Source organism: Callospermophilus lateralis, chromosome 3, assembly GCF_048772815.1.
Source record: "Callospermophilus lateralis isolate mCalLat2 chromosome 3, mCalLat2.hap1, whole genome shotgun sequence".
In the NCBI taxonomy this organism is placed as follows: Eukaryota; Metazoa; Chordata; class Mammalia; order Rodentia; family Sciuridae; genus Callospermophilus; species Callospermophilus lateralis.
Genome location: NC_135307.1, coordinates 9954010 through 10098188, shown reverse-complemented (window position 1 = coordinate 10098188; position 144179 = coordinate 9954010). Strand labels below are relative to the sequence as shown.

The following is a 144179-nucleotide window of genomic DNA, read 5'->3' as shown; positions in this document are numbered from 1 at the left end:
CGTGGCGGAGGTTGCATCTACCATGAGCCCTCATCCTGCTGATGGGCCCCGGAGCAGAAGGAAACCCTTCTATCTGAAAATCCTAACTGCCTGGGAAGATCAGCCTGCTGGTGAATAGCCGACTCAGTTCTGCTGCTGACCACTTCTAAAGAGCCAGGCTCATGCTAAGGAGCCTCCACCCCTGGACGTTCTGTGCGTCCCATCCCACAGGGGCTGGAAGGCTGTGCTTTGATGTCGTCATGGGAGAGTTTGGGTGAGAGCCTGGATCTGTGCAGGGAGGCTACCCAGGCTGCTGGCCTGCAGCTCTCCAGATCCAAACGCCTGGAAGCATGATTTTATTCTATGTGGCCCTCACCTACAAGGTTCCCATCACAAGAAAAGAAAAAGCAGAAGGAAAAGGGATGAGACTCGGCACTTACCCAGGATCAAAGTGACAGGTTTCTATTTCCTCCAAATTGTTCACACAGTTTTCTACAATCCTATTTTCTATTTCTCACCCCCCCTTTAAAAAAATTTAATGCATGCTTATTTAGAAAAATTATTACAAAGGCTCTCTGAAATATTTGCAGCATTTTAGTGGGTATGGCTAGAAACAACATCACACAAAAGAAAAGCAGGACTAAAATAAAAGGAGATGTTTCTGTCAACAATGGTGAACATCCACGAATCTGTGTGCCCCTTCCCAGAGTGAGCGTTCTCCTGCTCCAAGCCACGATGGATCGACACCCCCCTGCTTTAACAATCAGGCTTTATTCTCTTACAGTCAGGCTGATTGACAGGTGAGGAGTGAAAATGACAATCTGAGAACTCTTTGGTCAGCTATTGGAAAAGAGCAAACTCTGTCCTGTTAAAACTCGGGGTGGGTTTTCCAGAAGCAGGGGTGAGGCCCTGGGATCCAGAGCCTGGAGAGAAATGAGGTGCAGTGGTGCTTAGGGGCGGAGGCTGCAGGGGGTGGGGGTGCGCAACGGCTTTTGGAGGATGCTTCTCCACTGCACAGGGCTTCCATGTGCTGGCAGTATTTACCAGAAAACAAGACTCATTTTGTCAGTCTTTCCCTGGATAAAGTGCTGATCATCACCCCCCCCCCATAACTGTTTTGTTCTTCAAATATATTATCACTTTTTAAACTGATAGTAAAGGAAAGAATACACTCATTTTTTCAGCCCAAGGAGGCTGCAGAAAAGAGGTTCTGTCGCTGAGGTACGACATAGCATAATGCTGGTTTTCAAAACACCACCGGCTCTGCCTGTTTAATGGTATTCATTTTCCTTCTTAGAAAAGGGGTTAAAATTAGTAGGCACATTTCATATTAGCGTATTTCATGCAATAAAGCATAAATTATTTAAAATAACACGACCTTTTATCTTGCACCTTTTGAAGGAAGCAAATTAAAAATGTAAATTGGGAGCTAATTAATATGCAAATGTATTCATTCGCAGTTAACAATTAGCAATTAAACCTGCAGTGTCTACAAAGAGCACGGACAAAATTAGTAACTTAATTTATCATTAAAAAATGAAAACGTACACAAAATTTTAATTGACTTTCAAAATATTTCCCCTGCTTTTTTCCTTTCATTTTTTAATACTAAATTTTTTTTTTTTTAATATTATGCTTTAGCTTTACAGATGAAACTGGGTACAGGGAGCATTCGGGGGAGTTCATTAAATAGGATCGGAGGAAAGAATGTTAGGAAAAGTTTGCCTTTTATATGAGGTATTAAAAGATGACATTTAAGAGTGTTGACTTGTGTTTCACAGTCAAGTTCAAGAGAGAAATAAATACATAGATTCTCCTGTGATTGGGAATATAGAGATGGCAGAGATTTGTACAGATAAAGGGGGGTACACACTGCCTGCGTGCACAGATGTGGGATCAGCCGTGTGTGCGTGTGCGTGTGTGTCTGCATCTTCCAGAAGACACAAGAAACGCTGCACAGGGTCATTTACATGCTTCTGGCTCAGCTTTGAGAATTCCGGTACAAAACAGTTGCATGGAAAATCAGCAACAAATAGCTTAAGATGTAAATAAGGCACTCTAGGTTGATCATGATACACATTAGCATTCAATGTTTCATCTATCTTTCCTCACTATAACCCAGACACACATATTTTCCACTTTCTGTTCTGGAAGATTTAAAGAGCAAAGCTTCTGCACATTTTCCCAAATTTGGGGTTCATTTGCCGCACCTCCTACCCTCCGCCTAGCTTTGCCTGCAGATGCAGGCTTGTATTTTTACACACTCTCTTTCTAATGTCATGCAGTGTAGGAAAGAACCCAGCAAACATCGGATCTGTTGCTTGCAACCTTATTTTGGTTATTTAAACAGCACCTGCTGCTCCAGCTCCATTGAGAGCTTGCTGCGTCTCATTCACAAGTGTTTTCTTTCTTTCTTTTTCTTTTCTTTTTTTTTTGGACTCAGGGCTGACTCCCGGTTGCTGAGATCTGTGTGTCTCCTTTGTGAACTTTGTTCACATTTCAGACAGGGCTGCATCCCACTCTCTCCTCAGGCAGGCTGTCCTTCTGGGGAGAGCTGGACCTGGCTCTCATCAGCTTAAACAGGATTTTATCAACAACAGGCCATCGCTGCCACACTCACAGGATGGGAGTCTGGCTGCTTTCTCCCACAGGTCCCAAACTGGCTTTGAGGCAAATTGGCCCACATTTCCAAGGTATTTCCATCCCCACTCACAGAGGAGGAATCCCTGCAGCTTCCCCGCCACCTGGGTAGGGGGGTAGAAACCCAGAAGCCAGGAGGTCACAGCAATAAGCCATTTCCACCTTCGTGATATAACAATCAGTTTAAAATTATTCCTGATTAAACTTATTATTTGAAGGTATTTGACTGTTTGCACAGAACTAAAGAAGAAAAATGTGTTGGGTTGTAAGAAAGTATTCTAACTTTTCAAACTTGCACCAAAGAAAGAGGCTTTTTTTTTTTTTTTTTTAATTTGGTCTTCTTGGAGGCCCTCCAATGTCTCCGTAATGCATCCAATATTCTAGAACTTTCCAACAGTAAGAAAGGTCATTAGACACAAGCAAGCTTGGTTTTAATCAGAAATTAAATAAGAAGCTAAATATAGCTCTGGACTTTGGCAAAATTCTGGTGTGGACCTGGTGATTTCTGTTTGGTGAGAAGAAATTTTAATCAGTGCCTCCACCCCCACTCCTCCCAGGATGGGAAGGGTTTGTTGGTCACTTACACCTGCAGCAAGAAAAGTTTTCCTTCAGGGGACCAAAGGAAAGGTCCGCGGGGGAGCTGCCTGGTCCCCGCGGTCATAGCAGGCGCTTAGCAATCAGTTTACGAAAACAAATCCTTTCTTCTTTTATAGGAAGTATGCACCATTCCATTTCCGTGTGGGAGAAACACGACCTTGTCATGGACCGCTTTTCATGGACTGTGTAAGTTTTGAGCATCTCAGAAGCCCTTTTATTCCTTCTGAGTTCTCTCCTTGGACTGCTGGAGAGCTGAAGAGCATAAAGATCTCTCCGGATACACACGTTTCACGGTGGAACCGGCAGGAAACCAAACAAAAACCCAAGCACACCGCTACCTCCTCTGCCGAAAGGGACCCCAACGGCCTTCCATACTTTTTTTTTTTTTTTTTTTTTTTTTTTTTTTTTTGCTTGTGCAGCCTGCGATATTAAGCAGCTAACAACAATCTGAGAATTAAGTTACCACAATTAGGAATTAGAAGCAGGTGGCATGATAATGGTGCTTTTTTCATTTCATTTATTAGCAAAAAGAGGGAGAGAAGCTTCATTTATTTTCATCAGCCCTCAGTAAAAGCATAGCAATTTGCAACACAAAAATCATTTCAAGTACCTCAGCCTCGTGCAAACCTTTTTTTTTTCTTTTCTTTTTTTTCTTCCTTTCTTTTTTTTTTTTTTTTAGGCCCCCTCCCCCCGCCCCGTGGCAGGGGTGTGTATATGCCTGTTATGTGGAGGGGGCGCTGGCGGGATCACACTGTTTCTCCCCCTGGGCAGTTTTGGGGGTGCCCTTTGGACCTGGGTTGGAGGTGGGGGCGTCTTACCCCTGCCTCCCTTTCCCCGATCTCTTAGTTTCACCAGGGCTTGTTTCAGTCTTGCGAAGAGTCAGTTCCGGTGCAAACATTCCCACAAACAACGTGCGCAGCATCTCTTTGCAAGGCACCTCCATGAGCCACCCCGGAGGCGCTCTCGCCCCGCAGCCCCCGCCGCCGGGTCCGACGCCCCGCAGCCCCGTCTTCCTCTCGGCTCCCGGCGGACCTTCGCCTACCCGGCGCGGCGCGGCGACCCTTGCGCGCCCTCTAGCGTCGCTATCCGGGATCGCCACGAGCTGGCCAGCGCTGCGCCGCCGTCCGCATCACTGCGGGGTGGGAGTGGGTAGGAGCAGGAGGGTGGCTGGGGTGCCGGGGGTGCAGGGGGCGCAGGGAGAGAGACCCCCAGGGCCCGGAGCAGAGGTGGGCGGCTGTATCAGAAACTTTGGGGGGCTTCTTCCTGGCCCTGGGCCTATGGCTCCTGCTGCCCTGGCATGGGGCGAGTAGGCTCGTGACCCGGCCCGCAGCCCGCCTTCGTCTGGCCGCCGCCCGCGGTCGCTTCGGCCCCGAGGAGGTCCCGGGTGTGGCGGACGCAGCGCCTGCCCTTCTCCCTGCTGCTCGGGTCGCTGGCTGGACCCTGCGCCTCCCCCGACCCGGGCTTCCTCCCCCTGGGTTTCTGGGGTCTCCCTCGTGGCCGACTCTCTGCCCTGCAGCCCCTGATTCTCACTCTGCGTCCTCTACTTCAGGGCGGCGGGCGGGTGCCCTTCCACACTCTCCCTAAGTCGCCCTCCCCCGCCTACTTTTCCTTTTCTTCTTTACCTTTTACTTTTTCTGCATTTCTGTCTCACCGTTTCTCTCCACCTGTTTCTCAGCCTCCAACTTCATCTTTCTGTTATATTTTTCCTGCCCCCTCCCCTTTCCTTCTCTCTTGCTCCTCAGGGAATTTCACAAATAAATCACGGGCCTCCAGTTTAATAATCCCCAATGCAGCTGACTGTGTCTTCATCCGCCGCGTTGGAATGAGTCTCTGGCCAAACCCTGGGAGGGGAGCGCTGAGACCTCAGGGGTCTCAGCGGCTGGGTTTTGTTTTTTTTGTTTTTGTTTTTTTAAAGCACAGATAAATTGAGTGAGTTCTTTTAGAACTCACTGTTCTTATTTCAGAGGTGGCATTAGGAGAGGGAAGGACTGTGCCCTGGAAAGGTGATGGGACTGGCTTGGAGACCCAGGGGTCAGTGTCCTGGGCAGGAGCCGCAGGCGGAACAATCTTGCTGGAACTTTGGCGACCTCTCCACCAGGTACACCCGCATGTCCAGTCCCAGACAGCTTTTCAAGGTTTGTGGTGACTTGGGAAAAGATCAAGCACCCAGATAATCAGAGGCATTCAAAGCAAAACCAGAAGTTGGCACATTTACCTCAGAAGCAAGGAAAGATAAAAAATAAAACTCAAGACTGGTGAGGGAGCAGAGAAGGACATGGATACCCAGGAGCTTGGGGTAAAAATTGGTACCGCCCCTTTGGAATGAAATTTGGCAATCTGTATCAAGAAACCTTAAAATACTCAAACCTTTTGATGCAGTAATTCCACTTTTTGGAATCCAGCCCAAAGAAATAATCTGAAATGTGGGAAATGCTTTGTGCCCAAAGAAGTAAATCAAGTTACCACATGTAAAAGAAAAATTGGAAGTAACCTAACTGTCCAACAGAAGTGGACTATTTAAGTATATATGGTCTTGCTCCTACCTAGCATTGATGTTGCCAGGGGAATCACATTTGTAAGAGTGTTAGGACCTGGGAGAAGACTCAAAGCCCATCAGCAGCAGGATCACAGTGCCACCTGGGTAAAAGTTACAAACCAGATCTGTACCCTCCTATCTCTGTGTGGTTGGAACAAAGGGTGACCCCCCCACACCTTATTCTTCCACTTTTTGCCTTGTGATTTTTCTGGAAGGAGGATGAATTTGCTTTGGGAAGAGATTAAAACGGTTGCCTTTCTATTTCCCCTTTAAGGTGGCTGAGAGAGTGACAGGGCTCTGAGAAGAAAAATAAAGATGATGGAATGGAGAGAAGCCAGGTCCTCAGTCGCAACAGGGGCTGTGAAATACAGAGAAGCAATTAAGGGCTGAGGATGTAGGGGTAAGGCACAGGGCACGGGTTTGGGGAGAAAAATGGACCTCGGTTGATAGGGTTGGTTTCCTGGGCAGTGATGGAACCCACCCTTCAGGCTTGGGAAGAATGCACACTGTGCACCTTCTTGGACGACTGAGCTGCTTCCTCAGGGTTTATCCAAAACTGGACCCTCTCTTCCCCACACCTGAGCCCCTCCTTTAACAGTAGCACCAGCGCTGAGCTCTGCTAATTACAATTAGGGATGCATCTGGACAGGCACTTCCCAAATGTGCTCAGTGTCCCAGACCTGCTCCAACATGCTGGAGGAGTGCATTGAGCCCCTGCTCTGGGCCAGGGCTGCAGACTCCCTTGAGGCAGGTAGCAGACCATGCAGCACGAGTCTCACCACAGGCCAGGCCTCCATACCTGACCTGACTTTCTTTCATCCCACCATCCTTCATTGGAGAGTAATCCCCTTGGTAAGGCTAGAAGTTGAGGACGTTTATTTTTAGATGACCTTTCCTCTTCCACTTCTCTTACCTCCTGTTCTAGAGTGCCTCCAACATTGGGTCATGATGGAGATGGTCTCTAACTGTGCTGTCCAATATGGAGGTCACTGGCCACCTGTGATTGTTGAGCACTTGAAGCATGTCTACTGCCACTGAGCAACTGAATTTTTAAGTTTAAGTAATTTAAATTAAAAAGCCACATATGGCTAGCGACTGCAGGATTGAACAGTGCAGCTCTAGAAAAGCCTGTCCCGGGTTCTGCCTCTGGTCTCACTCAGACTCAACCCCTTCCCTTATGTCCATTCTGTTTTTAGCTCTGTGTCTGAATATCACTTCAGTGGGCTGCTGGAGTGGGCTTGTGCTGGCCCCTGCCAGCTCAGAGTGGCTTGCAGGGAGCCCACCTGTGTGTCTCTCCAAGATTCAGTGACTTTCACTTCAGGAGCTTGACATCAGTCGTTGTGGGGACTCTTACACACAGGATGGGCACAGGCTGCAGTGGGGTCTGCTGTCCCCAGAGAGATGCTCCTTAGATGTTTATCAGCAGAGCCTCGTCTAACAGGGACAGGACTTGCATGCCCTTCAGAGTGAGCACCTCCTTAAATGTCCTGGTCCTGCCTCTGCTGAGGACCCTTCCCGGGCTCCCTGAGTCAGGCTGGGTCTGTGGCCTCCATTAGGTTAGGGCCCCTTTAGAGGGTTAGTTCCTGTATCCTGTGAGGTGCGGAATCCTTAGGTCCTAGCACACAGTAAGCGCTTCATAAATACTTGTTGAATAAAGGACAGAGACATAGTGGAAAGAGGGGAGCCTGTATCCGGGCCCTGGGTTTGCATCTTGCCTGGTTCTTCCCAGCTGGAGCATGGAGTCGTGCCCTCTGAGCCAGGCAGGCATCTCAGCCCCTTTCCTGTCCACCTCTTGGGGATACTGTGAGGGGCCAAAGAACATGTAAGATTACTTTATAAGGTCATTCAAGCAAGCAAATTGCTTTAGAAAGTCCAGGGCATCTTGCATTCTCCTTGGCCTTTTGCTGTCTTGGGTGTGGGCATCATTGTTGAAAGAGGACCGGCAAAACAAGAAATTGTTTTTTTGTGTGTGTGACATTTGGGAAAGAAGTTTTCTCTTGAAAACCCACAAATATTTGTCAGCGATTTTTCTCCGTGAGGAATGTTTTCTTCAGATCTGCCATGCCGGGACGGTGGTGGGCACTGCCGCATCTGTGTCACCAGGGCTGCTCCAAAGGGGTTAATTGCATCTAGGCATCAGAAAGCGATTCTCTAATTAAACTTTGAAATGCAATGGTAAAAACACTGGGTGACAGACTGTCTGTAGGAGGGTCCCCTGAGGTGCTCTCCGTATCTTGCTGATCGGCTTCTGGGCCCAGGCTGCGCCTGCTCGCGGTGGAGCCTGCGCTCAGACCCCGCTCTCCGGAACTGGGCTGCAGGCGGATGCTTGTGAGACAGCTCTCCCCCACGGTGCCCCGTGCCCGCCTGAACTCCGCAGTCGTGCCTGGGTATCTTGGAAGACTTCTATCACTTGTCTTCGGCTCCCTGGTTTCTATTTAAAATCAAAAGGTTATTTCTATACTTAGAACCAGGAAATCAAAGAAATTTGAAGTATTGAGAGTTAATTGTGGATTCTCGTGAATATTGCCCCCCAAAATGTGGGTTTGAGACCCAGGGCAGCAGCCATACAGGGCATGTGTTTTATCCCTTGCGTTCAAATCCGCAGGTATTCATTCAGCCCTTCCTGGCAAGGCCCCGCTGCAAGCCTCGGTGGACATGGATCTGAAAAGTATCTCAGCACAGGCAGCCTGCAGGGTGGAGGGGCAGCTGGACACACTGGCATGACTGTGACTCCTCACAACTCACAGAACCAACGCTTTCTTATCCTGCCTTGTTCTCTTGTAGATGAGAAGACTGAGGCTCAGACCGTGTGGGTGACTTTCCAGAGCCCTTGAAGCCCAGGTTCCTAACATCAGAACCCACCTTTTTGTCTGCTGCCCCCAGGGAGCAGAAGTCTACACTGGGTGCTGGGGAGACCTTGAGAGGATAGGGTTAATTCCCTCCAGGGGATAGGAGATGACGTTGAGTGCGATTTTGCAAGGCACAGGAAGGTCAGCAGAGGCACAGAGAAAGACCAGTGGACATTGTCTCTGGGAGTGGCAAGTTGGCAGAGTGACTCGAGACCTTTATCATTCAGTTTTGAATGATTCCTTTATTTGACAGTAAACATTTATGGAGCAGTTATCATGTGCGGTGGAGATAAGGGAAAAAAAACAGACAAGGCAATTGTTTCTCGTTCTAGCAGGACAGTGTCAGGCTTTTGAGCAAGACAGGACAAACTCGATCTGGGTTAGAAAGTCAACACGGGGACACTGGAGGAAGGACTGGAGGTGGGTGGGCTAAGACCCCCGTGAGAGGCCAGGGAGATATCTATTTGCGTGGACAGACTTGAAAACAGCTTCCGCTGAAACTCCAGAAGTGTCTTTTGTCTAGAATTCAGGCAGTCTAGCTACTTAAATTCCCCTCTAGAAGCGCCTTTGTGGGACAGGACTTTCATATCTTGCCCTCAGCAAAGGTTACACGGTGATATAGGAAGAGCCACCCAAGGAATGTCGCTGCATTTTTTATAAAATGACTATTGGGGATATAATTCATTACTCTGTTCAATGCCACTTATGCAAATGTCCCTATGACAAATGCATCGTAGGGCGCTGGGCCAAGAGAAATTGGTTCTCGACATTCGCTGGATCCACCTCTAGACAATGTGAGCTCCAGGGCCTGCAGCTGGTGGGAGGCTTGGGGAAGTTCTGGGCTTGGTTTCTGTGGCATCACCTCAGTACTTCCCCCTGCTCGATCCAACTGTATCCTATTTCTATTGTAAGCTGCCCCTTTGGAAATAGGGGTGGGGAAAGCAGGGAGGTGATTGAGGCGATCAATAAATGGCTTAACGTAGCTCATAGCAGCACTAAATGGAGTTTGCCCATGTGTCTCAAACATGGCTTCCCAAACTCTGTTCCGTGGAATAGGAAGGTTCCATGAGATAGATGCTCATGGATGTTCTGAAAGAGAGGAACATCACAGCTGGTGGCATTTTTCATCTTAAATTCACTTTAAGGTATGCACCGGAAACATGCTGAACTTACTTATACTTGTTCCAACCGTCAGACGAGAGAGGTGGTGTGTCGCAACAGGAGCGCTGGCTCTGGAGCTGGAATCCCCAGGCACCACCCAACCAGGGCGAGGATTCTGTCCAGGAAGTGGCACCAATTATGGTGTCTGCCTCAGAGGCTTGGAGCAGGGCCTGAGCCCAGCTAAGTCTTTGACTAGGAATGGCTTTTATTTGTGGGTGCTAATCTATCCTTGGGAGAGGGTCTCAGCACTTGACAGATGACCTCCTGGAAGCTGCCTAATAGCAGCAGGCTGCATCCAGTGCCTGCCCACTGCCAAGCTCTGGGCTTCCTGGTTGACAATTGCCAGTCTTTGTTAAGCATTTTATCTCATAATTTTAACTGTTATTGGTGCCATTTCTCAATGTTTACTTTTTATTAAGCATATGGATCAGATTTTGATAATTTCTTACAGCAATTAATTCAACTACGAGACCATTTTTTTGCTGTCTGCTTTAATTTAAATGACATTGCAAGAGCATCTCTTGGCACCGTGACAAAAACGCACAGTTTAAGTAACACTCCATGGTCACACAAGTTTGGGAAATGCTGCCTGAATATTCAGTTGAGTCATGTGTGACCCTTTTTTAGCAAGGCACAGCACCAGCCTGTTGGGTCCTTTGAAATGTCACCTTTAAAATATTGTTTTAATAAAAATGTTATCTGTAGAAGCTATAAAGTTTTCTTAATTTTTGTAACCATGGATAAAACCATAGTTCTGCCCACCAACCCCAGCTTTAAATACTACCTATGTGTATCACCCAGTGACTTCTTACTGAGTCCTTTTGTACCAGATACTTTTCAACTAGGTGGTGACATTGAACTCTACTCCCATTGTTTAGAGTCGAGCTGTTCAATATGGCAGCCGTAGCGACACGTGAAAGCCGAGCCCTGGAAATGTGCTTGGTCTGAAGCAAGACAAGCTGAACACATTAAATACTCAGCAGTCTTCCAAGACTTAGTATTTAAAGGAAAGTAAATAATATACAATAATATACACACATTTATTGAATATTAGAAATATATGATAATATTATTTTAAGTAATTAATGTGGGTTACATATTGGTTAACATGTTGGGTGTGTTGAGATAAATCTAATATTATTAATTCACACGTTTCTTTTTTACCTTGTTTTTAATGGCTACTGGAAAACTTCAGTTTACCTTTGTGGTTCAGATTCAGAAGGTTCCCAGACATGTAACTAGTCCATTCCAGTTCAACAAGGGAGCTGCTGTTGTTTTCCAGATCTCTGTCTTCCCAAGCCTGAAGCCTGACATGGGGAGGCCTCCCCCCAGGCAGGATGGAGAGATTGGCCAAGGCTCCAGCTTTGTGGGAGGCTCAGGATCCTGAACCTTGGGTCATGAGTCCAGAGTTGGAGCCTAAGGAGTTGAGAGTGAGCACAAACATCCTGGGATCAAATGGCAGGGTGCTGTTGCCGAGTAACTAGCAATCACGGGACCTCAGAGACACCCACAGTGCCCTTTGTTCTTCACACCTCTGTGGGTTGGCTTGGGTTCAGCAGATCTGGACAGGACTTGTCCGGCTTGGCTTCTCTGAGGACTGAGCTCAGGTCTGCTCCTTGGGTGTCTACGCCGGGGTCCAGACTGAAGAGGCAGCAGCTAGGGGAGAGAAGCTTTGCTCCACCGTGTAGGTGTACAGGCACGCCAGCTGCATAGGTGCTTTCAGCTGCCCGCTAACATCCCCTTAGCCAAAGCAAGTCACCCGGCTGGGACCAGGATCCCAGGGAAGCAAGTCATAATGGCCAAATTGTAGCTCTGTTGAACTGAGAAAAGTCCTCCCCGCATGGAGGTAGGCATGCGGGTAGAATCAAGGCCTGCCGGATGGTGATGCAAGCTACCCGTGGGGCTGGAGACGTGCTTAGAGGTAGGCTAAGGCAGATCTGTTCTGAATGCTTGTCCGGAAACCTACGGTTCATGGGTAAGACGCCCATGTAATTTACCATTCAAACTGGATGCTCCTGAGACCACAGGGGGCCTGCAAATAATTATATGGGACAATAGGGATAAACACTGTCCAGGAAAACCAGGACATTTGGTCACCTTCACTACGGGGCAAATCCCTAAGCCTGAAGTCTGCTGTTTCACTAGCACCAAATTTTTAAATGTTTTCTTTTCTAGTTAGAAATAAATTTGCATATTCTCCAGTAACAGCTCAGCCCAGGCTGGAAAGTCTCTCTGGTCTTCTTCATAGTCAGCTCACTTGCTGGCCTCTCATGGCGCTGGGGTGGTGGCTACTGTTGACACATCTGCAGCTTGCTCTTCACATAGCTTCTGCATGGCTGGTATGTCCCCTTGCAGGCTTGCAGTACCAGGTCACTGCCCGTCTGACCTCTTCAAACAACAGAAATGCACCCCACTGAGGTTATGAGGCTGCAAGTCCAAAACCAAGACCTCAGTGGAGTTGGGTCCTCCCTGGGGCTGGAGGGAGGATCTGTTCCACGCCTCTCTCCTAGCCTGGGCTGCCAGCTGTCCTGGCTGTTCCTTGCTTGGCTGAAGCCACTGAACACCCTTGAGAAGCAGTGCTGCCTTTCACTGGTTCACGGGTTCACGTCCTCGCCTATGTCACGTGACACTTCCTGTGCACCCAGCCCTGAGCCAGCAGAGAAGGCACCAGGCGGCTCTCTACCTTCAAGTGGTACAGAAGGAGGAGGGTCCAGAGGGAGGCGTGGTTCTGCCCCCTGCCCAGGGGAACTCTAAATCCCTCCTGCAGAGGAAGCACACAGAGTGGCCCAGTGCTTTGTGCTCAGACGTTAAATGTGGCAATACCTCCCATCTACGCAGCCTTGCCCTGGTGTCCCGGGTCACATGCACATGCGCGCTGCGCACGCATACACGCACAGCCCGTGGGGTCTGGCAGATGCAATTAGCCTCTGGGTCCCTCAGAATTAGATGCAGGTGGCTAATTGTCCATGCCAGGAGGCAACTGTGGGCACAATTAGTCATGTCTTTCCCCACTCGGGGCTAGTGGTGGGTGGGGAGCAGGGGGTGTGATGGGCCAGTCTCTCCTAAGCCCTGGGCTGCGAGGCGACTTCGCAGGGATTACCCATCCTGTGGGCCTGCGGAGCGCTGCAGGGGTGAGCAAGGGCGGGCGGGGTGGTGGCAGCGCTCACAAGATCAGCCGCCTGCCCTCCCATCTTCGCACCGGAGGGCAACCTGACCTTTTAATGACGCTGCCCTCTGCCTGTGCCCAACCTCCTGTCTTCAAAGCCCTTCGCGGCCTCTCCTGCATGGAGAGCCACCGCAGGAGCAGGTCAATGACATCATCCCATTTCACAGACAGGACTGGAGGCTTGCGGCCACTCGTAGTGCCTGTTGTACAACCCAGGCCTGTCACCAAGCACGGGCTGCATTTTAATTCACCATGTCTCTTTTCGTAGTCCTGTTCTTACCTTCTTTTGGGGGCAGAGTGGTGGCTTCCTGGTGACAATGACCCAGTGCAAAGCAGGCTTCGCAAATTCCCAATGTAAAATTGGTGTCGGCCACCAGGTCTCAAAGCTGCACCCACCTGAGCCCTAGCCAGAAATCCAGGGGGACACTAGTCCAGTCACTTGCTGAGTGACTTGGTGTGGCCCCTCTGGACCTAGGTTCCTGGAGCTGTCTCTGTGGTGACTCAGGCTCTAGCTGGTTCTTCCTGTTGGTTTCTAACTCAGAATTCAGGAAGGGAGACTTGGCCTGACCGTGGAAGGGGAAGGTGGGGGAGGGCAGCACCAAGCACGAACTGGACAGGTAGGATTGCAGCAGGGGACAGGGCAGAGCGGAGCTGTGCCGACATCTGGGCTGACCTCGATCCTGCTGTGGCTGCGGGTGAGAGAACCCGGCTCCAGGGTCATCCCTGGGCACATTATTGGCTGGCAGACTGTGGTAGCTCTTCTCCAGAGGTGGTTCCCAGTGAATCACGCCACCCAGAATTCATGAGCTGGTGTTGCTTGACAGACTGTGACCCACAGAGATGGCAGGGTGATGCTGCCTGGCTTCGAGGCAGACATGCTGCAGCTCCCACCCTGTCCCACTCTGGGGAAAGCCAGATGCTGGGTAAGAAGTCCTGCTATTCTGAGACCTTTGTGCTCCAAGGAGTCCAAGCCAGCCATGCACAGAGGCTGCACAGAGAGAGATGCCTGGCCAGGCCCCAGCCGGTCCAGCAAGGCTAACTCAGCCAACAGACACGCTAGGGAAGAGGCCATCTTCTACATCCAGTTCAGCTGACATCAGAGCACCACAGCATCAAAGACCAAGCAGGAACCACCCAGCTAAGCTCATCAGCCCACAGAACCATGAAGATGATAATAAATTACTGCTTCAAGCCACTATATTTTAAGGTGGAGTGCCATGCAGCAATATATAGCCAGATACAGATATTATGCAAAAATCCAGATAGTTTCAGGTATGACTGGATCCAGAGGCTCAAATAGCATTGCCAGGTCTTATTTTTCCTCTTTCTTGTGTCTTGCTCTCTTCTTCATTTGATCTGTTCCTAAATCACCTCTCTCTGCTGATGTTCCCTAGAACTTCCAGACTTATTTCATCCCTATTCCCAGCAATACCAGTGGACAGACTTGCTCTTGCACGGTGGTTTCATAGAATTCCTGAAAATACACCTGGCTGGCCCTGTAACAATGTCTTTCTTGAAACTTCCTGATGTGGCTGGAGGGGAGAGGCATGGAAGGAACATCCTGTAGCCCTGTGATGGCGTTAGCATCTGCCACACTTGGGTTAGGGCTCATGGGTGGAGGTGACAGCTCCTAACAGTATATCAGGGCTGCTGTTGTTACTCACGAGGCAGTGCACCCTGAGTCTACTCCCATATGACCCTGAGAAGGACACGTAGCTTTCCAACATCTTTGTTTCCTCTTATTTTTTAAAAAAATTCAGGAAGTAGTCTTGTCCTACACAGCTTATTTTAAGGCTCGAGTTTGAGAACAGATAGGGGAGCCGGTGGGTGCTGTCATCAGTGTCGCCCAGAAGGGGTGGCCAGTAGCACCAGCAGCCATCTGGAGATAGCTTAAAAGCTGAGCAGAGCAACAGGCAAGACTTGCCCAAACCCGAGTCTTCTCACTATGGAGAGGAACCAGACCCAAGTTTCCCCCATCAGAAGGATGTGTCCTTCCAGGAGACTTTCAGGCTCTCTCCTGGGTACGCACACTGGCAGCGTTGAGGTCATCTGAGAATTGCAGAAATGGAGGTCTCAGCTCAAAAAACTGGGAGGAGACTCTCAGAGAGTCTTGCCCTCTGAGGTCCTCAGTGGAAGGAGCTCCCCGAGCCTGCAAGAGATCAGAGACCCTGTGCAGGAAGCTCGTGTGCATGACCAGTTTTGCTGGAGGGCATGTTGTTTTCTCTATTGATTGTCCTCAAAGACTTCTGAATACCTCTAAAGAAAAGGGACTTTGACTTTGGTCAAAAATACAGAGCAAAAGCACAAAACAATATCAAAAATAAGAGGAGCTGGATGCTAGAAGCCAGAAAACCAGTGTTCTTCCCACTCGGAAAGCAGCTTAGTACTTAAGCTTCTAATTCTTCAAATGTGGTGTCCACGATAAATGGTGGACCTTCATTCAACCATGTGACAAGTCCTTCCGTCCCTCCCTTCTTCCCTGCTCTTTCATCTAGATTGTTCTATTCCCTTGGTCACCCCAGTCCTGTCCACACAGGCATTACCCAGAGAAATGCTCCAATGCATGGGGGCAGGCTAGAGAGAAATTCTCAGAGCAGGGAAATGGTTAAAATAAATCAAAATAAAATCAGAGTTGGCTGTGGTGCTTATTCTTTAATGACACACAGGAAACTATAAACCAGCCATGCTACATAATTGACCACTGAGGATTTTTTCACTCTCAGTCAGTTTGAGATGTACCGAATCCAATATCATATCAGTGATTTGATTTGTTAATAATCAAATTGCAAATACCTTTTCATTTGGCTTCAAAAAGCAAACAGCCATTCGGAATAATTTTTATGGGTCTTGGAATGCAATATAAACTTAAAATATTGTGTTTGCAAGTCCTATTGGCATGACCGTATTATAATTTATATTGGCCTATTTTGATGTACAGTGGCATAATGAAACTTTAAAAAAATATATTCTGCAAAGCTGCATCTAAGCCCAAGCCAGCAGCACAGATTAATGTAAGAACATCATGGGGATTCTTTGCATATTTTTTTAATGGAAATTTCTAGAGAATAACCATACACCAAAACTCAGCTCAAGCGGGGCGTACATGGACCTCCGTTTTGCATCTTGCCACTCTCCAGGCCCTGCCTGATGCTCCTTTTCCTGCCACATGCCCTCCTCCTGTGCCCCACCCCCTTGCCCCACCTGCAGATCTGTTTTCGATGTTGGGAACCTGTCCCGCGTGCACAGGTCCTCATCCAGTTTCTATTTCCTCTGCTGCAATGCCTTCCCTCTCCCCTACTCTTCAGCCCCTAGCTAAAATGTCATCTCGGCTGGGATCTTTCTGACACCCCAGAAGTTGTTACCTCCATCCTTCCACAGAAGTTTAAAGGGAATTCCACTATAGCTCTTGTCACAGTCTGTTACTATTGTTTGTTTACAGTCTGAGACTGAGTTCCTTGGCAGGCCCACCATGATATATTTAATTCAAAAGCCCCAGTGCCTACCACCCTGCCTGGTGCATAACACATACCCTGCAAGTGTTTGTGTAATGGGGCTGTGGGCCGATGAATGAATGGGCGGGTGGGAAAATGGATGGATGGAAGGATGGATGGGTAGTAGAGATGGATGGATAGATGGATGGAAGGGTAGTGAATGAATGGATGGAAAGGAAGATGAGAGGGCAGCTGTGGATGGGTGGATGGGTAGTTGGATGGAGGGAGAGGAGAGTGCATGAAGGATTGGTAGATGGACTTGAAGAACAGAGTCTCCCAGGGGATGATGTTTTCCTTGACCCTGGAAGCATTCAAGCACAGATTGTAGAGAGGCTTCAGGACAGAGGCTGGTTGTTAGACAAACCCATCTGTTAGAAGATTCCGGCATGGTGGTGTGTGCCTGTTACTGTTAGGGGCTGATGTAAAGTCAGGCTGACCCCTCTGCTCAGACATCTCACCCTACGCAGGGGAGTTGGCCCCGCTTCCTGTAAGAGCCCACTGCATAGAAGCTGACACCCTCACCCTCTTGCCCCCTGACCACAGCTTCTGTAATTCATAGAACAGACGCTGGCCTGCTTCCTGAGCACGTGCTGAGAAACTTTCTGAGAAAAGTTCACCTTTTTATTTTTCTACCTGTGAAACATGTCCTGTAACCGTATTAGTTTCCCCTGCCCCTTTTCCTTCACTTTTTTTTTTTTTTTTTTTTTTTTTGGCTTTTAAGCAGCCCCCGACAAATGCTCTGGGTCTTGGGCTGCAGAAATGTCTGTTTTCTTCTCCCTTGGCCCTGGACAGAATGAATCCTTGGTCTTTACTTCAGAAAGACCCAGAGTTTTATTTGCGGTTTTGAAATAGTGACTTAACATTATCCCAGTGACCTGGGAGACTGAGGCAGGAGGGCCATAAGTTGGAGGCCTCAATAACTTGGCGAGGCCCTAAGCAACTTAGTGAGACATGGTCTCAAAATAAAATACAAAAAAAGACCTGGGGATATGGTTTAGTAGTAAAGCATCCCTGGGTTCAATCCTTGGTACCAAAACAAAACAAACTAACCTATTCAATATTTCCAAATGCAAGAGGCCCACATTACTTTCAGAGCCTGTTTTAAAAAACGTATCAGGACAGGCTTCCCGAACAGGTCGACACGGACACAGAGGCTTAGAGCAAGACTGCCCTGGCCTGGGGACCAGTGAGTGCTGAGCCCTGAGGCCGAAGCCCACCTGAAATGTTCAGGACCAGCTGGGGGCCAGGTGGTGGGGCAGAGGGGGAGGTTCCGGTGTCTTTGTTTTGCATCTTGCTTAGAGAGGTTTTGCCCTTTTGGCGTTCTGAAAAATGTCCTCCTCTGTTTTATCTACACACTATTGTAGTCTAAAATTTTACTCGTAGCTCTTTGTTTTAACTAGACTCTACTGCTGGGTATGGTATGAGGTGAGGTTGTAAAATTACTTCTGATGGACAGCCAACCATCCCAAGGTCATTTATCGAACAGATATGCTCAGAGGCCATCTTTACCACAAACAGAATTGTCATTTATACAAGGGCTTGTACTCTCATTTTATTGATCTACTTTTCTGGTTCTGTTGGTACTATATGACTTTAGCCATTGTAATGTTTAAGATGTTTGATACTTTTATTTTCTCTTGATTCTTCTGAACTTTCTGTCTTTTTTAAAGATATTATTTTTTTTGGTAATAGTTGGACACGATATCTTTATTTTAGTTTTATGTGGGGCTGAGGATCAAACCCAGTGTCTCATGCTTTTTTTTTTTAATATTTATTTTTTAGTTGTAGTTGGACACAATACTTTTATTTTACTTGTTTATTTTATTTTTTTAATTTTTTGGTGTAGGCGGACACAATACAATGCCTTTATTTTTATGTGGTGCTGAGGGTCGAACCCAGGTCCCGCCCGTGCTAGGTAAGCGCTCTACCGCTGAGCCCCAATCCCAGCCCCATTACTTGTTTATTTTTATGTGGTGCTGAGAATCTAACCCAGGACCTCACACGTGCTAGGTGAGTGCTCTACCACTGAGCCACAACCCCAGCCCCCGTGTATTTTCTTATACAGATGGACTTGGGAACAAACTTACCAAATTTATAGAAAAAAAATTTGGGGAACACATAATATGTAGGTTAATTTGGGGAACTCTGACATCTGTAGCAGTTGTTACCACCTAAAAACAGTGTGCTCCTGACCACCCCCACCCCCAGGACTTCTTATATCATTGAGAAAAGATTGAGTCTTTTTTTTTTTCCCTCAAATAATATACATATATTTCTTCTAAAGTCTATTTCTACACATTTGTCAGTTTGTTTGTTATTGTTTGGCTTCTGGTGAATAAGATTGAAATCTCTTATAATTTCTAGTACTTCTTCAGGAGGAATGTCTGCCCGTAATGGAAATTTTAATATCCTTCTTTCTAATACTTATTTTATTTCTCACCTTATTGTTTTGGCTAGGACGGCCCAGGAAATGTTGGATAGCAAAGATAATAATAACAAATATCCTTTTCCTGTTCCTGACTTGAGCGAGGGTGCTTCTAATGGGTCTCCATTGGAAATCGTATTTGCAGTGATCTCTGGTGACTATTGAATCAGAGGACTAGTTGGGATGAATAAACCTCAAAAATACCGGGGCCAAATCAAATAGGCGCTCACTTTGCTAATTTCCTTCTCAGGTGAGCGTGCTCAGTGGGAGCCTAGCAAGCAGCCCAGGGAGCTCTGCTCTTGGGGCAGCTAGAGGCCCAGGGCAACAGGCTTCCTCCTTAGAACCGTGCCTCGGCCATCATAGGCGTCACATCCTTCACCTTCGCTCACAGTCCCGGGCTTGATCTTCATCACCTGACCACACCTGGCTGCAGGAGGCCGGGGAGCTAGTCTCCAAGTCAGTGGCCACAGACCCAGCTCACCTGGGGGTTCTGCCCAGCTGCACGACAGCAGTCTCTGTCGCAGCGCTCTTTATCAACTTAAATAAAGGTCCCTCTATTTCTACTTAACGAGCAGTTTATTTCTAAAGCTGGGTTAGATGCTCGGTTTTACCATATCCCATATCCCCAGCACCTTCTGAGGGGGTCCGTGTGAGTTTCCTCCTTTAATCTGTGAATGATGTGCATTTCCTAAGGTGGAATCACATGAATGTTCCTGGGATTGGTCTCCACTCCAACTGATCTGATTCCCTTAACAGACCGTTGGTCATACTTCATTCGATTTCTGAGTTGATGTGTAGTGTTCTTTAATCTGGTTTTTAGTATCAGGGCTATACCAAGCCCAAAGGATGAACTGGGAAGCTTCTTGCCCTGTTCCGTGTTCTATACTGCTTGATATATCTGAAATCATTGTTTGAAAGGCTGGGAGAAAATGCGTTTGTTCCTAAACACATCTGGCAGGGCGATTTTCTTAGGGAGAGGTCTTTGGCGATGGTGGTAGACACTGCTAATTGTGCATAATAACAATTCTCTCCTTTTTTTCTAAAATAAGAGAACCCACAGTTTGTAGCTGGATACGAATGCCTGGAACAAGACACCTTTCCTAGCTTTCCCTGTGGCGAGCTGTGGCCATCTTCCCAAGCGCAGGCTGGGAAGGCTTCAGAGCTCAGACTGGGTATGTGGGTGAGGTTCCTTTGCAGTCTCTCCTCCAAGGAGTGTTCTCCTTCTCCCCTCTGTTGCTGCTGGAAGAGGAAACTGGGGGCCAGATGTGGGTGACAAGCTGGGAGGGCAGATGCATGAAGCAGGAGCAGCCTCTGTCACGGGTGAAGCCGCTGCACCGACCTCTGAGTGGTTTAGAGGAATTCATCTTCTCTTTGGTTTGAGCCATAGGCTTTGTCTGTCTGTTTGTTGCTCTGACCACTGAGTCTACATGTAGTTAATACAAGCCACTGCTTTATAACACCTCTGGCTATCGGTCAAAGATTTTCTGTTTCTTTTGAAGGTAATACTTTTTTGTAGAAAATCATCTGCGTCACCTGGATCTTCAAATGTATTAGAATATAAATGTAGGAGATGCTGTCATTTGAAACATCTCGGTGGAGTGATGCATCTTTCTCATTCCTGTTACGGATTTGTCTCTCTCCTCCCTTCCGGCTTCTCCTCTCCAAGCGTCTCTTTTCCTGACTTCTTTGCAAACACACCAGGGATGCCTCTCCATCCGGCACCTGCACTGCTGTTCCCTCTGCCGGGATCGCTCTTCCCCGCTGTCTTCGTGGCTTGATCCTCCAGGGCTCTTCAGGCTTTACCAGAATGTTCCTGCTCAGGAGCTCTTCCTGCCTGTGCTGCTGAGAACTGCAGACCGCCCCACCTGGGCTTGTGTCTCCTCCTCTCTTGCTTTGTTCCCCTTTATGTGGTTCATCATCGTTGACACGTTTAGATGGCACTAGCTTGCTTATTAACCGTCTCCCCACCTCGGCCACTCTATGCCCCCTTGAGGACACAGTGGGTGCTCCAGAAGTCTGCGGTGACTCGGTGGCGGAGCTCCCGCCAAAAGAACGTCCCCTCCACAGCTCCTTCAAGTGCGTGCATTGACCGGTTGTCTGTCTGCTGTGCCCCTATTTCGTTCATTTCTGCCTTATGTTCATTAATTTCTTCCTTCTACTATCTTCAGGTTCATTACAGTTTCCGTCTTTCCTGTTTTCAAAGAGACAGTGTAGGCTACAGGTTTTCCTCTGAGTATTATTTTGGCTGCAGACCAGGGCTCTCATTACCTAATGCTCTCATTACTGTGCATGTCTAAACATTTTTTTTTTTTTTTTTTTTGGAGGTGGGCACGGTTAGAGCGATTGAACTCAGGGCCACTCGACCACTGAGCCCCATCCCCAGCCCTATTTTGTATTTTATTTAGAGACAGGGTCTCACTGAGTTGCTTAGGGCTTTGCTTTTGCTGAGGCTGGGTTTGAACTCACAATCCTCCTGTCCCAGCCTCCCAAGCCTCTGAGATTTCAGGTGAGTGCCACTGTGCCCAGCTATATAGTTTTTAATTTTGGTTTGCTTTTCTCTTTAACTGATGAGTTATTTAGAAAGGCAAGTTAATCTTTTGAGGCAGGTAGATTTTATTTAGCTATCCTCATTGTTGTTAACTCCTCAATTTAGTGAATTGTGATCAGAAAAGTGGCTTGTATAATTTCTTCTTCCTTTTTTTAAAGCCCTTCCATCTAGTCTACTTTATGATCAGATTTTATGACTATTCCATAATAAAAATATGTATGCTTTTCAAAGAATATGAATTCTCTGAATTGTATTGTGTTGGCTAATTGTGACATGTATTCTGTGTTTCTATTATATCACGCTTATTACATGTGCTATTTAAGTCATCAATGTATTTCTATATATTTCTTTCTTCCTCTATTTGATTTATTCATTTTTTAATATTTACTTTTTAGTTTTAGGTGGACACAATACCTTCATTTTATTTTTATGTGGTGCTGAGGATTGAACCCAGTGCCTCACGCATGCTAGGCGAGCGCTCTCCCTCTGAGCCACAACCCTAGCCCCTGATCTACTTATTTTTGAGACATGTATATTAAAGATTTCTATTATGATTTTGAATGAGTGGATTTCCTGCTTCATTCCTGCCTTTTTTGGTAACTAAAAATTTCAAATCATGTTATGTGCAAAAGTTTCATAGCTGACACATTTTGTAAATTATATATTCTTCCTGGGGGAAATATTACTTCTTCCTGTTTCCCATTTGATTTTAGGCAACAGAACTACTTTCTTTCCCTATAGCTGCTGCATCTTTTCTGGTGCCTTTACTTTCAGTCTTTTCATGTCATTTTTCAGTCCTGCCTCCTATAAGTGATGCAAACAAAACAAAACAAAACAAACCTCACCTAAGCCTCTGAATTTTAATATAAGAATTTAATGCATTCACGTTTATTTCCCCTCACATTCTCTTGGGCTTTCCAGCTTCTGTGGTTGGTGCTGTCCCGTCTCCCTCCACCTTTCCTGGGAAAGTCTGTTATTACTTTTCTTATCATTTACAAGTTGTACCTCGAATTTGTCTTCATTGCTGTTACCTGTCATTGTTAGCACATACCTTTAGATACATATTCCTGGCATCAGGGCCCAGCAAGCGGCACTACTGTCTTTTTTTGTGTCCAGAATTTTATGGAGTCATTCTCTTTTCATTGCTAAAACATCCTTTTTCCTTTAATTCCTAGGGATGTTGGTGGCAGGAGACATGGGCCATATACATGCCCAGTGAAGCCCATGGAAGAGATGGGTTGATTACTCTACCTTGTTCCAACTCTACACAGCTTAGTTAGAGTCGAAAGTGCTCTTGGGATGACAGCTGTACTCATGCTGAACGACAAGACAGCGGAAGGGGTGAGTGTTAAAGGCCCACACAGAGGCACAGAGATCAGCGCTGAATCACAAAAGGACAGAGCTTCTGGTCTTCAGGCAATGAGAGCAAAGCCAAAGGAAAAGCAGGATGGATTTAACCTGATTAAAATTCACATTTTCATGTTAAAAATTATATGAAGACTAAATGTCCAATGATATAAAAAAATCATCTAAATTATAGGGCAGGCTTTTGCAAGCTGCCCCCTGTGATCTGGAGACCTGTTTGGTTAATGAGTTTTGAGTGGGAGGCGGCCACGCCCGCTCCCTCACACCTTGGCCCTGGCTCCTTCTCAACACAAGAGCAAAGTTGGGGACAGTCAGCCCTCCATACCTGAGGATTCCACATCCACAGTTCAACCAGGAGTGGATTGAAAACATTTGAAAAATTCAGAAATTATGTCTGCATTAAACACAGACATTGCTTTCTCATTATTCTCTAATCGTGCAGTGTAACAACTGCTATGTGATATTTGCATCGTATCAAGTGTTATAAGAAATTTGGAGATGATTTAAAGTATATGGAGTATGTGCACTTTATAGAGAGAACTTGACTATCCCCAGATTTTGGTATCCACAAGGGTCCTGGAGCAAATCCTCTGCAGGTATCCAGGGATGACCATCCTGCAACAGAGACTGTTTGTCTCACAAAGCCTGAAGTAGTTACTGTCTGTCCCTTAACAGCAAAAGTTTGCTGATCCATAGCACATACTTATGGATAATATGGCACTAATGCTGAAGAATATGAATTCAAGAATTTTTTTTTTTTGATCCCATGGACTGAACCCAGGGGTGCTCAACCACTGAGCCATATCCCAGTCCTTTTAATTTTTAAATTTTGAGAGAGGGTCTCCCAAGGTTGCTTACAGCCTCGATAAGTTGAGGCTTGCTTTGAAACTGCGATCCTTCTGCCTCAGCCTCCCAAGCTGCTGGGATTACAGGTTTGCACCACCAAGGCCAGCACTGTGGAGAAGTGAGCAGAGTGGGCACGAAATTGCACATACAATATTCCTTGTCAATCAGGGTCAACAGCGTCACTGCCTCCTGGGTGTCTTGGTGGGGCATTAGCTTCTGTCTGTGCGCAGGTGTGACGGCCTGCTCACCATTGTGCTTAGTGAAGGGAGGGTTCCGTGCTCTGGAAACCCCCACTGTGGATGTGTGTTGAGGTGCTCTGGCAGTAAGTATTAGAGAGAAAAAGAGGAAAGGAATGAAAAGGCAACCCAACACAGTGACCCTCGATCACCTCGGAGACAGGTGACTTTTGCTTTTACCTTTATACTTTTGATGGGTATTTTCCACACTTTGTCTGCTGTAAGTGAAGTCAAATAGATGGGTCCCTATGAAATGTATGACACCAATTTTCACGTACACAGTGGTAATTACATATGGTTCAAGCTGAAATTTCATAATCAGAAAAAAAAAGTGAACAGAACATGTAAGAAAGAGGAAAGAAACTGGTTCTGATGTAGTGGGAGCCTTGGGGCAAAAGACAGGCAAGAAGCAGCATTTTTCTTTTGATCAAAAATTGAATGGGGCGTGGTGAGGGTCTCAAGGCAGGGAAGAAGGTGAAGCAATGGAAGGCAAAGAGGTCAGGCAATGAGGCACCCTTGGGCCTCGAACTTCTGTGTGGCAACATGGAGGTGGCCTAGAATGAATGTTCCCCCAGAACAGAGGGCACCCCCAGGAAGGCACATCACAAAGGCTCATGAATGAATGAGAAGGGAGGTCATGGAAAGGAGGCACAGGAGCCTGCAGGGCAGATAAGGTCTCCTTTCCCTCCCCTCCCCCTGTCCCCCCTCCCTTTCTTCCTCTTCCTCTTCCCCGGGTCCTGTCATATGAGGCTCCCCACGAGACCCCAGGTTGGTCCTGCTGGGGTGAAAGGCCCCAGGAGGGTGCCTGCATTGAGTAGCCAAGATGGCCTCTTCCAGCCTCCCAGTGGGCCAGCCTAGACTGACCAAGAATGGAGGGCAGCAGGGAGTGGTCAGTTAAGTGACCTGTCGAACCCTGGCATGCAGCCATGAGCCACATAATGACTTTTCTGTCCACAACGGACTGCGTGTGGTACGGGATCCCATGAGACTAGAAAGGAGCTGGGAAATCCCCATCACCTAATGACATCATGGCCATGGCGACGTCTTAGCAAAACCCACTCCTCACGGGTTTGTGGGGATGCTGGTGTAACCAAGCGGACGGCGCTGCTGGTGGTATCCCAGTAGGGCACATACAGTTGTGTGCGGCGCGTGACACTTGATAAGGAGGCTAAGTACTGTTACTGGTTTGTGTATTGCCTCTCCTTTACTCTGTGTTGTCATTTTGGATATGAAGAGATGGCCATAAAACAGTGGGCAGTGAGATGCTGTCCACAGCCTCAGACACGGGTTTTCCTCATCTCCTGATTACATCAAGAGGCCACGCCAACGAGCAAGCACAAGGCCCTGTGTTCAGTCCCAGCATTGCAAGAAAGAAAAACAGGAAAAAAGAAAGACCCTACGTCAAGCCATGGACTAATATCATGGAGGTCGTTATAATCGAACTCGGTCACATTTTCAAAATGATGAAATTGCCTAATGACATGTTTCTCGGAGGATGCGCTGGCTGTTAAATTGCATATGGCTTTATTAGTTCTCTGGGGCTGCTATAACAAAGAACCACAACTGGGTGGCGCAGAACAGTAGGGACTGATCTCTCACAGTTCTGGAGGTCTGGGTTCAAAGCATCCTCAGGACCCTGCTTCCCCCAAGGGCACTAGGAAAGGGTCTGCTCCAGGCCTCTTTCTGAGCTCCTGGTAGCTCCTGGCTTGTGGAGAGGAGCCCCAGCCTGCACACAGCTTCTTCCTGTGTTCTGTCTGTGTCTGAATCCCCCCCTTTATCAGGACACAGTCATATTGGTTGCGGGACCACCCGACTCCACCGTAACTTCGTCTTAACTAATTACATCCGCAATGACTCTATTTCCAGGTAAGGTCTCATCCACAGGTGCCGAGGGTACAAATCTGGGTGGGGTGACACAATTCAATCTGTCATACTGCTTAATGTGAAAACCATTTTTGATTTTTTTTTTTCTCGGTACTGGGAACTGAATCCAGGGGTGCTGTACCACTGAGCAACATGCCCAGTCCTTTTAATTTTATTTTGAGACCAGATCTTGCTAAGTTGCTGAGACTGGCCTCAAATTTGCAACCCTCCTGCCTCAGCATCTCAGGTGGCTGGGATCACAAGTGTGCAGTGCTCAGTGCATTTGCTTTTATTTCAGAAAATATTCCTTAACCAAGTAACGAATCCTCCCCTACCATCGTGGTGAAGGAAGTCCTGGCGTTCTATGAGGCCCACCGTCCTGAGTCGCAGGTCTCTAACTCCCTAAGACCTGAGGATCCAGGGATTGAAGAGATGGGAGACAGAGCTACAGCCCTAAAGGCTGTGGGCTGTCCTTGGGGAGCCCTATGAAGAAGCCTGACTCTAGAATCAGATGCACTAACCACACCACCTAATGGGGGCAGATGACCTCCCACATTGCCAGTCAGCCTCTGGCCTCCTTGGTCACAGCTTCATGCTTCTGAAGCAGAGATGTGCCTGATAGGATTGTGTGAGGGACCTGTGATAGGCTAAAGAGGGGCCTCCAGAGACATTAAGTGCCAATTCCTGAAACCTCTGCATATCACCTTATTTGGAAAAAGGGTTTGCAGATATGATAAAATTAAGTGCCCTAAAATGGGAAGGTCATTCTCCTAGATTTCCTGGTAAGCAATCACATGAATCCTTACAAGAGAGAGGTGGGAGATTGGCACACCCCGAGAGGGGAAGGCAATGGGACCACAGAGGCTGAGGTTGGAGGGATGCAGTCACCAGCCAGGGAAAGCTGGCAGCCACCTGGCAGAGCCACCTGGAGAGTCCCCAAAGCAGATTCTCCTTGGGAGCCCTGGGTTTTACAGTGATGCTGATTTCAGAGTTCTGGTCTCCAGAAGTCTGGGAGGGTGAACTTCTGTTGTGTAGAGTACCCAGTTTGTGGTCATTTGTTTCAGTGGCTACAGGGGACTAATACAGAGCTAAATGGGATCACCTCTGGGGGGTGCGGGAGCGAGGGTCTTCTCAATGCTTGGGCACTGTATCAGCCAATGCAACCTCTGTGGCACCTGCAGGTGTGTGCTGGCCACCTGGATGCGGGGACACAGATGCTGGGGAGCTTAGAGGCCGGGAGAGCCACCTCAGCTAGCTTGATGAAGGCCAGCAGGACACACCCTGACTCTCAGGAGCCTCAGGCTCTCTTGCCTTTGGGGACTTGTTCTTCTGTGCAAAATCTTAAAATTCTGCCTCACACCTGTTAGGATGTCCGCTACCAAAGCAACCAGACTAAACCGAACCAAAACCCAGACAATAACCAGTGCCGAAGAGGATGTGGAGACATTGGAGCCCCTGTCTACTTCCGGTGGAAATGGAAAATGGAAAACAGCAAGAGGTTTCTCAAAATATTTCAATAATAATTACCATATGATCTACTTCTGACTATCTACCCAAAGGAATTGCTAGCAGGGACTCAAGCAAGCATTTGTAGGCCCATGTTCATGGTGGTCTTATTCACAATAGCCAAAAGGGGAAAGCCACTCAAATGTCCATAATAGATGGATGGATAAAGAAACTGTGGTTTTTCCATACAACAGGATAGGATCCAGCCTTGACGCATGTCACAGCATGGATCAGCCTTGAGGACTTCATGCTGCATGAAATGGACCAGTCACAAAGATATTGGATGCTTTCACTTACAGAAGACCTTGAGGATGGTCAAATTCATGGAGACAGGAAGTAGAATGGAAACCTCCAGGTGCCCAGAGAGGAGGAATGGGGTGTGTGTCAGTGTTTAGTGGGTGCAGTTCCCTTCTGGCAAGATTAATAAAATTGTAGAGATTGGCTGGACCACAATGTGAATGTAATTGCCATTACTGAATCGAGTACTTAAAAATGATTCAGATGGAGCATTTCATGTGTATTTTACTATATTTAAAAATCTTAGTATTAAAAATAATATTTGATGAGTGCATTAGTATAAAGACAAACTATTATTGCATATTAACACAATATCTATGACCTAAAAGCTCACTTCTTTTCCTCTAATTCTGAAAGACAGCTAGACATTTTTGTGGGCCCCGGATGGTATCTCTGGCCCCGCTCTGTGCTCACCAGGCCTGTCGGTGACTTCTGCCCTGTGGGCCAGTGACAATCTGCAGGAGGCCTGGCCTTGCTAGGAAGGGGCTCTAGGGCAGGTATTAGACCCTGTGTGGCGCCCTCTGAGGTACTGCTGCTCCAGATCCACCCTGCTGGCCCCCGCCGGCCCTCTACTCCCGCGACCCTTGAGGCTTCGCTTTTGAGCAGCTCCCCTCTGCTGTCCAACACGCCACCATTGGGCCCTCAGTAAGCGATGCTTCTAGAAATGAAGTTTGAGGAAGGTCATGCTCTGCTCACAGCTGAGCTTCCTCCTCTCCCTTCCACCCTCAGCACCAACTAAGTGGATGGGGGGGGGGCAGTTCTCCAAAAATAACAGAGCTCGATGTGCAAAAATAAAAGTCCTTCTTTGAACAACCTGTCGGAGGATCTGTCTGCTGCTCTTAATTCTCCCCGTTGGGAACAATGGCAAAGCTCTATCTAGAAATGAAAGACAAAGGGTGTGGGGGTGGATCGTCCTTAAAGAAAAGGGGGACAGTAAAACACTATGTCCTTGGATACCCCCTTTCTGTTCCCCAAAACTTAGTCTAGTCAAGGGAACAACAAGAGCAAGGCTGGGGCCAGAATGTCCAGATACAGGATATCCCCAAGGACAAGGGCTTCCTCGTGCACACTGGGACCTAGGGCGGGTTCCCGTCATCTGTACAAAGCTGCTTTCTTGCATGTTTGCCAGAACAGTTGCTCCTTGGGACGCTGGTCACACAAACGAAGCATGCTGATGCTGATAATGTCACTGTTTCTGTAGCCCAAGACACAAAGCAGGTCCCTCAGGGGGGATGGACACAGAACAGCGGGCACTGTGGAAGGGCTGTGTCACTCATCCACACTGCCGGGGAGAGGAGGTGCTGCTGGGAGAGCCCCTGAGGGGAGCAGAGGTGCTACCTGTCAGTCTGTCCCCACTGAACTCTCCTTGGAGCAGTCTCTGAACTCTTGTAAGCATTCTTCACGTAAATCACACACAGTCTCCAGGCACTTTCTTTGGCCTGTTGGCAACCTGCCCCACCGCCCAGGCATACCTGGGTTGCTGTCCTGAAGGAGGAGCAGGAGAGTTGGAGCGGGTGGTCACAGCTGACCTACCTGGAGAAGCCAAAAGTCCAAACTGTACTGTTTTTATGTGTGTGTGTGTGTGTGTGTGTGTGTGTGTGTGTGCATGTTTTACTTCTGAGACTAGTACACACAAATACACTGATCTACAGCAAGGAACTAATAAGTAAAATGAGGTAAATTAACATAAAAGAGCAATTCACCATCGGCCTCCATTTCACAAAACCGTGTAAGTACAAAGGCCCCAGGTTATAGCATTCACTCTGAATTTGTTGCTCCATAAGAATAACCTATATGAGGCTTGAATAATTGAAAATTCCCAATTACGGTTCCATCGCGAGGTTCCCCCGCCTCCTGTGAGTGACGTTCCAGACAGTCTCCCTCACTCCGTCTCAAAGCAAGGGGGACATACCACCCCTCCTGCCTTTCTTCCCGAACAAAAGCCGCGGTGGCTTTGTCAGGTCCCATTTGGAAACACAATATCAATCTTGCCTTATCCATATTATTGATGGGTTGTGGGTATTCTACTGTAATTATGTCAAAAATGAAATATTTCAAAATGTGATTGGCAGGCTGATTACAATAATGCGTGTGATTAGACCCAGGGCTTGCTTGTGCAACTAGAGAGAATGTCAGTGGCAATTAACTGTTTTCTTTAAAGTTTGCCAAGATTTCTCTTATTTTTCACTGTGTCGCTGTGAAATAGCCCACGGGGGCACCCGGTGGGGGCAACTTTAGTATTCTTCCTTGGAGAAGCCAAAGGGATTGCAGGCAGCGATAAAAGAATCCTCAACTGCCAGGTGAACTTTCCAGCTTGAACCAGGGACAAAGGCCTTCGGGATTCTGTGTGTGTGTGTGTGTGTGTGTGTGTGTGTGTGTGTGTGTGCCCGCATGCGCGTGCATCTGTGTTTGTGAGTCTCACTCTCAGTCTCAGGCTTTCATGAGCTCTTTCTCCATCTTCTCAATTCAAAATCATTGGCTCAGATACCAAACTGGCTGCCATTTTGTATGATGGCTGCCCACCCTGGCCCATTGCATTGGCCACAGGTGGGCAGAGTTGTTTAGATGGTCCAAACCCAAATGTGAAGGAATAGGTCGCGGTGTATGTGTGTGTGTGTGTGTGTGTGTGTGTGTGTGTGTGTGTGAAGGGGGATCACAGCTTTCTACAGGAGCTCTGCAAACACTCAAGGCTACCTCGAGGACCCATGGCCTCGGGAATGGGCCCCAGAATCCACAGTGGAAGTGCGAACCCCAGTGCCCAGGATGTGTTTGCATTTGGAGATGGAGCCTTTACAGAGGCGATTAAGTTAAAATGAGGCATTAAGTTGGGCCCTAATTCAATGTGACTGTGTCCTTGCAAAGAGAGGAGACTAACTAGGATGTAGAATGGGCTGGGCTGGCCTCCAGTTCTGTTCTCATTTCAGTTCTGTGAGTGATTTCAGGGAATCTAGGTGCCCCTTTCCAGCTGGACCCTCCTGGGTTCCGTCAAAATGTGACCCTCCCTGCCCCCTGGAGCTCATGAGGAACCGCGAAGCCACAGAAGGCCTCGCTGCCCTGCTCCAGCACCCTCAGCCGCTCTCCTATCCATGGAAACTCTGTGTGGGGAGAGGACTCTTGGCTTGTCCTGCACTCGCAGGTTCTGTCCTTGGGGAGCAAAGTGTGAGTGAGAGGCCGGGACCCCGAGGTGACCATGGCAGTGGTGCTCTTGGATTGGGGAACGGAAAACTTGTCTCTTTCAGCCCTGGGGTTCCCTGAATCTCAGCTGTCTCATCTCAGAAGCCCCCACCCCCAGGCTGGGCGAGGAGCACCCTCCCCAGGCAACATTCATCTTGAACTTGGCATGTTGTTTGGCTCGGGCTGCTGTCATAAAGAGCCAGAGATGGGGGCCTGAACAGAACTGTATTCTCCCGCACTCTGGAGCTGGAATCTGAGGTCAGGTGTCACAGGGTGGGTTTTCTCGGAGCCACTCTCTCTAGCCTGTAGATGGCATCTCCTTGCTCTGCCTTCACAGTCATTCCTCCGTGTGTATCTGTATCCTAGTCTCCTCTCCTTCTAAGGTCACAGTCACATTGGATTAGAGCCCAAGCTAATGGACTCATTTTAACTTACTAACCTCGACAAAGGTCCTGTCTCCAAATGCAAATGTACATTCTGAGCGCTGGGGTTAGGACTCCAACATCTGGCTTTGGGGACCCAAGTCTGTAACGCTTTGTGACGAGTTCCTCTCTGGAAGGCCCTTGGGTGCAAAGACTCTTATCCACCCCTGTAGGGGGCCTGAGGAATGCATGTTTGTTAACAAATAAACCCTGTGTTAGCGTCTCATGAAACTTCATCTCACGGGTCTGGAGGCTGGAAGTCTGAGGTCAAGGTGTGTGCCCAGCTACGCTCTGAAGGTGCCAGACAAGAGGCTGTGTTGGCTTCTCTGAGCTTCTGGTAGCTCCTTGGCTTGTGGCAGCAGAGCTCCCATCTCTACAAGGCGTCCTTGTGTGGGTGGATTTATGTGTCCAAATTTCTCCTTTTAATAAAAACACCAGTCATCTTGGACTTGGGTGCATTCTTCTCAGTAGGACCTCATCTAAACAAATTATACCTACGATCACTCTAATTCCCACAAGGCAGTGAAGGTCAGGACTCTCACCTGAATTTGGGAAGGCACAATTCAATCTCTAACAGCCCTTTAGGCTCCTTTTGCTGGAGTTGGAGACACTTTGCAAGTTAAATACCCACCTGGTCTCTTAACACCAGGTTAGATGGTGATGACAGATGAAGCAAATCATGTTACAGAGACAGGTTCAGAGACTTCCATGAGCGCAGGTATCTGGTCACAGAGCAGGGCTTGGGCCTCTCAGAAAGTGACCTGGTGAGGACACTCATTCTAGGGCCTGCCCTGCGTCTCCTTCTCCTTCCTGCACAATGGCCTTGTGTTCCTGGGGCCTCTCTCAAGCTCCCCACTTCTAACAGAGGCAAAGGTGAGGCTGGGCTTTGCCCTTGGATGCTCAAGGCAGACCTTGAACCCTGGGGAGCGATGAACGGCTTGGCTGGCGAGGCTGTGGCGGCTTTGATTTGACTCAGGAACGCAAGAAACCACCGCCGAGTTGTGCCGTGGGAAGGGAACTCTGCTAATGCTTTCTTGTCGTTTGGCTCCTGGAATCAGACTCGATGCTCATTAATTAACAAAGCCCATCTACTAACGAGGTTCTCCGTTTTGAGTCTCTGTTTTCTCCCGGGGTGCTTCCAAGCTCTCCTCTCAGAATGGTGGCTACACAGTGACGCCAGCTAGGGCAGAGGACACAGTGACAATGTACCACCTCCAGAGCTCTTCTCCCCCAAGGATGCTCTGCAGCCATTAATGCAAACTTTCTTTCACAGGATGTTTTAGTCAGTCTTTTGTTGTTGCTGCTGAGACCAAAGACCTGGAGAGAACCATTAGAGAAGGAAAGTCTATTTGGCTCAGGGGTTCAGAGGGCTCAGTCCACAGATGGCCGACTCTATAGCTCTGGTCCAGGGTGAGGCAGAGCATCATGATGGAGGAAAGCCGCTCAGGACGTGGCACTTAAGAAGCAGAGAGAGAGAGCTCTGCTGACCAGAGACATGCCCCTAGTGACCCTCCTCTTCCAGCCACACCCTACCTGCCTTCAGTTATCACCCTGTTAATCCACATCAGCGGATCAATCCATTGATTGATTAGATCACAACTCTCCTCTTGTCATCTGATATTTCACCTCTGATATTCTTGCCTTGTCTCATACATGAGCTTTAGGGGGACTACTCATAACACAAGGTATTTTCACTAGACTGGGTGCCTTGGGCTTGTCAAGTATTCTGTTTGTCTCTTGCAGTGTTACAAGCCATCCACAGAGCCAGTGGCATAAAACAAGAGTGCCATTTTATCATAGGCACAATGCTGTGGGTTAGGAATGGGGGCAGGGCCTGCAGGACAACCGTGCTCTGGGCACCATGGCTGGGCCTCGTTGGGTTTGGCCTGAAGGAGTGGAGAAGCCCGGCCTTTCCCCTGGGGCTGTATTACTGGACCTGGGCTCTGGTTGCCAGCACCTCAGTTCTTCTCCACGTTGTGTTCACTAACACCCCGTTACCCAGACACTGACATGTCGGACAATTGGCTGGGACAGCTGGGACAGCTGGTTGGACCATGTCACCCCCTCCACCTCACACCAAGGCCTGCGAGTGCACGACACACACACGTACACATACATTCATTTCTTCAGTGGCCTCTGGAATCTCTCTCTCTCTCAACACAAGCCTCTTCGTGTGGCTGGCTTGAGCTTCCTTGAGGGCAGACTCCAGAATGGACAGCTGGCTCCCCCGGGAGAGATGTTTAAAGAAGACCAGGTAGAAACTGCAAGGGGTCTGACTCAGGCTTGGGAGTCACACAGGGTCTCTGCTCCACATTCTATTGGCCTAGAAAATTACTAAGGCCAGCCCCGATAAAAGGAGATGGAGAAGAAATTTATAGCCATCTTAAACCTTTCAAAGCACATCCTGCTATTAACCACGATCAGCTACTCCAGCCCGTCTCCCCAGGCCAACTCCACAGGGGCTTAGGATGCTGCTCTCAGCCACACGTCTAGCCACGTCACCCCCCACCTCACACCAAGGCATGCGAGTGCACCTACACACACACACACACACGCACACACACTGTCATTTTCCCAATGGCCTCTGAAGTCCCTTGGCATGCGTGGCTCAGGAACTTCTTCATGGCTCCTACTTACCTTTCCCCTCCTTTCTCCTTATCCCTACTCTTCAGTTTAAATCCTTACAATTCCAGAAATGTGCCACCTTCCTCTCGGTCTTTACATGGGCTGCTTTCATTGCCTCCCGTCTTCCTTGGGTCCTTGGGCCAGCAACCCCCCTTGAGAAGAAGGCTTCCTCCCACCCCACCCACCCTCACAAGGTGCATATTGAAATACAGACCTTTTCACGCTTGAGTCCACATGTCTGTCTTCCCTTTTGGACTCTGACTTCCTTATAACCAGCTGCCAGATTCTTGCACGGGTTTTCTCTGCATACACGAACGTGGACTGCTTTTGATACTGTGGGTGTGTGCATGCGTGAAAGAGTCATTTTGGAGCAGTGAGCGCTGTGGCCGAGGGAAGGGCTTCATATTGGATTGCCCCAGGGCGAGCCCGAGAGATGCCGGCAGGAACAGCAGAGGTAAGAAATCGCTCAGAAACTCCACTTGAGCTTCTGGAATCTTGTAGCCCTGCTCTCTTAAGTACGCTCTGCCTTCCTTTAGCCCTGTGGATGGTGATAGGTGTCACCCAGGGGAAGGCTGTGCTGGGTGAAATATGTTTGAGAAGTCTGAGGTCAGAGTAGATTGATTTTCCCCTCTGACCCTCAGAGTTCGACATGTTGGTGGGGATCCCTGGCAGAAAGCACAGGATGTAAGATTCCCACACTTTCTTCATTTTGGGACACTGGTGGGACCTCTGGGCCATGGCACATGCTCTGGGAATGTTGTTTAATCACTGTGGCTCCTCATTGCTGCTTTGCTCATAGACTCTTTCATGGGACACTTCTGTCTATGGCACCTACTGCCTAGGCAGTGCATCGAACATCTCTGGCCCTCAGCTATTGGCAAAGGGGGGTCAATGACCAAGAAATGCTAACCAAATCCTCTGTTCCACAGCAGGTGACTGAGCTGAAGAGTCACATGGAGTCCACACTACAGGCAGCCATTCTGGTCCATGGACAGCACAAGTGACTATGAAATCTGTGACATATTCAGATGCCCCATTAGAAGGATGCAGTGGAGGGTTAGAGAGATCAGTGGTCTCCTGGCCCCAAGTGTAGGGCTCTTCCTCCTCGACCACTGCTCTCAGAGGCACCCAAACCCCTCAGTCACTGAAGAGGTATGACAAGCAGGCACTCAGCACCCTCACTTATCAGGTCTCAGCAACGGTGATTAACTGACAGATCCCTCACAAGAACAACAGGCGCTGGTATTATTGAACTATTTCATACGTGAGGGGGCCTGGCCGAGGATTCACACTGGAAATAGTGAAGGGCGCTGGAATTAAGCTCGTGTGAGCCATCCGGGTGGCTCCAACATCTTTGCTCAGGGGTCTGTGCCTATAGAAGTCTTTTATAGTCCATCGAGAATGTTCCGATACCTGCCAATGGGTACAAAAAGTGCAGCCGCCACAGGGCCTCTTCCTCGCGCCCACTGGAGATCCAGCCCCTCCAGGGATGAGCTACTGCATGGGCTGCTTCCAGAGCCGCCTTCAGGGGAAAAGGATCAATGGCAAAATTGGAAGATCCAACAAGGCTTTTGCAGTAAAAGCTTTTTATGCCGCTTGTTCAAAGCGTTTAAGTGCCTTTTAGATCACAGATTGAACCATCGACATTATAAAGTGGAACCTTTTAATACCAAAATACACTTCTAGAGTAAAATTCCATTATGGGAAAGAGCATCTCGCCGCACCAGCTAGATAATAATTCTCTCCCGGGTAATAGGAAGTATGAAATGTTTGATGATAAACAGAGTTTCTCAGTGTTGTAATAAGACGCCTCCCACTGCTGTGTGTGTGCGCGTGTGTGCCTGCGTGTGTGTGTGTGTGTGTGTGTTGTGTGCACACAGCAAGTCACTTCTCATCTATGGACACCAGAGTCTTCATCTGTAAACAGTGGGAACTGTACTGGATGAGCTTTGAGGCACTTCCAGCCACCAGATTTCAGGGAAAAGCTAGGTTTCCATTTTCTCATCCTCAAAACGAGGGCTTTTGTATCAATCAGGAAACTTTCAGCTGAAGTGATAACTTAAAGTGTTTTAAATGAAAGGGAAAAATACAACTATAATGGCTTAAGACTCGTGCAACTGAAATCTCAGGAGCATGTGCGTTCCTAATTAAAGCCATCTTGCAAGCAGATGCTCCGGCAAGGTCAATGCCACCAGGACTTGGTTTCCTTCTGTCTTCAAAATCATGCTGCCCCATTCCTCACGTGCTGGGATTCTCGCTGCTTCACGATGTCAGCAGAAAGAGAACTTCTTTCTCCCAGTTTTTGACAAAATCCCCTGGATTGAATACCATTGGTTCAGAGGGGATCACACTGTCTATCCCTGAACCAGTCGTCATCTTCAGGTTGCAGACTGCACTGATTGGCTAGCCCTTGGTCACATGCTCACCCCAGAGCAGAAGTGGTCAGCCCCTTTCAACTATAGGACAAAGTCATGGGTGATGGGCCCACCTGGAAAAGTGGGGTGCTGTTAAGGAAACAACAGATGTCCGCGGGGGTGGACCTATCTCCAGCCTGCATCCCAAGGCTGATGAGAGCTCTAGAAGCACTGGAGGCACTTTTGAGGTTTTTAAATCCAACCTCTCTGCTTGAAGTTGGGGATACTGAGGCTCAGAGCCTGGAAGCAACTTGCCCAAAGTCACTGGAGTCATTAGTAACTTGTCTGCTACCAAAATTCAGGACTCTTACACCCAATTCCATGTACTTTAACTATTCTCTGAACTCTGCAGCTCTGAAGGGCTGACTGGAGGGAGTCTCTCCGCGGGGTCTGGCTGAGGCTTTGCTATTTAAACTTGCTTCTGTTGATGTCAGCCTCTTGGTGTGGCCAGTTTAGGATCTTTCAAGTTGGCAGACGCTCTGAGTTTCCATATGTGGAGTCCGGACGTCCCAGTCAGATTTCTGCTTATGACACTGATTTGCTGTATACTCTTGGTCAAATCACTTTACCTCTCTGTACATAAGTTTATCAGTTTGTAAATGTCTCTTCATATTAATGTGCCTCCTTATTGCCCTCCACCTGTACACCCCTGAGTCTCTCTTGTTCTAGAAGGAGGTCTTCTATAGTCGGGTCTCCAGGAAAGGCTCAGGTAACCTCTCTCGGGCAGTGTTTATATTTTGACAATGCATTCAGAGAATGCAGTAGTTGTAATAATGAGAGAGTTTCAGGCAGCATAAGATGGCCGTATCCTGGGTTTGAAGAAGAACTGGATTCCTACCTCAGTTCTTCTTTGTCTGACCTCCAGTGCTGATTGAACGCCTTTGGGCCTCTGATTTCCTTGGAGAGAAGAGTGGCTATGAGGACAAAATGATGCACACTGCTGAGCTGGGGCCACAGCAGTCTCCAATTTGGGAGACCAGGAGGAAAGCTGGGCAACACCTGGGGGCAGGGGCAGTGCCGTCTCCTAGCTCTGATTTCATGAAAGGGAATTACAGCAGCGGCATCCACCACTGCTCTAACTCAGATCGGATTTGGAGCGTCCTCTAAAAAGTCATGCCCACATTCTGACTTCTGTGAGTGGGATTTTATTTGAAAATAAAGTCATTGTGGATGTAACTAAGGATCTTGGGTTGAGCTCGCCCTGGAATTAGAGTGGATCCTGAATCTAATGACTGGTCTCCTTAAAAGAGAAAGGAAAGGGAGACTTGAGACCCACAAAGACCATGTGAAGAAAGAGGCAGAACTTAGAGCCACGCAGCCCCTCATGGGGGAACCAGGGGCCCTCTGAAGCTGGAAGAGGCTGGAAGCCTCTTCCCCTAGAGCCTCTACCTTGGTTCCTCCTAAGCTGTGAGAGGATTTCTGGTGTTGTAAAGCTCACGCAGTTTATGCAATTGGTTGCAGCAGCCCCAGGAAACTAATGCAACTGCTGGTTCAACTTTATGATAAGATAGAAACTTCCCAAGTTCTGCAGCATGGACTCAAACTGCCTTTGTGGCTACAGAAGAATTCTTATCTCCGTCTTTCTCTCTCCCTCTCTCCCCTCCCCACATCCACGCTCAGTGTGTGCCCTACCTTGATGTTCAGTCTGATTACCCGTGGAAATTTTCCCTACTGAGCCGATTAATCACAATACTGAGTCATTCATATCACACTTAGAAATTCCTGATGTTGCTTAAAAGTAGGGGGTTATGGATACGTGCAAATAAACCCTGCTGCAAACCAGAGTGGTTTTTGGTGATTTAATTCCCTCCGGGATCACAAGGAGGGGAGGGGAATCAGATGTCAGGAATGCATTTTAAATGATATATTTTTTACTACTAATAATAAGAAGAATAGCATGGTATGGCTTTGGTAAGTGAGCCATACCAAAGCATTCGTTCATTCAACGGGTATTTAGTGGATGTGCGTTATGTGTCAGGCACCGGGCAAGGACTCTTCCCCGTGAATCTTCAGTCTAGTGCAGAGGACAAATGATTGCGTGGGGGATCATGTTTGGATGCTGTATTTGGTAGTGAGTGCTTCGGAGGAAGGATGCAGGGTGCTAGGAGAGGGGTGCTGATGCAGTGGGTGAGGGGTGGGCTGGGGCTCCAGAGCCCACCCCGAAGCCTGAGGTGAGCTGCTTGACATCTCGGGTCTCTATTTCTTAGAATGTGAGTGTAGCCTTTCCTCTGAGGTCATGGTCTTGGTTTTGAGTTTCCAGGGATGGTCTAAAATGCCTCTTTAGCTGGCTCTCCTCACTCACTCCAAACTCAGCACCTTGCAGCAGGCAGCAGTGGAAACCTGGGCTGGGTTCTTTCAGCACTCCAGGGACCGGGTCCCCCTTGGGCTCCTTGAAGTCTTGATCCTGTACATGCGATTCATTAATCAGCCAAGGATTTTGGTTTTTTAATTTATTTTATTTTCCTCTTTTTATTTTTAAAAAGAATAATTTCACAGGATACAAAATTCTAGGTCGCTTTATTATTATTTTTTCTTTTGGTGACTTAGATGCTCAGCCTTCTGACTCTGTTACAAGGTTTGGGAACAGAAGTTTGTTGTGATTCTCGTATTTGCTCGTTGACAGGTAAGGCGTGTTTTTCTTCTGGCTTCTTTCCAGAGCGTTTATTTGTCTTTGACTTTTCTGCAGGTGGACTTTGACCTGCCCGTTTGGTTTTATTGTTGTTTGGTTGCTGTTTGCGTCTCCCTTTATCCTGCTCCGTGTTCTCTCAGTTCCCTGGATGCAGTCGGATTTCTTCTCACTCTGCGTTCACTCCTGAGCTTAGCTCATGTGTTCTCGGATGACGGTTCCCGTTTGCAGCGCACCAACTAGACGCCAAGTTTCTGTCACTATCCTCTGAACTTTGAACGTAAAGATCCAAACACAAAGAACCTTGACAATGAAGAAATTGGAGCCAAAGAAGAAGGGTCAAAAGACACTGCAAAGGGATTTTTAGAGAGGGGAAAGGAAACTAGGGCAGAGTGGTGTTAGAGAGGCCAGGAGAAGAAGGAACTTTAAGAAAAGAATGGTCAACTCTGGTGACTGCTGCAGGCCAGGAAGGTGAGAACTGAGTTGTGGGAATTGTGACCAATCCAGGGACACCTGGTCATCAGGGAACTTCCCTAGAGAACTGTGGGCTGTGAAGGAGGCAGATGCTTTAGGAGAGAGGGTTAAAGTACAGCAGGAGATGAAGTGAAGACATAGATAGATACAGTAGTCCTCTTCGTTCATGGTTTGCTTTCTGAAGCTTCAGTTACTCATGGTCCACCATTTTCTGAGAATTTAGAATGGAAAATTTCAGAACCAAACAATCTGTAAGTTTTAAATTGTGGGCTATTCTGCATGTCATAATAAAATTTGTAGACATCCCACTCTGTCCCCCCTAGGATATGAATCATATTTCTACCACAGTATCCACACTGTATATGCTACCCATCCAATGTTGCTATGGCTCAAAGTTCTAGGATTTTATCACAGTATCCACACTGTATATGCTACCTGTCCAATGTTGCTATGGCTTGAAGATCTAGGATCCTCCTCCGGGTGTATCATCGGAAGGTCCATAGTAGATGTGTCATGAGGCCTACCACATGCACCTCCTTTTATCTCACCTTAACTCACATGATCACAAGGTGAAGACTGAGTACAGCATGCAGCCCCATGCTGGGTTCTTTCTCTTAGTTTTACCAACCTGACGAGTCACCTCTCCTTACTTGGGAGGAGTGAGTAGGAAATGTGGTGGACTTCCTTTCCAATAGCTTCCCCTGTTGTGTGGAATGGAATTTTCCTCACGGAAGCTGGAGGGTGGGAAGAGCGGTGCCTCTTAACTTGACCATCTCCTGTACTATAACGGTCAGTCTATGTACATCCCTGCTCAGAGTGTGGCCTCTTCTGTACAGCAGTCTTTTCTTATTTATCCCTGTCCTAAGACCTGGCACCAAGTCTGGGGCCTAGTAGGTGCTCAGTAAATAATCATTTAATAGTAAATGAATAAACTCCAGGGCAAACCAGCAGAGGTACTCCAAACCTCTTCTGCTTAACAGATTTTCAAAACATCTGAGACTTATCTCAGTGTTAATCTAGGACCAATGGCAATTGTGGGAAAGAATGACCAAGATCGCACACAATCCTTTGGTTTGTATTTAAGTACCCAGTGATAAATTACCTCAGTGAAATCACGCTTTCTGCCTCTGTTGCAGGTGTTAGATCATGAAAATATCGGCTGAGCTCAGCTCCCTGGTGTGAAAAGCAAGTCCTGGGAAAGCTAGACATACTTGTGAATTGCAACCTGGGTTTCTTTTATTAACGGTCACTAATGGTCTGCAATCAAGCCACACCTGTGAGAAGCAAAATAACAATTGACCTGTTTGTTTGACGTGAGTGCAATTTATCAACTTGCTGATTATTCACTCTCTCCTGGTATTAGCCTGACACATTTGTGCAGAAAGAGAGAGAAAAATGTGCTCTTATCCGGTTTTAGTAGGCAGTGTGGAGGTACCAGGAGTCCTACAGTCTTGGGTATAAAATTCCACTGTCACTAACTAGCTGTATTAACCCACTTTCTGCTACTATAACAAAATACCCGAGGCTGAGTAACTTATAAAGAAATTTATAAAGAAATGAAGTCTATTTAGCTCACAGTGTTGGAGGCTGAAATTCCAAACAGCATGGTGCTGACCAAGAGCCCCCGTGGCTGCATCACTTTGTGGCAGATGACATCACGATGATGGGAGCAGGAGAGGGAAGAAGAGGTCAATCACAAGACAGGAAGCCAGGGAATGGGAAGAGGCCGGGCTCCCTCCTCCACACCAACTCCCTTTGAGAACTAACTCAGGGTCCCAGGAGAACTCCACCAGTCCCTTGCAGGACATGGCCCTGCTGACCTGGGGACCTACTGTCAGGCCCCGCCTCCTGGAGGTCCCACCACCTCTTCACATCACCACCCTGGGGACCAAACTTCCAGCACATGAACCTTTGGGGACAAAGCACAGTGCTAGCCAGAGCCCCAGCTGGGGTGCTGTTTCCCTCCTGCTAGCTACTGGGGTTTGCGCCTGCCTTTCAGGGTGGATGGTGGGTGCCAGCGTCTTCCAGGCCTTCTGTGCTACAGAGCAACACGGGTTCATCCTGTCTCTTTTTGCCATTTTCCTAGGAACCTTGTCAGTTGATTTAATATTTTTAACAGCAGTTGTCCCACATCGCTCCTTTGCTTCCTACTTTCTGCTTCATAGAAGTCTCCCTCCATCTGAGGGACAGAGAAAAAGGATTCCTGACCTGGGTCACGAACAGGTTGCTGCGGAATGCCGGTGTGAGATAGAGGTGCAGAGCCCTGGCGTCAGGAGAGGAGGAGGAGCCAATGTCAGGAGCCGGCTCTGCCCAGGACAGAGCCAGGCCGCTGTGCTGCTGAGTTCTGGCGCGTGGTTTCCTAGGGCTGCCACTGCAAAATACCCAGACGGGGACCGAAACAAGGGAGATCCGTGTCCGCCCAGCGCTAGAGGCTGGAGGCCAAGATCAAGGTTCAACAGGGCTGGTTTCTCTGTTCCTGTGTCTTCAGGTGGCCTGCCTCTGTGTGGGTCTGTGTCCCAGTCTCCTCTTGTCCCCCCATCCCCAGGGGTGGGAACCGAACAAGGGGCTTGTGCATGCCAGGCAGGTGTGCGGCCACGGAGCCACCCCGCCTCGCCTCCTGTAAAAGCACTAGCCACATTTGATTAGGGCCCACTCATGTGATGTCATTTAGTCATCTATCAAAGACTGTCTAAATACGGTCACGTTCGGAGGCACTGGGGACAGGACTTTCGCGTACGAATGGGGAGCGGTGAGGTGGCCCAAGTTGGCCTGGGCACCGTGGAATCAGCGCCTGTGGAAGAGCATGTCCCAGAGCCCAGGAGACGAGATGGAATCTCCCAGTCGGAGTCCTGTCAGACCGTCCCGTGTGGGGTCTGTCTCCAGCTCTGTCTGGGAGGCTCCTGGGGTGGGTACGCACAGGGCCCTTCTTAGGGACACAAGAGCACACGAGTCACACCCTCTTTTCTCTCTTCAAATGTGCATGTGCCATCTTTGTCCCCTTTCCTGTGACATTTCTCCTCTGAGGCAAGGAGCTACAGTGCCTTTCTTATCTGAAAACGGGGGGACAGAGGCTCTAAGAAACTGGTGGAAGCGGGGACATGGAATTCCTCCCAAAAAAGTCTAGCCAGGAGCCCCATCTCCCCAGAGAACCTTGGCTCCCTAAGATTCTCCTGCCCCTGTGCCACTGGGTAGCTACCATTGGGCCCTCTCTCAAAGGTACCCTGTGATCAGTTGGTAGGTTTCTGTAGATCAGGGAGCACGCATCCTCCTTTGCCTCGCAATCCCATCTGCCCTGTGTTATGGAGGAGGACCCTGATCTCTGGGATCATACAGCTGATTTCAAATCCTGGCTCCACTCCTTATTAGCTGTATCTCTTTGGGTCTGTGGCCTAAGTTCTCCGAGAGAGACTCAATTTCCTCACCTGTAAAATGGGCCAGTAATGTGCCTTACCTCGAAGTGTTGCCAGAAGATCCAATGAGATACGACCCCGCACTTGGGACCACGCCTGGCACATGGTAACAGCGAAAATGTATCATCTGTTATCACTTAAAAGTATTTTGTTAGAGTTTATTGGCAGGGAAAGGACCTAGCTACAGCGTGGTAGCAGTGATGGTGATGTGTGGAAAAGAGAAAAATGCATTTTCTACGCCGTAGCTATATTTGGCAACAAGTCTCTCCGATTCTCTTGTAATAAAAGGACTTTGTTTTGCTCAGAGCCCCTTTGAGTCTCACAATAATGCTTATATATAGTGCCTTTTGTCCCGGAATCTTGGAGCAGCCCTGAAATCAAAACATGACAAGAGCTGGATAGTTGCAAAAAATAAAAGCAACCATTTGCTTTTGTTTTTGAAAAAGCTCTCCTTCCTTTCCCAGTTTGCAACTTGGCAGCTGGATATGAACACGTATGTATATTAGACTTGAGTCTGTGTCTAGCCACCGACAATAAATGATGACAGCTGCTTGCAGGGTGGCTCCTGGAGATGGAGTGGTGTGAGAAGCGCACCCCATGAAGTGCAGGAGGACAAGAAGGGAGCAGAGTGTCTTTCATGAGTGACTTCCAAGGGCCACGATTTAAAAGTGTATCTCATTGAATCCCAACAGCTACTCTCATTCACAGATGAGAGGGGGCCTCAGCAAGGTTAATAATTTATGCAGGATCACAGAGCAATTAGGGTTCCAGATACAGGTCTGCCTCATTCCCAAAACCTGCGTCCGATCACGTCACCACATTGCTTCTTTCTCTAAGGACATTGTTTTCACCTTCAAAAAGTGTGAAGCAGGATAAGGGAGGCAAGGTTCCACTGGAGTTTGGGAGCACCAGATACAATGTGGGAAGTGGAAATGAAGTGGGGGCAGAGGATCTGGAGAGAGTTTCTGTTTTAGCAAGCGCCAGGTATCCTAGGACTTCATCAAATCTAAAGCTTCATCAAGTGTCAAAAGTCCCATTATTTTGTGTGCTACTAATAAAGAAGCTGTAAAACCACTGCCAATTATCATAGGCAATGGATTGCAAGACTTATCCTGATATTGGAGAGATTTAAATGTGAAAAGTCTGCGTCTTAGAAGTGATGAGAGGTTGCATTTATCTGGGTCCGCTTCTCTCTGTATCAGACAGTCAAAGTTTACTGCAGGACACAGTAACCACACTAGGTATTTTAAGCTCAAAGAGATTTAATACAGGGGGTTAATCACTGAAGGGCAGGGCTGGCCAGCAGACTCTAGCTAGAACACTGCAGCACTGCGCAGAGTCCCCGGGCCTCCACTTAGCTCTGACCTCGTCACATTTTCCAGCATCAGCAGTTGTGATTGACATCCAGCTGCATTTACAGCAGACAGTCGATATTCTGGTTACTAGTCGTGTGACCTTGAGCCCATCAGTTCATTCCTAGGGAGCTTGGTCTCTTTCTCTGGATACCAGGGTTGTATTACCTATCTTGCAGGGTTACATGAGAGAGTTTTCTAAGAATGTGATAAGTTCTCATAGAAATCTTAGTTACTAGAATCTGTGGACATACCTGGCTTTCCCACAGGTTTATACATGGGTCAGGACACCACCCTGTCACATGGTAAGTGCTTAAAAACAAAGGGGCTGGGTCAGTACCAGCCAGGGACCCCTGAACTCACCGGTTCCCCACTCCTCTCTCATTTCCTTCCTCCCCCGGATTGTTGTTGAGCTGCGAGGACACCTTAATGCCTTTGCCCTAGATAGATCAAAGCTCTCCTCAGTTTGAGGAAGCAAATTGCTGGTTGGCCAGGATAATTGTTCCCATTCTACAGATGAAAACGAGGACAAGGACTCACGAACTGACTCGAAGGTGGAGCCCCGCCAGCTGGGCAGCCTGCCAGGGTGTGCTGCTTCCTAACCACTCTCTTTCCTGTTTGAACTTCAGGGATTGAGTTTCTGCCGGGGGATAAGCATACCAACCTCCGGCGCTTTCCCTGCATGTCTTGTACAATGTCTACTTCTCAGTGCTTCTCATGCTGGGGCTGTCAGGGTGGAGGGGCTCCCTCCCTTCTGGGCCTGACCGTGTGGCAGATCAATGCAGATTCCACAGATGGATTTTAAGCTTGGTCTGCCTTTGCTGGGCAGCTGGAAGACTGTTATTTACGGTGCCTGGCCCACTTCTGAGTTGCTCTGATCATCTTTGGTGACTTCTTAACCAGGACTCGCACTATCCATCTCTGCCAGAGATCTCTACAAGTCTCCACCACTGTGCAGAAATGGTTCATTTACAAGAACTGTCCTCATGTAGCACATGAAGCTGGGTATAAAGGGGTCGTGAAAAACACACTTAGAAGGTGAAACAGAGGACCTGGAATTGTTTAAATTCTTTGAGACATTTTCTTCCTTCCAGAAATTGGGGAGATAATGTATGTGAAAAAATACAGCACCTAACAGGTAGCATGGCCTCCTTAAATACTTGTTAAACCAGTATCCCTAGGTTAGTCCAATCCCCAGCTCGCAGGAGGTGCTGAGTCTGACTGTCCAGGTATTTATGAACACATGGCAGGATTGTACTCATGACCCTTCTTCTCTGGTTCAATTCTCAATTCCAAAAGCCCAACCCACAGAGCATCCTGACTGGTCAACCTTCTGCGTAACCTTGACCTTGATATGAAGCTATCAACGCTTAACAAAGTACTGAGGGTGTTCCTGTCTGCAGCATTTCAGACACACCTCCTCTGCAACAGCAGCTCGGACTGGGGTCCTGTGGGCTCTGCCCTGATAGGAGGTCTCTGCATGTGTGGGTGGTGTTGGAGGTGTTGGCAACTGCCTTGAAATGTGCTGCATTTAAGAAGCATTGAGCAGTAAGCCATCCTACTGAGGTGCCAGAGCCACGAGCTCCAGAATAAATACAGTCTATTCTCACCTTGGAACACTTCACTCACTGTGGCTGATTTAATTGTGCTTTAAGGCCAGCCAATTGTTAACCCAGTGTGGAAGGAGGGACCTTTCTTCTGCAGGTTTACAGTGAGGTTCAGGGAACATGGTCACACTGTAACAGATAAATCCTATTCCAAGTCTTCTTAGCCTGTGTGTGTGTGTGTGTGTGTGTGTGTCTACGTGCACAGAGTGTCTTTCACTGAATGGATTCCAGCCACAGAGTCTTGCTGGGGGATTCCACACTCATGAGATGTGTGAATCTTGAGACCTCTTTGCTGACAAATATTCATCGAGTGCCCTCCTTCTGTATGTTTCTGTCAGGGTCTCAGTAGAAAGCAGATGACACATTTGAAATAGGATCATTTGAACAGGGTTTATTTGTAATAAGACTGTTTAAAGAGGTGTGGGGTGGAAACCAGGAGGATGCAGCCATGACTGGCTCAGCCAGTCATGGTGTCACCACCTCCAGATCTGAAGCTCAAAGGGAGGGCTGATCCTGCAAACTGGAGATGGGGCAGGCAGGGAGCAGTGACCTTTGGCTAAGACCAACTGGAGGCGCCTGGGACAGAGGAAACCAGGGGGAACCCATTAACCAACCTTAGCTTTCCTTCCAGTCCTCTGTGGGGTTCCCCACTGTCTGAACACAACAGAAGCCAGGGAGCACAGGGATCTTGAAGTGGTTTGTAGGGAGTAGCCTCCGTGGGCAGAGGGCAGGATGGGGAGAATCTGGTGAGGCGAGGTATCTAGAGGGGCAAATGTTAAGACATCAGTGTGATGCTGCACTGCCCAATGGACAGTGATTACAGGTTTTGTGGGGACTGAAGCTCATGCAATTTTAAGAAAATCATACCAAAAAAATCTCCAAAGTGATGTATAAACACAGTTAAGGTTCTTCCCAGGGCTTTGAAACATACCACGAAAGAGAGGTCCTGACACTCATGCTTCATTGTAAATCTCCCTCTGCGTATGGTCTTGTGATTTTGACCTAGAACAGCACTCCAGTCTGCAAAAAGCCTGTGTGGATATGCAGTTTAGACAAGTGATTATAAATACAAGGCAAACTTGTACAAGGAAATTACATCTGAAATTTTGCAAAGGATTAGGTATACACTGAAACAGACTTTGAAAGACAAAATTTAGACACCGGGCAACAGGTGAGCAGAATAATAATACTAAGGCCCTCTCATATTTATTTATTGAGCACCAAGTGCAAACTATTGCCTATACATTGTCTCATTTAATCCTGACAAAAACAGGAAGCCAAGGCTCACAGAGGTTAAGTAACTTCCCTTAGGTTGCAAAGCTCTAAAATGGAAGAGCTAGGATTTGAACTGCATGTGGTTTCTTCCATAGACAGGCAAAGGCAAATTCGAGTGTGCAGGGCACTCAGCCAATGGGGACATAGGTCTTCTTTTTCATCCTATGCTCTGTCAATACACTCAATAACTCTGAACACCGGCCACATGTACTTTGGTTCCTACCAGCGAAGGTTCAATATGTGTGTGTTCAGAAGGTCGGAGTCAGAAACTGTGAACCACACTTCCCAGAAGCCCTAGGGGCCGGAGGGACGGCGCCCTACTTTGCCGCCAAGACTCCAATTCCCAGCATGCAGCGGGCGCGCGGACCACAGCTCCCGGCATGCCTAGGGAGACGGGGAAAGCACTGCCCCACCCCCGTCCCGCCGCGTACCGCTCGCCCCGCCTCCTCCGTCGCCCAGAGCCAATGGGAAGGCTCCGTACTGCCGGGTGTAGAGGGGCCGGCGTCGCCGCCGAGTTGCGAGTCGGCGACAGCGGCGGGAAGTTCGTACTGGGCCGAAGGCGACGGGTCTGCGGCTCGGGGTAGGGAGGCCGCGGATGGTGCGGTCCTAGGGTTCTCGCCCCCAGCCGGGGCCCGGAGGCGGGCTGCCGGACTGGGGCGGCGAGGGCATCGGCGGCCGCCTCAGCCAGCACCGGCGTTCGCGCCTTCCTGGCCTCCCTCGGGGCCGCCAGCGCCCGGGGCGCGCTCAGCCCTGCAGGGCCTCCGGGCCGGGCGGCGGTGAAAACCCGGCCCCGTGTGCGCGATGGTGCCGCGTCCCGCCGGGCGGGCCAGGCCGCGGCCGGGTCTAGAGGGGAACGGGACGGCCGCGCAGCGCCGGCGTGCGCGTTCGTAGGGGCCTTCCCGGTCCTGGCCAGGCCGCCGCGGGCGGGGTGACCCGGACCTGGGGCCTTCCCGGTCCAGGCCGAGGCCGCCGCTTCAGCTCGGCTTCCTGCCGCGCGGGGCTGAGCCCGCGCCGGCGCCCGCGGTTTTTACGGTCGTCCTGACGCTTCCCCCTCGGGTCTCTAGTTGACAGGGCGCCACCCTTTACTGACGTTCCAGGGCCGCACGTCGTTTTCCCCACAAAGTAGTTCGGGACAGACAGTCGCAGTGACAGAGACGCTAGTTTGAGGCCACCCATTTTTTTTTTTTTTAACCCCCTTTAACATCTTTTCTTTCAAAAGATGGACTCTTCACCCGCGGCGGCGGTGGGGAGGGTGGTGTCCCATTTCCATTTTATGGAACAACTTGGAAATACCAGTTTTGCTCCGGGGAGAATCGTGGGGTTAAATTTAGGGGACTGTTGAAGAGCCTCATTAATTATGTGTTTCAGTTTTTTTTTTGGACTGGATTTGTCCATCTGTTGAGTCTGAAATTAGAAAAAAAGACTGAAAAACGTTGAAGGGCAGCATTTATTTTTAAGAGTTCAGAATAAAGGCATCGTGCTGTTTATGACATGCTGAGCATATCTACAATTTTAAAATAATTTCATAAGCAAGAGTTTTTTTTAATTTTAATTTTTTGTAGTTGTAGATGGACAGAATACCTTTATTTTATTTGTTGTGCTAAGGATAGAACCTAACCGTTCTGCCACTGAGCTACCGCGCCAGCCCCAAGAATTCTTTACATAGTCATTTTATGCGGGTTATGTTTTGCCATTCAAAATGACATGTACTAACTGGAATTAAATTTATGGGTAGATAAGATTGTGTTTGTCTGCTACCTATGTTGTAGAAGGGAATGTAACTTAAGTACTCTGTCATTTAATAATAGCTTTCTCGGTTGTGTTGATGCTACCACAGATGGTATTTGTGCATCTTAGCATCGCTGATCAGATACAGTAGCAGCAGAAGAATTTAATAACAATAAGCTTGTGTTAGGCATTACTGTCAATTTAGTACAGTACCAGTATACAGTACAAATATCAGTTTTGTAGTGTAATGCCTTCTTGTTATGCTCAGTGCTGCAGAAATTATGAGAGGATATTTGTTAAACAAATGAGATAATGGAGTAATGTGTTAAGCATGGAGCCTGGCATATACTAAGTTAGTAAGTGCCCAGGAAATGGTTATATGGGAAGCTTATGCTAAGTTTTATTCCAGTATGCGAATGTATATTTTAAAAATAACAGTAATGCATTCAAAATGTTGACAGACCCTAAAATTAAATTTCTTAAAGGAAACAGGCCAATTTTTTTTTTTAAAGTTTGAGAACTAATGTGAAATAGTAATAAAGTAACTGTCCCAGATGTCTAGGAAAGGAGAAGCAAGATTTTAATTTTGACAACTTTTTTCCCTTTAAAGCATCCCTAATAAGATATACTATGAATAGGATTTTGATTAGAAAAATAAAACTTTAAAATGTCTTTTAATTAAAAAAATAAAAATTTGGAAATGCAGCAAAGCTTTGAAATTTACCTTACATCAAATGAAAAAGGATGACTCCTGAATTTATGCAAATGTGCAAATGCTCTTATCTGCACATATCAGGCAGTGAGCCTTATGGGAATTAAATGCTGCTTCTTTGTGTGAGTGAGCGAGACTTTCCTGAAAATTGGTCTTGATGGGTTTTGAAAATGATTGGTAACTGAATAGGACTGGAGAATATTCTTCAGACTGGTTGGATGTTTTGTATACTTGCTGAGGTTATTTTTCAGAGTGAGAAAAAGTAGATTCATTTATTCACTAGAGATCACTTGCCTACCATTTACCAGGAATTGCGTTAGGTGCAAAGTCTATTCTTGTCCTGTTTTGTTGAGGCGAATTTTCTTTGTTTTAAATTAATGTAGACTGTTCTTTTTGACTTTAGGTATTTAACATCTGGCATACACGCAGCTGGTGAATGTATAAGGCAATTTGAAAAACTACAGTATTGGTGAAATGTAGAAAATGTGGAATTTTTATAGGAATGCAAGATTAATTTAGAAAGGTTATAAATGCCTCACAAAGCATTTTGCTAGGTGCTAACCAATATGTATTTGTACTCTATATTTGGCCTTTTCAACCAAAGTTTCTGTGACTCTTCCTACTTGCCATTATAAGGAGGTGAAGAAGGTTATGCCATTGGATCCTGACTCACTTGACTCCTGAATGATGATTTAAGTGCTCCATATTCTGAGGTTGCTGTTTTGAAGTAATTTCATGTGCTTTCTCAATTACTCTTGCTCCATCTCTCCCAATATTGCTTTAAATCTTTGTGGTCAAAACCATACACATCCTTGTTCTGGATGACATACAGGCAACATTAAAAAAAAAAATTTCTATAGAGGTATGTAGTATCCTTCCCAGTCATACTAATATTAGGCTTTTAATATTCATCACTAAGTACAGATGTCAAGAAACTACTTTTACTAACATTCTTCAGTAAATTTTTTAAGAATTTTATTACCCATAGCATCTTTTTGTCAACTTTGAAAAAAATTTTTTTTGAACCATATATTTTATTTGGTGTTCAGGTAAGTATAGTCATGACTCACTGCACAACAGAGACATGATTTGAGAAATGAGAAATATATCGTTAAGTGATGTGTGAATATTGTAGCATTGATACAAACTGACTGCTACCATGTCACTTTTTTTTTAAAATATCTATTTTTTAGTTGTACCTTTAGTTGTACACAATACCTTTATTTTATTTATTTTTATGTGATGCTGAGGATCGAACCCAGGGCCTCACATTTGCTAGGTGAGTGCTCTACCCCTGAGCCTTAACCCCAGCCCAAGGTGATGCTTCATTTGTGTAATCCATGGACAGAAATGTCACTGTGTGGCACATGACTGTCCATGGATTTTGATGAGTCCTTGAAATAACTCCTATCTCTCAGTGGGTTTAACCCTAAAGAATGAGAACCAGTGTTCTCGGATTTCAAAATTAAGATAAACACTCTTTACACTGGCATATTTTGGGATGATCATTAAACATATTTTAGGCTGGGCCTGGTGGCACATGCCTATAATCCCAGTGGCTCAAGAGGTTGAGGAAGGAGGATTGTGGATTCAAAGCCAGCCTCAGCAACTAGCGAGGCCCTAAGCAACTCAGTGAGACCCTGTCTCAAAATAAAATACAATAAAAGGGCCAGGAATTTGGCACAGTGGTTAATTTGTTTGGTACTGGTTCAATCCCCAGTACCAAACAAATAAAAAAACCCCAATAAAAACGTACACTAAAATGTTTACCAGTAAGTTGTACATTAAATGTGAAGATATAATTGAATTGCCAAGTAATTAGTTTGAGATTCAAGAATGTTATATGTATTTAAAGTAAATATACTTAACATTGGAAGGAAACATTCATCTTAATACAACTCAGTATCAGGAACACAATGGTTGCACAAAGAGCTAAAAATAAGAATTGAAAAATTATTTAGGACTGAGGACACTACCATCCTATTATAAGACCTTTTTTGAAGTCTTATAATTTTTTTGTGTGCTAATTTTCTCCTTGTGGACTGCCAGTGTACCTACTGTTTGCACGTGAGCCACTATGTCTGCTCTAGACTTAGCTCCTTGTTTTAAGAACCCAGACTGCATTATATAATTATTAGTTTTATCTAAAATTTAAAAAGTAAACCATGAAATCTTATAGCCAAGATAACTACACTGTATTTCAGGTTTTTTTCTCAAATTGTTTACCATGTGTCAGCGGAACTCATATGTGTATCATCTTTTGATGATTATATATTAATGCATTGGGATCACATTTCACAATACTAAGTACTAGAAAGTGCTGTTGAAGTTTTAGTCTTCATAGACTGGAAGAAGAATGTTTACTGTTTCTACTATGGGCTTAAATGTACTTCACCTTTTTTTTTTTTTGCAGTTTGCTATATGACCATAGCTATCAATGTACAGATTATTATAATTATAAATTTTATATAAATATCATAAATTGTAAATTACCTGTAGAGGTCATCAAAAGTATTTGGGAACCAGAAAAAATTTTTTAAAAATTTCTGTTTTAAAAATTTTTAAGGTTATAAAATTTAGGAGATGATCTAGTTTTTTTAGGCTTATGGAAAAAATGTTAGAAATCATGACTATTATATTACCTCTCATGTGTAACATGGGAATCTAAATGTATAGGTATAGTCATTCTTGAAATTAGATTGGCATTTCCTCAAAAAGTTAGCCATACTTTTAACATATGACCTAGCAAGTGTACTGCTGGGCATTTATCTGGAAAAATTAAAAACTTGTGTTTATACAAAAACTTCATACTAGCCCCAAACCAGAAACAGCCCACATATTCTTCTCTGGGTGAATAGTTAAATGAAATGTGGCATAACCCTAATAGCAGAATAACACTCATCAACAAAAGTAAATGATCTCTTGATAGATGCACCAATTTGGATGGATATTTATGGGCTTGCAGGAAAAAAGTGGAAAAAGTGAAATAAAAACAATCTTCAAAGGATCTATGATTATGTGATTCCTCAGCAGAATGGAATGAGTGCAAAGCCAGTAATCAACCAGAAGATAAAGGAGAAGAGAGGGGTTTCTTTCTTTCTTTCTTTTTTTTTTTTTTTTTGTGTGTTGTTGGAGATTGGACCCAAGGCCTTGTGCATGCAAGGCAAGCACTCTACCAGCTGAACTATATCCCCAGTCTGGGTTTATTTCTTGTAGCAAGTAAGGTGAGCAGTGGAGTTTGTGTGCAAACTAATGTTCTCTCAGAACAAAGAAAGCCAGATGTTTTTATTGGGGAAACTTACTCATATAGGGAAGATTCATCCTTAAATACAGAGATAAACACATTCCTGTGCATGGTCATTTGGAGGTGGTAATCACATGTCTGTCCCCTCTCCCCCCTCCAAAAAAAAAAAAAAGGTCATCAGGACTTTCTTTGGGCTGAGAAATTGGGAAATTGGTATTATAATGAGCAAAGTTTAGGGCACCTAAAATTGAGTGACTGGGTGAAATTGGCTCGTTCCTTGTAAGTTTCTGCAAAGAACCTTAGCTGAAACCAAAAGTAAAAGAACTTTGAAGGTGTATTAATAATCTTTAATGGGGCAGCAGCTCCCACTTCCCATAAGTATAGAAACTAGTTCCTAAAAGTGCCTGCCTCTCCTGGAGGCCAGCAATTCCATTTATATAGCATTTAATGTTATTATAAAAATGAAGAACAGGTCAATGTTTGTTGAGATGGATTTCTTTGGGATGATAGAAAAACCCTGTATCCTGATTGTGGTGGTGGTTATATATGAATGTATACAGAAGATAAAAGGTCATAGGACTATACACACACAAAGAATCTAAAAATGCATCTTGGATGAGTAGTTTAATTACTCATGCTATAGCAAGGTCAGTGTCCTAGATTTCATCACTGTTTTGATAATTGTAATAAGTCCATTATATGACTACCACATTTCTTATTGAAGGATGTGGGTTGTTTACAGTTTTGGGTGATTACAAATAAAGCATTCTTTGTAATTCTATGAGCATTTATGTACTGGTTTTTGTGTGAATATAAGTTGTCATTTTTTTAGGATAAATGCCCAGCTGTGCTACTATTGGGTTGTATGGTAAGTGTATATTTAATTTAAGGAACTTCCAGACTTCCAGCATAGCTGTGTCATTTTACAGTCCTGTTATCACTGTAATATGAGATCCAGTTTCCCCACATTAATGCCATTGTTTGTTATTGGTTATGTTTTTTTTTTTTTTGCTGTGTGTGTGTGTGTAGTAATCACCAAGACTTTCATTTGCACTTCCCTAATGGCTGATTGTCATGTGTTTATTTGCTATTCATATCTTCTTTGACTGTTCTGTTTAAGTATTTTTCCCATTTTGTAATTGATTTCTTATTGCTGTGTTTAGAACCCTGTATGTTTTGTATAACTCTTTGCTAAATATTTGATTTGTAAATGTGTTCTTTCAGTCTCTGGCATGTATTTTCATTCTCTTATGGTATCTTTCATAGCACAAAAGTTTTTAAACTTTGATGAAGTTCAGTTTATCCAGTATATGGATTGTTTTTGGTGCTATGCATGTCTCAAAACTTTCTGCCTAACCCTAGGTTAGGAGAATGTTCTCTTGTTTTCTTGTGTTTAATCATTTTATGTTTTATTTTTATATCTATGGTCCATTTTGAGTTAATTTTTGCACAGGATATGAGGTTTAGATCTTGTTTCTTTTACTTTTTGTCTATAGATGTCTAGTTATTTCAGAGACATTTGTTGAAAAGAGTACCTTTTTTCCATTAAACATTTTTTTTAAACCATGATCAAAAAATACATTGTACACTGGAGTACCAAAGTGAAGACAGGAGGAGATGAATGATCAATTAAGTAAATGTGAATATAGATTTCTGAAGGTATGACATGACATGACTTGAATCTTGAAAAAAGTGGGAAGACTTTTTAGAGAATAGCATGAGCAAAGACATGTCCTAGAGAAAATAAGTAATATCTATCTGACTGGGGGAATCATGTGAATTAAGGGGAGTAGGGAGTTTAAGGAAGGATAATTTGTTTATGCGTAAAGGAATTGCTAGCTAGTTTGAAGAGTTTATCATCAGTTTCATTGGCTGCTACAGAGTTGACTGTATGTTTTTGAGCAGGAAAATGATATGGTACAATTGGTATTTAAGAGAAGTTGTTTTAGGGACTTGTATGGCCATAATACGTTGTTAGGAAGAGTAGGATGTAACCATGACTCTTGACTTTGTGTTACAAAGGTCTACCAAAAAGCTAAAAAAGTGATGTTGCTTCAGAATACTGTAAGACACTAGTATGTCCTAGAAGACTGTGTTAGTCATCTTTTTATCACTCTGACCTGAAGTAATCAATATAAAAGGAGGAAAGGTTTATTTTGGCTTGCAGTTTCAGAGGTTTCAATTCATAGTTAGCCCTGTTGCTTTTGGGCCTGTGGTGAGATAGTGTATGGTGGAGAAAGCTGCTCACCTCGTGGCTTTCAGGAAGCAGAGGCAGGGTGCAAGGAAATGACCTAACTTCCTTTTACTAGACTACTTTCTAAAGCTTCACCACATCCCAGTAGCACCACACTGTGTGATCAGAGCTCTATTTTAACACAAGGATCTTTGGGGTTCTTATCCAAACTTATAGCAAAGGGTAATTTAATGGTGTGTTTTAGACTTTTGCTCTGTATTCAGTGATGGACACTGAGAATTCTGCTGGACTTCATTATCAATGCTACTTTTAGTAAGTTGTATATATGTGAAGAAGAGTAGTTTCAGCTGACTTATTGTTGATGTGGATGACATTTTTTTTTTTTGTCAAGTCAGGAGTTGAGCAGCTGAAATGATAAGAAAGAGTTGATAAATTGGTCCAATGAGAATTTTTGGAATCAGATTTATTTATCAGATTTATTTTTTATGGCAAAGAAGAAACTCAGGGGTTCTTTAATCAGTATGTCCTGATACTTTCATGAAGAACTATTCAGAGAATGATGATGACCAGCTGTTCTTCAAAAATCACTGAGGAATGAATAAGAACAAATGGCTGAAATTGCAGTATTAGGGTATAAGTCTTAGGGAAGAATTTCCAGACAGGAAAGAAATTAGATACATAATGCCAGTAATCCAAAAGGGCTTTAAGATAGAATAGTAACTTAGATGTGGTTTAGGAACATTCTGCTTTCAGTGAAAGGGACCTGATACTATTAATAGCTTTGCCCTTGAGTCTCAGTGTTTTAATTTGTGACTTAAAATACTTGTTTTTTGTTTTCTTATCATCTATTTTAGTTCTTGATTTCTTTTCCCATATAAGTTGTACTCCCATCCCCACTGCCCCCACTTCATCTGTGGAAATTTCATGTGTTTTCTGCTTTCTTTTAGGCATTTAAAAGATTACCTTGGGGCTGGGGTTGTAGCTCAGTGGTAGAGCCCTTGCTTTGCATGCATGAGGCTCTGGGTTCCATCCTCAGCGCCACATAAAAATAAAGATATATTTAAAAAAAGACATTCCATTTAAAAAATAACCAGCTAACAAATGAAACTTATATAATGTTAAACAAACTACTAGAAATTAATACATTTTTACTTTTTTGTTTAGATCATGGAAAAATAGCATCCATTTAAAGACAGTAATTTGGTGAGCAAAGGGCTTTCCTGTGTAAAAGGTTATGATGATTTACATTCGTGAAACAGTGATATGAAAAGCTTTATTGTGACAACTCAGTTGAGTTTCAAAAATACCTTTTTGTTTAACTTCCTTAGTCTGACTCTTTTCTATTGGTCCAGATCTCTTTTCTACTTAAATATTGAGGTTGATCAAGAATATTTCGTTTGTGATTGCAGCCCTTCAGTATTATCAGACAGAGTTGTTTTTCTTTTTCTTTTTTCTCCCCCTATGAAGAGCAAGCTCTTACAGTGCTATGCAAGCTGCCCATTTAAAACTATCATTGCTTGGCACCTATGCCCTAGTGACAGTTTGACCAACATGTGAGCAGGCACACTGCCATCCTGACAGATGGGCGTGAGTATAGGCAGCCAAGAAACCATGTATCTGCATCTAGTGTATTTGTTAAGGGCAGGATTCCCAGTCGGGGATGTTCAAACGTCTGTCCATCCTGAGCTTTCACGCCTATGGATAAAGGGATGTCATCATTAATCCCAGCTCTGACTGAGATACCATGGGTATATAGAGCTTCTTGGCTCTTACAGAAGTAGGCAATTGGGGACAATCAGGATAATTGTTCTCTCCTTCATCAGAGGACTACTTCAAATAATCCTATTTTTTTTCTATTTTTCCTAGCCAACTAGGTTTGCAATGAGTACAAACCTGTTTAGACTTTGTCCAGATACTTCTGTAATATATTTTCTTTTCTTTTCTGGAGTGTGAAAGCTTTGAAAGTCACTTAATTTTTATGCCTTGAATAGTGATATATGTAATTGGAATCAGATAGATTAGAGCTCATTTATTGACTGCTATGTGACATTAGAGTAGTCTAGCTTAACATCAAATCAAGGTAAAATAATATGTATTTTATAAAGTTGTTGTGAGAATTAGCCATGAAGTATGTAGAGGAGGACCTTGGTGTAATGTTTGACCTACAGTAAATGTCACCATCATCATTATCACCTTAACATATCTGAAGGAGATTTTCTGTCTTTTTGTGACTTGTTCTCTCCATTCTTGAAAATCATTTATTGGACATCATCTAGAGATTGGCTGGTATATTTATATACAATGACAGAGAACTCCAGTGAAGGAAACTTTCTACATGTAGGGCAGAGTTTTTCAACCCTTAAACAGTTGACATTTTAGAGGTGTTGTTCTTTGTTGTTGGGGATTGTTTGCATTGTAGGATGTCTAGTGGCCAGGGGACAGAGTCATCCCTAGTTGAGAACCCTTGCTCTAGAGACAGCCTATCTTTCTTTATTAAAGTTTTGATAGATTTTTGATAAAGTTCTTATCATCAAATCTTATTCTTTCTACTCTGTTCTATCTTTTAGAAACACATACAACAACAAGCCGAATCCCCCTTCCATGTAACATCCTTTCAAATATGTGAAAAGTCATCAAGTGTTCTCAATCTTTCTGAGGTGAAACATTTTCAGTTCATTAGCTATTCCTTACATGGCATGGTTTTATGTTGGCTCACCACACTGGTGGCTTTCTATATTTTAAAATTCCATTTTTATTTTAAAAAGAGAGAGAGGGATAGAAGAGAAGAGAATTTTTAAAAATATTTATTTTTCAGTTTTCAGTGGACACAACATATTTATTTTATTTTTAAATATGCTGAGGATCGAACCCAGCGCTCCGCGCATGCCAGGCGAGTGCGTTACCACTTCAGCCACATCCCCAGCCCTAAAATTTCATTTTTAAGTTATAGTGCTTAGAATTGAGAACAGTACTCCATATTAAAAAAAAATATTAAAAAAATGGAGTTGTATCTCTTATTCTAGATATTGCACTTTTCTTCTGTTACTCTGGGGAAAATATTGCCTTCCTTTTTCTACATATTGTATTTTTATTAATATCAGCTACATTATTTGGATGACCATACCATATATTGAGCCTAGACGTGAATAAAACCTGACTAAGACGTCTCTTCATCCTGCTGTTTTGTATTAGTTTTAGGTCACAGGCATGGGAGCTTATATTTACGATCTTAAATTTATTTTTAATGGATTTGGCTAATTTCTATTTTTCTTTGGGGGAGGTTACTGGGGATTATACTCAGTGATAGTCAATCACTGAGCCACAACCCCAGCACTATTTTGTATTTTATTTAGAGATAGTGTCTCACTGAATTGCTTAGTGCCTTGCTTTTACTGAGGCTGGCTTTGAACTTTTAATCCTCTTGCCTCAGTCTCCTGAGCCACTGGGTTACAGGCGTACACCACCGTGCCTGGCCTAACTCAACTTTTTAAGATATTTTGGAATCCTGGTTCCTGATCAAATTAGAAATTTGTAGCTTAAAAGAACAAGTATGTGATGATGTCATCAGCTGAGATTGGAATTATGGAAGTTGTACCAGCTGAGATTGGAATTATGGGGGATAAAAGACTATCGACATGTTTAGGTGTGCAGATTGAAAAGAGAATTGAGGAGAGAAGCCTGGGTGGAAAGTCCTGAAATTAAAAAGGCAACTGGACAGAGAGGAGGCAATGTAGGTCACCAAGAAGGGGTGGTCATAGAGGTAGGATGAAAATGAGAGGAGTATCTTGGAATGACTTGGATTAAGGACTGGTAGATAGTGAAATACAAAATGAACAGGACATGATTGCTGCTTTTCGCTCCTGTATTTGCCACAATTGTGTAACTATTGAGTTAATGACAGTACCTAGTCTCCATGCCTGGAGGCTTGGAGTCATTCTTCATTTCTTCCTCACACATTTACATCTATTTGATTACCAGATTCTTCTGATTAAAACATTTTTTGAAGTATAACAAAAAAATGCAAACTCAACACTATAATGACCACTAGCCAGATCAAGATATGGATTATTCTAGCACCAGACACCTCTGTTGTGCTCCTTTCCAGTGAAACTTCCACCAAGGTAACCACTGTTCTGACTTCTTAACTATAGATTACTTTTGTCTGGTTCTGAACTCGTGTAAATGGGGTAATATATACTTTGTCCTAACTTTTTGCAAGATTCTTAACATTCATTGTTCTGTCTGAGATTTACCCATGTTATTTTTGTAGTCTGGTCATCAGTTACTGCCAAACACACTAATTTTTGTTACTGATTACTGCATGACATACCACTCCAAATTTAGTGGTGTAAAAAACATTTTGTCATGCTCATGAATTCTTGGCAGGGATGGCTTGTCACTGCTCTACAATGGTTGGTGTCTAGAATGAGTTAGAAGCTCCATCACTCCTGTTTCTAGTATCTTGCCTGGGATGTCTTGAAGACCAGGATCATCCAGGCTTGTTGACTCGAGTAACCTTCATGGGGGCCATGAGGCCATGCTTTTCACAGCATGTTGGCTGAGTTCCCAGAGGTATCTTCCTGGTAGTGATTTGGCTTCAGAGTCATAATGTCACTTGTGTCACACTCTTGATTGAAATAGACACAGCCTGCCTGGATTCAAGGAAAGGGAACATAGACTGCCCAGCATTAGGAAGTTGTACCAAAGAATTTGTTTTTTAAAACCACCACAAATTATATACTAGAATTTATCCATTCTATTACAGATAGATATTGAAATAGTTAATACTTGGATAATTATGAATAATTCTACTTAATAGTTTTGGTAACATTTTTAAAGTAATTATAGTATGTTGATGTCTTTGGTACACATATTAGTTTTAGTTGGGTGTATATCCAGGAGTAGAACAGCTGATCATAGTGTATGCTGTAATGTCTTTTGCTTTAATAGATACTGATAGATATTGCCAGTTTTCCCAAGTGGTTGTAACAGTTTATATTCCTCCCAACATAAAGAATTTCAGTTGCTCTTAAGCCTCGCTTCTACTTGAAACTGTCAGCTAAGCAATTTTAAAAACCCTTTTAAAACCATATTAACAGTTGCATAGAAGATCTCAGTGTGATTTTCATTAACATTTCCTCATGATTTATGATTTGAGCACCTTGTTTCATGTATTTGTTAGCCATTTATATTTCCACTGTTGAAAAGTATTCAGCTTTTGCCCCCCGCCCAACCTTTTTAAACAATTCAGGTTTTCTGTCCTTTTTCATATCAAAATGTTAGACTGTATATAAATTATGAATACAATCTTTTGTTGAATATGTAAATTCTAAAGCCCTCTTCTATGTGGCTTACCGTTTTACTCTTGTAATGTGTTTATGATGAACTGAAATTCTATATTTTAATTAATTTCTATTAATCTTTTCCTTTATGGTTAGTGCTTTTAGTGTTCCACTTAAGTTTTTGCTATCTCATGTTATGAAAATATTCACTTGTTTCTAGATGCATTTTGTCTTTCACTTTTAGGTCTAAGTTTCTAGGAATTCTAGAATTGACTTTGGTGTAAAGTAGGGGTCAAGTTTTTTTTTTTTTTTTTTTAAATTTACACACTTAATCTGTACAAGTGTAGCAGGTTACATTGGGCCAGGTGGACACAGCTTGGGAGTTAGGATTCTTTTATTTTCAGCTTTCAGTTACCTTTACTGAGCCTTCTGAATTTGGGTATGTTATTAAATCCCTCTGGCCTCAGCTTCATCTGTAAATTGAAGAATTTGGATGGAATGTTTTCTGATTTCACTCTGACTTGGATTTGATAGATCATTGTACCTAGTTTTGCAGTATTATTGAGACTTGTTAGAATCTTGTATCTGAATTCTATTTTCTAATGTATTTATGATATTTCCCAGGTTTATATTATCTTGGTATGAATATGCATCCATATCTTAGTGGCTTATGAAGGACATGTTGACTAATCTCTGTTTAGGCATTTTCTTTTCATCTTACTGGCACATGTACTCTTGTCCTTTGTTAGGAGAAGCTCATCATTCTGTGTTAGCAATTTATAAATGAGGATACCAGTTTCATTTTTGAAAGTCATCTGTACATGCTATTCATTTTATTTTTTGTTTCCTTTAGTTTCTTATTTGAACTTATAAGAATCATAGATGAAATGTGGAGTTCATGAATAAGCAGAAGTCATTCATGATCAATGAGCTCTAATCTTGACGAATTCTCTCTCCCATCTTTAATATTTGCTCCAGGAAAGTGGCATACCTTATAAATTTCTGTATCAGGTTTGCATGCTAGTTCCTTGAGAAGGGTAAGTCAGGAGCCAGATTTTCATGAAATGAAAATCTAGAATAACAGAAAATCTATCATTTGCTGCTGCTTTTGTGTTCTTAGCATCCTGCTTTGTGGTGACTTCTTAACTTTCTATCAGTAGGTCTAGATTGGTTTCCACAGAATGGTACTACTTAGTGTAGCTGGTGTTCCTTCCTTTGTTATTCTTGATATTATATTTTTCCTTTCATTGACTTAAAAAAAGTTTGAGATATAACTCACATATCATACAATATATTTATTAAAGAGTTTCAGTTCAGTGGTTTTTAGTATATCTACAGGCTTGTGATCACTATAATGAAATTCAGAATATTTTCATCAGTGCTAAAAGAAACCCCTACCCATTAGCAGTCACCATCCATTTATCCCTGTTTACATTCCTAAGAATCCACTTTCTGATTTTTATCTATAAATTTATCCTGGAAATTTTTTATAACTGGAATTATACACTTTGTGATCCTTTATGGTTGGCTTCTTTAATTTAACATTTTTAAGATTATTCGTGTTCTACCATATATTGGGACTTAATTTCTTTTTACTGCTGAATAATATTCCATTTTATGGATATACCATATTTTATTTATCCATTCGTCAGTTGAAGGAAAGCTGGGTTGCTTATATTTTTTTGGCTATAGTAAATAATGCTGCTATGAACTTTTGAGTACGAATTGTTGTTTAGATGTGTATTTCCATAACTCTGGGTTCAACTTTTGGGAACTAATGCAGTGTTTTTCAAAGTGGGCTGCACCATTTGACATTCTCACTAATAATGTGTAAAGGATTCCAATCTTTATAGATGCTACTAATACTTGTTATTTATTGTCTGCCTTTTTGTTTATACCTGGGTATGAAGTAGTATCTCCTGTTTTTTATTTTATTTCCCTAATGATTCATGAGTTTGAATCTTTTTGGGTTCTTATTGGCCATTTGCTTATCTCTGTTGGGGAAATGTCTATCCAAATCCTTTTTGCCCATTTAAAAATTGAATTATTTTTATTATTGAATTCATTAACCTTTGATGTTCACTTTATCTTTAACTCAAAACATTTTTTCTTTATTTTTTCTTCTATTGTGTTCAGGGAGCTGTCATTCTGTAGTGAGCAGGAGGGTTAAAAGAATTCCCAAACCTTCCATTGGCAACATACGTGATTGTAAATTATCTTAGATTAGAAAATGTACATCCTTTGTGTTCCTTCCGGTTCTAAAATGAACTATACCTTTCCGTACAAACCGGTAAAATGCCTGGCTTGGACTGTAATCTAAGCTTCTCATTTTACAGGTTAAAAAAAAAGACCTGGAGAAGTTGGGTCTTGTCTGAATTCATAGGAGGTGGACCTGGACCATGACTTTAATTCAGCCCATTCTTAGGAAATATCCGTTTGTTTCTCATCATGTTAGACTCAAGAGAAACCAAGGTGAGTAAGACAGGATTCCCAATTTCCAGATTCTGACAAAATATGTCAAAAGAGACTGACAGATATACTGCCAGTGGCAATACAGTGTCTTTAGTGCTGTGAAATGCATACAGGGATGTGTATGCTCAGTGCTCTTAAGGTGCCCCAGTACTAAGACTTTTATCTTACTTCTTTTGTATGTAGGCAGATTAGATTGTTGAGTAGTTGATTTTGTCTGGACCATATAGTAAAAAGTGTTAACAAAAATGCCATCATTCAGATGCTGATATTACAGAAGAAACTGACTTTAGAATCTTTAGGGTTTTGCACTGGAACCAAGAAGATAGTCTCATTAAATGTACTATTTTTATACATGTAATATTTTCTAACCCCCCTCCCCCATATCCTGCAGTGGTTTATAATATCAAGTTTTTTCAAACTGATTTTGTGTATACACACACACACACACACACACACACACACATTTCAACATGGAGTGTCTGTTGCCCAATCTGGTCTCAACTTGTGGACTTAAGTGATCCTCCTGCCTTAGCGTTCCTAGTAGCTGGGACTATAGGTATGTGCCACCATGCCTGGCTAACCCATTTTAAAAAGCAACTTAAAACATATTTTTGAAGACTTAATTCAGTGATTTATTGCTTTTGTTCTTTTAATCTTTAAAAGTCATACTCATTTTACTTAGTAGAGTTAGGCTGTGAGATATGTGTTTATAATAATGTGAAGATATTTCTGTTTTATTTTTTATACTCTATGGCAATTATAATTTTGGCTGTATTATTAGTAATTAAAGCAAATATTTTACCACCTTAAGACTTTAGTTTTGCAAATGATCTGTTTACAATATGTGTGTTTTTTAATTAGGAAAAGGGCATTTTTGCAAAAATTATACTTTGCATACATATGTTTTGAACTTTGCCTTGCTGTTTAGTGGTTGTGAGGCCATGGACAAATTATTCAGTTTCCCTTATGGACAGTTTCCTTCTGTATACAGTCAGTATAATAACGCCTATGTTCTATAGTTACTGTAAAAAATTGAGATAATACGTTTAAATTAATGTACAGCCTACTACATAGATGCCTAACAATAATGTATTACATTTCATTTATACGTAAGTGTTGTATGTTATATTTAGTGGTTAAATGATTTCTGGTATAGATTCAGTCATTCATAATTGAGCAAAAATAAATCATTGTATTAACGTAAGAACTTCATGTCATTGTTCATTTTCAGTTACTGGTCTTTTAGAGATGTATTATTCTTTGAAGAGTACAAGCTGTATTGTTCTTTAAAGACTGACTAGTCTTCACCATCAAAACATTCAGGCATGATCTGTCTGCAAATGAAGGTACTGAGAGTTGTTTTTCTACACAGTTAATTGTAGTGTTACTTGAGGCAATTGGTAGGGCCAACTTGTACTGAACCTGATATTACAGAAGCACTGGCAGATTCCAAACTAAGAACATTGGAAAGCATTACTTTGACATTTTATTTAATCAAGTTCTTTTAATTATTTATGAAGAATTTTTTTAAAAATATCTTAATCAAAAAGTTAATACATATGTACCACAAATAATAAATTTAAAAAGTTTCATAAAAGGGTAAAAAATGAAAAGTAAGCCTCTTACCCCTAAGGCATTGCCTGTTACTAATTAATTACATAGGTTTCTAGCAGTCAGCCGTGCGTGTGTGTGTGTGTGTGTGTGTTTTGTGATAGTTGTGCAACTTTTCTGGGTGCCAGTTTTATATATATATTATTTGTAGCATATGAATAAGATTTCTTTATTTTTATGTGCATAGGCATATTCAAATACATGGTTCTTTCTTACATTTTTCCTTTAGCAATATATCTTGTAGAGTATTCCATATTGATGTATGTAGATCTACTTCATTTTAAAAATGTGGTTATACCATCATTGATTTAATAAGTCCCCTCTTGATCTAAGTTAAGGATGTTTCTTGTCTTCTGTTACTGTATACATTGTTGTAGTAAATATCTAGGCAGGCATTCCAGCTTGTGCAGCAGGATAAACCACTAAAAGTGGACTTGGTGAGCTGAAGGGTGAATATGCGTTTTAAATTCTGATAGATAATGCCAAATTGATATGCTTTTTTTTTCTCTTTCATACTCTTACTAACCCAGTGTATTTTCTTTCTTTCTTTCTTTCTTTTTTAAAGAGAGAGGGGGGAGGAGAGAGAGAGAGAGAGAGAGAGAGAATTTTTTTTAATACTTATTTTTTAGTTTTCGGTGGACACAACATCTTTATTTTATTTTTATGTGATGCTGAGGATGGAACCCAGCGCCCTGTGCATGCTAGGCGAGCGCGCTACAGCTTGAGCCACATCCCCAGCCCACCCAGTGCATTTTCTGACTATTTGAATTTGGCTAATATGTGGCAGAAAAATGTCAGTTTAATAATTTTAATTTGCATTTTATTAATGGATGAAGCTGAGCCAATTTGCTATTTATTTGCAAGCTGTGTTGTTAGTGAAAGAAATCATGGTGTAGGACAAGATGTATCATATTTGACCTGTTTTCTAGGTAGTGTCTTTTATTTGATATCTATAAAGAGAAAACAGGAAGTATAAACCAAAAACTAAAAAGCAGCTACTGTGGAGAAAGAGAAAGAATAAGGAGAGAAGAAATAGTAGTTGTGCTCTTGACACGTTTTGTTTTTTGTGCTTTGGAAACAAATGTTTTATAAAATTTTAAAAATTTAAAGAAAAAATTATTATATATTTAGACTAACATTAATAGGAACTAAGATTTTTAACAAGAGAAAAGAGTTGCATATATGAAATCAAATTATCCAAAAATCCTGTAATCCTAAATTTGAAAAGGAAATGCCAGTATAGTGATATAGTTTTCCTGATAAAGAATTCTTGTAGCTCACTCCAGGTTGTAATGACAATCTGGGAATAGTGACTATCTTGGGACTGGATTTTGTTTTCCAAATAGTGATTTCAGTTGAAAGGAAACAAGGCCCCTTGGAGGAGTGGCTGATTTTAGGTTTGGAACAGGAAAGTGAATAGGAGTAATCTGGAACATCTTGCAGCGGAAAGCAAGGAAACATTTTTAAGACTGTTGGTCCTCTCAAAAGGACACAGTGACAACACAAGGGGTTCTGTTTTTAGTGAGGAAAAAAGAGAAAACCAGCCCTGCTGTTCAGAAGCTGGCCTGCACTCAGTGAGGCCATGTTTTCTCCTGGTAAACATGATAGAGTCTCACAGAATACCTTGGACAAGTTTTCTTTCAGGTCATGATAAAATGAGGCAAAGCATGGACAAAACCAAAACTAAGGTCAGTGTCCTGCCTACAGGGTACTTAGCCTGAATGCGTGATTTTCTTCTTCATGAATGGCTGCTTTGTCTTTCTTTTAGTGTACCCCAGCTTAGATTAGATTAATTGAGATACTCAGTTATAGAATTGTCCCACTTTCTCACAATATCCAAAGGTTTTTCCTAAAACCTTTCCCAAATTACCAAAGCGATGCCCAAATCCTGGAATAGATTCTACCATCCCCTTACTCACATGCTCCACTATTCCTCACTGTGTATATTCCTGGTGGTCTTTGGCTGAAGGACACCAGAGGTAGAACAATTTGAGCAACAATATCAATAACAAAAAATATTAAATGATTATAGGGCTACAATCAGCAAAATTCAAAATGTGGGAAATTTTACAGGCAAATGACAAGAAGAAAAACAAATAGGGAGGTGGCATTTGCGAAGAGAGTCAAAGACAGATCAGCCATATGCAGTGACTAGTTTTTGGGTCTTGTTTGGAGATCAGCATGTAAGAAGATATATTTTGAGGTAGTTAGGGGAGAAATGAACCTTATTAGGAATTGTTAATTTTCTAAGGCAGTGATGTATAATAGATATATTTTAAAAAGTACCTGTTGAAAGCATTTTTATTTGTAATGTTGTGGTGTCTGGGGCTTGCTTTAAAATAATCTTAGGAGGAAGTAGTGGATTGGGATAAATGAAACAAATTGACCATGTGTTTCATTTTTGAAATAGAGTGATATATATATGGGCGCTCATTGTATCGCTTTGTAATTTGTAAGCATTTGGAAATTCCTGTAATAAGAAGCTTACTTTTAAAAACCATTTATATTTCTTTTTTTCTATGAATTTGCCGGTCTGCCATTTTCCTTTTTTTTTTTTTTTTTTGATTAGACTTTTATCTTATTTTCCTTATCATTTCAAGGACTTTTTTAAATAATAGAAAATTAGCCTTTTGTCTTATGCTCACAATATCCACTGTAGAGAAGCTCTTGCTTCTATTTATCATTGTCTTTTGAGTTAGTTCATGGTGCATTTTTAAAAATATTTGTGTAGAATTTCAATTTTTTTGTCAGTTTATCAATTTTCTTTATAGCTTATGTGTTGCTTAGAAAAACTTCTCAGACTCTAAAGCTTTTTCGTGTTTTCATGCTGTAATATGATGCTTATATGCTTACGTTATTTGGTCATCATAGTTTTCTCAGTATATTTAGTAATAATCTCCCCTAGAACTCTGCCTCAAGAGTAATTCAGGAAAAATGTTATTCAGTAGGTATCATGATTTAAAAGTGAACACTTAGAGAATTAATTGTAAACACAATTTGGTGGTTAATTTTGCCCTCCCCTCCCATAGAGTTAATGAAAAATCTGTTATTTACAAAATTTTTGAGTATTCTCAGTGTTATGTAAAACAGTTCAAATTTTCTGGTTTTAGAGGTGTTTTAGTGTTGCCTTACATAAAGAAGCATTTCTTTTAGCTTTTGCCCTGGGATCAGGGTTAGGAGCCAGGTATCCCTTCCCTTTAAAGGTGACATCCTTAGGCTTGCTCCTATTTTAAAAATGTCTGACTGGCTTGTATCAATAGTGCAATGAGTTTCTAATTTTTTAGAAATAGTTGAATGTTACTCTGGTGTCTTCACTATTGGTTCTGGGAGATCTTTTTGAACCCAGGCATGAATCTTCTACCCACAGCATAAAAAGTCAGAATTATGTATAGATTTTACAGAATCCATTCCTTCTGGGAGATGGGGGAATGGTGGCAGTGAGGTGGCTTGGGCTTGTGTTTGGAAATGAACATAGTGTTTGTTCTCAGTTAAAAATTTGTTCTGCAGTTGGTAAAACCTTTTTAGAACTTTAAAAAAATCATTTAAGAAAATAAAATTTGAGTAAGCACATCTAGTACTATATTTTAAGCATTTTACTCTACTGAAAATTTTGTAGTCTAATGTTAATTACTTTGTTAATACAAGTAAAAAAATGTCACTAGGAAAATTTCTTTCTTTGATTATATTCGCTCTTTTTTTTTTTTTTTTTTTTAGTTTGAAGCGTGAGTCTTCACCTAGCTCTTTCCAGCTTAGGTGTGAAAACATGACTAGTGTGACAATTGCTGCTAAAGATTGTGTCACAGTTTGAGTTTAGCTTAATGTTTTTTAGGAATAAATCTAAATTTATGAGTTCATTATCTCTGGAGGTTCACTTCTGCATTTTCACGGTTTGTTGTGTTATATTTTGATAATTACATGGTTATTGTTTCAAAAGGTATCATATAGCTGTGAGTATCTGTCATATTGATAGGCATGGTTCTCTGAGTGAAACCAGGGATTGAGTTGGTATTCCAAACAGAAACCCAGAGGAAGGTCCATTACCTTTCCTCTGCCCCAGATTTTTATGTCAAATGGTATTGGTAGTAAGTTATTTTTTTTTAAAAAAAACACATTTTCTATCCTTATTGGATATTCTTACAGTACTGTCACAAATGTAGAATTGTGGGAACAAAAAGAAGAAATTAGATGAAGACTTTCTGTGTTACTGGGAAGTGGCTGTATAAACTGAGAATTCTATATTTTACTTTTCAGATGATTTCTTAGCACTAATCAAATGCATTAGTCAACCTCCGATTAGCTGACTCATTTGTGAAAGGATTGTCTTTAGATGTATTGCTTTCAAATTGTTCCTGATGTAATTTAGTGAAAGAGGTGATGAAGTTCTTTGTTGACCGATTATCTCTGTTGATTTTATTCTTTGACTTACTATAGTTTGGCTGGAAGCCATTTGCACCAAAACATGTAATTATTCTTAATCCCAAATAAGTTTGAAATACAAATGAGTCATTTTGGCCTAGGGATGGGTAAAGCCTTGTTTTGGGCTCCTCCTGAATCATTTGTTCACTAATTTATATTTTTGCCCAGATTTTATTAAAATCTTCAAATACAGTAGACATGGAGATAACAGAGTATTTACACTGCATATGAATGACTTAATGGAGAAAGGAATATGTACCCGGATATCTAGGCCAATGGTCTAGTCTGTGTTTCATTGTCCCCTGAAGCATTAAGATATACAGATGCTGGGGCTATTGTGGGATGGGGTCATTATTATTCCAGAGTTCTACTGCTAATTGATATATAGCCAAGCCAGGATTGACAGTTATTGCCTTAGATTTAGATGATGGGTACTTATGTAAGCAACTTTATAATTTTGCTCAGAACTTCCTGACATTCATTGAAAAGAGGAAGCAGCAGTTTCATGACTCTTTGATATCTTAAAAACTTGGATCATTGAAAGAGGCACTTTCCCACCTCTGTGAGCCTGATACAGTTTAATTTTTTAGATGTTTACAACTGTTTACTGTCTTTATAGTTTTGTCAAAGCATTCAGAAACATTGTTTACCTGGAAGAGTTTTTATTGATATTTGAAGCTGGTGGAATAATTTTAAATTATAACTGTGTGAATGCATGAAGCTCAGTGCAGACCAAAGGTTGCTATTTATTCATCTTTGAATTTTCAGCCCCTCACAGATTCCTGCACATACCACAGAGGTATTTTATAAATGCCTTTGGAATAGATGGGTTCAAGTGTTTAATTTCCTGGTGAACTAAACTGTTATAAAGAGAAAGCTTAGGAAATGTAGAGTTAAGAGATGATAAGTGTGCTTCCTAGACCATCTGTCACTAAGATCAATTGTTTCTACTTGGCACTGTAGATTTATTTTATTTTATTTTTTTAGAGGGGAGGGCAGCTTGGATAAAGTTCAAAACAAAACAAAATTAAAAAAAAAAACACTCTTAAGTTATTCTGTTCTTCTCTGTGTAGTGGCTCAGTCAGTACAGTTATTTAAAAAATTGATATTTTATTACTCAGTAAAGATGAATGCATTCAGTGCTTATTGCATTAGCAATACTATTTTAACAACTGTTAGCTGTTTCTGCCTTGCCACTTTGTAGTCTATGTTTGATGCTTGAACCTTAGTGATACTTTTAAAATACAAGTCAGATCATGGTACTTCTGTTTTCAGGACCTTTCAATGATTTCCAGTCTCACTCAGAACTAAAGTTTAAGTCCTTACAGTGGCCCATGGGTGGGACATACTCTCCACCCTGTGCCCATTTACATTAGCCATTTCTCTCTCTTGGGTAGTTCTCCAGCTGCTATGTGCCTTGTCTGAGAACAAGATGGACATGTTCCTGCCTTTGCACCTGCACCTGTCCCTGCCTATATGTGGGATGCTTTCTCCAGATCATTGACATGGCTATCTGTTCTCACTTTATTTATTTATTTTTTGCTTAAATATCACTTTCTTGTCAGGTTTGTCAGACCTTGTTTTAAATTCCATCCCCCTTCCCACATGCCCCAACTCCTTGTCCCTGCTTCCCCACACCGCTTTTAGCTCTTATTACACTTGGATGTTTTACATGTTTTAATTTTTAAAACTTATCTTTCTCTTGTGAATAAAATATAAGCTCCACAAGGCTAGGACTTTCTGTCTGCTTCATTTGCTGTTTTATCCCTGTCTTCTAGAATAGTGCTGGACACAGTATGCTGTCAATAAATATTTATTGAGCAAATGAGTTAATGAAGCAAGCAGTATACATAGTAATAACATAGAATTTTATGGGACTTGATATTTTTATTTTAACTTAAGTGACATAGTATGGTAAAAATGTTCATTTTTGTCAAAAAGTTTGCATCTGGGAGTGGTGGTGCATGCCTGTAATCCTAGCTACTTGGGAGGCAGGGAGAAGCAGGAGGATCAATGAAGGTTCCAAGCCAGTCTCAGCAACTTATCAAGGCCTTAAGCAAGTTAATGAGAAACTGTCTCAAAATAAAAAATAAAATTTCCTAGGGTAATTTTATGTAAATGAGAGAAGGAAGCTAGTTAGCTAGATGGTAAAGAGCCTGTGGGTTCACTCCTCAAGCCACTCCTACCTCCACCTCCACCTCCACCCCCACCCCTGCGCCAGACCAAAGATACAAATTGTTCAGTCTAATAGCACTGCTCAGTTAATAAAATGTAAAGAAGAATAAGGCTTAGTCTGTCCTCTACTTTTTTTTTTTTTTTTTTTTTGGTGGCACTGGTGATGAACCCAGGGGTGCTCTACCACTGGGCTACATTCCCAACCCTCCCTTTCCTATTTGTTTTGAGATAGGGTCTCACCAAGTTGCAAGGGTTGGTCTGGAATGTGCTGTCCTCCTAACTCACTCTCGATTAAAGGTGTGTGCCACAGCAACCAGCTCCATCATCTACTTTTCAGGGATGAATTTGATCTATTATAAACCCATTCCTACCCCGAGGTGACTTTTTTGACACAAATACTATGATGTATTTAAAATTTTGGATTCAAGCTTATATAGTTCATTTTATAGATGGAATGTATTTTGAGAATGAACTTATACATGTTAGTGAAGAATATAAAAAAATGTAAAAGCTTTGGTAAGAAATAAGTCAGTGGGAAAATTCTTGACTTAGATGTTCTTAATGAAACATTGTAAATTAAAATGCAAGTATAATATGTTCCAAAACCTTGTAGAAGGTAGGTTTACCTTTTGCCAAAGTCTGAGTCCCATCAGTGGCCTTCAAGGCTCTGCTAGCCCCTGCATTTCACCTCTGACTCCTCTCTTGCTCATTTTACCCTGGCCACACTGGCATCCTTCCTCTTTGTTGGCCAGGCATGCTTCTACCTTTGGTACAGTTCTGGAAAATTATATTTCACAGAGGACAGCAAGCTTTTTGAAAGAATAAGCTGTTACTTGTACACACAAATTATCTAGAACTGTGAATAACCTGAGTGGAGAATGCAATCAAAGCAAAAGGAAGAGTTTGTTTCAAGAAAAGAAGAATGAAGCAACAGTGTTGAGTGCAATTGGGCAAGTAAATAAGAAAGGATTGAAAATGTCATCTGGATTTTATAACGAGGTGGCCAGTCATGAACTTAGCAAGAGTTGTTAGAGTGGAGTCATGTAAATGGAGTCCAGGTAGCATGAATCGAGTATGTGAGGAAAAAGGAAATTATAGCAAGTACAGATGATTACTGAGACATTGGCATTGAAAAGGAAAATAAAGGATGCTAATGGAGGGGGATTAAACATTTTTTTATTTTAAAATTTTTTATCAGAGAGCCTTGAGGCACTTTTCAAAACTGATGTGAAGGATGCAATTGTTGTAGACATTGATTATATGAGAGAAGGATGAATTAATAGTATAAATCTTGAGAAGGTTGGAGAGGATGGAATATGAGGTGAAGGACCCGATGTTCCATAGGAGAATAGCTTTTTTACATAGTGATAGGAGAGAAGGAAGCTAGGATTGGATGCTAAGTTGGACTTGAAGTGGGTGCAAGTGGCATGTAGATTTGATTCTTGGAAAGAAAAGGGAGGGATTACAGGTGTTTGCCACTGTGCCCAGCCTGTTTTCTTTCAAAACTAGGATTTATATCATTTGTTAAGAATTATGAGTTAGGAAGAGAATTACAGTTTTGAAGAAGAATAAATAACATAATCACAGGGAGTGATTGCTTAGCTTAAAAGCAGTGGCAGTGTCCTCTGTAGTTGGGTGATATCAGCATAGAGTTAGGCATCAGGGACTTGGATTAAAAACAGACTTAAACATTTTGCCTCTTAGTTATAGAAAAGAAATTTATGGAGTTCCTACAAAGTATAATGTATTGTGAATAAGACAATTTTTGTATCCAGGCCGCCCATAAATTTATAGTGAACCTTTCTCATATGCAAGAAGAGGTGAACAATACTTCAAAGGTCATAGCTGACCAAGGAAGAGATAGGTTTTTAGGTATGGGAAAGGTTTCAATAAATGTATTTGGGTGGGGAGTGGTATAAGGAAGAAAAGGCCAAAGAGTGGAGGTAATGTGTTGGTACCATGTTAGTGGAATGAGGAGTAGTCCAGCTTGTCCTAAATTATCCTTGAATCCGTGTCTTTCTGTGTAGTATGAAACATCAGAGAAGTTGAGACTTTAAAGAAAATTTTATAAAAATATATGACCCAATAAAGGAGCTTATATGCATACCTATTATAGGGAAACTTTGAGTAGTCATGCAATGTGTAATGAGCTTTATACAGCATTGTAATTTCCCAGCATGGGTATGAGGAATTCATAGAGCTCTCAGTGTCTTAGTATCATTGTTGTGATCTATTCAAGCTTCTCCCCCACCCTGCCCCTCTCAGCAGATTAAAAGAAAATTCCAAATTTGAATCCAGAACTTGAAAAAATGCCAGTTGTCTAAATACAGTACCATATTATGATAAATATAGCTATTGAAATTTTAAAATCTATTCACAAAACTTTGTTTTAATATTCATAGCAGAACTTTTTTGGAATGTTATCTGAAAAACAGAGGACCATTTTATCATCAGAGCTGACTATTAATTAGGCTATTGTTTCAGATATAAAAGTTGATCTGCCACTGAAATTCTATTTGAATATGTATAGTTCCAAGCTTGCTTTGTGTATTTAATAACTTTAGTACCATAATTACTCTGTTTACAATTAAATTTTGGTGAATATGCTAATATGGAATATACCAGTGAGTGATTTCAGCAAAGGGCAGTATTGATTTGCATCTTGATGTGCTTTTCAGTTGCATCTGCATTCCAGTTAGTATCAAAGGGAAAAGAAGCAGTCAGATTATGTAATGGATTATGTGATAAAACTTTTTTCTTTCCTGAAACCTCTCTGTTGCATTGGCTACTATAATAGTAGATTTGAGTGAAGTTATCTGAAATTAATGCAGAAAGATTTAATTTGGTTATGGGTTGTACCCTCCAGTGTATTCTTTAATGGAAACCTTAATGAAGATATTGGTTTCATTATTAGAAGAAGTCTGGAATGTACTAATGCAATTGTTTAATTCAAATTAGTATTTTAGAACACTCGTTAACTACTAAGGCAAGGACTTGTGCTTATGTTACTTTTGAGAGCAGGGATTTGATTTTAAATAATTCCCCTTTCAGAAATTATCTGAAAAGGAACAAGGAGATTGAGATACAACAGATTTTATATTCTCAGAAACTAGTAGGCTTCTTATAATAGTCCTTAACTAGAAAATAAGAGGCACTTTCAGAGCAGTGAGGTCAACTAGGAGTATGGGAGGATATTGAAAGGGACACTGAGGTGTAGACACAGATCCCAGACAAAGCTTGCAGAATCCTGTTCTCCAAAGTAAGTGCATCCCTTGAGAGGCACACTACTAAGCTTTTGTTTGGAAGAACATGAGAGTATTGACAGAAAAGGATGTTAGGCAATGTTATGATATCACAATGTCTTATGTTGTTGTTGTATTAGTGTGTATTCATATATAAAAGAATATCATTCTATACATGTGTGCAGTTATCAATTTATGGCCTCTCAACTCCAGTTTTTCCCCTTCTTTGTTCTGTTTAATACTTGAGCTAGACTCTGTAAATATTTTCTCTTTTCTGGAGTAATGTTAGGTTTTGTTGGTAGAAGGTGAGAGGGGGTCACTGCAAGACATAGCAGAGGAAGGGGCTTCTCTTGCTGTTGTTGTCTTTTTTCTTCATTTGTTCGTTTTTCTCTCTCTCAAGGTCCAGCTGCCAGCAGTGCTTTCTCTACTGTGAGTGTTTTTAGCACTGCAGTAGGCAGCTTATTGCTCCCACCAGTACTCTCCAATGGACTGGCTTCCAGCTTACCAGTACTCCAGAAAACTCTACCACCCAACAGGGTATTGCCACAACCACTCCAATGAAAAGTACTCTCTTGGGTACTTTCACTTAGCCTTTGAAATAGTAACAGTTTGCCTGCATTTTCTATTCCCACATTCCTTAAAATTGTTTTTTATTCCCTTTAGTGGTTGACCACCTTTTATAAATTAATAATTTTTGTATTAGATTCTGTTTAAATTACTTATATGTTTTCTGTCTTTTGAGTGAACCCTGTTATAACTCATGATTTGTGTAATTTACTATTAATTTTGCATAAATAGAGTGAAATAAATCACAAGTGTACAGTTTGATTAACTTTTAGGAAGTAAACATACAGTTTAAGTATCATCAAGACTGGCTTTAAAACATTGCCAGATCCTGAGGTACCTTCCTCATGATGCCTTCTTCCAACTCTTAAGTCATTTCCTCCCGAAAAAGTATCCGCTGTTTGATTTCTGTCACCAGTGATTAGGTTTGTTTTTATTGAAATTCACATAAATGAAACCATATAGTATTTCTTCTTGTCTGGCTTTTTTCCCCCTCAACATAGTGTTTGGGAGGTTAATCCATTGTGTTATATTTGCTTTCTTGTTAATGGGTATGTGGGTTCCCGGTTTGTGGCAATTGTGATAAAAGCTGCTATTATTTCTTCTATTTGTCTTTTGATGGACATATTTTTGTTTGTCCTACGTATACACATAGAAGAATTGCTAGGTCAGTTAATTAACTACTGTCAAATGGATTTTTCAGAATGGTGAAAATGGTAAAGAATGTGAGAGTCCCAGTTGTTCTACCTTCTACCAACACTTGGTATTGTCAGACTTTCACAGTTGATGTCTTTAAAAAAACCTTTAAGGAATAGATATTTAAATGCTGTTTCGATGTTTTAGATTGTGTTAAAAGAAGAAAAGCTTCCAGAAATTTTTTGTGAAGTGAGCATATTATTAATACCTAAGTATGATAGAAGACAATTAATTTATAGATCAGTCTTATATGAATTTTGTTTCTAAATAAAATGTTAACAAATAGAAATAACCCAGAAGCACATTAAAGAATCATCATCACCAAGTATAATTTTTTTTTCCCTCTAGGAACAGTTATGTTGAAATGCCCTCTACAGTATGTGGTATACTAACTGCATTTCTTTACATTTTTTTTATGACTCTCAACACTTTGAAGAGACAAGATGTTGAGTAAATGCTTGTTTACTAATACATTGTCCTTGAGCCTCTTGCACCCATGAGAAGCAGCCCTTGAGCACAGACATGGCCATTGGTTGCCTGAGGTCATCCTGAGATTATAGGGAGCAGCAGAAGGGAGTCCTCCACATTTTTTTTTTTTTTGTTAGGAGCCACATGTAGGAGTTTCATCTAGGTACATTTTAAAGAAATATTTCTGTGTCATAGTGATTTCTTTTTGTCTGAGCCACAGAGTATATGTCAGTGATTCCTTAACATTCATGTGGAGCTAACTTAGGTGTGAGTATGCTTTTAACCCAAGGACAAAGTTAGTTTCAAATATTATTGATATTTTTCATACTTTGATTTTTGCAAAGAAATCAATTAGCTAGGAACTATATGTTAATACTTTTGTTCCTGTAGCAAGGCCAGGGTTCCCTAGAGGGTCTTGGGTCCAGGATCTTCACGTCCTGAGCCAAGAATTGAGCAAGAACTGAGAGGTTAACAAGCAAGACAGAGGTTTATTGAAATTGAGAGAAAACGCTCTGTGAGAGTAGATGGATTGAGCTGCAGAGTAACTTGGAGTCCCATCTACACAGTGGAGCTCACTTTTACTTTTGGATTTTGGATTTTATTTGGGCAGTGTTAGTTTTTCCACCTTTTCCTGGGGTGGATCTGGGGTTGATTGACTCCTTGATTTGACAACAAAACCTGGCATAATTTCTTCTTTATTACCCATGCATAAGTGTCCCCTACCCCCCCCACACACACATACACAGAGGGAAGCAAACTGCAATGCTAATGAGATGCTAACTAGTAATAAGTTAACTTTAGGTCAGTTCCTGGGCTATTACATAGACTGAAGATCTTTGGAAGACTTTCCCTTCATCTTGAATTCCTTTTGTGGTCTTCTACATTTCTCCCTTTAACCACAGGATGACCCAGTTTTCCCTTGAAGGAAGGGGCTTCAGGTAGAATGTTGAGAGAGTCCTTGGTAGAGCTGAGAGTCATAAGGGGTGTTTCCTTCCCCATGCCCTGTCTCCTGCCAGTCACTTTTATGTGAATATTTTTTGTGCTTGGTTTTCTTGGGTTGCTATGGTACATTTAAATTCCTTGAGCACTGTGGGTTCCCCTGATGTGTTTGAGAAGTGAGAAAAAGAAGAACAAAATTGATTAACCATTTGGAAAAAGCTGGTTTCCTACCTCATACCAAAATAAATACAGACAGATCAAAATTTTACCAGCAAAATATATACCATAAAATAATAAAAGAAAACATGAGAGCCATTAAAAGGTTTTTTTTTTTTTTTTTTTTTAACAGTGGAGGTCTTTCTGAGGGTGTCATAAAATCCAAAAGCTAAAAATAAACAATGTGAAAAGGTAAGTTGGGAATATTACTTGCAATACAAAGAAGTAATTTCTTTAATACATAATATATAAGAATTGCCTATCAACAAAAAGCAAGAATAACAATCTGAAAGAAAATGAACACAGTTCACTAATAGTTCACAGGAATTGAAGTACAGATTTTGCTTAGAAGTCTTTTTTCTTTTTGTTGACTGGGAATGGGATGAGCTTACTGAGTATAAAAAGGTTTCCAGTTTTGATCCCTTAGTGATTGTTAATTATAGGAGGAGTAGTTTTTTAATGTTTAAAATTATATACAATACAGAAAACTCTATCAAGCAAACAGGTTTAATGAATGTATCTTTCAAGGTGGTCTCATGAGCACCATCTTAATCAAGAAATAAAACTTTGCCTGCCACATCTCCCATCCTAGTCACAATTTCCACATGCTTACCCCAAGTAAAGTCTATCTTTTATGATAACCGCTTTCTTATTTTCATTGTTAACTTGCACCCCCTAAGTACTGTGATTTAAATTTACCTGCTTTTTCTTTTGTTTTAGATATTTTAAGTTTTTTAAAGTCCAGTTTCCTTTTTCCCTATTCTGGTTCCTCCTTCATTTGTTGAAAATTGTATGTGCTTCAGGATTCCCACAGGAGTTTACTGATCACATTCCTGTATTAGTTTATCATGTTCTTCTTGTCGTATCTTGTAAATTAGTAGGCTTGATCAGATTCAAGTTCTGTTTGGTTTTGGTTTATATTTTGGTGTAATTGCTTTATGGGTGGTGGTGTGAATCAGGAGACAAGTGGATCTCTCTCTTATTTCCATGGTAGTTGCTACCAGTGCTTATTGCCTGGATCCATTAATTCATTAGGAGATAGAATTGGGGAAAATGGTACTAATCTAAAACCATTCTTTTTTATTAGCTGAAATATTTCTTAAAGAGAAATTTCTCTTCATTTTCTATTTGCTTACCCAGTGGTACAATTCATGCATGAAAGAGGATAAAACCTTGAGTTTTCTCTCTTTGCCAGTTTTTATAATGAATTGGTTTCCTGTTATTCTCTTAAAATTTATTCATTAGGATTTCTTTTGTGAACTCTTGGATATATCCATTTTATGTGTTTGAATGCATTGTGATTATTATTTTTACTGACTCAAATTTCCCCTCAGTTGGAGTATCTTTGAAACTGGCTCCTTAGACTATTTTATATAAACCCTGGTGGTTTTTGATAACTTTCTTGCCATTTAGTACTACAAGATGTCCTAAGCTTCTCTTAGAGATTTTCCGCTCCAGAACTGGAATCAATTATTAAAGAAACCTAGTTTCTTCTAATGGAAACAGTTTTCTTTACAGTTCACCACCAGGATGTTTGTGCTTTCTGGGTTGCTCATTATATCTAAACTTTTTTGTGAATAGGGATAGGGAGTACAAAGTTTCGAATACATATGTATGTGTGTACTTTTTGTAAAAGGTGAACTGTCTTATAAATTAAATGTATTTTCTTTTTTTAGAATTTTTAAAATATTTATTTATTTATTTTTAGTTTTTGGCGGACACAACGTCCTTTTTTGTATGTGGTGCTGAGGATCGAACCCGGGCTGCACACATGCCAGGCGAGCGTGCTACCGCTTGAGCCACATCCCCAGCCCTAAATGTATTTTCAATACAACATTTTAATGTACTTCTCCTTTTTTTATCATTTATATCTCCTTTCTTCCAAATTTGAATTGTGATTTTAAAGACACCAAGGATAATAGAATAAGAATGTTACTTATTACAGTAGTCTCCCTTTATTCACAGGGGAAATCATTCCAAGATCCCCAGTGGATGCCTGAAACCACAGATATACTGCGTATACTATGTATTTTCTTTTATATACATACCTGTTGTAAAATTTATACCTGTCGTAAAATTTAGAGTAAGAGATTTAACAACAATAACTATTAATATAAAACAGTTATGAAGGGGCTGGGGTTGCGGCTCAGTGGTAGAGTGCTCGCCTTGCACATGCAAAGCCCTGGGTTCAATCCTCAGCACCACATAAAAATAAATAACTAAAAAATAAATATTAAAAAAAAAAACCCCACAGTTATGGAGCTGGGACTGTGGCTCAGTGGTAGAATGCTTGCCTGGCATGTGTGAGGCACTGGGTTTGATTCTCAGCATTGCATATAAATAAATGAACAAAATAAAGGCCAATAAAAAAATTATAACAGTGGCAGAATTATAATTATACCTTAATAAGTTATGTGTGTCTCTTTCTCAAAACGTTATTGTACTAATTCTTCTTGTGGTGCCTATCTGATGAGATGAAGTGACTTGGACATTATAAAGTGGTCTTAGGCTACTACTGCTCATCTTTTTTGCTTGGAAAAAAGCGTTGCATTATTGTGACAGTCAATGGTGATAACCAAGATGACTGCTATGACTAATGGGCGCTGAGGGTATGCAGCATGGACACAGTGGACAAAAAGATGAAACGTGTAGGTCTGAGCAGAGTGGTATGACTCAAGATTTCATTGTGCTACTCAGAAAGGCATGCAGTTTAAAATGGATGAATTGTTTATTTCTGGAATTTTCAATTTAATATTTTCAAACCTTGTTCATCCTTGGATAACTGAAAGGATTTGTGAGGGGCTATTTTACTTATTTGCATCATTCCACATTTATGGACACAATAGCTTTAGTTAACAAAAGCAAGTATCACTATAGTATGATTACTGGAAAGTTGCTGCTTTTATATATATATTCTCCCACTTTTTATATTGGAATATGTCTGCATTGTTTGGATATATGCCCATTTTATGTACTCCATTCTCTCCTTTGTAACCCTTTTTTTCATTTCAGTTCTACACTTGTATATGTATGCATATTTATTAATTTAGTGTGCAGTAGTATTGATGTTTCCTTAGTGCTTTTGGATATCTGAGACTTGGTCTGTAGTAGATTCTTGTTACCTTTTTCCCTGTTAATAACACTTCACAATATTTGTACTTTGATTTTCCCTATTATATGTATTGGTTTTCTTTGTTTTATGAATTCGTGATTTTTCACATGAAACATTTTCATTGGCTGGATATTGTGGCATACACCTGTAATTCCAGCGATTCAGGAAGCAGAAGCAGGAGCACCCCAAGTTTGAACCCAGCCTTGGCAACTTAGAGCCTGTTTCAAAACTAAAGAAACAAACAAATAAATAAATAAATAAAGGGGCTGGAGATGTAGATCAGAGGTGGAACACCTTTGGAGTCCATCCCCAGCACTACCCAACCAAACCAAAAAAACCACTTTCTCATCTTTTTTGCCCTTTCTGAGTTTTTGTTTTTTTCCTTTTCGCTTTCTGTTTCTCTTAAGCCTAAAGTATTTTTCTTTTTAGCCTGCTTGCCTTCTAATTTAGTCTTCATTTCTGAATCTATTTTTCTTTTTTTTTTTTTTTTGGTGTAGGGAGTCGAACCTGAGGTTCTGCCACTGAGCTAGCTGTACACCTAGCTCCTTTTATTTTTAATTACTTTTTTTCTGCCACTTAATTTATGAGTTTTTCTAATGACAATTTTTGTTAATCTTTGTATATAATTTTTATTTACCTTGTTTTGAAACATTTATGGCTTTTAATTTTCTGGGAAGAAGTGTTTTTCTGAAGGGATATTTTTGTTCTTTTTTCCCCTTAATATCAATTTTGTGTGGGACTAGACCTTGATTCCTTTCAATTGCTGAGATTTGTATACAAGTAGTTTTCTTTATGTACAGTTAGTTTTAGTTGGACTTTTGAATTATTTCTAGAGGTCCCTCTCTATTTGTTTTTGTGTAGTCTTCTAAAATGTGGAGACTAGAACCCAGATGCACTTTTATTAGAACTTTGTATTATCCTCGTGATGCTACTTTGGATTGTATCCTCAGCATTTTCTCTTTAGCTTGGGTGGAGCCTGGCTGGTTACTTTGGAGAGTTGTGTAGTCCAGCCTGGTTTGTCTTACCTGCTCAAATTCTGGGCTTTTGGAGATAGAGATATTGCTATCCGTGGGTTTGGAGTTTTGCTTTTATGTTGTCCTGTCTGCTGTTGGGGGGAATTCAAGGAGATTAAACAGCTGTGCTGCTGCAACTACCAGGTTCAGGGTTAACCTTGAGCCTAAATTCCCTCCTCTGTTAAATGGAGGTGATATTGTGGTCTTCAGAGTTTTGAGAATGAATGAGATCTACTTAAAGCATCTAATCTAATGTCCCAAGTGCTCTCCTAAGGGCCTGTTGTATTTAATTGTATTTTGTTTTCATAATACAATAGTATTGTGTACCTGTCACATCAGTGTTAACCTTTATAAACTACTCATGGCATTGCTATAATGTGTGCATTCTATTTGGTGCACCTATCCCCTCAACTTCATGGAAGGATTTTTTAAAAATAGCATTTTAATTGTAGATGATATGTAATTGAAACTTAAAACTAAATATTTTCCTTGAAAGTAATTTCATAGATCATTTTATTTATAGTCTCCTATCCAAGCTAAGAGATAATGAAATTGAATTTGAGCCATTATAAATCAGAATTAGCAGATGTCCTTAACTTAAGTGTTGGGATAAGTAGGAATTTGAACAACCTCTCTGCACAGAAGCTTTCCTTTAGGAAAAATGTTTTGAACACTACTGAGATTATAATTATGAGTGTTGCTTTGTTCTGTCTTACAGTGAAAAATGCCTCGTGTGAAAGCAGCTCAGGCTGTAAGACAGGGCCCTGCAAAGAGACGTCTTGCAGAACAATTTGCAGCTGGGGAGATAATAACTGACATGTCAAAAAAGGAATGGAAACTAGGATTACCCATTGGCCAAGGTGGCTTTGGCTGTATATATCTTGGTAAGTGTATGACTACTTCTAATCATCAATCCAAAGATTTATGTGCTTTCTTATCAAAATGGTTTCTCATTTATGAGCTATTATTGGATGTTCCTAATAATCTGCAGTCAACTTAATATTGTATGATTAAGCAAAAATGCATCTCTGACAGAGGAGTAGAAGATTGCTCATTTAATCAGAGTGGAAAAAGGATAAAATATATGTCATACTATCACTAGTGTGCACTATGGCTTTAGATTTTTAAGGTATTTTATACAATTTTAATGTCTTGAGAGTCAAAGCTATGTACTTCTTTTCTCCCCCATTTCTACCCAACTAGAATTTATTCTCTCTTTGACAAATTTTACATGTCTTTTACAGGTGTGGATTTTTCCTCTCCTTTCTGCACAACCCAAATAATCGGTGTAATGGAATTAGGAGAATGACATGGAAACTGCATATTGGGCTTGATCAAATGTACCACTAATTAACGTACTTACGTTGAAATTTTTGGAGATATATTTAGAACTTAGAAATTCTGTAGGTTAAATTATTGATTTAAAAAATATTTTACCTGAGTATTTGTAAAGCTTTCTGCTTCACCAAGAATATTAGTAGGGGTTGTATTAACAGAGCATTTTGTATTAGCTTTTGATATTTCTCTTTAAATTTTCCAATTGTTGTTGTTATCCCACCTCATCTCAATTTAGTTATTTAACTGTTTATTAATTTCTCCATGGAAGTTTATGAAATTGTACTTTTAGCCATGGAACCTTTTTTTTTTTTTTCTTTCAAGCTAATAGTGTAGCATAGATGAGAATCACCTGGAAACTTGTTAGAACTGCAAATTCTTAGGCCCTACTCCAGACCTGTGCATTCAACACTGTAGGAGAGGGCCCAGCAGTGTGTTTGAAGTTTGAGAACCACAGCACAGGTAATATAGCAACTGCTCTTACTCAAGAGAGTAACTTAACTTCCTCTGCCATCAGTGGGCTGCACTTGGTCAGCTGCAGTCTCTTGGCCTGTCTTCATAAAACATAGCTTCAAAATTGGTGGTTTTCTATATCTTATACATTGTATAAGACTCATATAGGCAGGGGAAACTTGTCTTTGGGAAAATCAAGATCAAATTCCTTGATCTTGTTTAGAGTCATACCCATTCCATTGAATTAGGCTGTATTTGACTTCAGGGGAAAATCTTCATAAACCCTGAAGAAGTAATAGCTATATTAGCCAAGTGGTTTAGGAGAAATAGGGTAGGTTATATGTAAGTTGTCTCTACTGCAGGATATTTGGATTTATGACTTGTTAATGGCAACTTGTCTGTAAACAAGTAGACCCTTTTTCTATTAACTTGCTTTAATTTATAACCTTTTGCAAATTTGAGACTTGCTCTGCATGTGTGTTAAATGTTTTATTTGTATGTATTATTAACAGGTGCTATCTAGTGTTCTTTTTTTAACATCAATAGTTTTATATCACTATGTGGTAAAACTTTGCTTTTGTAAACCTGGGTTGACCAATTTGAAAAGAATGGATTTGCTTGAATATGGCTGCCTCTAGTTCATCTCTTTGTACCCACTTATACATTGAAACACCATATTCAAGATCATTTTCAGTGTCTATTCATGAAATTAATAGATTGCCTTGGAAATTTCATTGATTTTTTTTTTTTTTCCCCCTGTAGCATTTGATACTATATATCTTTCTTTCTCCCCCCCCCCCCAAAAAAAAAAAATGCTTCCACCATTGTCTTCTTGGTACACTATACCTTCCCCCCTTGTTTTCTTCTTCTGGCTGTGCTTAGTTAACTCATTTTTAAGTACTCATATGTTCTTCAGCTCTCCTTCCTTGTCTCACTTATCCCTCTGTGTATTCTTTCAGACTGATCTTATTAGATTTCATGGCTTTTGTTACTTCTCTTTATTTTTGATTTCCATATCTTTCATCTATAACCTAGGGCTTGATCTCCAATATTCAGGCCCATGGCCAGTGGCCTACAACAGGTCCCTAGATGGATGTCCCATAGACATGTCTTAAATTTATATCATATTATATTTTCTGATCATGTCATGATTAGGAGAGGATTATCTGAATAAATGAAACCTGTTAAGCTAGATACTGGGAAGATGTTCTTGCATATTCCCTCATTAATTTTTCTAGTACCTTAGCTACTCCTATTGCTTTAACTGTGACTTCTCAAATCCATCTGTTTCTCTCCTTCTTTCCTGCCAGTACCCTAGGTTAGGCCATTATCTTGTCTGTGCTGGACTCACACTGAGATTCTTTCTTCTCATCTAGTCCTGGCCTCCTTGCATCCCATTGTTCACAGTGTGGCCTGAGTGGCCTAATATGCCAATCAGATCATTTGATCATTCTGTTTAAATCTCTTTAGTGATCTCCAGTGCCCTTAAAGAGCCAGACTTTTTTTTTTTTTTTTTTTTTTAAGAATGGCATACAGGGGGCCTGGGGATGTGGCTCAAGCGGTAGCACGCTCACCTGGCATGTGTGCGGCCTGGGTTCAATCCTCAGCACCACATACAAACAAAGATGTTGTGTCCGCCAAAAACTAAAAAATAAATATTAAAAATTCTCTCTCTCTCTCTCTCTCTCTTAAAAAAAAAAGATTAAAAAAAAAAAAGAATGGCATACAGGACCCTATATATGTTTGTTTTCACCCCTTTTGTTTCCTCAAATCTATGCTTCAGCCATCAGTCTGCCCTTTGTCTCTCATCTGTGCATATGCTGCTGCTGCCTTTTTTTTTTAACTTACTGATTTATTTTGCTTAACCAATACATCCAACATAAATCATTTCAACATATAATTAAAATAAAATTGCCAATGTGATAATGTCATGGCATGGAGCATGTGGCAGGGCCAAGCTGCTCACCTCATGATGGAAAGAAAGCAGAGAGAGGACAGGACCAGGGTCCCAATAGCTCCTTCAAGGACATGTCCTGGATAACCCATTTCCTCCACTAGGACCCACCTCCTGAAAGGTTCCACTAGCTCCTAATAAGCCCCATCAGCTAGTGACCAAGCCTTTAACAGATGAACCCTTAGAGACACTTAAAAATCCAAACCATAACACTGTTGTCTGTTATATGCCACATATTTATCTATTCTTCCCCTTGATGGACATTTAGGTTGTTTCTATGTCTTGGCAACTGTATATAATGCTTCAGAGAAACATGGAAATGCACATATCTCATTGAAAACTTTATATGATGCTCCTTGCTCCTCAGAGCTAAGTGTAGAACAGGTACTATATGTTTATATTCCCCTTGTGTTTACCCTTGCTTAATAGTTTCCACATGCCTTGAAATTACTTTTTTAAATTCCAGAATAAACAGGTACTTCTTGACGAGGACAGCTCTTATTTTCCTTGTGCCTGGCATATTTTGCACTTTGTACTGTTTGAGTGAATTATTGAGCTTGCTTTCCTTCCCACCTTTCCTCATCTGAATTATCTAGTATTATTGGGATGCTATCTTTATTTTAATATTCTGTTAAAAAATCTGAACCTGCTTTATTACTAATTTAATATCCAAGTGACATTCCCTGGGGCTGTTCCTCAAGGAGCTCAACCTCTTCATCTGCCCATATTAGCCATTTTTATCAGTTGGTCTTTCTTCTTTAGTCTGAAGTATTTTAGCTGCAGCCCTTCTAAACACTGCTGCTTCCCAGCTGATTTGTAGTTTCTTGGTTTCCATTGCCTGTTCCTCTTCATCTCATCAGCTTCTAATGTGAGAGTGCCTTAGGGTTCAGTCCTAGAATTCCTTCTTTACTCTTTCTACACTCATTCCCTAGGGGATCTCTTCCAGTCTCAGAGCTTTAAATAAATAGTGTATCTCTGTTGATGACTCTCAAATATATTTTCCCTACTTAGGCTGTTCTACTGAACTCAAGATTTAAATATCCAACTGCCTTTTAACATCTATCTGAACTTGGATGTATAATAAACATTTGCAACTTAAGATACTCCAAAGAATTAGTTCCTTCTGCAGTTTTCTCCATATTAGCGACTTCCTCTTTCCAGTTGCTTAGGCCAAAATCATGGAGGCATCTATACCTCAGTTTTTCTCTGTTAAACCTTTACCTTCAATCCATCAATGAATCCTGTTGGCTCTCTTTTGAATGTGAGGTCAGTCTGACCAATTATCAACACCTTCTCTTGTTTTCCACACTGGTTCAAGGTCACTCTTTTCTCCCTTTGGAGTACTATTACTTCTTGCTCATTGATCTGCCAGATTCTGCTTTTGCCCCCTGTTCACCAAAATGAGTCTGATCTTGCCAGTCTCCTTCTCAAAACCTTGATGTTACCTGTTAAACCCTGCTGCTTTTCTGATGTCTCCTGTCATTTTTCTCCTCCTTACTTCTTCTCTCCCAGTTACAAACTGGTCCAGCATGCTCCCACATCTAGTCCTTTGTGCTGGTCTGCCTGGAGTTCTTTTCCCTCTGTACTCTTGGCTCACTCCCTCGATCCCTTGAGACCAGTGCTTGAGTAGTGCTGTCCACAAGGTCTCTTCCTACACTGTAACTCTGCCTCCCTTCCTTGCTGGCTTAATTTTTCCCCTGGTACCTACTGCCATCAAACATACTTATTTGTTATCTGTGTCTTTTCTAAATCCCTATTTTCTAGAAACTGGCATTTAAGAAGTATTTGGTAAATAGTGAGAATATGGGCAATGTTATATGCTTAACTCAGTATTCTAAGAAAACAGTGCTTCTTTATTTGCATGAAATAAAAAGACAGTTATGTTAAAATTATTTTGGATGGCAGTTAAAAGTTCCGGTACATCCTTAAGTATTGATCTGGATGATATTTTCCCAAGTTAGGAGTTTTTGAACTTCAGTTCCCTATTTCATACCTTTCAGATGTTCCTTATAAACAGATTTCATAGTTTATTAAAATTTAAAAATTATATCAGTTATTCTTCAGGGAATTCACAACGCATGTTAGAATGTCAAAGGCCATGAATACTTTTGAGTTAAATATTTAACGTAAACTTGGAGTTTCCTGCAATTAAATTGATCAAATTCTAGAAACCAGAGTTTGTAAGATGCGTTCTAGTTTCAGACATGTTAAAACACGGAACAGTCCTAAAATTGACGAAATGTGCTGTGATAATATCCTGAAACACATATTTGGGAACTGAAACTTACTCTATCAAGGATTACAGATATATAGATCTAAATATTGGTATAATATTTATAATAATGTTACTTGTTCTGATATCATTTAATTTTCTTAAACAGCTGATAGAAATTCTTCAAAATCGGTTGGCAGTGATGCACCCTGTGTGGTGAAAGTGGTAAGAAAATGTTTCAGCTAATATTTTCTTTGCTTAACTGAAGTTAACATGATATTTATTTTGTAAAACATCCTTTTTGATAAGTATAATTAATTAAACCATAATGTATTACATTTTAAATAATGTTTTGTAAATATTTTATGGGAAACAAAAGAAGCTTTACAATTTGAAGTGCTCAAGAAGAAGAAGTCCTTCTGGCCTGTTTTGAATTAGAGAGGTACTGGTATTTGGGGTTAAGTGAATAAAAGTGTAGAAATATGCAGCTGTGGAGTAAAAATATTCAGCTCAGTCTTTTCATTTTATCTGTTTGGATTAGGTCAGATGCGTTTAATATTTACATTACTGATTTAATGTAATTTTATTATATTTTGCATTTATTTCTAGACTTCCACTTGGTTATATTTTTTTCTTTTGACTTATTCCTGATTTTTTTTCCCTTCCTTGTTCAGCTCAGTAAATTAAATTATTTATGATTGTTGGCCTTTCTCTGATATGCTAATGTCAAAATTAGTGTGTAAGGATTGACAATATCTCATCTTACATAATAAGCACACTATGAATAACCAGGTCAATTTGCAAATTTATGAACTAAAAAGATGACTTTTTTTTTTTTTTTAAGTCAATTATTCACCTTTTTACTTACCAATGTTCGTATGTCCCCTCCCCTAGGGTGTTTTTTTTCCTTTGGTACCAGCAGTTGAACTCAGGGGCACTCGACCACTGAGCCACACACATCCCCATCCCTGTTTTGTATTTTATTTACAGACAGGGTTTTACCAAGTTGCATAGGGCCTCAGCCTCTGGAGCCTCCAGGAACCTGAGCTTCTGTGCCTGACCCCCAGAGTTCTTTGATACATGTGAAAAACATGTTTTTGTTAAACATAAGAGTCAGCAGAATGTGTTATTTGGGGAAATTAATATATAACTCCCTGTTTTTCCTAAAGGCTTCACAACTCATGAGTTAGAATTACTTGAAAGTTTTTCGTTTTGTTTCACTCAGTTTTTGTTTCACCCAGCTTTTTTGGAACGAAATTGTTTAAGTGATTTTTTTATATATATTTTTAATTGAGTTATAATTTTTACAGGGAAATATGTGGATATAAAATAGTTCAAAGATTTTTGGAAATGTGTGTGTAACTGTTTAACTCTTAATCCTATTAACATGTCCACCCCTGCAAAAAGATTCCTCATGTCCTTTGCCAGTTAAATCTCTACTTTCCAAAACTCTTTGAGGCAAGGACTTGTCTGAGATTTTTTGCCATGGTTTAGTTATTCCTATTCTGAGTGTTACATAAATGGAATTATGCAATATATACTGCTTGTGCTTAGTATGATATTTTAAAGGTCACATATATTGTTGGTGTATCAGTCATTCATTCCCTTTTATTTTTTTGTTGATACACAATTGGGTTGATTCCAGCTTTGGATTACTATGAATCAGCTTCTATAAATACACTTGTACAAGTGTTTTTATGGATATAGTTTTATTTCTCTTGTATAAATTCTTAGAATTTGAATTACTGGTTTATAGGGATCACATGTTCAGATTTATAACGGTATTTGACAGATTTCCAAAGTGATTGTGCCATTTTGCACATCTATCAGTAATGCATGAGGATTCTGATTGTTCAATCTCTCTAGTTTAGTATTGTCCTTGTCAGGTTGGCTTGGGTTTTAGCCATTATAGTGGATGTGCATCCATGTCTCATTTTGGCTTCAATTTGCATTTACTTCATGACTAATATTTTTTAGGACTTTTCATTTTACTTAATAGCCATCCATATGTATTTTTTGTGTATGGAGTGCTTTCTCCACTTTTTTCCCATGCTTCCTTTACATTTTTTTTTTTTTTTTTTTTTAGTAGCTGGGTTGTTTTTGCTTTTTTTAAAAATTGAATAAAAAGAAAGTTATTCTGGATATAAGTCCTGTAGATATATGTTTTGTAAATATTTTCCCCCAGTTTGCTTGTTCATTTTCTGATTGCTTTTTTGCATCTTTTGAGATGGATCATACAATTTTTCTCCTTTATTCTGTTAATATGGCAGTTACATTGATGATAATTGAGTGTAGAATTAACTTTGCATTTTTAACACATACCCTGCCCAGTCAAATTGTATTATGCTTTTTTACCTATTGCTGAAATTGCTTTGATAATATTTTGTTAAGGATTTTTGTGTCTTTTTTCATAAGAGATACTAGTCTTTAAATTTCCCCCCAGTATTTCTAAATTTAGAATTTTCTCTTTTTTTTATAATTTTTTTTTTTACATGTCAGTATATTTTGAAGTGTTATACATACAGAGAATAAGCATAACTTGTTCCAATTAGGATCCCATTATTCTGGTTGTACATGATGTGGATTTACATTGGTCATGTATTTATATATGAGGATAGGAAAGATATGTTCAATTCATTCTACTATCTTTCCTGTTGTCATGCCTCCTTCCTTCTCTTCATTCCTCTTTGTTTGGTCCAATGAATGGCTAATCTTCCCTTCCCTTATTGTGGGTTAGCATCTACATAGCAAAGAGAACATTTGTCCTTTGGATTGGGGGGATTGGTTTATTTCACTTAGCATGATAGTCTCCAGTTCCATCCATTTACTGGCAAATGCCATCATTTCATTCTTGTTTATGGCTGAGTAATATTGCGTTGTGTATATATATTGGTTCCATAGCTTGGCTATTGTGAATTGAGCTGCTATAAACACTGATGAAGCTGCACCATTGTAGTATGTGGATTTTAAGTTCTTTGGTTATATACCGAGGAGTGGAATAACTGGGTCAAATGGTGGTTCCATTTCAAGATTTCTGAGTAATTTCCAAACTGCTTTCCAGAGTGGTTGAACCAATTTGCAGTCCCATCAGCAAATTGGTATCCTTTTCCCTCCACATTCTCCCAATGTTTATTATTACTTGTATTCTTGATAATTGTCATTCTGACTAGGGTCAGATGGAATCTCAGTGTAGTTTTTTTTTTTTTTTTTAATGTTTTGTTTTAGTTGTGGTTGGACACAATACCTTTATTTTATTTTTATGTGGTGCTGAGGATCGAACCCAGCGCCCTGCACACGCTAGGCGAGTGCTCTACTGCTGAGCCACAACCGCAGCCCTCAGTGTAGTTTTGATTTGCATTTCTCTAATTGCTAGAGATGTTGAACGTTTTTTCATATTTTTTTGACCATTTGTATTTCTTCTGTTAAGTGCCTGTTCAGTTTCTTTGCTCATTTATTGATTGGGTTATTTGTTTTTTGTTTTTTTTTTGTTTTGTTTTTTTTTTTTGGTGTTAAGTTTTTTGAGTTATTTGTATATCCTAGAGATTTATGCTCTGTTTGAGGTGCTGGTGGTAAAGATTTTCTCCCATTCTGTAGGCTCTCTCTTTATGTCTCTTCATGTTCTTGATTGTTTCCTTTGCTGTGCGTAAGCTTTTAGTTTGATACCATCCCATTTATTGATTATTGATTTTATTTTTTGCTCTTCCATATTTAGTAGAATGAAATTGAACCTGTCTCTTACCCTGCACAAAACTCAACTCAAAGTGGATCAAGGAGTAAATTTAGAGTTCTCTAATCTCATAGCTGGGCCACGTGAATTAGGACCACATGAGTGGGCTTTGGTCTCCTTTTTATTCTAAGTGCCTTCAAGAAAAAAAACTAAGGTTGGCATGGAGCATACTCCACCTCTGTCTTTTAGAGGTCATGGTCCTGAACTACTTTTTGTCTAATTTCTGAAACTGGTGATTTCCTGTATTTGTTTTTGTTTACAGTGGGAGGCTAATTGGATCCTGCTTATTTCTCCCTTGTGCCCAGAATTAGATGAAATGATTAAAGTTTAGTGTCAGTGCTTTGTTTTCCTACCAAACATTTCCCCTTTCTTGATGCTCTTTCATTTTAGAGTTTTCTTCTTTCTCATTTTGGAATAACATTTCTTTTTGAATGATTCAGCTTGCTGCTGAATCCAAGGAACTAAAAATTTTAACATTAAATGGGATAATTTGCATGGAATTGCAGAATATTATCTACATTTGTCTTTGACACAGCAAATTCAGACATTAAATCTATGGGCAAGATTAATTTCTTCATAGGATCTTCTAAAGGTTTTCATTGTGAGAAATGAGCCCTCTTATGACTTCTCATAGTCATGAGGTTCAAATGCTCTGGTTACCTCGGACCCTCTTGGCTGGTTTATTTGTGAAATGGTCTCTGTCTCTTAGAAGGAAGTAGAATATAAACATGTTATTTTTTTTTCTTCTGCAGTTACCTGAGATTTTGTTATGTTTATCTTAGAATTACATTTATTATGAATAATTTGAATTATTTCAATAGTTGCCAGGTGTGGTAGCGCACGCCCGTAATCCCTGTGGTTTGGGGGGGGCTGAGGCAGGAGGATTCCAAGTTCAGGGCCAGCCTCAACAATTTAGCAGGGCCCTAAACAATTTAGTGAGACCCTATCTCAAAATAAAAATGAGGAATGTAGGGATGTAACTCAGTGGTAAAGCATCCCTGTGTTAAATCGCCAATACTCTGCTTTTCAGAAAATAAATATTGTTGTTATTCAGTGTAATTTTACTTTTACTCCCTCTTAAATTTATATGGTTAAGGGGAAGAATGGATAGAAAACATATTTTCTTTGTACTGGAGGGGAACAAATTACATGTCTTTATAAGGCTGTAATCAAACCTATTTTAGTTCTTTGCGTCTCCTGTCTTCTCATTTAGTTCTGTTTCCATTGACCCTTATTGCTTTCTCTTTGTAATGAGGACAGTAGTAAATATTCAGTTGATTCTTCTTTTGTATTTAATATTTTAATAACTTTTTCAGTGTTGTAGTTTGAAATTCTGAAAGAATTGATAACTGGAGCAGTGTTATTGATTTTTTTCCCTTTAAAAGGGAAATTTAGTGATAGCTATTTGCTTCTTTTTCTCCTGATACTCGAATTTTCAGAACTCCCTTAAACTCTTATATCACTCATTGTATTAACATTTATTTTACAATTTCACCTGTGATATCCTTCTTCTTTTTTTGGTGGAAGAGGGATTAGGGATTGAACTCGGGGCACCTGACCACTGAGCCACATCCCCAGCCCTATTTTGTATTTTATTAAGAGACAGGATCTCACTGAGGTGCTTAGCACCTCGCTTTTGCTGAGGCTGGCTTTGAACGAGATCCTGTTATCTCAGCCTCCCTAGCCACTGGGATCAAATCGTGTGCCACCATGCCAAGTTTGTGATATCCTTCTTATACCACTAGTTGTTTTTAGATTTATTTCCCTAACTAGATTTTAAGTTATTTGCTAATGAGGGCCTTATTTTACTTTCTTTTTTGTATACAGTCCTTAAAAGCTTATTTTATTTATTTTTAACCTTAATTTTTCTACCACCTTTTCAACTGTTCTTTCTGTTCATTTAGTCTCAACTTTTTTTTTTTTTTTTTTTTTTTTGTACCAGGGATTGAACCCAGAGGTGCTTAACCACTGAATCCATTTCCCCAGCCCTACTCTAAACTTCTTGATGCCATTCACTTTTCTTTCAAATAGGCGCATTCATAATTGACCTTCTTGTAGCTTTATAGTATTCAAAGTTGAAATGAATCATTAAATATAGACAATATAATGAGTATCAGGTCTTTCTAGTATTAAAGTCAGAATATTTATTGAGAAATTTTCATTCTAATATTAGGGACTGTTAAAGATCATGTTTTCTGTTTGTTGTTCTTTTTTGGTAATGTTAGGGACAGAACTCAGGACTGTCATACATGCCAGCAAGTGTTCTAATACTCAGCCACACTCTATCCCAAAGTTCATCTTTTCAGAGAATGAGTACTTAACTGGGAAAATTTAATGATTACTAAACAGTAGGAGTCAAAACTCTGTTTGCATGTACTATATAGTATAAAAATTGTTTTATAAAATGACTGTATATGAAGAAAATATATCAAAATGTTTTCACATTTCAAAAAAAAGCATGTATTTTGTCTTGAGAAAATTCTTACAAATGTCATTTAAGAAATAAAGGGAAATTGATTTTTATTTTGAAGTTAGACTTAATGTGATAGTATGTTAAACAGTGGTTTGCAATCCTGGTTGTACAGTATAATCAGAATCTCTGATTGGAGGTTTGGTTATTGGTATTTTTAGTAAAGCTCCCATGTGATTCTTTTGTGCATCAAAGTTGAGAACCACTGTAGAATCTGGCACACAGAAAATCTGAATTATTTTAAGTGTAATCATGTTTGCACACACATTTTTATTCTTGTTTTTTCATCATTTTCTAGGCAAGTAGGGGCTTGCAGGTAGGGTACCCTGTGCTTCTGTTGTGGGTTTCCACCTTAATGTAGAAGACTTGTTACTGCTGATGTATCTGCTCGTGAAAAGAACTCTAAGTAGTTAATGTACACGTTTTTCGTATTTGTTATTGGAGTGAAGTGAAGACATATATATTTAAGGTAGATGTTTAGGCACATGCTGGAAATAATGTTCTCCCTTCTATCCAGTGAAGATATGTTGTATTTAGGGCCTTCATCCGTGACTTGTGAAAACAGCTGTGACACCAAGGATAGAAGCTTTTATTCTTTGCTTCTACATAACGTATATTCTATTTTGTTTCAGGAAAGTAAATGGGCAGAGAGAAATGGCAGATTGATAATAAATTGGATAATGCAAAAAAAGAAATTTTCTTTCTTTCTTTCTTTTTTTGCTAACAAAGACAACAAGAAATTAGTTTTTTTGAATTGTACTCACCCTTTGTGCTCATGCCAGTAGCAGAACTGGAGGTGGAGATTAGGTTTTTGGATCATATAACATAATAGTTCATTGTATCAGTCTTTTACCAGTGTGAACTGACAGAAATCTGAACTTCAAAGTTGCTTAGATAGAAGTTTGCAGACTGATGTTTGATTTTCCTTGCTGACGTTATGAGAAGTGACCTGAATTTTCAATTCATATGTCATAATTTTTTGGTAGGAAGAAGAAACTTGTACAGCTTCATTTTTAAATGGCAGCCAGTTCATTTTAGATGGTGCCATTGAAATATATCACATTTTAATTTTTTTTCTGTTGTCATCTTCATTTTGACACTTAGAAGTCTTAAAGAAACGTTTAGTGATATTCTAGTTAAAATGTCAGTCCCAATTTCTTTTCTAAATCTTGGCTATTATAGAGTTGGCAAAGTATTTTAGATTTGAAATATGTTAATAAAATTTTAGTTATGAGTTAAGGTATTTTCTCCAACAGAAATAGCTAGCTTTGGCTAGAATGCAGTGCCAAGGAAGTAGCTCCTTTATTTTGTTATAATGGAAGCTTATTGGATTAGAAAAAAATATGAAATGAGCTCAAAGAGCCTTCATTGTAGTGGGGCTTTCATTATAATGGCCTGATTTATATGGTTGATTCTCATTATTATAAGTTTAATAAATTATTGCTTGAAGGAAAACTTGAAAATTAAAGTTGATATGACATAGGTTGAAACTGAATAAATCAAAAATTTTATACTGATGGTAATAAGCCAGGATTTGTCTTAGGAAAACCTCTTACAAACCTGAATTATATTATTGAACAATTTCAAAAGTTAACCAAAATTCCTTCTCTTTATTTCCTTTTCTTTATTTCTTACACTGATTCTGTGACTCTTACTCCGTCATTGCCTTGCAACGTTCATACATGTCTCTCAGCTACCATTACTGCTAGAGAAGGAGGCACAGGTTATGGAAAAACTTGAGGTGCTGAGTAGGCAATTTAGGGATTGTATCCTCGAACTTCAATATGTTGATTGGTTCAATATGTTGATATGTTTCTAAGGAGTTGATGCCATGCCAAGCCCATGTGAACCACTCTTCCAAGGCTGGGCTGGCAAGTATACTTACCTTGACAGAAGAGGAAAGCTTATTTTTAGGTCCTGATCCAAGTGTTACACAGGTTGCCCCTTTGCTGTTATACTCATTCATAACTGGTACTGCTTGACTCTAGATTGGCAGTCTTCCTGTAAGTACTTTAACTAGGGATTTCTATTTTTTGAATTACAAAAATCCAGGATAAGACACTGTATGTATAAGTGTGGTTTTATTTAAATCTCATGGAGCAAAATGAACTTCTGTGTCAGTTGAGGGTTTTTGAATGGGGGAAAAAACAGTTATATATTTTCACAAGTTTTCTGTCAGATGATGAGCCTCAATTATGAGGTCTCTTACTGCTCTGTTGAACCTTGAACTTCAGCTATGCAGCTATTCCATCCAAAATAATTTTCTTCATACCTCCTAAAGAAGAGCAACTCTCAAATTAATTTGGAAATGTTTGCTTCCTTATTTGAAGGTTTCACTGCTTTTAAACTTTTCCCCAATTCTCAATAAATAAGATAGATAATAAATAAGAAAATAACAAACACTAAGTAAATACTAAATGAGTAAAAATTCACAATTTAAGAAGTCCATAAAATTCTGTTTCTCACCCTTCCATATTTATTTAACAAGGCAAAACTCCTTACCAGCTATTATTTCTTGTTGTTCAGAATACCTTTTTGTGAATGTATGCCTCTTTGATAGTAATTTTATTTGTTGATGTCCCTTAAAATATGAAATGAATGCAGTTCAGTAAGTTGGTGGAAAATTGTCACTAAGCCCCATTTTCTTTCAGACATTAAATTATTATATGGGAAATAAGTTGTAGGGCTCCTTGGTTTGGAAAATAATGGGAATCAGTGTCAGAAAGGAAAGTATACAGTTCAGTGGACAGTGCTCGCTTGCTTTGGAGATCCAGAATGCTAAGGTCTGTTTCTTCTAGTTCTGATACACTGGAAAAAACTGATGAGAAACAGCAGAAGAGTGGGAGTTTGCCATTAATTGGTTAAATCAGGTATTGAGATTTTATTAAATCTCAGAAATATCTTGTAGCCCCTTGGTGATACAGTTAACATGGTTGCTGGTCTTTGCTTAAGGGAAAGCTTAATAAAGATGAAAATTAGTTTAAACGTTTTTCTTAAACTTCTGCAAAGACCAAGCTGTGCATCTGGTTTTGTATATTTTATTGGTTTTGAAAATGGAACTTGAGAGATATATAAATTATGGACTATTCTGAGAGTATCGAAAAGATTCTTAGATAGTTGGGCTTAATCTTTAAACAGTTATAAATCTAAGTATGAGAATTACAGTATTTTGAAAGAAATTAATTTATTAGTCTGTGTTGAAAGTTCACTGTAAATAACTCAATAATTTTAACTAGTCTTGGTACTAATTAAGTCTTATATTTTAAGGAACCTAGTGACAATGGACCTCTTTTTACTGAATTGAAATTTTACCAGCGAGCTGCTAAACCAGAGCAAAGTAAGAAATACAATATACATATATTAATACTTTTTAAATGACCAATCCCATTTTAGGTTATTTTGTGTAATCTAAGACTAGAACATTACATCTTTTGACCCTTGGTTATTTTTGCTTTATAAATAAATTTCATTTAAATGAGACTTGTATGAAATGATTCGGATTTCTTAATAGGTTTGTTATAAGATTTTACTGATGATATATAGAATAAAGATAAAAAATAGAATAAAGATAAAGTATGATTTAGGGAATATTGTTAAAAAATTTAGCAGTAACTCTAATCTGTGAGTTAGACTCAAGAATCTCCAAATCTTTTTGAGTATTTTTCTAAATTCTGTAGAGCATAACCTGGGGGGTGGCAGAATTGATGAGATAGAACAGAGAGTGTCTGAGTCAAGAGTAGAACTTCTTCCAGCTGCTCTGCTTCCTCCTAAGAATCCAAAACTTACAATAGGAACGAAAAAAAGCTACCAAAAAGCTACCATATCTCCTAGATTTGTGTTTGCTGATTAAGGAAGAGATCTAATGACTGAGGGAAGAAAACCAAACTTACAGATTGGGCTAGAGGGCATGTTGTCCTGTGGAAACAAGTAAACATAGCCAGAGTTGAAATGCAACTGAAGTACAGTGGCTTTTTAAAAAATGATTTTGCAGGTTTTTCACTTTAAAAGCAATTTAGGTAACAATTTTGTAGGCTAATAAAAATGCTTTATACTTTTTGTTTTTGGTTATACTGTACTTTTCTTCTTTTATGAATAAAGATGAAGTCTTGTGTAAGTACATCCTACTTTTTTAGTGATTTTTTTTTTTTAAAAATTATTATGTGTATAGTAGTGGTAATCACAAGCCTCTGTTTTAACTTACAGTTCAGAAATGGGTTCGTACACATAAAATGAAGTACCTTGGTGTTCCTAAGTATTGGGGATCTGGCCTACATGATAAAAATGGAAAAAGGTAAAAATGCATGGTTTGTTTTTCTTTTCCCTCTTTTGAGCATTTCCTATCCATTTGGTTTAGTCAAGAATTATGTATTGAGCATCCAACAATGTCAGTAGGTAAGAGTGTGTCAGTGAATAAGAAGAATAAGCTGTTATCTCTACCTTCTGCTTTACATAGCAGCAGACTGATACTCTGTTAGAAAGGGTGTGCCTCTCTAATTTGACTGCTTCTATGGCGCAATATCATAGCTGAAGCCTGACAAAGGGAACAAAGCCCAAAGGGCCCTGCATTTCCCTCCCTTTGAAATAAACACATGCATACCACTACATTCTTGAGGCAAAAGAGAGCCCTTAGGATTCCATTTGGTATTTCATGTTGGATATATTATCTGACCATGGGAAAGTAGAGTCTTATTCTTTATGAAGGCTTTAGTTTAGTTGATGAGAGAAAACAAAATGCATGAAACATTTCAAGAACAGTTAAGTGCTAAATTGTGACTTTGTCTCAAGATATTTTAGGAATTGAGAGAATAGAATGTTGTTGACATAGTTGAGTTGGAGAAAACTCCTAATACTTTGATGTATAATTGGTGCCTTTTAAATATTCACATGAATGATTTGAACTGGGTATATTGGTTAGAATGCTCTTAGTTACAAGGAAAGGAAAACTTTGACTCAGCCATCTTAATCACCCAGGGCCCATGTATCTTGTCTTCCTATTTGCCTCATCTTGGCTGTAGTTCTCCATTGTATGGCCTCAGGATGTATGTCCCACTTCTAGACACAGACCCAATGGCAGAAAATGATACCATCATCTCCTGAGTTTCCCTTTTCTAGAAACCTTCCCTGGAGTCCTGTGGCAGAATTCCTCTTACATTTTCTTGTCAGGCTTTTGTTAGTGCTCTCTTTCACTAGGCACTGGGAGGGGCAAGGTGGTCACAGGTATTGACTTGGTGCAACACATGGTTGTGTGGAGGAGGGCAGATGCCCAGACCAAATTTGTGCCATTAGAAAAGATAGAGCAGGGGCAGCTCTTGACAATCATCCATTTCCGGGGAGTATGGGAACTCCCTGATATCACATGTAACATTACCTATGGTTTGATGGAACAAGTTTGCCTTGAGGTGACCAGATCCAGAGAGACACGGTGGGTCATAGGCTGGCATAAGCTGTGGCAAGGACGCTGGAAGAGAACTTCAGAAGTGCCAGAGTGTGGGGACTGGAACCAGGCACATTCCTGCCTGTGTTAGCTCACTGTTCACAAGTGGTGTGTGCGGGGGTGGGGGATGGGACACCTTACCTCAGCCTGTTTGTTTTATAAGCTGAGTACATGACTCGTGCCTAGAATCATGGATGAGGTTTTAATTTACTTCTTAGGTGGAAGCTCTTAAAAATAACTATTATAGGTCTATCAACAGTTTAAAAAAAATAGTAAGGTTATTCTTCTAACCACCTCTCCTGCCAAAAATTATCACTTTTCCCTGTAGCTTATTTAAATTAATACACACACAGAGCTTAGAACAGTGTTAAGATTGTAAAAACGTAGCTGCTATCTTTATGAAATCATTTATACTGATCTATATTTTCCCATTACTTAAATTGTTACATCCAACTCCCCAGAAGAAAATACATGAAAGGTTTTACTTTAAAGGAGTTCTTCAGAAATAACCTTTATTTTACTACTCTGTGATAGATAGAATTGTCTTTCTAGAATCATGCTTCAGTTGATATTTATAATTTAGAAATGGTGAGATTAGGGATTGTTTGGAATAGTGATGGGGTGATCTGTGGATAAAGACAAAGACCTATTTGATATGATTTGTTAATAGATCCTATGTTGCATCAAGTAATTGTGTTTTAACCCTCTTTCAGACTGTCAGCAGAAGTTTGTATTTTTGTTATGCATATGTTATTATAATAATTACACCCATCACTTATTTGTTAAAGCAAAAATGTACATGTGTCCTGGTCTCATCTCAACTTTTCAAACTCTGTTATACAAAAGAAATCAGAAAGTCAAAATCACTGTTCCCTCTATTATTTCAGGATACCAGGAAATCTTACAGGAATGAATACCTGTTGCCACTAATTAATTGTATGACTTTGGATGTATTACTTGACTCCATATGTTATTTTGTTTATTAAAAGATATATAGACAAGAAGATCTTTAATTCTCTTCCAGTTCAAAAATGGAGAGAATCCTGATATATTTTTTTTTTTTTTTTGGTAAATTTGGTGTGTTGTCTTTTAATGTTAGTTAGCTCTTCCTTCCCTTTTAAATTCATGTTGTATTTCTAATATAGAAGCCTACAACATTTAAGTGGGATTTTTGTCTTCTAGTGCTGTTTATTTTGTACTGTGGATATAGTGGTTAACTGCTGGAGGACAGATGGCGTGACCAGAGTATCTGCCTTATGGATGGGGCCAGGCTGAAGTGCTCAGAGCAGTGCTGTGCTCACTCCAGGCATCCAGCATACGCTGGCTCTTGGGAGGATGATGATTCCTAATCCTACCCTATTGGAAGATAGCTGGATACATTTTGAGTGTGGTCTTGGTTTTTATTGATTTTTTTTTTGAATGATTTAACTAGACAACTTAGAAATTGGAAAGCTTCTGCAAAGCAGTAATGTTTTTCAGTACATACTGAATCTTAGAATTGGAAAGCTATAACAGACCTTAGAAAGGGTGAGTTTTCAATACTTCATTTTATGTCTGTAGAAGTTGTGGCCTAAGGAAGTAATGTTACTTGCCCAAGGTGACATGATTGGTTTCTTGCAAAACTAAAAAATCGTCATATTTTTCCTGGATATTTCTTCTTCCGTAAATCTCAGCCAATAAGTTTTTAATGTATCATCTGTTTGTACCATTTAGACATTTTATGTATCTATTATAGCATCTGTTGATGTTCATGATTATTAGTGCTGCTGAAATGTACCTTAAAAATAGAGGAAATAGTCAAAAGAATGAAGCTATTATCTACGAACATAAATTAATACTAACTATGAGAATAATTAGTGCTTTTATTATTTTGTTTTATTTTTGCTGTAGATGAATCTGGTGGATTCTCTTTGTGGGCATTATCTTAAATTAAATATTATCTCTTCTAACTAGTTGAGACCAGGAAGAGAGCCCTTGTACAGGTAAAGGGCAAGGTAGGAAAGCACTGACTTTTTTTGAGATTTCTGGTTGAGAGAAATATTTCAAATGTTTGTATATATTTCTTTGTTTCATTTTTAGACTACTGTCTTACTCTATATTTCCTTGAAAAAAATTACTTTGAAAGCAGAGTTCTCAGTGCAAAGTATGGTTTTCCTGAGTTATATTTTCTTCATTGACTTTTCTTGTTTGACTTCAGTTACAGGTTTATGATAATGGATCGCTTTGGGAGTGACCTTCAGAAAATATATGAAGCAAATGCCAAAAGATTTTCTCGGAAAACGGTCTTGAAGCTAAGCTTAAGAATTGTATGTGAGCTACATTCTTCATGTTTTTTTTAAAAAATCATTTTTTTTAATAAAGCAAAGGCTGTATTAACTGTGTATTGAAGTTTGGTCCTCTGCTGGTAGTGTTAGGTACTGCATTAATTTATTTTGTATGATATTTTCCATAGCTGGATATTCTGGAATATATTCATGAGCATGAGTATGTACATGGAGATATTAAGGCCTCAAATCTTCTTCTGAGCTACAAGAATCCTGACCAGGTAGCTTTGGAACTTTAGCTTCTCCTATTTAAAATGTATTATTTGAAAACAAATATGGTTGCTTTGAACTCTTGAACCCATGCAGAAGTTTTACTTTTTGAAGTAAAAAGGTAATAATAATATTTCTTCTTGACACTTTTATCTAGTTAACATTCTACATTTTTGATGCAATTTGTTGGCACTTGATCAAGTTGGCTATTTTGCCCTAAATAATATTCAGAAGAAGTACTTGTGATACAAAATGAATTTCAAATAGCTGTTTGGGGGTGGAAGCTTAAAATTATATAGTACACCAATGAATTATGTTTGCCTGTCTGCTTTGTCACTTTTTTTATTTCCTTTGTTCAAGAAATCCATCAAATGTAAGTGTTCTGTTACTTGGAAAATTTGGTCTTTAACATGTTGATTATTCAAATCAATTGGTTTACAGAAATATCTGAGCTGTCTAAATTTGTATACCCTTAGTGTTTGGAATTCAAATGTGCGTTTTTTAGTTTATTACATTCTCTTTGTGATATTTTACTGTTTAAGGCAAGGAGAAAAGCTAATGTTATTATACCTTTTTGGGGGGATCGGTTTAGTTGGAGTAGAGGAATCTATATAATTTTCTTGTATCTTCCATAATTTTGATAAAAGTGAGCTTTAGTTGACACTCATAGTTGGGCAATAATTCTCATTTCTTAGCTTGATATACATAGAAGATTTAAACATTCTAAATATGTTGGGTACTTTGATTATTGCAATCATTTGTTAGTATTTTATGTCATTCTTTTTTTCTTTCAAACCTTGTTTTAATTCCCTCTTGCTTCATTTTGCTTTTGCTTGGCTCTCCTTTTTACCATTATCTTGTATGTTTGCTCCCCTCCACTCCCACATCAGTGGTGGTGGGCATAAGGGTCGCTTAACAGAAGAAAGTTGCCATAGTTTGACTCACAAATCTTAAAAGCAGTCTCAAGAATTCGTCCAACTCTTTCTAGCCATCTCATTTAAGATGCTTCTCTCTTGAAAATAAAATAGCCAAGAACCAGAGCAGTAAGGATTCCATTAATTAAAGTAGTGTGGACTTGTATAATATGATAAAAATGCAACTTACATTAGTTTGCACTTGGCTAAAGCATGCTGCTTTTGTTTATGTGGAAATATTTTGTAGCTCTGTTATCTTTCAGAGATTATTCTTTCAGTATTAGATCTATCTTTGTATTTTTTACTTCAGTTTCCTGTTTTGCCTGCATGCATATATTTGTAATAGTTACCCAGAATTAGAGGTGTAATATATGGCTATAGGATAGAAGACAGCCAAATATGCAGTCTTGTGTGCTACTCAGATCCACATGTATCTGCCCCCAGATATGTGTGTATGTAGTATTCAGATTTAGCTTAAATTATGAAGACTTGCTTTAATATACAGTATTTAAATGTAGATAAGGGCCTTATCTAAAAGTTCTTAATGATCTCTATTAGGATCCTTGAACCATTTTTATGAAGTAAATTCATATTTGATTATTTAAGTGAAGTAATAGGAATAGAAGATAACTTGTATCTATCTGTTCTGTTAGCAGTCTTATGCTCTGTGTGCTTTTCTTTGTGGGAAGTGCTAGTTGTATTGCCACATGTATTGATGATTGACTTTGTGCTCAATTTTGTTTTAACCTCTCTATAAGATAAAGTAAGATTTATAAGAGTTGGTAAATTGAGGAGACAAGATTGGTTACAAGTTTAGTACATACTTTAAAAAGTATACAAAGTCAAGTAATACTCTGGACCATGGAGACATATCATTTAACATTTTTATTAAAACTTGGGCTGGATGTGTGGCTCCATGGCAGAGTAACTTGCCTAGCATGCACAAGGACCTGGGTTTGGTACTCAGAACTGCAAAAAAATAAGTAAAGAAGTTTTTTTTTTTTTTGAAAGCCTTTTGGAATTGAATATTTATTATTGTGTGCATTTTGCTTCTAACCTGTTTGTGGTGCTGTAGTTTGTCCTTGTAGGTGAATGCACCCTCAAATGAAGTATTTTATTTCTGTACAGCAAAGTAGTATAGTTACAATGATTTTGGTTTTAATTTGTCTTGGTACTTGGAAATTTATAGGTTTACTTGGTAGATTATGGCCTTGCTTATCGGTACTGTCCAGAAGGAGTTCATAAAGAATACAAAGAGGACCCCAAAAGATGTCATGATGGCACTCTTGAATTCACCAGCATTGATGCACACAATGGCGTGGGTATGTCCTCGGTATTTGAATGAGAAATACGCTGCTAATGTTTTCAACAGAATTCCTACATGAGTCTTAATTATGCATAAATATAAACAGGGAGATGAGAATTAAAGAGGCAGAATGGGATGGGGAAAGAGGGCAGAGGTTAGACTCTACAGTTATATAACATGGCCCTCGTGTGTTCTCTTCCCTCTCATGTCCTATCCTTCCAAGATGTCCGAGAATGTTGCAGTGGCAAGGTAGTTCATTTCATTCCAGTGAAGATTTCTTTTTGGTTTTAAATAACTTTAATTGAAAAATTGGTTTGTTTTCTTTTCTAATGTCTGTAAGTTTCTTATTCATCTACAATATTAGAAACAGGTAGCTTTTATTTTGTCACGGATTAAGCTTATTTCTTCTGCAGTCATTTATATTTTCTATGTCGAACACTGGAGAGTCTCAAACACCCAGTTCTTAACATTTTTAGTATCTTCAGGCTTTCCAAAGACGATATTAAATGTGTCATGATTTTATAGTTTATTTCCTCCATGTATAGACTTAGTTTGAAATCCTAGGGTTTATCAGTAATACTTGTTTTACTTTATTGCACTATATGTATTATACGTATATGTATATATGTACTATATATATGTATATGTAATATATATGCTTTTATATAATACATATTATATATACATATATAGTACATAATATAGGTGTATATAGACACACACATATTTGAAATAAAAGTTATTTTATTATGCTTAATTTTCTTCTTTTGTGTTTGTAGCCCCATCAAGACGTGGTGATTTGGAAATACTTGGTTATTGCATGATTCAGTGGCTTAGTGGCCAACTCCCCTGGGAGGATAATTTGAAAGATCCTAACTATGTTAGAGATTCCAAAATTAGGTAAAGAACAAATTGAGTTATTTTGGGGGGTGGAAGCATGATAGGGCAAATGTTCTTCTTGGTCAGAATCTCTCAATAGGAACTGTAATTTTAAATGATACTAATCTGGAAGTAAGAAAGTACTTATTGAACAGGAAAGTTTCTTGGACTTCAATTTATTTTAGAAGAATGCCTGTGAGAGTATTTAGGATGTAATTCAATGTTGCTTAATGTGCCCGTTACTGTTAACTAACTCTTAACAATATTCTGTGACTTCAAGCTTCAAACAATGACCCATTCTTTAATTTTTAACAGATACAGAGAAAATATTTCAGATTTGATGGAGAAATGTTTTCCTGAGAAAAACAAGCCAGGTAGGAAAAGACTTCTTAAATGTTCATAGGGGTTCTGTTTTTCTGGAAAGAAGGAGGTGTGGTGTTGTGAAGTGCCTTCTATTGGAAGCGTATAGGTGTTTTAAGTGGGGACGTTGTACTGAGTCTGCTCGCCTAAAAAAGCACTTCCCTTTTCAGAGGTGAGCTGCAAGTGAATATTTATGCTCCATTGAATTATTCAGTGCTTTGAGGAAAAGAAGCAATTTCACTCATTTGTTCATCTGGTATTCATTGAGTCTTTGTTGTATGGTTAGGGACTGTTCTAGGCACTGGGATATGCATCATTGAGCAAAACAGAATAAAACCCTGCCCTTGTGAAGCTCACATTCTAGTTGGGAGTGATAGTAAACAAGTAAGTGAATTTTATCATACCTCATGTCAGTACTCTGGAACAATAAGAAAACAGAGAATAGGATTAGGATATAGAGATGTGAGAGGTAATAAAGTGGGGAGGAGGATAGAAATTTTGCATAAAGAGATCAGGAACAGCCTTACTGAATGGGGGACATTTCAGCAGTTTTCAGAGGAAGTAAGGGAGTAAGCTCTGTGGAAGGCTGAGGAATAGTTAGTGTTCTAGGCCGAAGGGACATGATGCCAAGTGGATTTGAGAAATATGTCCTTTTTTGAGCAAGAGTGTAAGGTTTGGAGAAATAGTGATGTTGACTTTAAGGGAAATTTCTGGCTTCTGTTGTGACACACTATAGAGGGGCAGATTCTGAGGCTATAGTAATCAAAGCAAGGGAAGTGGCAGTGGAGGAGGGACAAGTGTGCTTGTTCTCTCTCTTTTTCTCTCTCTCTCACATCATATATGCAGAAGTCTTTTCTGGCCTTTGCTCAGTTGTCCTCCTCTTCAGAGAAATGTCTGTCCTATTTATTTATGCTATTTAACATTGCAGACTACCACCCACATCAGATATAATGTGGCTTTCCCAGAATTACCCTTTGTGCCTCCAACCAGTTAACCTGTCCTCATTGGCTTCACTTCTAACACCAAAGATTTGTTTCTGAGATTTATAAAAATGGAATCATACACTGAATGAAATAGATACAAGTCCTGCCCTCATGAAATTAGCGTTTAGTTCTGTTAATATCCTTTTTCTTTCACTCAGTGCTTCATTTGTGAAATTTATCCTCATTGTTGCATGTTGAAGAGTAGTTGTTCATTTTCATTTCTGTAGTATTCCATTATGTTTATATACCGTTATTTATATGTTCTACTATTAGGTCATTTCTAACTTTCAATAGTTACAGATTGCCAATTGCATGTACATAGAGGTATGTTGTCTACCTGCAGTTGACTTCTGTGTATTCTATAAGAGGTCAGTTTTTTTTTCCTCCACTTCCAGGTTGGTATGGAGTTTACCCAGCAGTCTTTCTTAAAAAGACTGCTCTTTCCCTCTGATGCCACTTTCTTATAAATCAGGTATAGATCTATTTCTGAACTTTTTCTTTTATTTGTTTTTTTGTCTATTTTTGAGCTACACTCTTAATTATTGTAGCTTTATCTTACATCTTGGCATCTGGTGAAATCTGGTAGTTTAAATCCTCTTGCACTGTTTTTCTTTAAACTTGACTTTACTATTCTTGGCACTTTGCATTTAATTAATAAATTTTAGAATCACCTTGTCAATTCTACATATGTACATCATGCACTAAGCTTGCTAGAGCTTTGGGACTGAATTGATTCTTTAGATTAGTTTGGGTAACAATGACATCTTTGTATTAGTGGTGAGTCCTCCATTTGACTAATATGGGGAATATATCCATTAAATTTGTCCTACAGTTCTCTTGATGGGGTTTTATAGCTTTTTCCTACAAAAAAAATCTTGCTCATATTTCATTGTATTTATGTTAGGCATTTGATGTTTTGGAATGTTATTTTAAAGGGGTATGTTTTAAAATTTTTGTTTTCCAACTGATTTTTTATAAATAGAATGGGTTTTATAATATATTTACCTTGTCTCTGTGACTTTGTAAATTCACCAATTCTAGTAGTTTTTTTTTTTTAGATTTTTAAAAAAAATTTAGATTCTGTAGAAGATTCTTTTACATGTACTGTCATGTTGTTTGCAGCTGAAGACTTATATTTTTTATTTTGTTTATTATGCCTTCTGTTTCTTTTCTTTCCTTACTGTATTGGTTAAAAAAATGTATGATTTTTTTTCAGTAATGCTAAATAGAAGTAGTAAAATTAGATCTTTTCCATTTTTCTCTCTCAGGGAAAATTTTCAGTATTTTGCCAGACCCGGTGATGTTTGTTTTAGGTGTTTTGTAGATCCCTTTTTTCAGAATAAAAAAGTGGAAGTTTGGGATTTTTTTCTTGTTGTGTCCCAAGTATCTACACAGAGTACCTGGGCCCCGGGCGTTCCAGTAGTGGAATTAGTGAGTGTGTATGTGTACCACTGACAGAATGCCTCCATGAATTGATGTGGAATGGAAGAAGAGGAAGAGATTTAAGAAAAACAGATTTTGGCCTCAACCGGGATGGAATTCTCAGTAACGGGGAAAACTGCAGGGAGTAGGTTTTTCGGTTAGGTTAGGAGTTTCGATTTGGGATTCGAGGGGACAATTACATATCTAAGAACCAGCATGTGAGGTAGGGAATATGTGGGTCTGTGGGTCAGGGGAAAGAACTGTATGTGTGGCATTAGCCCTGGAAGGAATTTGAATGTCGAACAATGCTGATCTTCTAGGAATTATTCTTATGATAAGGTTCTGCCACAGAGTGCAGAAAAACCAGAAGCTGATTTTTATGGAAAAACTGGGCCTTCTTGTTCCTTTCTTTAATTGCTTTTGGTGTGTTTTATTTTTTATTAACACAAAGAATGCTGCTCTATTTTATAGTAATATTGGTTTCCATGCCCAAAAAATATTGGCCGTGATGCTTGTTGTACTTAAGGACATTTTAGTTCCAGAATTTTATTCTAGGTTCTTTTTTTTTTTTTTTTTTTTTAAAGGCTGAAGACTACAGTTATGTTATGCATATTTAAATTTTAAGTCTATGTTCTCTTTTGTTATTTCTCACAATTAAAAATATGTTTTTATTTTGCCTGACAATTCCTGAATTGAAAAACATACTTTCACTGGACAAATGATTAACAAATTCATATCTTAACAAGGTGTCCATATGCTTGCATTTTGATTTTACTATAACCATGAATCATTTTCTTAGGAGTAAGAGAAAAAATGTCATATTTGTGATTAAAAGTTAGAAATGGTTGTGTTATTCTTTCAGGGGAAATTGCTAAATACATGGAAACTGTGAAATTACTGGACTATACAGAAAAACCTCTTTATCAAAATTTACGTGATATACTTTTGCAAGGACTAAAAGCTATAGGAAGTAAGGATGATGGCAAGCTGGACCTCAGTGTTGTGGAGAATGGAGGTTTGAAAGCAAAAACAGCAACAAAGGTGAATTTTGTTATTAACTTATCCTTCAGGCTTCTTCTGATCATAATTGCAATGAATACTGATTTTTAGGAAAGTAAAACAGTAGCTAAATGAAGAAAATAACAGATTGCTTGGCAATTAAATGTTTATCACCACTATGCAAAGGAAAACTCTTTTTATGACAACATAACAGTATGTACAGGATTGTAGAAAAATAAATATTTATATATTTCTCATGTCCAGTAGCAAGTTATTAAATATCTAAAATGATTTTAACTTGAGATACTGGTGTCTGGCAGTGGGATATTGATGGAACACTAAATTAATGATTTATGTTTTATTTTCTCTCAAGTCTTCCCTTAGGGTTGATCTTATTTATGGGTAGAGGAAAAGTGTTTACCATTTGAAAGTTGGCATAACTTCCCTTTTTTTAATTTTCCTTCCTACCTTTCTTCTTTTTTTGTAACAGGGATTGAACTCAGGGGCACTTGCCACTGAGCTACATCCCCAGCCCTGTTTTGTATTTTATTTAGAGACAGGGTCTCACTGAGTTGCTTAGTGCCTTGCTTTTGCTGGGATTAGCCACTGGGTTTATAGGTGTGTGCCACCACGCCTGGATGAAAACTTCCTTTTTTTTTTTTTTTTTAGAGAGAGAGAATTTTTAAATATTTATTGTTTAGTTTTTGGTGGACATAGCATCTTTATTTTATTTGAAATGTGGTGCTGAGGATCAAATCCAGGGCCGTGCACATGCCAGGCAAGCTTGCTACCGCTTGAGCTACATCCCTAGCCCAAAAACTTCCTTTTTTTTAAGTTTTGGTATTTTAACATTGTTTTGCTCTTTAAAGAAATGTCAAGTGTATCTGCATAAAGGGGATTACTTTTTGGAAATATGAAGAAATAATAACCTGCTATCATGGAATTATTATATAAGCATGTAAAGAGCTCTTGGTATCACTTAAAAATTTAGATTTTATAGGTGTGCATTGTTATTAATTTACTGTTGGTTATTTATTGATAACCTTACTTTCTTCATTATCTGAAATTATTTAGTAAAATCAATTAGCTTTTTTTTTAAATAAGGAAATGGAAACTACATTTAGAAGAAAAATATTTTTTCAAATTATTGGCTGTTTTTACTCTTGTTAATTCTATAAATCCCAATATATTTCTCTGGTAATTTCAGACTCCAAACTATTAGAAAAAAGCTTGAAAAAATTTTCCTCTCTTTTAAAATCAGAAGCATCCTATTAAAAGGTTTTCCTAAGCCTTTAACTTAAAAAGGAAATAGGGATTTCAAAATTGGTTCATGAATTTTACTTTCTTTGGCGAATAGCTGGTCTCTTTTTTCATAATTTTATTATAGAGTCTGGAATTATATGCATGTGTGTTGTCATATGTGTACATTTTTTTTCTTCTTCCTTCATAAGTTTGTCTTAATTGCATTTACTCCATATTTGTGGTCTACAAATGGCCTGAAAGCCAGATTCAGGATTGAAATGAAGAGGGTAAAGTGGAAATCTTGAGTGAAATTTTTCATTAAGATAGTAAACTCATTGTTGCACACATGTTTAAACATACATCATGCGTTTTATTGATTAGGACAGATTTCTTTGCGTTAATATTTACAGCTAGCTCCTGTAGTGTTGTTTTCTGAATTGTTGCTGATTGAGAAGATCTCTCCTACAGTAAGACTTGTCTAGAGTAACTCCTCCTTCCTTGCAAATCCCTGTTGTTTGAATCTACATGCTGGATAAAATTTGTGTTCTATGACCTTATAATTCTCTTGTGTCCTTGGATGGGTCACAGGTCTGGAAATTTCTTGTTGGACCATCTTCTACATGTTTAAAGCTTCATTTAAGGCATGAAAAAAAAAAGTATGCCAAATTGAACGATGAGGAGGTTTACTTCATTAGTTTACTGTTTCCCTCCGTGCCCCACCCCTTTCAATACCCATTGCTGACCCAGGGCTATTCTATATAGCAAAAAGATATTATTACAGGTTAAGATTAGTTTAGATAAGATCATGAAACTGCTTGATATCCATGCAACTGAAGTGAGTTAACTAGTTCTCACTTTTTCTCTTTTCATTTGTGAGATGAAATGGTCTGATGATACCACTTTCTAAAAAGCCAGCCTGCCTGCCTGCTCCCACACCCTCCCTTCTTTCTTTTTTTCTTTCTTTCTGAAAACATTTTCTTATAATAAATTGTAAATGCCCCCACTAAAACAAATGAAAGCAGTGTTCCACTGATAGAAAAGTTGGCATCTCCCTGAGGCGGTGGGGGGGGGGGGGGAATAAGCTTTCTCTGAGAAACTAGTATTCTGTCTCTTTTTTGTAAGGCCTATAATTCAGTTGTCTTTTTTTGCTCTGGTTTCCAGGAGACTCAAAACTAAAAATGGTGCTTTATACTAGAAACACTATTAATTCTTATAATTAGTATATTTGCTCCCTCTTTTCCTTTGTCATAATTGTTGGAAGTAAAAAGTATATATACTTTGTGTTTATCAGAAGTCTCTCTTTGAAAGGGGTAAGTTTAAATAAGTCAATATATATTTCTTGTAGGGTTACTAGAGATATCTTTTATGGTACAATTTTTAGGAATAAATTAATAATGGAATAAAGTAAGGTTTCTTTTGAGTCTTGCAACCATGTTCTTTTATGGTGAAATGTATGTGCAAACTGGAGTTAAATAAGAAATTTGTCTACTTGGGAAAATATGTTCTTCCCAATAGCTAAAGAGTTTTATTTAAAGCCCAGAACTTTGGAATGGTGCAAGGCTGAAAAAGAAAGAGGCCAAGTATGAATCTGCCCTTAAAGAGTACAAAGCCCAAAGATTTTCATTGTTGATTAGAACTAAACAATTTCATTAGAATGTACATTGCAGTAGTTATTGGAGTTAGTGTGCACTCTTAAATGAACATTCAATAGTCATTGTAGATTGCCTAAATTATGTACCTGATCTGAGCTAAGTCTGTAGGCCTGCCCAGGTCAATAATGTGTGGTCCATCCTTAAAGAATGGCTTAATTTACTGGAAAGAACTCAGCAAGTTAAAAGAATGCTAATAACTCCATTAGCTGTTTTCTTCTAGCGTTTTGACTAAGTTGCTTACCCAACTCAAAAGAAAGGGCTGTTGATTGGACTCGCTTGACTTTTATCCCTAGGGAATTTTTTAGTAGATCTAGAGTATGGCCATGAAATTTGTATTTTATTTTTTCAATTTCTGACAGTATATATAATCCCTATGAATGATCTACACATATCTTCTTTCCCGTCCCTCATTTTACCTCCCATTTTAAAATTTTTTTTCAATTGTATTGTACTAGTTGTCCTTTTTTTCAGTTTCTCTTAAAACTTATCAACTATTGTCAATTAAACCCCTGCTGGTGCTCAGCCTGGAGCAGGGTACAAAGATTTGAATAGAGCAGCAGCCTTCCACTGAAAGTGTGCATCTTTCCTGCTCACCTGCCTATGTGCCTCGTCCCTGCTTTCTGACTCTACTATGAGCTGAGCAGCTTTCCTCGTCTGGGTCCTTTTCTCATGATGTGCTGCCTCACCTTGGGCCCAGAGCAGTGGCGTCGGCCGTCTGTGGACTGAGACCTCTGAAACCATGAGCCCAAAATAAACTTTTTCTCCCCTAAGCTGTTCTTGTTGGGTATTTTGGTCACAGTCACACAAAAGCCAACTTAAAACAAACATTATTATAATTTATTTTGGGAAACATATGTAGATATTTCATATTGGGTATATATGTAGTGAATTACTGAGGCATAGGGTTTATTTATGTTCAGTTTTTTTAGTGGATACTGCCAAGTAGTTTTTCCAAAGCTGCTCTCAGTTTATGCTACCATCAGAAATCTATGAGAGTTCCAGTTGCTCACTGACACTAGCTATAGCCTTATACTTCAGTTTACCCATTTTAACGTGTGAACTGACTTTTATGTAGTTTTAAGTTAATTTCATTGAAGAATATTGGTTTTTGACCACCTTTTCATATGCTCACTGGCCTTTATTATCCCTTTTTTGGTGAAGTGCATTGTGATTCTTTTCTCCTTTAAAATTTTTTTCTTTTAATTTGTCAAAGTCAGGCACTTGGTATGTATGTACTACGTGTACAACACTATCTTTTAATATGTGGTTTATCTCTTCATTCTTTTAATATGGTGCCTTTTGATAAATAAGTTTTTCATTTTAATGAAGCCCAGTTAATCAGTCTTTTTGTTTAGTGCTTTTTGTATTCTACTTAGTGAAATTATGTCTACCTCAAGATCAAGAAGATAATTTTACTCATCACATTTAGGTCTATAATTTAACAGAAATAGATTTTTGTGCATGGTATGAGTTAGTATGTGTCTCTCCCAACCCACAGCCTGAACCACTTATCCAAAAGACCACTGCAGTGAGCACTCAGGTGGCTGTAGGTTTGGGGCTTATTTCTGGATACCCCCTTCTGCACATGGGCCTGCTTATTGTTCTTTGTGCTAGTGTCATTACTTGTTTGAGCTACTGGCTTTATGATTATATCTGCTGGTGTAAGTCCTCTAACTTTGTCGTTCTTTAAGATTGTCTTTGCCATTCTTGGTCCCTTTGCATTTATAGATGAATTTTAGAATCAGATTATGACTATAGATCTATTTGGTAAGAACTGTCTCCTTTATAGTATTCTTTTTGGGTGTGCATGTATGAAACTGTGTGTGTATGTGGGCACACGCACGTAGAACTGGAGATGAAACCCAGGGGCATTCTACCGCTGAGCCACATCCTCAGCCCCTTTTGTTTTTTTGAGACAGGGCCTCGATAAGTTGCCTGGACTGGTCTTGAAATTGTGGTCCTCCTGCTTCAGCCTCCTGAGTCAGTAGTATCACATGTGTGTACTGACTCGTCCAGCAGCAGTGCTCTCTTCTGTGAACATGGCTGACCCTATCTTTATTTAGATGTTCTTTCATTTATCTCAGTTGTGTTTGTGGTTTTTCTATGTCTGGAGGCATCCTACACATCATCCATCTCTATCTTCCTCTAACAGCTTAATTATTATTTCTTCTGAGTTTCTGGGATTAATTCAAGCCTTTCCTTTGTGTCGTTCAGGCATCTGCTGGTTCTGCTGTTTTTCCTGTTTCTAACATGTGAGTACTGTGATGATGACTGTTTTTTGTTCTACTCTACAGTTTCCTCCTTATGCCTTTGTTCCCCTGTTTTAAAAAGTCATTTCTTCCATCTTTTTAGCTTTTGATGCATTTTATAAACTATCCTTCCTTTTCGAGGGTGACATTTCCTTTCAGGGTGGAGCCTTCAGTAGTTGTTTGCATGCTAGAGAGTTCTTTTTGTCCTTTGGTGCTCTGATGTCATTGGCATGCTTTTTCTTTTGATCTTATTCATATTGAACAGGGAGTTTTATCTGGATTTGCCAGGTTATTGAATTTGTTAATCTTGGACTTTCCCATCTTATGAGACTGTTTTTCTTTTTTCCTAACAGTTTTGATTTGAGGACTCAGTATTGTTAGTTTGTTTTATTTGTCTAAGGGTGTGTGTTTGAGGAGAATCTGGTGAGCCATAGCCAAACTGTTTGGTCAACCCACCCTTAGTTGCTTCCATTCTCTTCCTAGTTAAGAGGCAAAATTTTGAGTCATTAACTTGGGTCATTTTTAGTAACCCACATTACCATATCGCCTCATGGCTTTTGTTCTTTATGTTTTCTTTCTTTTTCTTTTTGTTATCTGATGAGTCCCTGATTATTGTTGAAGATAATTAGTCTATTATGATTTCTATTATTTCGCTTTCTTTATCCAGACTTTTTTCTCTGGTGAGGGAGGAAAGCAGAATCTATGGTCTTGCTCTTGGTGGGTCTGTGGGAGTAGGAAGTATCTCCTTTTTTCAGGGTCTTTTCAGAGTCTTGTTTTCCAAGCTGGCTGACTTTTTGCCTTCTAATTGAGAGGTACTGGTGGACAACTTGAGAATGGTGTTCACTCATATTTTGTTCCCTGAAGCTTCCTGGAAGGCTCTGGCAAACTGCTTGGTCATCACCTTCAGAGGTTGAGCTGTGAAGTTCTTCCACTTCTGCTTGTAACTGAAATATTTCAGAAATATTTAGTGGTTATTTTGGGTACATTTCTTCAGGTTTTAGGTGGGAGGAAGCTGTGAGATGTTATCCCCCAAATGTCCCCAGTCATTTCTTTTTAAAAACATTTTAACTTTTGTGTGATCATTTAGAGTCTGAGTCTTTTTTCCACAAGAATGAATTCTCTTAACTCCTCACAACCATCTCTCATATTAGAGTTGTCTGAGATTTTAGTTGTAGTTTTTGTTTTTTTGTATGCTGTGTATCATTAAGTTGATGAGTCTTACTGATATTTTTGTTACTAACTTTTTTTCTTGTTTTGTCCCTTCCCTTGGAATCAGTTTTCAGAGTATATGTTCAAGTAAGTTTTTTAAAAAAATATTTATATTTAGTTATAGGTGGACACAGTATCTTTTTTACTTTTATGTGGTGCTGAGGATCAAACCCAGTGCCTCATGCATGGTAGGCAAGCAGTCTGCCTCTGAGCCACAACCCCAGCCCTCAAGTACTTAAGTTTTTTAAAAGAACTTTTGAGTGGTAACTTTTCAAATCCTGTCTGTATTTGTTCTAGTTGAGTTATTTGGCCATGTATAGTTTTCTTATTTTTGAAGAAATTGCTTTGTTATCTTCTAGCATCCAGTTTTGTTGGTTCCGTTTCTTGTTGGATTCCTGTTTTTTTCTAGTGTTGAATCTCTCATTTTCTCTCTGTCCTGGCATTCTGAATTTCCCAATAGTGTGTATTTTATATCTTTCCTGATACCTGGTGGCCCCTTCGTGTCTAAACACTTAATACCCATCTTTAAACTCTTGCAAACTTGATCTTGGCATGTATGTATGTGCTTTTTTTTCTTTTATCTCCCTTCCAAGGACCTCCTGCTGGAGGAGCTTGGGAACTGTGGAAGCTAGCTCTCTCCTCCGCATCTCCTGACTCTTCTTCATATTTTTCTTTTCTGTCCTTAACATTATTCTGGGTGGGTCTGTGGCTTCCTCTAGCTCACTCATTTCATCCATCCTTGTTTTCAGTCATATATATTTTTTTCTTTGGGGTATTGAAATTCCATCCCCTGTCCTGGAGCATGCTCTACCACTGAGCTGCGTTCCCAACTTCCCTTCCAGTCATATTTTAAGGAAACTGTTACTTTCTTTGCACCTCATCTTATTGTTTTACTATTGTAATGGTCTAAGTCTCTTGGAGAATAGCAATTATAAGCTTTTTATATTGACTCTTGGCATAGAGATTAATTCTCTGTTAGAGTTTAGTATCTTTTTTGACTCTTTGATTTCCCAGATATTTGTCTGTTATTTGATCATATTTTTTGTTGATTGACTAGTTTTAGTACTGCATTCTAGAGCCCAATTTGGAATGCCTGTGAACCTGTTAATGTAGTTTTCATTAACAGCCTCATTGACCATTTTTTCTGTGTAAGCAATGATACACACATGCCCTGTTTTGATGTTTGTGTATAATAAGTACCTTGCTATAAGAGATTATAGAAAGAAATTTTGTATCATACAAATGCCTTAAGTGTTTCACGGGATGGAGGATTTATTTGTTGAAGTAATGAAGGGAATGCATTTATAAGATATGCTCAATATAAAATGAATCCATGTTTCTTTGATACTATGGCAAGTTCTTAGGGAATGTAAAACATTTCTTTGTCTTTAATGAGGGATGATTTTAAAGATTTTTTTGTGTGTATATGTGTCGAGATTTTCTGTTTCGCCTTTAAGATTTTTATGAGGATTAGAAGAGGTGTACTAAGTGCTTAGAGCCGCAGCAGGCACTTACTAGGTGTGCAGCAAATGTTAACTACATTATTACTGTGGTAATAATTATTTTGCCCACATTTAAATTTTCTCATCTTTCTGCTTTCTTGATGATAAGAAAATAACACATGGAATTTTTTTTTGAATCTCTTTTAACACCATCTTTAGAACTAAGATTGTGTATTCTTAAATGTCCAGTTTATGAAGTAGGTATCAGATACATATGAATGAAGCTCAGCTTACCTTTTGCTTGGTGAGCATATGTGCTGTAGATCATTTTAGATAGTAAATGACTATGAATTGATAAAGGTTGATTTTGCAATGAAAGAGAAAATGGTGATTACTGTGAAATAAAGACTCCAAAGTGTAGCTCCATCTTACTTAAGTTAAAAGCATGTGTCAAATTAATGGAGTTCCTCCTGCAGCTGTTGATTGGTAAAGGATACTAGCAGTTGACACAAGGCAAATTTTCTGTCTGCTGTCTTCTGCCTGTGTGTTTAAGGACTAGGTGTTTGAGAGACATGGATTTATTGAAGGAAGATCAGTCAGTCTCTTTAAAAATAGTAATTCTACTATAACCCTATGTTTTCTAAGAATCTTGTTCACAAATGACTTGAGATCATTTAAATTCCCACTATCATATACTGTTAGGTTTTCATTGAAGTATTTTTTCATATAAATATTAGCTTCCTTGGTTTAGCTTTCAACACCTTATTTTTATTAATTCTTATTTTGGGTATTCTCCAGAGGAATTGGTACTGGTAATAGGACATCAACACTTTAAACTTTAGGTTGTTGCTGAGCATTCGTGTAGTACTCTGTGTTCTGTCAGGACTTAAATTATTCTATGCTTTCTTAAAATATATGTAGGTAGTTATGTGTCAAACACTGTGCTAAACTCAGCAAGGGTTATGTATACTTTGTAGAGTATACATGAGACACACCCATTCAGAATGATGAAGCTAAGTCTCAGAAGAGGCCAAGTGACTTGCCCTGGGTCATGCAATATTACTATACATTCATATATATTCATAGAGCATTTTGGGGGGGGGTCATAGAAACTCAAGGTACTTAAAAATCCACCCCACCCCCATCTCTTTTAAAGTACTTGGTTTTAAGCATAATCCTAAAGGTAATGAAGACATGCTAGCTACCCATTTGCCTTTCTCCATAAATTGACCTTAAAACATCTTAATTTCACTCAAAGTTTTTGACATCAGTGGTGTGACGAATAGATGTCCTGTTGATTCTGGCAAATTAGTCTTATAGAGCTTGATTTATTGAATCTCTGGAAACATCTTTTAGCTTGTTAAACTACCGTAAGTTTGCTCATTTTGAAGTTGCATGGTCCTTATGTGAAAAGGCCATTGTTGCCAATAAGTTGGATTTATTGGTTTCAGAAGTGCTGCTGGAAGATCTTTCTAGGTTGTGGTTGCTGTTATATGAAATTTTGATGAGAGTACATTCTGCTGCCTGGCACTCTTCCGTAGGTCATGCAATCGAGGCATGGTATTTTCTCAGCTTTTGTGTTCCTTAACACCAGAACACATGCCGGAGGCTCTGAAGCAGCTTTCTCTATCAGTTGGCCAAACTAAAGGAATACAGTAGGCCTTAAGAGAAGAGGTAGGCAAGTTATGACTGGGTGTGAGAACAGTGCTCCTACTAACCAGTGTTTCATCCATGGAGGGACCAGGCAGTGCGACAGCCACCCACGTGTCTTCTCATTTACTTGTTCTGACAGACTTTACAAATGCATCTGTATTTTTAGCTGCTCTCATGGATTAGTGGTAATTTTGAGTGTACAATTTTCAGGTAATTATAGTAAATTCTTCATGGTATTAAAGAGTGAGATAATGTGAACTAATAAAGTTGATATTCTAAACTTATAACAAAGTTTAGAATATCAACTTTCTTTATTAGTTCAAGTACTAAACTCTTTTCCCCAGAACTGCTAATAGTTAGCACATTACTTGAGTTACATTTTCTCTTCCCACCTCCAGAGTAGATAACTAAAAGTGTTGACAGGAGAAAGATCTAAATGTAAACAAACAACAAATGAAACAAACAAAATCAAGGGTTGACTATGAAGCCATGTGTGGGTCCATTTACACATGGATCGATACTCACAGAATGAAATTTTATGTAAGTGGGATTACATTGTACTCTTTGCCTGTGTTCAGAAGGAGATCAGTACTATTTTAGAAGAAAATTTTTAATATTTCAGTCTATCACTGAGCTCATTTAAAAGAGCAAAGCACTTCAATGTTTTCTAGCAAAATATGTTTAGATTATTCTTCAAATTCACATGTCCTTCTTTATAAGTCACTTACTTATTTCCTAACCTGCTTAGCATCTTTTTATATCTTATAATTATATTTAATCTTTCCATGCATTTCTTACAACATATCCGTAATTATTTAATGTCCATTCAAATAATAACAGTTTTTGTGAGATTCAGGGTAAGATATTGAAATCATCTTTTTATTAAAACACTAGTTGACTAGTTGCTCTGTGGGTAAACATCCATGGATATTTACGTATCAAACCTGTGCTAAGTTCAGCAAGGATTAGAAAAATGAGCAAAACAGTTCTTTCCCAAGAAGAGCCATACATAGGAGGAAGATTCTACAGAGGGGTGTGAAGATCATCAAGAAGTACACACATCTGTGCACTGTACCTGTTTGGAAAAAATGCATTGAAGTCACAACAATGGGAAACTGCTGCTCCATACTAAAAAGTCACATAGGGAGGCAGCATAGCTCTGCGGAAATGATAGGGAGCTCTGAGTTCTAGTCTTTTTGCCACCGCCAACTGAGAAACTCTGAGCAAATTTCCTCTGGCTTTCTTCTTTCCCCAGTTTTTCCTGTCTGTCCAGTGGATTTTAACTAAGTCTTCTAGTTTGTAAATGTTGTGTTTTAAATCATGGATTTGCTTTCCCTTCATCGAAAATACATCCTGTATTTTCATTGTTTTCAGATACTTTTGGGCAATGAATATCCTATTTTTAGTTATTATTAAGGAATATAATAATAATTTGTAAATTGTCTATATTTGCATGATGACTTCAAATGGACTTAATCAAATAAGATTAAATAATTAGAGCAGTCACATAATTTATATTCAGAGTTCTTTAACACATGCGCAATACCAAACATTTATAAATATTATGTTGTCAATTCTGTTATAAAAATAAATATGTATGATTTTGGAATAAGGGGAGGGGAATCCCAACAACACTGCCAGGGCACTCAAGTCTCCTTTGGATGTAGCTGTGGGTCTGATAGACTTTTCCTAGAGACTACCAAGAGCATTTGGAGGTAATCTTTTGGTGCTTGACTTGGGAAGCGGAGAATTGGTCTAGGGGTTTGTTTTTGAAGATTTTTGTTCTTTTTTTCCTTTGAAACAGATTTATTGGTCTCCAGTCAGTGTTGAGACCATCAGTACATTATCAGTCTAAATTTATTTAGCTGGTTTCTCTTCCTTTTTCTAAATGGGAAGTGAGAAGCTCCTAATTAACTAAATTTTAACCTAGAATATTTGTATACTCAGAAATATAATGTGTAATATGTATATTAATGCCCTTTGAAATAAACCTAATTTTAACGATATGATGTTCCCAAAATACCCTATTCTGAGTGTATTTTATAAGTGATTCTGGAAACCTAAGCATGGTGACACATCATGAAAGGAGGCATTTGGAGATACTCGGAAGAAAGCCTACAGCAAGTTTTTGGAATTTTACTCATCGCCTTATAAAATGAATAACATACTTAAATACTATTAAACTTGAAGAACTTTGGCCTTTTCCATTGGTCTTTGACCATTGGTCCTTGCTATCACAGTTATCAGAAAAGTTGGGCAGGCGAATACCTGGCCAAAATGTAGATCCAGTCTTGAAGCACAGGTGTTTCTTTTGTTAGTTGAATACTGTCTGATTTTCATTCCTATGTAATTTACCTGCACGGAGATTAAGAAAGCTCCTTTTTATTAAATAAGCTTGAAAATAAGATGAATGCTCTAGGTTCTTGGGTAGAAAATATTGGATAGCTCCCTTTATAATGAGTATTTAAAAATCTGCCCTCCCCAAACTGGAAAATGCATTCTCTCCTGTGTGGAAAGCAATATAGTACTGAAATATTCCTCCTTAATTTTGGTCTGAACGAACAAAAGTGTCTGTGTTTATTCCTGCCTAATGCATCACAAATCTGCTGACATGCTAACCTTGGAGTCTTGGCTGGCGTTAATCAGGCCTGTGCACCGGCAGGCAGGATGCACCTAATGCACTCCATCAGTGCAGCTTGCATATGGAAGTTCTCACGGGGGAGCTGCCCTGTGCCAGCCGAAGGTTACCTGCCCACTGCAGTTATTGTATGTAATTATCGAACCAATCTGTTCAGCCCAGCAGGGTTTAGATGGTAATCATGAAGCAACACTTTGGAAAAGAAAGATGTAAGGCACTCTCTCCTTCTCTCATCAGTTATGTGAAGTTATAGCCACTCTTAGAGCTATTTTTGAGAAACAATACCTCCATATACAAATCGGCTAAATGAATGCCTTTTAAAGTTTAAAATTAGTCAAGTTGTTGTTTTTGTATCTGTGAAGAATTTTCTTTAGGGACATGGTGGGTGTCTCTGAGTTCTGATCTTTTTCCACAGCCATCTTAAGCATGTTTTGAAACAGTGGGATTAATTTTAATACCTAGATAATAACAGTTCTGACCATTTGTGGGGTTTAAGATGATGTAGCTTGAATAGAGTTCAGCTTTCTCATGTAGTTCTCTATGGAAAAGAACCCACTGTTGCCATTAGGAGACAGAACAATGTGCTGTCAGCAGGTATTATCTTGTTTTATAGCGATATACAAAATGGCCCGCAGCAAGGAACGCTCTGAGATGGAGTCTAACTTCATATTAATTGTTAGGAAATATAAGTGAGGACATCCTGGTGCATCGTGATTCTCTGAAATTTGGGACATATCAGATAATTTCCTAAATGGTACAAACTTATTTTAAGTAACCTACAGAAGCTCTGAATTAAAATTTGGATTTTTACCCATTTAAGTTTGAAACTACATGGGACAAAGTTATAAAAAATACATTTTATACTCTTGACAAATGTCCCTTGTTAATTATATAGAGAGATATTAAGTAACTTAAAAACTTGACATAGGACTGGATTAGCTAAAAATGTTTTAATGATAGAATGTAATAAGAGGAAATTGGATGAATATTTGGGAAGAATGGATGGTAACACTCTTAAGTAACACCCAACCTGGAAGATAAATAGTGTTTTTTGAAAGTTTAGGAAAGCTTCATACTTTTAACGTTGTTCATTCACAGTAAAGGTTAGGACCTTAATATTTAAACTTTTATTTAAAAAGTACTCTAAAAAAGAGAATTTATTAAAAGTTTGTCATTATTGATTCATGAGTATGATTTTATCACCAGTATTGGTGTTGTGTAACCACTGACACAATATGTGAGGTAAGGTGTGTATTCTTCCATTTTTCAAGTAGCTACCCTTCCCCTTCCAGCCCCCACCCCTGCCACATCTGAAAGTGTGAAGCATGACTATCATTGGCCTGAGTGGTGACAGCAAATTTGTAAAACGTTTCATTTTGAAAGTGAGTTTCTTTGATCATCCTGATGGTCAAACATAGCTTTCAACGGTGAACTATATTAAATATGAAAACTTTGAGGTGGATGGAGCAAGTATGCCCATCATCCAGACTGTATAGCCGGAAGTTCTCTTACTCCCCTTTTGTTCCACTTCCCATTCCTTCTCTTATGTAATAACTACCCTGAAATTATAAAGATTCTTCCCATATGTTTTGACACAGCCACACTGATATACATTCATGTAAATACTAATTATTAATTTATGATAGGTTTGTATATTTACTAGTTAATCAGACTGCATCTCTCTATTTTTATATGTAAGAAGAGAAAGAAAGAGATAGAGGAAAGCACTGAATCTAGTGTTGAAGATATGGAATGCTCAAATATACAGACAGAGGAGACCGCACAAACCCGTAAGTTGAACAGTTTTGCATACCTTCTATATTAGGCACAAAGATGCATTATTTGGGTTATATAACATTTTGATTTTATTACAAAATATATAAATCTTATGCATAGCACATATCACAATGTCTTCTATGCACACATTATCTTATTTATTCTTAACATTGGTCATAAAGTTGGGACTGGGAGTTGGCACCAAGCAATTAAATGGCAGAACTGTTGTGAAAGGGCAGGAGGTAGAGGCCAGAACTCGTTTAACTCTCCGACCAATAACTTCCACTCCCTCCCACTGATACACATACCTGGAGAGAAAAGTGAAGGTCAGGAGTCAGTACTGGCTTAGCACATTTGCAAACTTCTTGCTGAGTTTTGCCTGGTTAGTTCCCATGAAACCTGCCAATTCTCTCTCAAGTTCGGAGGCAAGGAAGAAGCATTACATTGTCAGCTTTCAAAGCCCTTGAGGCAAAAGGCAAGGTCTGAAGTAATTTCTTAGGTGGCTGATAAACTGGGCTGAAGGCACTTCTGATAATGGAATACCTCCAGAAATGACATTAGCAGAGCAGCATATGCAAGGGCAGGACTCAGTGGACTTTGTCTCACATGTGCAGTCAGTGTGCTCCAGGTTTCAGTAGAGATGTTTGCCTGAGTAAGGGAGGAAGAGAGTCAGTTCTGCCCAGAAAAACTTTTTTTTCAAGATTTCTCTCCTATCTCATTACCTTTTTATTATTTGTTGACTCTGGACTATTTCTTGATTTCTAATGCAAAGGCTTATTTTTGGTAAAAAATTCATTATAGTATAAATGTCCTATTGACTCAAGGCAGTGATGGATTTTACTTTTCCCTTTGATAGTTTCCCTGGTGTCTGTGTATGGAAAGCAAAATATTCAACTTTCAGAGAGAGTCATCTTTGTCCTGATTGATTTTTTTTAACATTTTCTTTATATCTGCATATCTGCATTAACTGAGAACCATGAGGTGTCTGAGGAGGCAGTCTATAACTTCACTCTGGAGGCTAAAGGTTTTGAAGTAGTTCCCCTTTTTTCTGTTATTTGCTGTTTTCCCTCCCTCCTCCCCTGTCTTGTTCATTTTGTTGTTAGGAAGTGAGGTGCCCCAAGGAGCAACTTATGGACCCCTATCTCAGCTAGAGGCTAGCAGCAGCCCCTGTGACAGTGAGTGGGAACCAAGTTAAGGAGCACTGATAAAGATAGGGTAATATGCTTACTTTTCAAAATCCCTTACATTTTAAGACTGGTGTTTTTGGTTTAGGAAGGGTGCATTTTTCTAGTTAAGGCTGCTGCCCAGTAAGACTTAGGCTTGCAGGTGGAGTCACAGCTGTGTGTGGGAAGACTTGGGCTTCTTTTAACAGCCTGCAGGCCATTGTTACCTGAACTTGGCTTAATGAGCACCAGAGGTATTGGTTTTGATAGATAAGTGATTTTAAATTCTAGTAAAATATGAAAAATGTTTTTAGTGCCTGAAATTTTAATGTAAGGTCCTCACATTGATAGTTTTTCCTGTAAGAAAATATATTAATATTTTTATTTTATTAATGAGAAAAGAGACTAGACTCATAGATAATTTAAGGAGAACAGTTCAGATTTTTTGATATAACTTAAGATGATTAAAAAATGATCAAATTTCCCCTTATTCATATAAAACTCTGAATTGCTTTATTTAATTTTTTAAAAAATTTTCCCATTGTAATTCATTTTTCGCCTAAAGTGCAAGTCAAGGTATTTTACTTTAAAAATACTCATTTAAGAGAAATATTATTTGGAATGGTAAAATGTGTTTGCTTTTGAGCAAAAAGAAGGAAAAAAAAGTTATAGGCTCATATAAATAAACATGCATGTGTATGTGTGTGTGTATTCTCAGTTTAATGTAATTTGAAGGAGTAAGTCTGATTTTTAAAAAAAAAAATTTTAAAGAAATATACAATTCAGTGAATTTTGTGTTAGGGCTTTAAGGTTTTGTGTCATAATCATGTTTCAAGAATAGGTACCTCTAACAGCAGCTTTAGAAATGTCAGTTTCTTCATTAACAATTTTATTTTCAAACACAGTTTATGGTTTACAATATGGTAAGAGATTTTTCTCACTGTGTGATCTTTCAGAATGCTGTGCCTAGCAAAATGGGAGCAACTTTCCTTTAATATCTATTTAGACCATTTTAAAAACGTGTATAATTTTCTTGATACACCTAAGCTCATTTTGAATAGCTGGGGGTCCATTGTGTGAGAACGTACTCTGAAAGCTTTCCGCACGGGCATTGTGGGGGCTTTCTCAGAAAAAGAGAGGGTTGATGGGGCGGTTTTCAAGAAGAACAGAGGCCTCTAATCCTTTTATTTTTATGCAAGGCATAATTTTTACCAATTGAGAAAATTTGGTTATTTGCTGCAAGTAATTTTCCCCATTTACAGAATGATAAACCTTAAAAAAAAAAAAGTGTATATTCTGGCATTTCAAAACCATGCCAATATTTTAGAATTGTACTAAAAATTAGTTAATGTGACCATGATATTTATGGCTAGTATACCATGTCCCTCCTGTTCATAAAATGGAGATTACTCTTGGTGTTATTTTTGAATTATCATGGGTTTTTATCCATTCCTGAGATTTTTCCGAATGACTGGTCAAGAAATACATGTTTTTAAAGGCACCCTACAAAGAAGTTTCCCACTTGTTTTTTTACTGTCTTCATTATACAATTATAGAAGAGTATTCTAAACTAATATATGTTATTTTTCAAATACCAGATTTTACACAGATCTTATGACCTATCGTCATTAATAGTGTATTGTGAAAATAATTATGTTTTAACTTAAAGAGAAAAGAAAACAGACTATTCTACAACAATCAGAATTGAGTATTAGGGAAAATGTTGAATTAATAATACAACAGAGTCTCCAAGGTGCTTCATACTAATTACATAATAAATTCAGGGCAGCAATAGCATTTTGATTTGCTGGGAGAAACTTTAGACCGAAGCTGGTAAGCAGTAATATTTAAGAGCAAAATGTCAAATTAGGACATTAATGAGAATAGTGCTATTTGGATATAGCTGTATTGTTCTTTGTACTATGTCCATAAATTCAAAATTTATGGAAATTTTTTTATTGATTTATATTGATTAATCAATTGACCTTGATTTTTGTGATACATCATTTTGTCAATCTCACAACCAGAATACTTCCAATTTTTGATGTAAAATTAATTTAAAAATTCTTGAAATACAAACCTAAAAATCTGCTATGGTGTAATTTTAATAGAAGGCTATATCACAAAAACTTAAGAAAAAAATCTCAAATTTTTAATTCAAACACTGTGTATTTTAAGTGACAAGAAAAAGGGTAATTAATATAAATTTAAAGTTTGCTGTAATTGAAATGTATGGTAATTGAATAAACTGTAACTTGCAGAAATAACATGTTACTTTTTAAATTGATCTTCCAGTTAAGTAAGTAAATAAACCCTCAGTAAGAAACCTTTAATAGTAAGAGACTATTATTATATACATGGTAGAAATTTTGTCCCAGACTAGAACATGTTGTGTCCTTTTCAGAAAAGAAATGTAGATCTCTTTGCTGTTCAAAGTGTTCACTGATGAATCAGGAATTGCAAGGCTGTGCCTCACTCTGGTGCCATTGCTCTGTTTAGGGAGAAGTAGAAGGCCTGGGAAGGAAATGGCAGCACTAGGCAGTGTGGCCTGGCTGCAGCAAGCCTCCTGCAGCCCTGTTTCTTTCAGCTGGGGTGGAGGGCCAGGGATTGACACTGGAGACTTTGAACAGCATCAGACATGATGCTTGTCTAGGAGACCACTTGATTGGGAGCCGTGTGATTCCCACTTGATTCCCAGTGAGAAAGGTTTTTATTCAAACCTAGTCTGGTACTTAAAGAGCACAGGTGAAACTTTAAACCCCAAATCCCTGGCATGCTTCGCCTTCTCACTTACCCCTAGGCAGTGAGTGTTTGTTGCTGTAGTTTATTTACATTTGGGGTCAGTATTTTAAATTTGGGGGAGAACTATTTTAGTACCAATGTAAGTTGGATGTGTTTTTACCAGTAGAAGAGTTCTTAATGCAGATAGACTTTGCTAGCATATTTTTTGACATATTAAAAGAATTAACATAATTTTCTAAGATTTTTAAGATGTTGAGTTGTACCTTCTGTGGAGATTTCATCCACAAACCGATCATCAGAGTCGATTAGATTTTAAAGTATTAATAGCTTTTAAAGTATTAATAGAAGTATTTGTACGTTTGTTCTTTTGCTTATATAAATTAATGATTTAAATTTCTTTGATTTTCTCTTCAAGGTTCAAGAACCAGAAAGAAAGTCCAGAAGTAAATCAAATGCAGAGAACCAACTTTTTTTTCCTTTTCATTTGATTTTTTTTTCTCCTTTTCTGTTTTAAGTTTTATTTTCATGGGAGTGTTGAAGGGTGGGAATAATAATTAAATACCTATGTCTTTGAAAAACAAACTTTTTTAAAATTAAATTGAACCCTTGTACAGTTTATTAAAGACTAGTTTATGAAATTCCAAATTCTTCAGGTTTGCTCTTTAAGCTATCTCAGTCTGTGTGTGCATGAAGTTTTAGAGTACATAGAAGAAAAATTACTATGAAAATACACTTTTCTAATCATTGTGCATTTCTCAGAGTGTACAGAAATGTTTGTTGGAGTCTTCATTTTTAAGGAAAATTTAAAATAAAGGTCTCATTATTTGCTTGGTATAAATATGTTTTTTTGTTGTTGTTGTTGTTTTTTGTGGTGGTAAAGTTTGGTTTGTATTGATTTTTGTTGTTGTTGTTGTTCTCCATGTTTATTGAGCACCTGCTGTATGAGACATGAGGTGCACACAAGGGCAAGGGCTATAAAAACATGCAGTAGGCACAGTGTATTTATGAGAGAGAAAACGCACATATTTGAAAATTAGATTATAGAAGAATGGTATGAGTATGTAAGCCATCTGACAAGAAAATGGGATAAATGATCACATGGGACACTGTCACAGATTGTGTAGAGCCTGGTTGCCTTTAAGGAACTCCTGTCTATCGGATATATTCATTCGCAAGAGATGATTTTCTTACAAGTTTTATTTGTGTAGCAAATGATATTTGTACATCAAACCAAGCACTATAAAATTTCAGTGATTAGAGATTTTAAGGTGTCTTGGGAACAAAACCTCAGAATTTTAATATTTATGAATAATTCCAAGATATATTTCTCAAAGTTTACTTTGTTAGAAAATTGGGATCAGACATATTTTCCATTGGGTAGAACACCTTATCACCTGTAGCATATTCAGTGTTTTAAAGTAGTGTGTGGACACAGTCTTATTTTAATGTTAAAGTATTTTAACAAGTATTCAAAATATTACTGGCACATTAAGATGTTGATTTCTCTACAGCTCAGGACAAGCCTAAAATAGATATTTGAGTTTTTAAAAAGTGAATTGATATAGAAACATAATAAGTTTGTAATAATACAGGTGGGGTATGGCATACCAAAAATTTTCAAGGTTGTACCTAGTTTGAGAAACTGAACCAAACCAAAGACAATAACTTTTGGTTGTCCAGTGTAGAACTGTCATGTGAAGTATTTGTCCCTATAATGGGCAGATATTTTTCAATGCAAAACAGATCTGCACAGTTTTTTAAAATCAATTTTTTAATGCCTCCCAAAGGTATCAAATTATGTGTCTTTACAGAAGAGAGAATTAAATTTTGGGCAGGGAGTCCTGCTTCCTGTAGAATGTTGGATTTTAGTACTGTTCGGTGTTATGGGCCCAAGTTTATTTGTAACACCTAAATCAACTCTCAAGTTCTGTTTTAAACACATTGATGCTTAAAATAGGATAAAATGTGTGTGATGTGTTTTTGTATATATGCTGTAGCCCTTTTTATTTTTCAAAACACAAAAACATAGCAAAACGTGTTGGTTAAACATTAAGAAAACAAATATTTCATCACATATTGTTTTAAACAAGTGCTGACATTTTCTCGAATGTTACTGTATTGGCAGGGCTACAGAAGTTAATGCAAAACTACTATCCATGCTAGCCAGTTTGATGTATCAGCCACAGCCCCTGTTCTGCTATTCTTTTATTCCCTACTGTGCCCTGGATTTTCTTCCACCCTTTATTTTTAAGAAGTGGCTAAGCAACTTACTTGGCATTCAGTGGTAAGCGTTTTTCCTTGCCCTTTACAGTTCTTTAGTTCTCCCCCCCCCCGCCCCCAATATCCTGCATTATTTTTATTTTCTTTCCAATCCGAAAGAAGTGGATTCCTATTTTTGTTCCCCCCCACAGTCTAGCCTCCATATTCTAATCTGTCATAACATCACTGTGTCCTGCTTTCTCTGCCATTTTCTTGGGTCCTTAGTGAGCTGAGGTTTTCTAGTCTGTTGAGGATCACCACCTGTTCCAAACTCTTGTCCCACATGATAGAATTTATGTGTGCTGTGTGTTTTCTAGAAAGCAGCTGATAAGTCTTTGATAACTAACTAAAGCCCAGTGTAAAGTAGCTTCTTGGTGTTCTTCAACAGTTCTTCTTTGTGTTTCTGAAGACAAAATGCCAGTATAGCAGAACTATAAAACCCTGATCATTTCTTTGAATTAATTAAGTGTGCATCTAAAGACCTAAGTTCCATAACAGTAAATTAGTGTTGAAATATAAATAATTTATGTGTTGGTGTGTAATCTATCTATATGCCATTGAGCGTTCTTATTCTTTAAAATCCTATTTTCAGTGTTCTGTATTCTTCTGATTATCATGGTGTGTTAACAATCTGTGGTTGTCGTAGAACGTTGAAAACATATAGACAAGTGTCAAAAGGCAAAACAGCTTTACTACCACCCACAGGCAACCACTGTTAATGTTGTCAGTATTTTGACACATTTTCTTCTAAACTTTTCTATACACTTTATCTACTTTAAATACTTTATGTAAAGCTAATATTCTTCTTTTTAAAACTACCATGAAATACTTTTCATGTAGTTACAGATGCTTTATGAATATAACTTCTATGTTTTAATTTTTTTCTCATGGGTTTATGATGCTTTCATGACTGTTTCCCTAATATTTAACATTGAAGTTATTTTCATTTTTGATACATTATAAATAATTCTTGAACAAAATTGGGTAGAAATCTTTGTCAACATGTATGAATATTTCCTTAGATTTAAAAAAGTGAACCGCTGGGTCAAAGACTGAAATGTATACATGTTCTGAAATTATTTTATAAAAGTCTATCCATTAATGCCTTGATCAGTAAATTGGAGAGCCTAAAACTTACGGTTTTTTTTATCCTAAGTGCTGTGGACTGAATGTTTGTGTCCTCTCCAAATTCATGTTGAAGGCTGATTCCCAAGTGATGGTAATAGGAGGTGGAGCCTATTAAGTCATGAGGGCATTGCCCCTCTAGGGATTAGTGCCCACAGAAGACATATGATCTCTCTTCAACACGTGGCCATCTGCAAAAACCAGGATATGGCCCTCCTCAAGAGTAAATCTGCTGGTACTTTGAACTTGGATTTCCCGATGTCTAGAACTGTGAGAAAGGAATGTCTGTTGTTTAAATCATCAAATCTGATAATTTGTTATACCAGATCGAACTAAGACATTGTTATTTTTATTTGATAAGGTAAATTTTGTTAGATTGCTAGTGAACCTGAACGATTCTTTATTTATATGCTAGACATTCTGTTTTTTCCTTTTTTATAGGTTTTCTTTTTTTAACTTTTATTTTTAGTTGTAGATGGACACAATACCTTTATTTTATTTATTTATTTTTATGTGGTGCTGAGAATCGAACCCAGTGCCTCACACCTATGTGCTAGGCAAGTGCTCTTCCACTGAGCTACACTCCCAGCTCCATCATTCTATTTTTTTTCCTTGTTGTGTTAGTATACTGTTTATATGATAATGACCTTATTAATTAACCCTTTGTCCTATTTGTTGCTGACTTATTTTTTCCTATTTATTTCTTCTTGGATGTGGTTTTAGTTTTTATAAAGATTAGTATTTATTTATTTATTTGGTGCCAGAGATTGAACCCAAGGGCACTTGGACCCTGAGCTCCATCCCCAGACCTATTTTGTATTTTTATTTAGGGATAGGGTCTCACTGAGTTGCTTAGTGCCTCGCCATTGCTGAGGCTGGCTTTCAACTTGTGATTCTCCTTTCTCAGCCTCCTGAGACCCTGGGATTACAGGCATGCGCCACTATACCCAGCATGAAGATTAGTTTTATGGCTTTGATCTATTGATCTTTTCATCATAATTTTGCCACCATTTTAAAATATTTTCTATCCTGAAATCAGAAGTATTTACTGTGACTTTTTTTAGACTTTTTGTTTTAACAATTCTAATTTTGCAGCCTGTGTGGAATTTATTTTGGTGTGTGTATGCCATGAGGTAAGGCTCACACGGAAAGGAGCAAACCAGTACTGCAGGAATAAACCATCTGCCCCACCCTCCTGCATACTGGCTCATGGTGCCTGCTGTGTTCATCCTGAGTTCTACCAGGGTTTGTTTTTGGACTGTTTCATTTCATTAGGCCAGTACCACACTGATTTAACTAAGGCTATTTACTTTATTATTTATTATCCAAACTGCATTAACAGAAATCACAATGAAGAAATTCATTTATGGCCTCACCAATACTACAAAAATCACACTCTTGCCCTTTGGCTAGGTTATTCCTACCTTAGTTTCTAGCTTTTTTAAGTTTTCATAGTATAGTAGTTGTATGGATAAAATTTTTGTAAATTTTTTTTAAAGATCCATGGGTTATTCTGAGCCCCCTCATTCATTGAGCTCTATGGTACAGAGATGTACAAGGCACACTAAAGAAGAAATGCTGTAAAAAGGTCTTTATAAATACAGCCCTTATAACAGGTGCTATGGCGCACACCTATGAGCCCAGTGACTTAGGTGGCCGACACAGAAGGATTAGAAGTTTGAGGCCAGCCTCAGCAATTTAGCAAGGCCCTGAGCAACTTAGACCCTGACTCAAATTTTAATAATAATAATAAGGCCGGAGACGTGTCTCAGTGGTTAAGTGCCAGAGTTCAGTCCCCAGTACCAAAAAAAAATAAAATAGAGCCTCACAACTTATCTAAGTAAGTTTGATCTTAATTAGAATGGTATTCTGAAATATCAGAAATGTGAGTGGGGGTGATCTGTAAGATAATGCTTGTGCTTATCATACAAAAACAGGAAGTTGAGGAGTGAATTCAGAGTAGAGGGGGTGGTAAGGTTAACAGTAGTGAGAGGTGATTACAAGTGAGTAAAACAAGCAGCTTTTAACACTTGGGCAATGGTTTCTTTAAAATGGGAATATTGCTGTGCTTAATATTCTCTCTGACCTCCACTTGACCAAAAATGAGTACAGAAGTTCATGATAGTCCATGGTATAATTCTCAGATCCAAGAGGCCCAGCATACTTCCTCAGGCTTTCCCTATAAGGGACCCATTTATTAGCCAAACTGCATTAACAGAAATCACAAAAGAAATTCACTTACAGTCTCACCACTACTACAAAAATCACACCCATATGGGCTAGTGCTTATCAACTGAAGGGCCCCCTAACCCTGAGGACTGGGAAGTCCTAGGACAGTGACTGCAGGGGAAGTTACAATCAGGAAGTACATCCTGATTCTATTAAGTTGCCTGTAAAGAAAGTAGAGAGTAATAGTTTACTTCTTGATCTTTTCTGGAGGTAACTGGGCCCTAGCACCAGCAGACAAAGCACAGAAAGTCTTCATCCACAGTATCCATTGCACACTTATGGCTGGCTGTAGATTGATGTCCCTGGACGTGTTGGAAAGGTGAAGGAGATGCCAGAGAGAGGGATGGCACACAAGAGATGTGTCCTGAAGATCTCTACAAAGATTTCTCATGTTCTAGACATACAGCCCCCACAAAAGCACACACAAACTCCGTTCTCTTGTCTTCATTTATTACATTTTTATTTTTATTATTACATTAACTGGTGTAGGATATTTTGGTGCTAACAGGAGTCAGTTCAACTGGGGAAATGTCCCCATCTTGATCTGCATGACATTGAGTTGCAAAGGTATATATCTGGGCTCTGTGTCACCCCCAACCCCCCTGGCAGCCCAAGTTTCAAGTACAATCCTTGGCAGATATCTAAAAGCTTATGACAAAAATAATTTACCCAACCATTTATAATCTGCAGAAGGGTCCTTTAGACATTTGTTATACACAGTTGTGGTGAGTTTTCCCCTTTTTCTGAGTTCTGAAGCAGGCTTTTGAATGAAACTATGTTCTGGATGCTGCACTCTCAAAGTAAGTCTTAGATATGTCAGGCAAAATGTTCAGCAAACACAGGTGGCTGAAATGACATCAAAATGGTTTCCAAGACCCTGTCTTGTTCCTGTAGAGGTCAGAGAAACCACAGCCTACAAAAACACAATTTGAGGTCAAGAATCCCAAACACCTGCTGTTCCCAATGAACTGTGTGATGCACATAGAAAGTGTTTGGAAGGGAGGGTCAAGCTAAGTGAACAGTCATGGTAATACCTGGTTGGTCTTTTAGTGACAAAATTGAGGGGAAATATGAAACTTTAAAATGGGAGGTTTTTTTTTTTTTTGGTGTTATTGTTGATATCCCTATTTGAATGTAAAGTCCCTAACACAAAAGAATCGAGCTGCCTTTAGACTGCATTTACTGCTCTTGATGACTCCAGTTGTGTGTAAATATTAGAAAACAGCAGGGTCCTGCATTCCAAGAATCACTTGAGCAGTGCCAGGAAGACAAGTGTCCTTACTGGTATTGTAGTCATGCTCCCCGCTCTCCTGCTGTTTCTAATCTGTGCGCACAGCCGTGAAAAAACTGGACTGACATTTACAGGCACAGCAGGGAGACACTTGACGAGGGAATGTTAAAAGACTCCGGTACCTCCATTCAAAGTGGCCACCAAGCACGCTAAATCTTCACAGGAGAGCTTGGCTGCACTCGCCATGCCATGATGAGGGCATCTGTAACGAAGCAAAGGAGCAGAACATTTTTCCCTTTAAGCTCAACTTTTTAGCAGTCAGATATTTATTGTTGCCTCTTTTAGACCTAAATATCCCAAGGGAGAATGGGACTCTGCCAGGTGAAGCCTCCTTCAGCAGTGTGCGTCCTGGAAGGTCTGTTTCCTCCCTCCTTGTCCCTTCCTCCCCACTAGGCTTTTATAGGAATGTTCCTCAGTAAAAGAGCATTTGCCCATCAACTCAGTAAAAAGAAAATATCCTGAAATCTGCTCTAACCGCTATGTAAAAGAGGGTCAGTTGCTTTCTGACTTGAGTTTGACAGACTTTCCTCCCTGTTTTGTCCCAGCGAGCTGCCAGATTTGTATGCCATAATACCAGTAATGCAATTAGGTTCGTTGCACATTGTCTGGTTGACTTCTCAGTTAAGAGTTTCTTTCCCTATGGGAATAAGACTAGACAGACTGTCATTTGCTATTACTAATTCTGCTCAGCATTATCACTGGAGCTTTTTTTGTAATTAGCTATCTTAGTTGGCTCTTAAATTTTAATAGCCAATTGAAGCTACGTTTTAGCCAAGTTCCATATCTAAATTGCATTCAGTCCATTAACAAAGTTGGTTAAAAGGCTATTAAAACAAAAGCCAATATATGGTGGCTTGCACTTGCATCTCTGCAGCAGTAGCAGTGCCAGCCTCCCCTGAGTTCCTAAAGGAACCTACTTACTTTCCATCCACAAGTTACACATAGGCGGAACCCACCTTCACAGTGGTGAGAAATGCAGGTGAACAAGATTTTTAGCATGCTGCCATACTCAAAAATGTCACTGCCCGCCCCTTTTTCCTTTCTCTGAGGGTGCTTTTGGGTTTCCATTTACTTGGTTGATGGTGATAAAGGGAGGAAGAAAGAGGCCTTTAATATTCCAAATTAAAATTGACGGTTGTTGAAAAGTGAATAATTGAAATGATGTTTTTCTCCATTTCAGCTGATCAAAATTATTAGCAAAACCATCTGAGGCACCTTCTGGTAGGATTGTAGTCTTGCTGGGTTCAGTTTGTAAAACATTCTGCCAGACACTAAAAAAAAAAAAAAAAAAATTGTAGCAGAGCCAGCACATGGGCTCAGAGCGCTCATTGCCTAATTGATAGTCCCCATTGTTACAGCTGAATCCAGAAGCCCATTTTGACATGCCCATGATGGGCGAGTCGGTTTACCAGGAGTTCAGTATCTGTGCTGAGTCCTCCTCTCTCCAAGTTAGAACACTGGGTCAGGTTTCCACTTTTTAAAAAAGACTCAATTTCACACATTTTTATGATTTGTGATACAGACTGTCAGATCAGAGGGGCACAGGGTGTGTGCCGTTTACATTTCATCTTCGAACTGAGAGAACCCTGGGAATGAAGATGTTGAGCAAAACTTAAGGCAAAGACATCCCCTCACCTGGCTCAGCTGAGTCCGAACAGGCTCCTTCCACAGAGGGCTCCATTTTGCCACCATCCGGCTTTGAAATGAATCATTCTTCTGCTTCAAAATGTACAGAAGAAAACAACCACTCTAATCATGTCCTTTGCTGGCCCATCCAGAAGACAACAAGGAATTGTAATTAAACCCTACAGTTTCTAAAGTGCCACGCTGGTCTGCGTGATTTTAATCTCCCTGTATTTGACCATTCTTCCCGTTAGCTGCCCCTCATCCCCAGAGTCACCTCAGCCTTACCTGAAGTGTCTTCCCTACAGAAGGTCACTGGGCAGACAGCACCTGAGTGGAAGTAATTCTAGAGAAACCCAAACATTCATTACGTTGTATTTCCGTTTAAAACAGATGTAGTTGCCCACAGTGACACAGGATCTTTCATCCCATTTGCTTCTGCAGCCTTCGCCAGAGGGCTGAGGCACTGCCAGCCAGAATGTGGCTTCCCTGACACAGGTAGAGAAAGGGCTTCACATGTCTTAACAAAGGACCAAAAATGCTGGAAGGTCTCTGTGGTGATTTTTTGTTCTATACCAGAAGCTGATGGAAAAGGGCAAAAGAGGCCATTTAATTCACTGTTAGATTATATGAAGTGAAATTAATACATTATTAAAAATGTATGTGTAGCTAATTGGCCTTTGATAAAAATAGAACTGACTTTGGAAATCAGGTCGCAGACTCTCTGAGAGGTCAGGCTTGATGGCTTCTCTGCAGACTGAAGCAGCAACCACTTTGCTGGGTTTTTAAAAGGCCCCTCTAGTTGATAAGGGTTGTGGGCTCCAAGTGCAGTTAACCCTCACCTAACCCTGCCTCATTTTTAACTGATCTTTAGGAAAGTTTTGTTTTCTCAATATAGGACACAAAAATCAAAAGGGACAAAGGTAAATAGTGAAAGATCTTATACTGAAGATCATGGACCTTCAAGAAATCTGGGTAGAAAATAAGACCAAATTTTGTTAAAAAACTAAAAGAATCTTGGGAAAAATTAAATTCTAATCTAGTTCACTCCCCAAAGAGCTCACGTGTCAGGCAATGCAGAAATGTTCGGAGGGGAAACGATTGGACTAGGAGAGCTGTGACTTCATCAGTGGATTAGTCCATTTGATGAATTAATAATTTGAATGAACTATTAGATGGCAATTGTAGGCAGTGGGGTCCCCTACTCCTATCTCAGTCTCTCTCTGTCTCCCACATCTCTCTTCATCATACCCTTCTCCCATGGTGTTTCTGACTTGGAGCCAGCCAAGCATGGGCAGAACCTCTGCAACAAGGAGCCCAAAATAATGGCCTGAGAGAGAGGGAATTAATGTGCCTCAGCCCTCTGGCGAAGGCTGCAGAAGCAAATGGGATGAAAGATCCTGTGTCACTGTGGGCAACTACATCTGTTTAATGTGGCAATTTATTGAGATAAAGTCTCTGTGATGGCTAATCAGAATTGTCAATTGGATTAAGAGATGGGGGGTAAGATTAAGAAGATTCTGGGTGTGTCAGTGAGGGTGTTTTTAGGAATGATTGGCACGTGGGACAGCAAACTGAGGGGGAGACCCACCTACATATGGGTAGCACAGTCCACTCGATGGGGGCCTGGTTGAAACAAAAGGTGGCAGAATGAGGAAGTAGCAGCAGACACAGCTCCATTCTTAAGTGGTGCTTCAGTCACTTCTGTGATCTTCTGAGGTCTTCAGACTCCAACTCCTCCACTCTTCCAAGATGGACTCTGACCAGAGACTCCAGGGAGCTTCCAGCCTTTGTTCCTAGTCTAGGATCATTGGTCTTTCCAATTCTGGGGCTCCAGCTTCTTAGAGCTACTGGTTTCTCCTGCTCTGCAGCCTATTGGTTCTGTTCTAGAGAACACCTACTAATAGAGCTTCTCACCAAGCTATGGGTTCAAACGCCAGATGTGAACATTAACTCATAAAGGGAGGGAATATATTTGGTCTCAATTGTACATTACCTTTGAAGATTTCTTAATTACTTCCATCAATGGAAGATACTTTGGCTTCTCCTCTAAGTGGAATCCAGAGGGAAGTGACTGACTCAAGCCTACGCAGGCAGGCACCGGTCTCCCAAGCCCCACTGGCCTGCAGCGGTTGCCTGCTGCACATCTGCACAGTGGTTTTCATGGGACGCCCCTACTCTTACCCCTGGCCTTGTGCTTCTCCCATGCTGGGTTACTTGCTTCCTGATCTGGTGTGCACCTGTTGCTTTACCCTCTTCATCTGGGAGCACATCCACCATTACTTCTTAAGAAAAAAGTTTTGTGGGAGGTACAATTTTTTTGAAATCTTGTTTATATGAAAATGTCTTTGTCCCTCCTTTCCTCTTGATTGATAGTTTGACTTGTATAGAATTATCAATTTGGAAATAATTTCACTTAAGAATTTTGATGGCATTGCTTACTATCTCTGGTTCCATTACTGCTGTTGAGCAGACTTGGAACTATTCTGATTTCTGGTCTTTGCGTATGGCTTATTTTTTTTCCCTGATGTTTGAAGGGCTTTCTTTCCCGAATGACCTCAGTTTTGCAAAGATATGTTGATGTGGGTCTATTTTCTGGGAACATCCTATTAATCAGAAAACATGTCCTGGGAATTTTTGTCAGAAGATTTTGTTGATTTCTTCCCTTTTCTTTGTTCTCTCTGGAACTTCTATACATTTTCTCTTTTGTCTTATTTGCACTACTTCCTGGGAAGTTTCCTTAATGTCCTCTTCTAGATCTTTGGACTGAAGACTTTTTTCCCTGACATCATGTTTTTAATTTCTAGGAGCTCTTTTTTTTTTTTTTTTTTTTAATGGTGCTGGGAATTGAACCCAGGGCCTTGTGCATGCGAGGCAAGCACTCTACCAACTGAGCTATATCCCCAGCCCTTTTAATTTTTCTTTTTTTTTTTAAATTTTCTATCTGGTATGGTAGTGTACACCTGTTATCCCAGCTACTTGGGAGGCTAAGGCAGGAGGATTGCAAGTAGACTAGCCTCTGCCACTTAGAGAGACCCTGTCTCAAAATAAAAATTAAGAAGGGCTGGGGATGTAGCTTGGTGATGAAGCACTTTTGGTTCAATCCCCATTTAGTTAAAAAAAAAAAAAAATCCTGATCTTAGTTCACAGATGCAGGTTCTTCTTATATCTCTTTTTTGTTATAATTTTTAAAGCCTCATTGTCCCTCATAGTTTCTATTTTTCCAAGTTATGCTATTTGTTTTGGTCTTTGTTTTGTTGTTGTTGTTTGTTTTGTCTATTTATTTTGTAATACTGGGGTTTGAACATTCTATAACTGAGTTACATCCCCTGACCTTTTTATTATTTTTGATTTTAAGGCAGGGTCTTGGTAAGTTGCTGAAAACTTGTAATCTTATTGCTTCAGGCTTTAGGGTCTCTGGGATTGCAGGTGTGTGCTATGGTGGCTGGTCCTGTTTTGGTCTTGCCTTCAATTTTAGTTGGTTTTCTCAAATGCCTGGTAATCTTTGGCTATCTTGATATGAAAAAGTAAACCTTTAACCAGTTGATGGGGAGTTCTGAGTCTGTGTGTGTGAGGGGAGGTCACTTGGAGCTGTCATTTATTTATTTTTTTCCCAACTCCTTGGGTGGCTATTTATTTCTAGAAGAATGTCATCTTTTAATCCAGGATCTTCTGAAAACTGAGCCTGAGACAAAGGCATGTATGTAGTTTACTTGTGAATGTAGTACCCGGAAGAAGTGAGAGACAGGGTGGAATAGCAGGGAAGAAGGGAGAATCACTTGGTGCATCACTAAGCTGGCCAGAGCTCAGGGTGACTGGCACTCTTTATTATGCGGGCTCTTCCTAAGAGCATGTGAAATGCACCTAAGGACCCGTCTTTGGATGCTAACTTTTCACATTTCTAAGTTGAGCCTGTGGAGTGCCCACTGTTCCTGGCAGGCAGAGCAACCTGCAGACAAGGAAGGGCGAGGGCTAATGGGTTGCACTGGGGAAGCTATGGGTTTGGGCTTTACCAGTGGGCTGGAATGAGAGCCAATTTGAATCAGTGCACAAGAAGTAACCTGCTCCCTGCCATGTGGTTGTCTTAGAATCTTTCATCCTGAACTGGTCGACTTCCTTACAAAAGATTTTTATCGCTTGTTAAGTCAAAGTTTAGTTTCCTACCTATGGGAGTTCAGTTCTTGCAGGACAATGATCTGAAAAGCTTTTCTTTCTCTGTTGAATTGATTTTGCACCTTTATAAAAAAAATTACTTAGAAATATTTATAAATGAGTCTGTTTTGGGGATTTCCATTCTCTTCTATGTGTCCACCTTTCTGTCAATTTCACACTTTTAAAATATCAATATAGTAAGTCTTCACATTAGACTGATTCTTTCCACTTTTGAGTTTTAAGTTTGTTTTAGCTGTTCTAGAACTTTTGTCTTTCTGTGTAAAATTTAGAATAAGCTTATTTATATCTACTAAAAACAAAACAAAACAACCTTGGTGGTATTTTGATAGAAATAGCATTAAAATGACAAATCAATTATGGGAGAATTGATATCTTTACCATGTTGACTCTTCTAATCCTTGAACATATATATGACAATTTATTTGGCTTTTAACTGATTTCTTTCATCAGTATTCTGTTAAGTTTCAATATGCCAATCTTGTACTTATTTTATAAGTGTATATCTAAGTATTTAATTTTCTTTGAAGTAATTCTAAATATATTGTGTGTTTAATTTTTGTTTTCCACAGGTTCATTGTTAGCTTAAAAATATGTGATTAAGTTATGTGCCTTGACCTTGCATCCCAGGACATTGACGAATTCACTGTCATTTTTTTGCATGCATATATACATTTATAAAGAGGATTATAATATATGTATTTTCTGATATTATTTTTAACTTTACATAGCTTGAAATTTTTCTACATCATTAAATAGCTTTCTACAAAATTACTTTTTTTTTTCCACTATCAATTTAGTATTGAGGTCTTGCTATGTAGATAGGAATTTGGCTCTCTTTATACTCTGTTTTCCACAATTATGTACTGAAATTTTTTAGATAAATCAATAATCTGGAGTTAAATTATTTTGACCTGGTAGATCCTATTTATTTTAGTGCACTGTGATATCTTTTCCATTTTTTTTGTAAAGTCCTCTTCTGGAATTAAAAATTGTCTCACTCATTTTTTATTACTTCTAAATTTTCTGCACATATTTTATTATTTGCAATTATTCTACCAGATCCACTAGAATACCACCAGTAGCTTTCAGTTTCATTTTTCTTCTCTTTTAATTGGGGGACACTCTTCTGGAACCTTCTTCCTTGTTCCCTCCAAAGTCAAAAATTTTCTGGGTTCAGCACACGTCTTTACCTAGCATTCCTCCTTGACATGATTCTGAACTCTCTTGACCACCCTTCAGAGTCATATCTCCTGTTCCTGGTTATCAAAGCTTCCTCCTTCTTGATTTCTTTCCTGCTCTGCACCAGAACAACCTCAAAATCTTCTTTAAAGTCGTGAATGGGAAGAATTTTGTTGTTGTTTTTGTTTTTTAGTCTTAATATGTTTCAAAATATCTTTGATCCACCTTTACATCTGGGTAGATAGTTTGGCTAGGTATAGAACCATATGTTGGAAGTTATCTTCTTCAGATTTTCTAAGGTGTCAAACACTCATTGTCTTCTCGCCTTTAATGTTGCTGAGGGAAAATCTCATCCATCTCTGTTTTTTGTTCTGAGACTCTTAGGAGCCTTTTGTTATATTTGGCGCTATAATATTTCATGGTGATGTGATTTTGTGAGACTTCTTGTCATTTGTTGTCCTGGGAACTCAATAGTTTTATCAAATAATGAAGACTTACTTTGTCCCAGGCTCTGCTCTAAACTCCAGAGATACTGTAGTGAATATGAAAGATAAGATTTGTACTCTATGGAACTTATAATCTGGTAAGGGAAAAAAGATAAAAAATATATAAATACAATTCCAGACAGTGACAAGTACAAAGAATATAAAACAGAAAGATGAAGCTGAAGACTGTCTTTTGGATGGTAGACACTCTGTTAGGGTGCCCAGGGGACATCTCTCCCAGGAGGTGAGGTTATAGCTGAGGCCTGGAGGAGGGAGGAGGAAAGCAGTCTGGATAGAGGCAAAAGCAAGTGGGAAGCCTGAGCTTGGTGTGTTGGAGGAACATGGAGAAGGGTGTGGCTGGAGCGAGACAGACAAAGGATAGAGCGAAGGAAATGAAGGGTGAGCTCCGCGGAAGCCGTATCACATAGGACTGCCAACAGGAGGGAGGTGCCTTGGAGAGTGAGACTCAAGGGAGCCTTTGCTTCATTGTTCACTTTCCAGAATCTCCCCTGCAGCCCTGGACAAGAGGCTCCAGAGTGCCAAGAGTGGTGGCAGGCTGACCCATGAGGAAGGAGGTCACTCAGATTGTCACACCATGTGGTGTTGACTCAATGGCCCTCAAAGACCAGAGTGCTGTGCTTGTTGGTGTGAGGAGCTGCTCCTGGGTTTCTTCCTCTTTTCTAGTTTCTCTGCTTCATATTAGTAAGAAGCCTAGTAGAACTTTTGGTGCCATGTTTTGAAACCCTCACCTATTTTTATTTTTAATTTTTGAGCTATTCATATTTATCCTTCACCATTTATATTTATTTATTTATGCTCTTAAGTATATAAGTATATTTATGCTGAGTGGTAGAGGGGCCTCCTCATCTTCAACCCTCCACTGAGCTGCTCAGGGTAGGGGGTGCTTCAAGGACTTCCTCTGCTTTGTAGGTCAGTTGCCTACGTCCTCTCTACTTTTGCAGAAAATTTTCTCATTTAACATATTGATTGGATTCGTACTCTGCCAGGCTCTGTGTTCATGCTGCAGATGAAAGAACAGGCAGGACTATTTCCGTGTTTGTTTCAGTTCTCCTAATAAGGAAAATTCTTCCTTAAGGCATGCTCAAGGCTCAAGAGAAGTGTGGAGTTCAGAGGAACAATCTCACACTTCAAAAATCCAAGTGTCCGAGCATTGACCAGTGCACGCCAGGGGACAGCTAAAATGTGCTAGTGGGTGGTGGCAGAGGCACTGTTGGGGAATTCTGAATGATTGTGGAAAATTCCAGAGACCTGAAATGGTCAAGTGTTGTACTCCTCTTCAAATGACAGTGTTCCACCATAGCATGAAATTATTTCAGTAGATAATGCTATGCTCAATCTTTTTCTTCTTTCTTCACTTTTTAAGTTTTCTTTCTTTTCTCTTTCTCCCTTCCCCACCCCACCCCACCCCACCATATGTTTACTTTGCTAGTACTAAAGAGGACTAAAGAGAGTGTAACTTTATTTAAACAAAGCAAAGGGGCCTGGGGAAAGTGGAAGTGCATGGACACAGTGCCCTTGGGTGGAGTCAGCCGGCTGGTGCAGCTCACCCAGAGGAGTCACCAATGGCCTGCCGTCTCAGCAGCCCTCAGATCTCTTGTCTAGATCTTTTTAGCCTTAGTATGAAGCACAGTGTCAGCCCCATGGTTGGAGTCAGAGAAATGCTTGTGGAATGAATGAATGGTTAGAATATGATGGAAACTAGCAAATTAAATCAATATATTTTAATGGCAAAAGGTCAGTTGCCCACGAACAGGCAGGAGACAAGCAAAACAGCAAAGTGGGGAAGGAGCAGGAGGCTGGAGTTGGACGCTCTCCTAGGCCAGGTAAACTGAGGGCAGTGGCACTAGCGGCCACCCAGCAGACTCACTCCTTTTGGCACCCACAGACCTCTCATATTGGTGCCCCATTTACATGGGCCTGGAAAAACTGAGGCGCTTCCAAATGAGGGGGTCAGCATGGGGCATAGTTAAGAACCATGTTACATGAGGAAATAGAAAATGGATCATTTAATCTGGAAAGGAGGGCAGAGGTGATCATGGGGAGCACGATGGAGAAGGTCAGTGTCTTTGAGTATTTGAAAATCTGTCAAGTGAAACAAGAATAAGACTTTTCTGAGTCAATGGAGAAGGCAGAACTAGGCCCAATGAAGTGGAAGTTAAAGGGAGATGGCCCAACACAAGCAATGACTGATAGCAATTTAAGTCCAAATGAAACCAGCAGACCCCAAGGCTGTAAACTCCTCACCTCTGGAAACTTCAAGTGGAGATGGCTAAATGCATTGTGGGAATTCTTATGTTAGAACCACCATCTTATTAATAATAAAATAAAAGTATTAATATTAACTTGTTGAGTGCTTACTGTGCCTAGCTGTTGTGCTATTTGGTAGGTATTGTCTCATTTAATCTTCATAACAAGAGAGCTGTGACTTCCCAGGAATCTCATGCTTAAAGAGGTCAAGTAGCTTGCCCAGAATCATAGTTAACGAGCTGTACAATAGCATCAGAGCCCAACCCTGGTTCTGGAGCCTACAGAGTTGCCTATAGCCACTGCCCTGTCACTATACACACAGTCTCTCCATCCTCAATATTCCCTACCAAAGTGACACATTTGTTACAACTTATGAGGCTCCATTGACAGATCATTATCATTCAAAAGCCACAGTTTTACAATTCTCTGCAGCTGTAATCCTTGTGAGTAATATGATAGTTGCACACTCTGGGCCCTGCACCAACCACCCAAATATTTCAGCATTGATTGCATTAGTTAGCATGGGCTAAGTCATGCTGCAGTAACAGGGTCCTGAAATCTCAGTAGCATAAAAATCACAAGGATGATAATATAATGGTGGAAATAAGTCACCCATTTATTCAAACCTATGGAATGCATAACACCAATAATAAACCCTACGCTATACCTTCCTCTCAGTTCTGCTACAAACCCAAAACTGTTCTTAAAAAAATAAAATCTTACCAAACAAAAAACCAGAGATTTGCTTCTCTTCAGTGTTCTGTGACCCTGGCTGCAGCAGGAGAACCAGAGCGACTTGGTGGCCAATGCGAATGACTTCTCACCTCTGCAATGGGAAGTCTGAAACCACAGTCAAGTGTTGATGTCAGATCATGGCCTAAATGGCACGAATGTTGGGTATGAGACTTGAATTCCCTTGTAGCTTGTGGAAGGGTTGTTTGATGACTAGTGGACTTTCTCATTCAGTAACCCCCATGGCTGTAAGTCTTGGTGGACAGGTAAGCTGAGATCCCATTGTACTACAGTCAACAGAAATAGAGCCATTTGGATGGGCCCTGCTTTTGTGCTCTTGCCTTTGATCCAGGAATGCAGGAACCCGTTGGGATCTCAGTCTACAGCTGCAGGGCAAGTCCTGGGCCATACGAGGGGTTTGGGTCTCCTTCATTAGCATGTTCCCATGTTCCTCTCAACTGTGACCTTCTACTAGAGAGGCTAGAGTTGACAAGAGGAGATGACTTGCAGTGATGCCCTCAGAACACAGAGTAAGAGATATAAGAAATGGCTGAAGCTGCTTCAATTGGAACTTCACCAATTTTTCTTCCATTTTTTTGATTTCCGGAAGTCCATAAAGTTAGGATTGCCAGATAAAATATAGGATGCTGTCTTAGTCCATTTCTGCTGCTATAAGAAAATATCTTAGACTGGGTAAGTTTTAAGTACTGGAAGTCTGTTTCTCCTGGTTTTGGAGGCTGGGTCTCAAGATCAGGGTGCTAGCCAATTCCACATGGGGTGAGGGCTAGTTCTGTGCTTCCAAGATGTTGCCTTCTTGTTGCAGATGTACCCCTCCTAAAGCCACCAATTGTCCTCCTATGGCAGGAAGGCAAAAGGGCAGGATCTCTCTCTCTCTTTTAAAATATTTTTTGTCAATGGACCTTTATTTTATTTATTTATATATGGTGCTGAGAATCAAACCCAGTGCCTCTCACAGATTGGACAACCCCAAAAGGGTAGGGGCTTTCTGAAGCCGCTTTTGAATGGACATTCAATCCCCTTCACTAGAGTGGATCCCTCAAGACATAATCACATCCCAAAAGACAGCACCTCTGAATAC

The 144179-nt window shown here is 40.0% G+C and overlaps 1 protein-coding gene across 6 annotated transcripts; it reads left to right on the top strand.

Moving 5' to 3' along the window:
• Nucleotides 1–47378: 47378 nt before the first annotated feature.
• Vrk1 (VRK serine/threonine kinase 1) lies at nucleotides 47379–126541 on the top strand. 6 transcript variants are annotated; one of them, XM_076847979.1, is made up of 16 exons: nucleotides 47411–47464; nucleotides 62381–62516; nucleotides 63748–63862; nucleotides 76977–77035; nucleotides 81687–81852; nucleotides 87092–87147; nucleotides 96387–96456; nucleotides 97323–97410; nucleotides 100751–100859; nucleotides 101006–101098; nucleotides 103191–103323; nucleotides 104087–104207; nucleotides 104502–104560; nucleotides 107814–107992; nucleotides 121735–121825; nucleotides 126132–126541. In XM_076847979.1, the coding sequence occupies exons 5-16, from the start codon at nucleotides 81693–81695 to the stop codon at nucleotides 126161–126163; spliced, it is 1191 nt and encodes a 396-aa protein (XP_076704094.1). In that variant the 5' UTR covers nucleotides 47411–47464; nucleotides 62381–62516; nucleotides 63748–63862; nucleotides 76977–77035; nucleotides 81687–81692; the 3' UTR covers nucleotides 126164–126541. The 6 variants fall into 6 exon arrangements, with proteins under 6 accessions (XP_076704097.1, XP_076704091.1, XP_076704094.1 ...); XM_076847977.1 differs by lacking the exon at nucleotides 47411–47464 and adding an exon at nucleotides 58798–58883; XM_076847980.1 differs by lacking the exons at nucleotides 47411–47464; nucleotides 76977–77035 and adding an exon at nucleotides 58798–58883.
• The last annotated feature ends 17638 nt before the right edge of the window (nucleotides 126542–144179 follow it).

What these genes read in the sequence shown, in the direction of transcription:
- Vrk1 (XM_076847976.1), top strand. Translation starts at nt 81,693, where the DNA reads ATGCCTCGTGTGAAAGCAGCTCAGGCTGTAAGACAGGGCCCTGCAAAG. An exon ending in AGCTGCTAAACCAGAGCAAA is followed by an intron (nt 96,457 to 97,322) that starts GTAAGAAATACA and finishes TTTAACTTACAG; the next exon opens with TTCAGAAATGGGTTCGTACA. An exon ending in AGAGGAGACCGCACAAACCC is followed by an intron (nt 121,826 to 126,131) that starts GTAAGTTGAACA and finishes TTTCTCTTCAAG; the next exon opens with GTTCAAGAACCAGAAAGAAA.